Source organism: Drosophila mojavensis, unplaced genomic scaffold, assembly GCF_018153725.1.
Source record: "Drosophila mojavensis isolate 15081-1352.22 unplaced genomic scaffold, ASM1815372v1 contig_36, whole genome shotgun sequence".
NCBI classification, from domain to species: Eukaryota; Metazoa; Arthropoda; class Insecta; order Diptera; family Drosophilidae; genus Drosophila; species Drosophila mojavensis.
This window is the reverse complement of record NW_025318858.1, coordinates 10,079,668-10,223,846: the sequence shown is the minus strand read 5'-3', so window position 1 is coordinate 10,223,846 and position 144,179 is coordinate 10,079,668. Positions and strand designations below refer to the sequence as shown.

At 37.6% G+C, this 144,179-nt stretch overlaps 3 protein-coding genes across 9 annotated transcripts in view; 2 read left to right on the top strand and 1 right to left on the bottom strand.

Annotated features, from left to right (window-relative positions):
* The window catches only part of LOC6576449 (neuronal acetylcholine receptor subunit alpha-7), a 119,683-nt gene extending 73,007 nt beyond the window's left edge, over window positions 1-46,676 (top strand). Inside the window, exons 3-12 of one of the 5 annotated variants that reach the window (XM_044008594.1) lie at window positions 8,487-8,626; window positions 23,996-24,331; window positions 24,572-24,647; window positions 28,071-28,265; window positions 29,342-29,428; window positions 31,143-31,252; window positions 38,772-38,923; window positions 39,033-39,155; window positions 39,308-39,446; window positions 46,541-46,676. In XM_044008594.1, coding sequence (XP_043864529.1) covers window positions 8,487-8,626; window positions 23,996-24,331; window positions 24,572-24,647; window positions 28,071-28,265; window positions 29,342-29,428; window positions 31,143-31,252; window positions 38,772-38,923; window positions 39,033-39,155; window positions 39,308-39,446; window positions 46,541-46,585 — 1,403 coding nt within the window. In that variant the 3' untranslated portion in view covers window positions 46,586-46,676. Of the gene's footprint in view, window positions 1-8,486; window positions 8,627-23,995; window positions 24,503-24,571; window positions 24,648-28,070; window positions 28,266-29,341; window positions 29,429-31,142; window positions 31,253-38,771; window positions 38,924-39,032; window positions 39,156-39,307; window positions 40,281-40,579; window positions 40,836-46,540 lie in introns of those variants that run through there. The other 4 variants (XM_044008596.1, XM_032728504.2, XM_044008595.1 and 1 more) reach the window with 4 other exon arrangements.
* Window positions 46,677-61,088: 14,412 nt separating this feature from the next.
* Window positions 61,089-142,567, top strand: LOC6576446 (proline-rich protein 36). 3 transcript variants are annotated; one of them, XM_044008497.1, is made up of 7 exons: window positions 62,369-62,950; window positions 63,023-63,285; window positions 63,801-64,988; window positions 139,166-139,741; window positions 139,922-140,122; window positions 140,882-141,563; window positions 141,878-142,567. In XM_044008497.1, exons 1-7 carry the CDS (start codon window positions 62,545-62,547, stop codon window positions 142,372-142,374), a joined length of 3,813 nt encoding a protein of 1,270 aa, XP_043864432.1. In that variant the 5' UTR covers window positions 62,369-62,544; the 3' UTR covers window positions 142,375-142,567. The 3 variants fall into 3 exon arrangements, with proteins under 3 accessions (XP_043864433.1, XP_043864432.1, XP_032584735.1); XM_032728844.2 differs by lacking the exons at window positions 62,369-62,950; window positions 63,023-63,285; window positions 63,801-64,988 and adding an exon at window positions 104,929-105,595; XM_044008498.1 differs by lacking the exons at window positions 139,166-139,741; window positions 139,922-140,122; window positions 140,882-141,563; window positions 141,878-142,567 and adding an exon at window positions 61,089-61,531 and having other exon boundaries at window positions 63,801-65,018.
* Window positions 68,617-70,453, bottom strand: LOC6576447 (mucin-2). Its single transcript, XM_002002401.4, has 2 exons — window positions 70,347-70,453; window positions 68,617-70,289 (listed from the first exon to the last, which is right to left on the bottom strand). The coding sequence occupies exons 1-2, from the start codon at window positions 70,389-70,391 to the stop codon at window positions 68,784-68,786; spliced, it is 1,551 nt and encodes a 516-aa protein (XP_002002437.1). The 5' UTR covers window positions 70,392-70,453; the 3' UTR covers window positions 68,617-68,783.
* Window positions 142,568-144,179: the final 1,612 nt, after the last annotated feature.

Here is a 144,179-nt window from a genome sequence, read left to right as displayed (position 1 = left end):
TTTTTTTTTTTTTTGTTTTTGTTTTGTTAGCAGCTTAGAAATTCTGTGCGCTGACAACAATAATTTTAATGTAGGCGGAGGTGGCTAGGCAGACAGGCATAGCAGCAGGGGCAGTGGCAGCAGCAAGAGAGGCAGAGGCAGAGGCAGCTTATTGGCTGCCTGCCGGCTTCCAGCTGCCTGCCACTTACATATATTGAGCTTATTAATGGGCACAGTGCGGCTTAGGTGTTGTTGAACAGCGGCGCAGGGGCATGCAGCAATGGTAAAGTGTAACTCAATGTGTGTGTGTGTGTGTGTGTGTTGATTTGTGCCCAGGCGGAATAAGTCGTTGAGCTTTGCGTGTCGCGGCTGTTGCCAGCTATGAAAACACTTATATGATATATGCACACACACATTTCTGTGTGCATGTGATTGTATGTGTGAGTGTGCTGTAAACGTCTTTGGCTCTGCAGTCAAAGTAGCTGTTGTGTCTGTCTGTTTTGGTGCCCAGAGTTCATGTTTCATGCAGCAGCAGCAGCAGCAGAAGCAGCAACTGTCGCTGTCCATGTGCGTGTGTGCATGTTTATGATTTTATGGCAGCACTTCCGTTTCCGTTATGCCATATTGTGCGGCCATATGTGTGAGTCTCTCTGCCGCTCTCTCTTCCTCTTCCTCTTCCTCTGCCTCTCCCTCTTCCTCTTTCGCCCTTTCTCTGTGTGCGTGTATGCCCCTTGGCATACGATAATCAGATTTAAACTTTGCGCTACGTCAACGTCGCTGCATATGCAGAACTGTTTGTCGACATGTGTGTGTGTGAGTGTTTGCAAGTGTGTGTGTGTGTGTTTGTGTGCCAGCTGCCCTATGACATCGTTCATACGCCCCGTTGGCCAGCCAAGTGGCACTGTTATGACGTTTATTGCTACGGAAAGCTTTTTGGCATGCTTCAAGACTTCAACAACGATGCGAAACCTCAAGACTTTCAGACTTTCTGACTTCTTCCTCTTTCGCCTGGCCATTTGACAGCCAAATAAAAGCGACCAAGTTGATTTTAATAACTTCTATTTGGGTCGTTGTTTTTGTTGCCACTCACTAACGAGCTGCAGCGACAAAATGTGACGCAAAGAAAGAGATGGCTAGAGGGGCAGAGTCCAAAAGTATAAGCAAATTGCAGGCTTAAAAAAGTGTATGTATGTATATATAGAAAGTTAAGAAATACTTAAACATGTCACATGTGTGACATGTGGGTGGAAAGGGTTTGACAGCAGAAAGAAACATTGGAAAATAAACGTCACTGAGGCATGTGTATAATTTAATTATTGAAAGAGAGGAAGAAGAGGAAGCATTTATGAGGTTAGAGAAAATTATTGATTGTCGCCTTGAAAAAATATATTGCATAATCAATAATAAGAGAAATATTTTACAAGCTGATGGATGATATATATACAAGCTGATGGAACTTGTATTAAAATATAAAGAAATTTAAATATAAATATAAATTACAATTTGTATATAAATATATTTAAATATGTAATCTTTTAAGTTTTTATCTTACTTTTAATTTTATTTTAAGAATAATTTTATTTATTATTTATTACTTGTGAAATATCAGAGCAAATAAAATGTGCAGCTCGGCTCAATTGGCATTGTATGACCAAAGCTTTCAAATAATAGTTGAGCATTTACCGTAAACATTTCGATCTATCGCTCCCGATCTCAGAAAGTGCCTTCGGCTTTGTTCGTTTTTGTTTTCTGTGTAGCGTCTTGAATTGAACTATCCGTGTGATGCTCATCCAACGAATATCGTTTATAGAGAGATGTGATTCGTTCTCAATTCACGTAAGATATTAAAGTGTTTAGCGAATATCGCCTTCGTATACATACCAATACATACACGAAACACTTTTTACTTAATTCAAACAGATGATCGAAGAAAAACCAGAACGAAAAAAAAACAAAGTAAAAAGCTGTCTGTCCGATCGGGAACGAGCTCGATGAAGAGCCGAACCCATCGATTGCCGAACCATCGATTTTTTTTGGCAGAGTATGAGAAATCCGCTACTCTTCGAATAATACACATGCTGCCAGCTAACTTTCTTCTACCCGTTTTTACCCTCTCCTACATTAGTTCCTCAAATATATATTATGCTATATATATATAAGCATATGCATAGATATATTTATATACACAATTCTTATTTCTTATTCTGTCATTCGGCTGTTAGCCCTATCAATCTATACGCGCCTACGTCTCATCTTCGGTTTCCTTAAAATGTCATATGTTTTTTTTTTCTTCATTTTTTCTTTCTTTCCATCATTAGCTAAAGGCTTACACAAGAAAGAAAAACAGAATATCATGCAAGCCTTTAACATCTGCACACTCACTCACATGTCTGTATATATAGGCACATAATGCTGCACAAATAACTTGCACACACAAATACACACCAGCATACAAGCTTGAGTCTCTCCCTCGGTTGCTATACAATGAAAGCGCAACATTTTTTTGTTTTTTTTATTTTTTTTTATTTTTGCTGTTGTGCTGAAATCAATCATCAAATATGATGGCATTCATAATTTGAATAGTGGACGTAGGCGTTTGATTGATGAGCCAGGCCACGCCCCGGATGTCAGACGGCCTCCACTCAACACTAAACGGCATTTGCTGACACGCCTACCCACCGCCCTATTCGATTTGTAACATTTTTTTTCTGATGAGTTTGGCTGCGACTCAGGTATCATTTATAGGGATAAGAAGAAGAAGAAGATACAGAAAACACACAGAGAGCTAGTCATAAGCAATTAAATACTCTAGTCTTTTAGCTGCTGTATTCAATTAGGGTGTAGCTCTGTGTGTGTGTGTGTGCGCTTGGGGTTATCCTAGGCTGTCTGTTGAAATTTTTATTGCATAAATTAAGCTTTGAATGGTTAAGCGTCACCTTGGCGCTATTAAAATGCTCAGCATCCAGTTGGCTCTCACTCGCTCTCTCTCTCTGTCTTTTTCTTTTTCTCTGTGCATTGCGCTCGAACCCATTAGCAGGTGTCGCTGTCCTGCTGTGCTCAGCATTGCTTTTAGCCACATGGCTGCTCAGACAGGCCATCAAGTCTAACGAGTCGCGCGCTGTGACCTCTCACCCGGCTGCCCCCCACCATTATCTGATGCCTCTACATTCCCCTTAACCTCTGGCTCACTCCTTTTGTATCGGTTTTTAGCAGCTTAAGTGGTTTGGCGCCGCGTCAGTTTTCATTTCGCTTTCTATTTTTAATATCGACGGACAGCGGGAGTGCCAAATGGCGGAACTGTTAGCTCTTTGTGAGTGTATCCTCAACGGATGGAGTTTATTGACTTTAGGATGAAATGTCTAATGTATTGAGTATATATTTTGAGAGTATTGAATATATGTTTTGAGAACCAGCAGAGCAAGTTGTCCATTTATTGTTGATTATTCAACAGTTTCATAAGTTGAATCTAGCTTTTTACATATATATTTTTTATGACTCTTAGGCTTCAATTGCGACTGTAATTTAAAGTAATACTTAATATGGATGCCTAGGTGAATTAAATCTGTATTTTTTTAAAATCAGTAATTTTTCGTTTTGATATACACCAAGTATTGTATATTTATAAAACATTTATTTACTAGTAAATGATATTATTCGAGAATAAAATCTTTGAAATTCTTTGCTCTAAAGAACTGACTCATTAAAATAAATTTTCTTTCGTTACAATTTTACCAGCTTTGTAGTTGCTCACTAATATTTGATATAAAATAATATAAATATTTTATATTATTAATCGAAATCATGTGAATTTGTAGTTACACTATCAAATACTAAGAAATATGCTAATTTTTGATACGGATATAGAATATATATATGCTATAGAGCATTTAAAGTGCTCCTTATCAGCTCTTATCTGGGCAGCTTTTGTTGCTGTTGTTTTTATTATTGCTTGCTGTGGTAGGCGGGCTGCACTTTGTAACCAATTTTGTTGTGTTTGTTTTGCCTTTATTTATTTTTTTTGCTGCGCATTAAATTGGCTTGTGCTTTGCGGTCGTGGGCCAGGCTAGGCTAGAGTCGAGTCGGCTCAACTGACTTGGGCTCATCGTAGAGCTTCAGGCATTGGGCCATATTCCGGGCGCAGCTGTTGCAGCGTTTTTTTTTTTTTTTTTTTTTTTTTTGTCTCTTGTTGTTGTTGTTATTGTTACGCTGTAGCTCTCTGTGGCAACGCTGGCTTTGTGAAATAGCAATTACTTTTTCATGCTTCACTGCAATAAAATTGCAATTTTATGCGGCCAGCCGCCAAACAAGCGAAGCCTCCCAAAGACGGCAACAACAACGGCCAGCTGAACGGAAGTGCAGCCATTGAAAAGGCATTTCAAAATGGCCGCAATTTATGGCGGCAACAGTCGCTGCCAAAAGTTAAGGCCACAAAACAGGCCATGACTAGAGCATTTAACTGTCATGTGGAGTCATTAAAGGGCGTCAAGTGTATAAGCATCAAGCGAATAAATATTTGAACGTGCGATGCACTCCAGCAATGTTAAGACGTTGATATTCGAATAAAATTGGGCTTGAAGCTACATTTTAGTTGAATTGAAAGCGTGGCATGGACAGGCAAACAGAATTCTATGGGTATTATGCTGAAAAATTCTTTAAAAAAAGTAGAATTGCTATTGAATGAGTTTTGTGAAAGGTTTTACTAGAGAAGAGTAAGAGATATTTGTATGGAATTCTTACTTTTATTTTGCTTTAGTTAAGTAGTTAGTTTGCTCTATGTAGAAAACCAGACACGTAGATGTATACTGTATAGTATGTACATATTACATATTTAAAACGATTTTTATTGAAGACTCAAAAGGGTAGCCAAACATAAATCTAGAAAGTTCTCTAGCTTTCACTAGAGTGAAATATTAATATTAAACTTGTTCAATTATTTAAGCGAAAAATGCCAATCGAACATACGGATATTTATAGTTAAACTAAGTTATCAATTTTTAATTGAACAGAAATTAAAGTTTAATTTAATGCTATGATTAACAGTGATTTCGAAATTGTAAAATATTTTATGTTATACATTATATCTAAAGAGAATTTTAATGGCGCAAATTAGGTCAAGCATTTGCTAAAGCAAAACTTTTAAAAGTCTGTAATTGTTTCTCACATTTCAAATACCATTTGTCTTGCTCAACGATTTGCTTTTGAAATTCAATTTAAATTTGACTAAAACTAAAATCTTGCCAAATAGTCTTCCAACTTGAGCGGAGACTCATGATCTCAGTGCTCTTTTTCGTTTTACTTTAAATTTCAAGAAATGGCAAATTACATTCAGACATCCGTCTGCATATTCATTAGTTGCGCTTCCTGTTGAAAATGCGCTGCCCGAAAAAGTATGCTACGCTTTTTTATGCCCAGCTGCAATGCAAATAAACAGCAGCAGCAGCAGCAGCAGCGACTCAGCTGTGTAAAAGTAGATTTTAAATATACAATGCGCTTTTATCCTGTTGCGCTGCTCTGCTTTGCTTTCTCACTCACTCATCGTCTCTCCCTCTCTGTTTGTTTTATTATTACATTCATTTTGACACTTCATCAGACGTTGGCCCTGTTTATAACTCTTTTTTTTCCTGCTTCTGCTGCTGCAGCTGCTGCCTGTTTGCTTTGTGTTCTGATGTCAATGCTTTGCCTTAAAGGCTTAGCTGCCCCGCCCACGTCCACGTCCAACGCCAACCGCGCCCCGCCCCCCACCATTGTCAGGCTGTGCGCTCGTTAGCTGCGACGCTTGCGGGCGCTGCGTTTTGTTTAAGAATTTTTTAATTTGTAATGCAAAGCAAAACGGGCACGTAAAGAGAATGCAATATGCAAACGTGCAACAAGCTGAGAATGTAAAAAAAAAAAAGAAACAACCAAGACTTTTACCCATTTTCCGAGCCAGGCCTGGCAAAAGACTAAAATGCGTATTAAATCTAAGAAGAAACACGTAAAAACAAACTAAAAGCAAACTGAAATTTATGTGCATAATTTCGTTAGGTGTTCATTTTGTATGCAAATCGTGGGCAATTACATTTGGTGTAAGGGAAGGACGTTAGTTAGTTTTGCATGAAAATACAGTGATTTTAATAGGTAGTTTAATTAAGGAAATATAAATAGAAAAGGATATATGTTTTAAAAAAATGTGGAAAAGCTAAAAAATATTTATTTAAAATCTAAATATATATTTTTATTATTTAATAATTTGAGAAATACTAAGGATTTCTATGTTGAAAGCATTGTATACGGACTTTATTTTCTTTATTTATTTTTAATAAATATAGTTACGCTGTCTGTCGTATACATGTATGTATGTATGTATGTATGTATGTAGACAAATTATAGCCATGCAGCAGAGTTAGCAAACGTGTTCGAGCTGAAATCGTCGGCTTAGCAACGTCAACTCGATGCAGTGAGAGACCGAGACATACACACAAAACTTTATTTAGCTCAACGAAACGGTGGGAGAACAGCCCAGAGCGTAAAAAACGACAAAAGGCTAATTTTCGATCGTGAACGAGTTCGTTGAAGAATTGATGCAATCGCTTGCTCTCGGGCTTTTTCCTCAGAATATGAGTAAAACACTTAATTGCAGACATCGACAGGTCAACAGTTACTTGCCAGCTCTTTCACTCTATACAAATGTAAATCCCCTAAACCTCTCTTAATCCCACTGTCGTTTTTACATTACAGTTTTAATCGTGCTGCTGAGTTTTGGGTCTAACAGCTGGAATAAATAAGGTCTTATAATAAATAGAAAAATTAATAGAAAAAAAAATATTTTAAATAATAAATAATTAAAGACTATAAATAACTTAAAGGCCTGTTTTTAGAATAACTAACTATCTAGTTTTGGCATAAATATAATAGAGTTATACAAGTAATATTAGCTTTTAGCAATTATTTATGCTTGTAATTTCCCATTAAAATGCAATTTTATCAAATCCGTAATAAAAAACCAAAGATAATCTCTACTTGAATACCGAAATTGAATTTTAATTAATTTTATAGCAAACAGCTCAGCCAATAGCTAACTGCCCCCATTCATGGTGTCATACTCGAAAACGTTTTCATTTCGTAGCTGCATTATAATCGAGTGCAATTAAAATGCACCTCCTGCCTCTGCTCACTCTCGCCCCCATTTTATTTTTCTCTCTCTCTCTCTCTCTCTCGTTGGCATTGTAATCAATATGCCATTATCAAACTTTAAGTTGGCTGCTGGCGGGTGCTTCCTGCTGCTGGCACCTACCTCATGAAAATCCATCACAGAGCCAGGGGCAGAGTATTAACACAGTCTGTTGCTACTGCCACGCCCACTGGCCCAGAAGCTCGCATAGAGATTGTGGGTGGGCGCCACAAGTGGCAATCATTAAAAATGAATTCTCAAGCAAGCGCAGCCACAATTTTCGCTGCACTTGCCTCGTGCCACAAATCCAACACTGAATGCTACTTAGTGGCATGAAATTCCCATTGTGCGCTGTGTGGCATGCCGCACACAAAAAAGTGAAGAGATGAGGCTGTGGAGGAGGAGGAGAAGGAGAAAGAGCATAAGGCAACTTGTGATCCAAAAACTGCAAAGAACTCTTAAGAAATTATCAAATTGAGATGCAGAAAGGGCTAGAGTGAGATAGAGAGAGAGAGAGACATACTGAGTGAGTGAGTGAGGCAGCCAATTTTTAGTATTTCTTGCTCGTTTTCAGTTGCATGCATAAATAATTCGACGATAACGATGGCAGACAAATAACGGAGCATAAGAGTCTTATTCCTCTCTCTCTCTTTATGTGTTTGTGTGTGTGTGTGTGTGTGTGCGGGTGCGTGCGTGCGTATATGTTTGTCAGAGCCAATTTATTATCGCCAAGAAGGCGAGCAGTCGTCCAAGCAAAAACAGCAGCAGAAGGCAACCAAGAAAATTTGTATGTTAAAAACTTTGTGGCTCAATAAAAGTTTGCCTTTGTTAAGCGCAAGCCAGAACAATAGAGAGACAACTGAGCTTGAGGGCGGCTGCAGCTTGTAGGACAGAGACATATGGCAAATACAAAAATAAAACGGGGAGAGCAAAAAAAAAAAAAAGACCCAGAAAGCGCAAAACTTTCATTCAGTGCCGCCCGCATGCAAACACTGGAACGGAACAGGCATCGAATCAGCTTGTGAACCAAGTTGCATCGACCGAAAACCAGAAACTCGTAAACTTTTACATATCAATAAATTTCAGTTACCCCGCACAGTCCTCCCCGCCCATTGTCCGCTTTGACCTATCACCGTCTCACACAAAACTACATCTTGTTCCATTTGCCGCACGAATTATTGATGTTGATTTGCGGTGCTATTGTGAGCTGGAAAATGGCAAATGGCAAACACATGCAGCTATATATGCAGCTAGCCACACCCCCTTTTTGGAATCTTTTTCTTTTCTTTATCAATTTTGCTGTTGCTTTGTGGAAACTAATTTTCATCTTTGTCATTGTATTTCTCTCCATTTGCAGTTTGCTTAGCAGGATATCATGAAAAGAGACTGTTACATGATCTATTGGATCCTTATAATACACTAGAACGTCCGGTTCTCAACGAGTCGGACCCGTTACAATTAAGCTTTGGTTTAACTTTAATGCAAATTATCGATGTGGTGAGTACTAAAAATTTTATTGATATACATATATAATATAATATATAAAATATAATAATAATGGTAAAATAACAAAATAAAGCCCATTAATTTACGATAATAATAAACCAAAATTTTTAATACCAATTAAGTTATTAAGTATTAAAAATATATTAATTATATTATAAATTGGGCTTAGATTTTGATTAGGTGAATGGTTTGAGTTTCAGTGATCTCAGTGATAAATATGCAGGGCTAAAATAAATATGGCATACATTTTTTGAGATTCTAATCAATTATTTAATTAATATACATATATATAAAATTTGAAAAATCTTATAAAAAAAAAAAAAATTAAAACAGAATCAGATAAAAAAATTAGATAAATAGAAATGCATTTCCTTCACCTTAATATCTTTACTGCTATTGCATTTCATATATTATAAAGAGTGGCCGAAAATTAGTGATACTATAAAATATACTATATAAAACTTTTTTGTTATCTAAAAATCTAAAGCTTTATTCAAACTATAGATAAATATTTTTCACAGTTGCATTAAAGGTGAATTCAAAATGTCTACGCCCTTTGAACAATTTCAAAAATTTCATAATATAACCTGCTTTCATATTTTGTACAAATTGTGCTCTCTATATGAAACTCTAATTCCTTTAACTTTTTCAAATTTATATTCCCAAGCACAACGTACGAAATTTCCTATGCAAGGAGCATGTCAACCTATTTAACACGGAGTTCTAAGCGCTTTACCATTTCCATTAAAAATTGATTAGCCACGCTCAAACTGCACCCATTTTCCGTTGCTTTGCATTTAAGCGGGCAACTTTAAAGTGAAAGTTGTAGAAGAAGAAAAAAACGAAGGTGACAAAAGCTGATGACACCATTTTGTGAGCTGTGCATGAAAAGTGAATTGCCAAGAAAGTGAAATTTTAATTATTTGCCTATGTGTAGGTGTGTGCTGGTGTGTGTGTATTTGTGTGTTCCCTGAATGACAGCTTGGCTTGAGCACTTGGGCTGGCTGACTGGCCTGGATGTAGACAGGACGCACACATCCTGCCAGGCCGCCTGCCAGGCGAGTGTCGAGCAAATTACATGCAACGTCATGTGGCATGTGGCATGTGGCATTTGGCTCATTCGCACCATTCGCTAAAGGTGGGCGAACGTGGAGTGTTGGATTGAGTGCGAGCGAGTGTGAGCGTGTGTTAGACATGTTGCATGCTGCATTCATTGGGGCAAAGTTTCTGTTGCGTAGAGGGCAGCCAAAGGTGGCTTTCATTTGTACCAACATATATCAAGTCGGGTGCTAGGCGTTTGCTTTTGTTAGTGAGACAACCTCAATTCATATTAGATTCTCTATAGAGTATGTCTGTGTGCGAGTGTGTGTTGTTTGTTGCCTGTCTGCCTGCCTGCCTCACAGTGTCCCGGGCAAAGTTGGGATTCAAACTAAAAATGGAGCGCACAAACAAAAGACACTGCGCCTGAAAGCCACGCAGTCAAAAAGGGGGTGTGGCACGGAGAAGTGCAGTGGAGAGCAGCGAGAGTAATGGCAGCAGTTGGGCTTGCACTGGGATAGCTGCTGCTCGAGGCATAAAAATAGGCCTACAACTGCGCATTCACTGGCGCGCGCTAAAAGTCACACACAGAGCGAAGAAGAAAAACTGCTGCAAAGCATTCACAATCCACACACACATGTGGCATGTAAATAAAATGAATAAATAAAATTTTGCACATGTGTTGTGTTCACACCTGCCGCTAAAATACACATACACACTCGCATACACTCTCACACACATAAAAGTTGCGAGCCCAAATGAAGTGCGAGCTGCTCGCTGCGAGTTGCGATATTTCGTTTTGTTGCTGCTGCAAAATGAAGTTGAAAACAAATGCGGCACAATGCTTTGGCCACTGGCTGGTTATACCCTGTAATAGTGTAGGATGTGGATATGAGAAGTGCAAGAGCAAATATGTAATTATGTGTGGTGTATAGAAAGTCGCCAAAAAAATAGCTGCAATAACGATCTGAAGTGCTCAGAGCAAATGAAGAGAATTGTAATAATTTAATAAATATTTTTTTTTTAGAAAATTATAAAAATTTCTTTTTCTAATATTTTATTCTAATATTAACATTATATTGTCTGATTGATGACAATTGCAGAACTTCATAAAAGTACTTAAGCACCGTCTCTCATGAATGTGTAGTGCTCTCTAGTCAGCTACAGGTCATCTGCCAGTTGTTCACACAGTAAGAAAGTTTCCTCTCCTGATTCTTCGCTGCTTTTCAGTTGTTACTCAAAAACTGCTGGCAGTAAAAACTGCAGCACGCACACACTCCAGCAGCAGCAGCAGCAGCAGCAGCAACAACAATAACAACAACAGCAATTACAGTCGCTGTGCCAGGCATAAAAATGCGAAAATCGGGTCATTTTGTTACAGTGGAACCGGAGCTGGGGGTGTTAACACAGCCATCAGTTACCCTGTAAAACAGCACGGGACCAGAACAATGCAACAAGAACAGTTATGTACGGCTGCTGTTGTTGCTGCTGCTGTCGTTGTTGCTGCTTCTGCTGTTGCTGCTGCTGCTACTCCTGCTTCATCGTAAAGTTTATGTTCTGTGCAAAGTGTCAGCGCGTCAAGTCGAAGTATGTGTGTGCACCTGACTGACTGAGTGACGGACTGACTGGCTGACTCTGAGTCTCTGTTGCCAGCTAGCGGTGCTTAAAGTTTTTATTTAAGGCATAAGTTGCGAATTGCTTAGGTGTGGCAAATGCCATTGTGCTGCTGCTGCTGCTGCTGCTGCTGCTGCTGCTGCTGCTGCTGCTGCTCCTGCGGCATGATGTTGCATGTAAGTCTTGCTGCTTATGTGCCGCAATTAACGCCAGCAATCAATGTGGCAAACTTCTCAAATGCGCCCATAAACGATTCAAGTATTAAGACTTGGCATATAAATTTATATAAAACATGATTCTTGTTCCGACTGGCTGTCAAAGTCAGAAGTAAGAGCGATAATGTGCAAATTTATAAGTGAGGTAGAAATTTACAACTGATGAGGTGTGTGAGTGTGCGTGAGTGTGAGGTGTGAAATACTTTAATTTGACAACATTTGGCACTGCATTGCAATGCATTGGCTACAATTTCAAGCTTTGCTTAATATGTTTTGTGTAGTAATACTATATATATTTTCATATAGTATATATGTATTCACAAGCCGAAGGCCCTTGCTGCCAGTGCTTAACCTTAGTTAGATTTCATATTTGTTATGTATTTTATATCTCTATATAAAGTATTATGTGAGCTATTTACACTGGGCGTATCATATAATTTGATTCAAAATTTAAAAGTATATATCTTTTTCTTCTTAAAAAAAAAAAAAAAATTGAGTTTGCTTTCGTTAGTATAAAACTTATTACATGAATTTATGCGTTTAATATTAGAGCCTATAAAAAGAGATATGTTCAGACTAGTATATCTTCCAAATCTATATCTAGATGATTATTTTGGCAAACCTTTATATTAATTAAGTAGCTTAAATTTTAAGCCTAAATCTAACTAAAGATTAAATTTTGAAGCTTAGCTAAAAGAAATTATATTTAATATATTAATAACGATTCCTAGCTTTAATAATGTCATATATCTCGCAAGTATTTCCAGCTGCTAGTTATGCAACTTTACTTGGATATATATACATATATGTTACATTTTAAATCAATATCATATATAACTCTTACAATTTTCTCTTATTCTATAGCACATAAATCTTTTCTATTTCTGACCAATTCTCGCTGTCTGCAGCCAAAATAATTTCAAATTTTGTTATTTACACTTGAGCGTAATATTTATGTGCTTTTCGTTCCTTCTCTCTCTCTCTCTCTCTTTCTCTCTTCTTCTCCTTAGCAAATGCCTCCATCGTTTTCAATTTTTTTCGGCTCTGGCAATACTATAACATGCTCCCTAGGGATATTGAGGCATTTGACACTAGCAATATTTTAAGTGTTAAATGCATTCGCAGCTGCATTTGCATATTTTACGTGCACGCTGCTGGATGCCACGGTTGCCTGGGCAACAGTTAGGGGCGGCTTTTTTGAGGGGTTTGTGGGTGGGTGTAACGGGGTATTCGGGGCTGGTCTCAAAGCAATTTGAAGATTTAACACCTGACAGCTGCCTCAGCTGGTGCTCCTGCTGCTGCTGTTGGCAGCTAGTGCTAGTGGGCGTGGCAAGGCCAACGTAAAGGCCAAGCGTAGTTGTCCCCAGAGCAGTTGCAATTCAATTTAAAGCACAAAAAACTGCCACACACAGGAGAGAGAGAGAGAGAGAGAGAAATCGAGAGAGAGAGAGAGTGAAGTATAGAGATTGAGAGAGATAGCCGAGTGTGGGCAACTGTAAAGCATCATCAATTCAGCTGCTTATCAGCGAGACAGTCAACGTCTCTTATCTGTCAAGTTGCCAAGTGATTAAGCTTTAAGGATGCCAACGCAAGCTGTTTAACTGAGCGTGCCCAACAATGGAGCTAGCTGGCTTTTGGTGGCGCTGGTGTTGGGGACTTTGGAGTTGGGTTGGGGGAGGGAGGGGTCATGCTCCTGCTCAAGGATAGTTGCGATTATCTTCTATGCTATCTACTATGCATTTTTATTGCCTGTGATTTATACGGGCGTCAGAGCACATGTCATAATTGCGCCCCTGGGAGGTCAGCTGTAAAAAGGACACGGACATGCGGCAAAGCCAAATGCAGCAACAATCCAGAACAACAGAGCAAAACAGAGCGAAAACGGAAAGCGAATCCTGCTTTAAGTACTGTTTGTTGCACTGCATGTGGCTGCGTGTGTGTGTGTGTGTGTGTGTGTGTGTGTCTATGTAACACTCTCTGTGCGGCATTGCTGAAAATTGCATTTGAATAAGTTACAATTTATGCGTCGGATTGTGCTACAAATGTTGCAGCTCAGCAACATGCTGGAGTTGAGAGCGTGTCACGAGTCACGTGTGATAGGCATCAGCTGGAGAGATAATGTTTTTGGCAGATCTATTTTAGTTAAAGAAAATTGAGATTTTATAATGATGATGATGATATAATAATAATAACTAAATAAAAAAATAAATAAATAAATAAATAGTCAAGTCCAATTAAATTTAAAGGCAAAATATACTTCTTGGAGCTTTCCCTAAAATGCAACTCCCTTTAAATTTAAAGGCGAAACATCGGCAATACTTCTTTATGAGTTTTCCTTTCATTTCTAACTATTTTCAGCTAAAGAGTCACAGCAGTTGAGTCTTTACATAGATCATTTATGTTTAGCTTACACATAATAGTTGATACTCTGTGTGTGAAATTAGTTAAAAAGAAATCATATTCACTTGCTCTGGCTCTAAGCACAAGACTTCGGTTCGTTTCGTTTTTATTTTCCGTTGAGCGCCTTGACTTGAACTGTTCGTGTGACGATCCTTTAGCGAACATCATTTAGGGGGAGATGCGATTGATGTTCGCACCTTGGGTTTGTGAGAAAGCAAATAGTTTAAAGAGTCAATGCAAACGAAGACATATACAACAAAATACTTACTCAGTCGTCTTGCGCTTTTGTGTTTCACGAGCTCAGCTGTTGCTTTCTTATACATACAAAAATACTTTTAACTTCGTTTAACTCAACCAAACGATCGGTGAATAATGAGAGCAGAAAAAATAAAATATTTCTCTCTGGTCCGGTTTTTGAAATTTTATGAAAGAGGACGTTAAGAGTCGGTCTTTGAAAGTGAAACTCCGAGAATCTGTAAAATGTATATGTCTACTAAAATTTCTCATAGTCTGTCTGTAAAAATAAACCTGTCTATAGAAATCTACTTCTAAAGGTCCCAGCCAGAAGTCAATCAAGTAATGACTCTCGAAAGTGCTCTTCTTGAATTTCTAAATCTCTCCAAAAAGTCAGCTACGTCTATCTCTGATGAAACACTATCTCTGTCATTGGCAGAAGGTAAAGGGAAGCAATTGACTGCACCCATATGCTAGTCATCTCGGAACCCTGCCTGATGTGGTGTTGAATGCATTCATCAAATTGCCATCTCTAATTCCAGCATTCGCTCGCATCCACAGTCAGTGGCACAAACGCCTAACGAGCTGTGCACACAATGCTGAGGCAACGTCGCGTCGCAGCGCTGCGCAGCGCAGCTGCCCTGAAAAGTGTGCTATGTATTTTATGCAGCACACCTTTATTTACCTGTTTCTCAAATTAGAATGTTATCATGTTGCAGTTTGTTTACAACTGGCTCCTGCTGGCTTCCTGCTGCCATTACAGTTATAGCGTCGGTGTACTAGCTGTCTCTCGTCCTGTCCATTTGCCATGTTCGCCTAATTCCATACTGGCGTCAATTTGGTCTTCGTTTTCGTTTGCTGCTTACAGTCGTGTGTCTATGTGTGAGTGTGGCTCAAAGGTGCCAAACAGATTCTTTGGCAAGCGCTCCCTCCATACATGCATTTCATCAACTTAAACGGGACACCTCACATACACACACACACACACATATATATATATGCTTGGCATAGTTTTCAACATTTTTCAATGCATTTGGCTTTGGGTTTCATGTGCTGCTTCCACTGCTGCAGTCACTTTCCCTTTGATTGATGTTGTTGCATGTGCGAATGACTGCAGCTCGTTCCCATCTCTCTATATACATATATATCACATATGTGTGTATGTGTTTTCACAATTTGAAAGGCGAAAAAATGTGACACACACACATTCTCATAGAGAGCCATGTCCAGAGCATTGCTCAATGGCCTTTCCGAGTGTTTTGCTTATATCGTCCCAAATTGGGACAACACTTTGACAGCCAAAGACACAGCTCCCCTTCAAATGATCTTAACTCGACTTGAGCCTAAGCAAAAAATCTACTCAGGAAAAATATGTAATGGACGGCTAGAACAAGTTGGAGTATAAAAGCTCGTCTCTTACATTGATTTTATATAACTTTTTTTACTTAACGACTTGGAAAAATCAAAGCTTAAGACAGATGATTGCAGTTGAAGCCTTAGAGAAAGCAAGATCCTAATTTTTTTAAATTTATAATCTGCCTGCTCGACTGCGCGAGAGTTCGGTTGAGACGTTCGCTCATCTTTGTGAGTGACTTTCCATGGCATGATCACAGTTTGTGATCAACTGATAAGCACATGTTCTAAGAAATATACGGAACTGCTTTTTGTATTTTATATTGAAGAGGTAAATGTGCACGTCAATTTTCTAATTTTACAAAAAATTTCGTTTAATTAATTTAAAGCCAAGTCCCCTGTTATAAACTGAAATAACTGCAGTTTAATGTAAATAATACCGAAATCTTATTTGATAAAAAGTCTTGGGTTGAACTATGAAATAAATTGATATATAAATTGATTTCTTTTAATATGAATCAATATGAATTAACTCTTAAATAGATCTATTACGCCAATTCTTCCTTTGCCTATTACATAGCTTTCAAGCAATCAAGAGGTCTTTATTTACATTTGAAATGCTACTGCAATTGTTAATACATATATTAATAATTTGAAAAATTTGAAAATATTTAAAGAATTATCTAAGAGTTGATAAGAGATTTAAGTTTTTGAGTGATATTTGTATGGATCTCACTCGATCCGTTTTCTCGCCAATTCTTTTATGCGTGCTCATTTTCATAGCATATTGAAGCCAAACTGGGCTACGTCTATGTATTTGTGTGTGCGTGTGTGTGTATTTTTAGCTATTGATCAAACTAAGCCGACTCTCCTAAGTGAGCATTGCTTAGTGACTGTAAATGCTTCTCAAAAATGTCAAAGATTTACTATATGGATACATATATACATAGGAGGAGAGATCGCGATTGTTATTGTCCCTTGAGAGCAAGCCAATTAATAGTATACTTAATTATTGCGTACTTACCGCAGCTGTGCGTATATGGACAGCTCTTAACATATTTTACATACATATCGAAGCGGACAGCTCACAGAATAAATTATGAAAACTTCATAGCAACCAAAGTGAACATTTAATGTCTAAATTTGGTTTAACTTGACTCAGTCACAACTAAAAATAGTCTCTGTAGTTCAGCAATGTTAATCTAAGCCAACGGATTCAAACTCTTTCTTCTAAAATCCGCAATAATCTAAGCCAAGTTAGTCAAACTCTTTCTTTTCAAATCCGCAGCAATCCTAACCAGCGTCAACAAATGGCGCATTGAGTCTAAATTTCAGATTGTAAAACTTAATTGATTTGCTGATAAACGCTCGAGTTCATTATTTTCGCTCTCTAGTTAATGACATTACGCTGCTTGGGCGCTGATTCGCTTCTAACGGCCTGGCAGACGCGGCCAAGGAAAGCGCAAGATATATAGTTTGGCTGCAAATCCTGGCAACAAATGGCTGTAATTGTCATTGAAGCCAGTGGGGCATTCGGGCCAAGGCGCATTTGGTTTTAGCCCGGCTGCGAATTGATGAGCTTTATGGGCCACAATGGCATTTTTGGTTTAGCAGCTAAGCCAGCGAAACATTACGTAAACACTTCACTGTGGAAGTCAAGTCGAGTCCTTGAAAAAAGCACTGCCAAACTGGGCTATGTATATGTATTTGCGTCTGAATGTGTGTGTGTGTTTTTAGCTGTTGATAAAAGCGCAATTTAATTAACTGTACCCGAAAGATACAAAGCCCAAATACAGATACACAGATACAGATACAGAGAAACACACAGCAGCGCACTTTGCATTGCTTTTTGTCTTTGTTGTCGCTCGATATCGAGCTTATAAAGTATATACATATATAATATATATACATATATTCCTTAATATCTATGTATATATATATCTATTTATATATTATATACATTTTATGCACATATATTTCTTGGCATATAATATGTGTGCCGCGCTGTAAATATTTGCCGGCAGCTGTCATTTTGATAATGGAGTTTCAAATGTTTGCTATTCATGCTCATAAACACATGTTGGTAGACCGCCCTGCCACGCCCTAGCCCGAGCCTCAAGCACTCAGCCTATACACTGAATGCTCTCATCTCCATATCGCCATGCTCCATGCCCCTCCCCCCTTCCCTCTTCACCATCTCTTTCTCAACCATGCTCGCATTTTCTTGCCAGCTCCTCCACTAGGCCACTGTGTTTGCCTTCGATGAGAGCAGGCTTACATCGGCTCAATCACACACACACACACACAGACAGACAAAGGCACGCACACACACTCACACTCGCTCGCTTGCTGTTCCCTTTTAAAATATGCAAAAGGGCCATGCCTTTGCCAGTCGCCCACGCTTCGATTTAATTGCATTTTAAAAGCGCACGTAGCATGCCTGAAAAGTTCTTTTGCTCTCATATTTTCTATTAATTTTTACCTGTAGAAAATACACACGTGTTTGCATTGAAAATCGATTTTAAAAATAACTTTTATAATTATATTGTTTTTAATAAATTATATAGCACATATAGTAGAAAATAAATAAATTTGTGTATTGGAAATATATATTGTCTGACATGAGAAATTTAATATTTAGGTAAAAACAAAAACTTAATTTAAATTATAAATGCAGTTCTAGAGAGCACACATTTAAGAAAGAAGATAGTGATGATGAAGTATAATAGTTAATTATAAGTAAAAGAACAATTGATAAAATACAGTTAAAGCTCTACATCAGTTTTACAACAGTTGATTATTTCTTGAAAATGTTTATATATTTATATAGCGGACATTTATATTAGATAAAGGCAAGGCAAGCAATCTTTTCTTACATCTTTGCTCCACACAAAATAAATCTCTTTTCACTTCCATTTAATCTTAGTTTTATTCAGGTATCAAATAACTTCTTCTAGATTCAACAATTATTCAGTCTTCAATCTTATTCAACACTTAATCAGCTACTTCTAATTCAACTATACCTTAAATGTGGCCTATTCACTGAATAGTCAGCCACTATTCCCTTCGGTGCCTGCCTTTATGGGGGCAACACCTGATGTGACTATTTTTGTTGTAAAAGTCAAATAAATACATTAAGTGCAACTGCGGTAAATGCGGAATGACAAATGAAAGAGGGCAATAAGCGCAACACCCAAGAAAATGCGGGCAAAAAACGTAACTTAAGACCAAATGAAAAGCAACAGAATGAAGTAGAAACAAAAAAGACAATAAAATGAAGACAAAAACGAAACGTAAAGAGCAACAAGAAAAACAACTCCCGGGCGCATTAATTAAAAGGCGCAGACAAAGCGAGGCGCAGATTAATTGGCGTCAATGAGCAGCAGACAAACGGAAAGAAAGAGAGAGCAGGAAAAAACACAAAAAGAGAGAGAGAGATAGAGAGTGGGGAAGGGCGGAGAAAAGTAGTGCGAGCGAGAGATAAGATGAGCCAATGACAAGGACGAAAAGTGATTAAGTAGAGAGCAAGGCGCCTAGAGTCACCAGGCGAGGGGGGCGGGGGTCATATCAACGGATATCAGCGAAAATGAGTAATGAACTCGAGCAAGTAGCAAGCCGTTACACTTGCCTTTTTTTTTTTTTTTTTTTAGTGCATGGGACAATAAGAAACTAGGCTCGACTGTGCGTGTGCCCGCCTGTACCTCTGTGTGTGTGTGTGGCTGTGTGCGTGGGGAATGCGCGCCGCGCTTTATGCTACATATTTTTTATTCGCTGCTTTTAAATTCCCCGAACGCGTCGCGAGTCAATGAACTGCTGCAGTTGGAGTGTGTGCGTGGGTGTGGGTGTGCGTGGGTGAATGGAATATATGCAAATTATAAGCCCAGCCAAAAACTTGTCTTCTGGGCAGAGCCAACTTGCCTGTGTAATAATTTTGCCGTTTGCTGTTGCTGTTATTTTATTTCTTTTTCGCCGCTCATTTCAAATTCAACAACTGCCACAGCGAAAGAGCGCAGTGTGAATGAGAAAAGAATAGTCATAGAGCGTGCAAGCGAGAGAGGAGCAGTGGAAGACAGAGAGATAGAGCGAGCGAGCGAGTGGCATGCATACGCTGGTGCTTTTTGAATGGAAATAAGCCTCGTTTATGTTACGTCTGTTGCTCGATGCTCGCGTCTACACTACACTGCAAACACACACACACACACACGTAAAAAAAAAGAAATGCCAGCACCCTATGTGCCTATACCACTGCGTCACTCTCATGCTCCCACTCTCCCCGTCAACTGTCTGCTGTTTTGCATGCATGCAACAACAACAGCAAAAACAACAACAACAACAACAACAACAGTAGCAACAAAGGCAACTACAGAGGCCACCGAAGGCGACGACAAATAAGCGCCACAATTTCTGTGGCTAACATTTTCGCATTCGTCTGGCTTTTTGCCTGCGCCACGCCTCTGTGCCCACATTTTTATTTTAATTAAACTTGAAGCAGAAATTTTTTTTTTTTTGCTTCTTCTGCTTTTATTTCTTAACATACATTTTTCTGCACAATTTTTCATTCATTTTCTGTGCACCGTTTTCTTTTTTTTTTTTTTTTTTTGCTTTTTACTCACATTCAGCTTTATAATTGTGTTGAAAGTTCTGCAAATGAACATGTGCATGCAAATAGAAATTTCGAGTTGGGAGTATGTGTACGCGTGTGTGTGTGTGTGGTGTCTAGAGAATGCTTTGAAACTTAACCAAATAATTGGTGTTAGCTGCGAGCAGGAAGTTGCCATTTGGCCAAATGAGTTGTGGCATTCATTCTATTAGATAATGAGTTTAGGAAAAAGACGTAGATTGAAAAATAATTCTACTATTTCGCAAAGCTCTCAATTGCTATGAGACATAATTAAAATTAATTTTTAAAATAGTTTAAGTTTGAGGTTAAGAAGAAATAAAAACAACTGTACTTTTAGGCAACGTTTGCAATTTTATGGTTTTGTTACTTTTATTTTTAAAAATAGTTGGACCAAAGAAAAATTCTGTTATTTAATATTTGTGTTTAGATTATGCCGTAGCATATGATTAAATTTTATTTCAATTATTTTATATGCTGAGTTTAAGAAAATTAAATAAACTGCATTTAATTTTTGTGTGGAATGTAACTTTATTTAATATAAGCTTAAATTGAATATTAAACTAAATATGAAGAATAAGATTAAGTGAATTATTTGACTTTTTTTGTTCAATTACTTTTTCATATTTAATTTGTTTATTTTTTATTTATTTCTATTTTTATTTTTATTTTTATTTATTTTTTTGTAAATAAATAAATTGCAACACAAAGGAAATATTATTAAATTATTACTTTGTTTTGCCTGCCAAAAACTTCCTTCCATGCTTCATGCTTCATGCATAATAATATCATCAAAACGAAATTTCTGTCATAAATAAAAGTTCTTATAAGCTTCGTTGGAATAAAGTTTTTCAGCTTAAGTAAAATATCAAAATCGATTGCTTCAAACTCCGGCAACACTTCCAGCTAAATACAAAAAGTGTAATAAAACGCTAAATGTTTGGGCCAATCTATACAAAAGGCAATAACAATTTGCGCTAAGCACCGCCAAAATGCGCGACTGCAACAATCTGGTAAATTGAGCCACCAAAAGGCGAATAATGCGACTGGCCACGCTACCACGCCCCCTCGGCCCAACACAGCCCACTATGCAGCATGCAGCGAAGCACAGTAATAACCCACTAACCGGAACGCACAAAAACCAATTTTCTTTTGTAATTTGTTGAAAAACGAAATTTGATTAGGTTGAAGCTGGACACACACAAACAAACATTCACATAGACACGCACACACACACATACAAACACACCCCGGGGACCAGGAAGCATAACGTACTTTGCGGTTCTGCTTGTGTGGGGTATATATAGTATACTAAGTGAAATGGAAGCTATACTCAAGTGCAATAATGTTATGGCAGTATTGAGAGAGAGATAGCTATATACATATATATTGAGAGGGGGGAGTAAGAGAGAGAGAGAGAGAGAGAGCAAACGAACTGCAGCTGCTGTTGCGTTTGTTATGACCGCAATATTACGTGTCCTGTGCACACTTCTTGCCGCATCCTGAATTGAAAGCAACTCTGTGAGCCCTTTTTTTTTTTTATTTGCAAGCAGTTCGATTTTGTTAGCGCCAAAAAAGGAAAAATATGTTTTTCGTGATACAACTTGGATACTTTGAGATACTTCGCAAATGTAGTAAATTGGTTGCTCGTTTTATATATGTGATTTTATTTATGTAATAAATACATTTTTATAAAAAAAAAAAAAAATACTTGAGATAGCTTTGTATATTTATATTTGTAAATAAATGTCAAATAAATTATATACTGCAGGACAATCCCGATAATTCAAAATGGCAAGGAGATTCGTTTTTTTTTTCGATTTACGCAGAAATTTAAATTATCGAGAATTATTGCGAACGAACTTCTTTCAAGGGGCTAGAATTTTTTCGATTTAGCGCGATTTTCGATTTAGCAGCGTACGAATTATCGAGACTCGACTGTATTTATCATTCATACATCTATCTCTCTTTATCTGTTTTTGTCTTCATTTAATCGGTATGTTTTTATTTCTCCTTATCTGTCTTTGACAGATGATCATTGCGATGCCCTGATATGAAGACAGATGTAGAGACAACCCGTTCGATTGATATACTGACATATGGATAGATAAATATACTGATAACTGATAAACTGACAGTTAGACAAACAGATGAAAAGAAAGAAAAAGAGGAACAAAGACAAATGTTTTAGATCGATAGACAGACAGATAGGCTGACACGTAAACAGACAGTCTGAAAAGCCAAGGCAGTGATAGACACATCTAAATATATAAACATACATATAAAGAGACTCACAGATATATAGACCAGATTGTTCGCTATACAGAAAGCAACAGAAACACATTCTAATATTAATTCTGTCTTGCGCTTTCTATCAAAGCCCAAAATATTATTGGAGAATCAGTTATGCCGCTCTGTCCTCAGCTTTTGCTGCAGACCGTTGCACAATCGTAATATACTCCCCTTTATGGTTACTCCGGGCTCTGCTCAATACATATTGATGACTGCAGTTTGGACACGCCCCTTAGGCAGCGGGCAGGACTTCTTTTTTGGCCTGGCCTGGTACCACACAGCTGTGCCCTGGGCTGGCCTTTCTTGCCCAGGCTTGACTTTCCGTGGCCATTGCTCCATTTCATTTTACCGCATTTCTGTCGCAATTTTGTGCCATTTGTTGTTGTTATAGCTGCTGCTGCTGCTGTTGTTGTTTTTGTTGTTGATGCTTTCAATTGTTGTTGCTGCTGCTGTAGCTTGGCGCATTTTGTGATTGCACTTGCAAGTTGCGCACAGTTCATACCCGGAAATTGTTTGGTCAAAATATTTGTGAAATGCCAGGCACGACTAGCACAAGTACACACACACACACACACACACACACACACACACACACACACACACACACACACACACACACACACACACACACACACACACACACACACACACACACACATGCAGTGCCCCTGGCCTGACGTTAGTTAAGCGCCCAGAGATTTGGGTTTTTGGGTATTTTTGGTACGCGGCTTGCGCGCTGCTGAATATTTCAAGCATTTAATTGTAAATTACACATACGCCCAGTGTGCGCTGTATGCATTTTTTACAATTGTTTGCCAGTTGCTGTTTGTCTTTGCTGTGCTGTTGCTGTAACCCCTTTTTTTTTTATTGTAATGCACGGATTTGGTTATTGGACCACGCGCCTGGGGAAAATATATATATATATATATATATATATATATATATATATATTAATTTTTTTAGCAGCATTTGGTTAGCGCGTATTTAAAAATTTAACTCGCTTGATTAAAGCTGTTTGTAAATTGAAACGCTTTTCGCCCGTCAATCATCAATTATGCAATAGTTCCGGTGGCTCATGAAAAAGCTCGTGGCCCAAAGGGCTGCCCTCATTATATATAGCAATATATTTGAGCTTATTGCGAATGGACTCGACGATTTGTTGCATAATACCTTAAAGCGATGCGGCTTTAATAATGTTGGTCTAATAATGTTTGGTCAACTGTCATTGTCAGCAATGGATATTATTAATAATTTAATTAATATATAATTATAATATATAATTAATAATAACAAAATAATATTTATATATGAAAAAGTTAATACAGAAGTAAAAGAGATGAATAGGGCTTGACATTGGGATTTAAATATATATTTTTTTAATATTTAGATAATTAAATAATATTTCAAAATACAAATATTGAAAAAAAAAAATTCTTTGTCTTCATTCAGCACTTATAAATATTTATATCCAAATCCTATGTTAATTATAATGTCCTTTTCGCTTAAACTGTTAATTCTGTTTATAGTTTCTATTTTCTTTTTAATTGAATATTAAATGAAATTGTAATGAAATTTCTGTTTTTGCTGTCGTTGCAGGACGAGAAAAATCAATTGCTGGTCACGAATGTTTGGCTAAAACTGGAGTGGAACGATATGAACTTGCGCTGGAATACGTCCGACTATGGCGGCGTTAAGGATCTGCGAATACCGCCGCATCGCATCTGGAAGCCAGACGTCCTGATGTACAACAGCGCCGACGAGGGTTTCGACGGCACCTACCAGACGAACGTCGTGGTGCGCAACAACGGCTCCTGTCTCTATGTGCCGCCCGGCATATTCAAGTCGACGTGTAAAATAGATATCACATGGTTTCCATTTGATGATCAGCGCTGCGAAATGAAATTCGGCAGCTGGACCTATGATGGATTTCAGGTTTGATTCAGTCAATTTGCGAGAGGGCGAAAAGCAAGGCAACCAAGGGAGTACACAGCTCGTAGTTGTTATGCTTACAAAGAACAAACAAAACTATATCAAATCTTTTGTTTTTTTTTTTTTTTTTATGATTTCAAATGATTATTTATTTGTTATGTTTGAGGTGGAGATGGCGTAGCGATATATATATATATTTATATTATTCTACCCTCTCCCCCTATTATCCATTTGTAACTAAAGCTGGATTTGCAATTACAAGATGAAACTGGCGGTGATATCAGCAGTTACGTGCTCAACGGCGAGTGGGAACTACTGGGTGAGTAAGCCAATGCCAGAAACAAAACGAAAATTATGCAAGAACAAGAACAAGAAAACAACGATAAACAATTCTTTTGAAAAAAAAAAAAAAAAAAATAGAAATATAAAGACAAAACTGGCTTTAGAGCGGGGGCATCCGTTGCTTATGTCAAGCAATTTTCTCTCCAACTCACATTCTCTCTCTCTGTCACTTACCCTCACTGTCTCCCTCTCTTTCTCTCTCTGTCTATCTGTCTTGAAATACAACGTAAACATAGACATTAGAAAAATTGAGAAATGACTGCCAAAGCATTGGCACTGTCATCCACTTGAAACAATAATGAATATATTTCTCGTCTGCCTGGATAGAGGCAAAACTTATTATCCCACACATTGGCCTAAAGCCTGAAGACTTTCATGATACTTGTCTAGTACTCTACCTACAATACTGAAATCTTGAAACAAAAACATGGCATTCGACATTTCTCACTCAACCGACGCAGGGTTCAGGTTGCGCGCTTAAGTTCCGAACTCGTTCCGTTCGAAACTAAGACTGTATGAAAAAATGAAAAGAAAAAAGAAGTAAATAACGTTTATATTTTGAGCCGTTGATTGTTGTGCCAGTGTTGGTAGGCGCCAACGCAGGCAGCTTCAATCAATTGGCGACGTTTCACATCACTGTTCTGAACACATCTTAATTTTAATAACTTGCATTTATCATATTTATGTATGTATTTATATTTCGAGGCCATCGAATACGGAATGTAGTACGGCATCTATTGAACCCTGTCAAACTAAGCAAACCCCAACTAAACTTCTTTAAGCTTTACTCTACAACTGTTTAATACTCTCTCTCTCTCAAAAAACAATCACACGCTTATCCAGTGTTCTCCCACTCACTCACTCTATCAACAAATTATTAAATGAAAATCAATATCAATCAGCTATCATCAAAACTTGGGCGCTTTAACTTTTCAAGTCCGAAATAGCCGCGTAAACGTTTCGTTTAAACTAGTTTAAACAACAACAAATATTGTTTAAGTACGTGTCAGTGGCGTAGCATAGTTTGGCATCTAGTTTTTTGTAGCTAGTCTAGGCTATGCCACGCCCACTGGCGCGTAGTTCAAAGATAAATAAACCTATGTATGAGGTAAGGCCTGGCCCGTGTATGCAACCCCCTAGAAATTTTTCTCAAATTCTCTCAAATATCTCTAAATTTATTTCTTTTAAACGAAGCTCTTATGGCATGAACTAAAACAGTTTAGAACTGCAAGTGCTCTTAAGACTCTAATGAATGCTGCCTAGAAATAATAATACATACAAATATATACATATAAAATAGCATTTGATATAGCTTTTAAGTAAAGCCCAGCCGCAGGTGATTTGAAAACATAGTGAAAATACTACTATACCTTATATAGAGAAGATATCCCCATTAAGTATCTACTATTATAACGTTCCTTTTATGCTGCCCTTTTTGTTAGCTCTTTAATTGCTTTTCATTATCCATTGGCCAATTCATTGGCGTCTTTTTGTAATTCTCAAATGGTTTTTGACATTAGTTTTGATTACTTCCACCCCGAAATGCTAAGACAACTTCTGCTGGCAAATACTAGAATGAAATAAAAACTCGAATTGGGAAATGTTAGAAATTAAAAGGAACCGAGCAGAACTTGCACATAGAAGCGTAAATTGCACTTTTCCGCATAAAATGCTAAGGCAGCTGAATTGCGCACGCCCACATAAACACCAACTAAACAGCCAGCCACCCAACCATACACTCACCCACACACTCACACACTCTCCCACACACTCTCACACACACACATACACAGTCAACCACATAGATCTGAACTTTTGTTCAGTGAAAGAGATTTGGCTCTTTCAACCACGCACCAAACCAATTAAGAAATTAAAAGACAAATACAAATACACACACACACACACACACACACACACTATAAATTAGCAGTTGCACACAATCACAGAAGAGGAAGACAAAAAAAGTTCCCTACTCAACACTGGCCACAAAAGTTCACAACACACAAAAGTGCTGAGAAAGTTTGTGCAACAAATTTCGCCTGCGTCTTTTTATTTCGTTCGCCTTTTTTTTGCTTTTGCTGCATTTACGTGCTACGCTTTTCTTTTTATACTCATTTTCATGATTTCATTTCGCCTTTGTTTTTCTATATACGTATATATACATATATATATATATATATATTTCTCTTTGTTACTGCTTAATTTTTGGGAGTTTTGCTTAAGTTCTTGCCCGGCTTTTAAATTTTTTTCGTTGTTGCTTCAGCATTTTTTTTTAAATCTTTCTGCTTCCTTTTTCAATGCGAATTTGCGGCAATCGCCTTTGGCTGCCAGTTTATGCAAAAATATTTTTTCGTGGAAGCTTCCCACAGCTATTCCACAATTTGCTAGGATAATTTTTAAATACTTTGTGCGCTGTCAGTGTAATCCGCGCTGGTAATCTATGCTTAAGTCGAGACCGGCGCAGCACATAATTTAGTCCAATCCTTGGCATATGCCAAACTTTTTCAATGCTCTGGCATGTTTGGAGGGCATGAGTTTATGAAAGTTAAGTTGGCAATTAAGAGATAGGCTTTACCTGCTAAAGCATATTTACAGTTATCTATATACAAGCACACACACACACACACACATCTAAATATAGATAGATAAATAGATTTGATAGCTGTGTTGAGTCTTCAAAAATCAGCCCTCAAATTGTGAGCGTTAAGCGTTTGCATTGCTTTAACTAACTTTTGCTTGTTGCTCGAACAACTCAAGCAAAAGTGATAAAAGTTTGTGGAAACATGTTTGTCTCGGCGCTTACTTCAAATTAGTTACTCGCTCGTATGCAAATAAAACTTTTCGCCCAGAAACTACAGTAGGGCATAAAAGCATACACACGCCCACACACTCGCACACCCACTCGCACACCCCCTCGCACAGCTTCTCCCACTGCCACTCCCACTGAGAACTTGACTACACTTGAAGAAAACCACAGCATGCACACAGTCTCTTAAAGCTTTCATACCTAATGCATATATCATTTCGTACTCTCCTATCAGCTATTCAACCTATTCATAATCTAAGCAACACACATACACACACACAAAGACATGAAAGTTTTCTCAAATTTCTTAACGCTTTTCAATACTCTTCTACTCTTCACACGCTTTACCAAATATACTTTCTCTATCTAAATATATATCTCGCTCTCTTTCTATATACATATATACTATTTACTTATTCTCTTGCCTGTATGCCATGCTCAATTTAGACATAAAGCTCAGACAATGGCCCAAGTTGACACGAGAAAGAGAAAAACAGAAAAACGAACACGAGAAACTGATTTATGTGCAAATTGAGAGTTTGTCTTTACTAATACATATCCTGATCTTTTATGCGGTGCATGCGCTGCTCCTAGGTGTGCCTGGTAAACGTAATGAGATCTACTACAATTGCTGCCCGGAACCGTATATAGACATCACATTTGCCATTATCATACGACGACGTACATTGTACTATTTTTTTAATCTGATTATACCCTGTGTGCTGATTGCATCCATGGCTCTACTCGGATTTACACTGCCTCCGGATTCGGGTGAAAAGCTGTCGCTGGGTGAGCAACTCTCCTCTATATTATATATTTATTATTCATTTTTTAAAAGTCTTATTAGTAAGCAAAAAAGAAAAAATTTAACCAAATATTTCTTGAAATTTTTTAATGTGCTTAAGCCGTATTTTAAATATTGAAAATGTTTTTACCATACAATTCTCAATACATTTGTAAACTACAGAAAAAAATTAGAATATTTTTAAAATTTAATAAATAATTGAGTTCAATAAAAAATACTTCAAAACTTCACTTCTTCGCCTCAACGGCTCTTCTCTACTGACCTATTTCTCATTCAACTTCAATTAAAAAATTTATCTAGTTAATTCCCGCATATTTAGTTGAATAGATAATATAATATTTTCATATGAATTTGCTATGCCATAAAAAAATACTTGTCAGCTCTTGAGGCGCTTTTAAAAGTATTTGCCAAGTGCTTTTTACAATAATGACAGGCAACCCAGCAGCAGTTCAAAAAAAAAAAAAAAAAAAAAAAAAAATAAACAAAAAACGGCCTTCTCTTGCTGTTGATGAGTGCTTAGAGAGCAGCTAGACGGGCCTGGAGCCGACTAACTGACTCACTGACTGGCTGACTGACGTCTCACATTAGATGTTATTACTGTGAGCAGAGCGTCGCTGCTGTTGGGCGTTGATGACGCCATGAGCTGAGGGTGAAAAAGATGAGCCAAACTATTGAAAGCAGCCCTTGACGGGGCTACGAAAATATGAGCTATGCAGCTCAAATGGGGGACGGACGGTGTGGTGTAGCCGGAAAGCAGACAAATTTGAATATCATAAACAGTTATTGATGGGCTCCTTACAGAACTTTAAGTAGTTGAAGTGCGAGCTTGACAGGCAATGATGGATATAGGAAAGGCACTTTTTAACGATATTCATTATAGCTTAACTAAGTTTCTAGTTGGCTTTGACCATAAAATTAATATATGCTAAAACTGAAAACTAGCTAAAATATAGTTATTTATTTACTTTAATTGCAATTCATATTCTATGCATATTAAATAGATACTTAAATGCCACATTACATACATAATAAACCATATATATTCGTTTTCTATATCTAGGCGTTACGATCTTGCTTTCGTTGACCGTGTTCCTTAATATGGTTGCCGAGACAATGCCCGCCACCTCAGATGCCGTGCCACTGTTAGGTAAGACCATTTTGTTTACCACATTTCCTTAACCAGTTATCGTATATATATATATGTTCTATATATACATATGCATATCTATGTAATTCTTGTAATATCCTCATATATATATATATATATAAATATACTTGTTTTGTTGCGCTGTGTCTACGTTCGACTTTGCTTTTGAGTTCGTGTGTTCTTCTGTTTACAGTTCACAGTATATAGAACCATATAAAAACTTATATAAATCTATATCTATCATAACTCTAACGTTGCTATTGAAGTTACATTCATATATATTCATGCATTTCTAAAACGATTTTAATAATCAACTAAAATCCGATGATCTTATAATATTAAAACTTTGACACACCATTTTAAAAACTGAGAAAATCCTTGGATCAGCTTTTTTTGTGATTTATTCAAGCAGTTTCTTTGGCTTTAAAGTTAAATAATCAATTTGACTTTAAAGTGCAGAAAGAAATCGCAAGCTGATGCTAAACATAAAATAAAAAAAAAAAACTTAAATCCGTAGAGAAACTATAAAATCTACTAAATGCAACTAAATGAAAGAAAACTAAAAACTAAAAAAAAAAAAAAAAAAAATAAAAGCTTTAAAGAGAATTTATTATGAAATTTCCCAATAAATACTCGTAATTTGCAGTTATGACACACAGAACACACGAGTTGGTTTGATAACATGCACACACATTTGAAAACGAGTTTTTTGCACGCTATATTATCAATCCTTTTTGGGTTGTGATAAATCAATTCCATTTATAATACTTCCAATCGAATGATATGCCATTCTGTATCGGATGTTTCTTGAAAGCAATAAAGACGAAAAATTCTCAAAATCGATTCTATTATGCAATTAATTATGCCATCCCTTATTAGACAGTTTTCATAATTGAAACAAACTCATATTTGCTTAAGAAACAACCCATACAAAATAATTATTTGAATTACAACCAATTGAGCTATATTCTCTAATCTCTAAAATTAATGTCTTTAAAATTATTACTAAAAAAAAAATACTGCCAGTTTAACTTTGTTCCAATTTATATTGAAATATTTAACCTAAAAAACTTCTTAAAAATTTTAAATACAATATAACCTAACTCTATTGTTCAATTTAAACTATCTAATTCAGTTTTTGAGTGTCTAATTCTATATATAATCACTAAAAATATTAATTGTGTGTGTCTTTTAAAAAATATGAATATATTTTTTCCCTAGAAAATCTATTAAGAAAGTCTTAAACGTAAATTGCAAAGATTTTGATGCATTTCATATAAAAATACTAACTCAAATATTTGTATATATCTCTCTGCCTTTTTTTCTTTCTTTCAAAAAAAAAAAAAAAAAAAAAAAAAAAAAAAATCAATTATATAACTTTTGCTAAACCAATAATATATATGAAACACTGAATGAATTCTGAACGAAATATGCTACCCTGAACTATGCTCGACACACACACAAAAACAACTACTAATAAAACTAATCAAACAAATAAACAAACAACAATACACAATCCAATGAAAACCCATATTTGCACCACATTGAAAAATCACACAAATACACCCAACGATAAACGATTGAAAATATAAACTATGCTCCTCTTGCATACACATATATAAATATATATATATATATATATATATTTATATGAATATTTGTTTCAATATAATATATATATAAAAAAATGACAACACGCCCAACCAACCAACAGGTACATATTTCAATTGCATAATGTTTATGGTAGCTTCATCCGTTGTGTCAACGATTTTAATATTAAATTATCATCATCGAAATGCTGATACGCACGAAATGTCCGAATGGGTAAGTTTTCCAAAATGGGTCATTCAAACCACAAATCTAAATCAAACTCGTATCCAAATCAAATAACTAAAACAAAAAATCAATACAAAAATAAAAAGATTGCAGTAATGCGAAATGTTAGCCCCGCCACACCCACTGCCTTTCATCACCTATCATCAGGGCAAAAAAAAAAAACATAGAAGCAGCAGCAGCAGCACCTGCTACTCTGCTCTGCTTCTGCCATTAGCCATTTAGCTTTACTTTCATATAATTTATATAAAACAGAGACAAACCAAGTGCATACACATATATATATATATATATTGCTCTATATATATATTTATTCTTTTTGATTTGTGAGAAATGCGCTAAAAATAATTTATGTGTTAGAGAAATGTTTTCGTTGTTGTTGTTGTTGTTGTGTTTCCTCTGTTACTTGTTGTTTAGTTAATTTGCGTTATTATTGTTGTTTGTGTGCATTTATGTTTTTGCTTTCTCCATGTAAAAATAAATCAAAAATTAAAAAAAAAAAAAAAAAACGAAACGATACAAAAATAAAATTCACATTTAAATCCACCAACTTTAATCAGCAATTTACAAATTTTAATTGTAGCCTCGAACTAAATTGCAAAGCTTTACCACAATTCGTTCGGCCAGAATGCCGCAAATATTTGAAGTGCTTCCGGCTGAATATTGGTTCATTCAAGTGAAATTATGTATATATCCTAAATAAATTTATGCTAAGCGTAATATTCAAATACATTTTCATAAATGCAGTGCAGTGAATGCAAATTAGGTGAAAAGCGCAATTTAATTTATCGTTGAACGATCCTTTAGAGTAGATTCATTGTTGCATTGCATTCAAGTAAGAGCTTGAAATATAATATAAACAAATGTGATTAAATAGATGTATGTATAGTCATATATGTATATATATTTCAAGAAGATTAGATTATGTATTAGAATGAAAATGTCAGAAATATTTTATAATGGCTCTGGCAGCTCAAGAAACATATAAAGCAACTCAATTGCCACTATGCACTTCTGCTATGTTAGCAATGCAGAATTGGAGTTTTTTTAAATAGTAGTATTAGTTGATGAGTCTGCCAATGCATACGACGTAATGGTATAGCTCTGCCTTAAATGCAGTAACAGAGATTTTACTATCAGTTTGAAATGGAAAAACAAGTACTGCAAAGCCGGCAGAGAGAATGTCTTAAAATAATTCTGCTTGCTTACATTGGAAGCGTCATATTTATTATGGAAATAATATGTTTAAGCTTGTGCATCTATTTTACATGTACATAGAGGCTCATTTGATATTCTTTTCGATAACAGACCTTTGCTCGCTGCAACGAAGATGACATTTGAATAGAGAACAACGCCCAGGCTATCAAATTTTTGGCAAGCATTCGTGCCATAATAATTACAGTAAATTCATAAATAAAACATTTCTTCAAATGAATTTATCTCTAATATATACAGTATATACATAATTCACTTAAATCATCTTCCATTCATGGCTCTTGGAAACCTTCAATAAAATCAATAAAACAATAAAACAAAAATTAAGTCATGCAAAATGCAATTTTACTAGTTGCTGCACCTGCATAATATATATATTTATATCCAACAACATATATATCCACAACAAAAAAAAAAAAATATATATATATATAAATATGAATATATTATAATTGTTGTTATTATTGTAATTTTATATTGTTGTTCTGCCCCGTTTGTTGTTGTTGTTGTAATACATTTTTAATTTAATATATTTCATATATTTCGTATATTTGATATTTCGTTTTTATTATATGAATATCAATATAATTGTGTTCGTTTAAAGCCTACTTAGAGGCGATTATGCAAGCTGTTTTTTGTTGTTTTAGAACTCTGTATTTGGCCAAAGTCCCCAACACCCCCATACGCGTCCATATGAGAGTGTGTGTGTGACCCAGAAAATATATTACGAGTTAGCAAAGTGACGGACGGATGTACAGAGTACAAAAAAAAAAAATACTAAATGTTGTTTTTATGTGAACTATGTGAACTAGCCAACATGTCTGCTATAAAAGAGCAAAAAAATAAAAAAGAAAGAGTACTAAATATGTCTACTATAAAATAATTTATGTAATGAAAAATATCGTAATGTTGATGTTGGGCCCATAACTTGTGTTCTCTTTTTTTCCTACTTTATATAAGCAAATGTCACGCTCTTTCTCGCTTTCTCTGTCTATATGTATAAGTATCTTTCGCCTGCCTGTTCACATTTACCCATTCACAAAAAAAAAAAAAAAAAAAAAAAAAAAAACGAAATGAAATCGAACCGAAATCCAACTAACCCAAATTATTCACTCTGAGCTAGTTGCACAATATGCTCTACTTATTATATTACTACTCGTATTTCTCTCCACAGCTCAAAGTGCAGACTAATATCATTATATATACATATACATATGCTATATATATTTATGTCTTTTTTAAGGCTCAGTTGTGTAAATTGCTTTAAATGTGTTTGTGTATGCAATGCTGTCATGTGGTGTGCGTTGTAGGTTGTCTATGTTTTGGACCAATTATTTCCGTAATTTAAGAGCTTAATTCAATATGGGATTACATAATTAGTTAGCTATTATAAAGAGATTAATGTCATGCGCGGTAAGCCTATGTTAAATATATTATTTTAAGCTAATTGAGATTTAATTAAAGCTTATTTATAGAGTTATATGAGTGTCTGATTACGCTGAATAGGTTCCCAAAATATAATATTGCCATAATAATTTTATAATATTTATAAAGTGAATTATGTATTAAAACAAGGGAAGAAAAATAAAAAATAAAAAATAAGACAAATTAAGCCTGCTTTGTAATCAGATTTGTTAGCTAAAGAGCAAATTCAGTTATAGCTTCTGCTAATATATATATATATATATTTTTTTTTTTCAAATTATTTCAGTTTATATATCTAAAACTTTATAAAAGTCAATTCATTTTAAGAACAATTACGTTCGACTGCCGCAAACAAACTTCATCTGTTCATTTCCTCAGCGAATTATTCGAAATTTATATTGTATATCCGCTTGCCAGTGCACTATGGGGAATTTTGCCGTTTTTCGGGTATTTAGTCATTTTTGCGAAGTATGAAAATTTATAATTTTTTTATGTTAACATCTTAATAAAACTCCAAACTTTAAGGTACTGTACCCAAAATGTTGAATAACAGTCCACTGTTAAGCCTAACAGCTGTTAAAGTCAGCTGTTATCTTCGAAAAGCATTTGCCTTCAGCTTACAATTTGTGTTAGCCGATTTTCAAATCATCGTTATTCAATGACCAGACATTATTTTTGAGAAATTTAAAAAGGATATGAATTTTTAGGGCTTCTACTATGCGTTGGCTTAAAAACCAATTGATGTTTGAACTTATTTTAATCATTTATTGTATAATTAGCAAATGTTGTCAAATTTCATTTCTTGTAAATAAAATTAAACTTTGCAAAGACATATAAAACAGCCACCAGGGCGCACCAGTGTAATTCCAATTGCATGTTATAGAGTAATCAATTGGGATCTTAGTGCCTTTGTCTCAATGTGCACTTTTGCGCACAACCGGCGCAAATCAATTTTTAGCAGGTGACTATGAGCTGACCTGTGTGATATTTGGCTCAATGAAAAAGGCAACTCTAACCAAGAAATAGTAATTGTGATTTTGAAACTAAATAAGACTAATATTGATTCAACTTATAAATGATATTAAAAAAGCAAAAGCCGCTTTTTTTTGCCAAAATATAAATTACAAATGGAAGAAATGCAGCAGGAACAAAAACTAGCTGACAACTATGAATGACTGCCTATGACAGCAAATGTTTATAAAAATAATTGTTCATTTGAGGCAGATTATGGAAAGTACTGTTCATCCTGTAGGCTTTTTGTAAGGAAGCGTCTGATTTGCCCAACCAGGTCTATAAATCAGACTAATTTCATCATGCATGAGAGCATGAGAGCAGAATCCATAATTTCGCTGATGGTTTTTAACAATGGATACATCTGATCAGATTATTTCTTCGGCAAATCTTTAGAAAAGAGTTTGAAAGCATAAAGGTCGCTGTCTAATGAAGTTGTACGTATTGTATTATGTAAAGTTGAAGGCACAATTAAATCAGTTGAAGAACCCGAATTTTTTTAGCGGATCAATATTTCTGGCTGATTTGGAACTCGAAACTGAAGAAAACTAATTTCGATTTTATGAAAGTTCGATTGTTTTCAATTAAAATTATTATTTTAAAGTATGAACAAGCAAAATTCTTAAAAAAAAAAATAATTTTTAATACAAAATTTTAATAAATTTTTTTTGGGTGGGCGGTGACACGCCCATTTTTCTAAAATATATTTCTGATGGTATACATATTAATAATACAAAAACCGGATCAAAAAATCTGGCTTAGTTTTTAAGTTATTAATTAATACCCGATAATTTGGATTTTTCCCCATAGTGCAGTGCCTTTGAAAGCAATTTCATGTCAAGTGCTCGTATCGCTGGCAAAATTAGAATATCTGAAACCAGAGCACATAATGCACATCTAATGCTGGCTATCATGAGCTTGGGTCTCTCTTCTTTTTGCTAGAATTTTTATTTGAGCCAATTGAACATGGCCAAGACGTCAAGTGGAAAGCAATTTCTGCACATTATTGCAATTGCATGAAGAGCATAATGGAAGCTCGCAATGCTTCCAACGTTCCTAGTGTGTGTGTGTGTGTTTGTGAGCCGTATACAATACATAGGACAAGTTCTTGGCTCACAAGTTGGCTAAGCAAGGGAGCCCGCTAAACTGAAGGCAGCTCAGCCAGAAAGTCAATTGGCTTTTAAGAAGTCAGTCACATGAAAACTTTTCTATAGCCGTTTCTTCCACATTTTTTTTTTTTTTCGCTTTCAAGAATGTGGACAGGCCCTTGTGCCGACTCAACATGCAATTGAATTTGGAGCAATTGAAGTAGAGCCCCAAAACGAGTACAAACACACACACACACAAATACACACGTAGATATGTGGCAAGGCGACAGTTGGCCCAGTTGCAAGAAGTTGTCGTGACACAGGCATGAAAATTGAGCCAATTGGCAAACGCAGGTGCATTAGAAATGTGCAGCGCTTAGGGCAGGGCTCCACCTTCCTCTCTCCCTCTCTCACTCTTTCTATCACCAACACTCGCTTCAAGCTACGTTGCTCTATGTGATAACAACAAATCAATTTGCACAAAATTTGCACAAAGCCAGCAATAAAAAAAAAAAAAAAAAAAAAAAAGAAAAAAGAACCACTAACACAGCTGCGGTCTGTGGCAGAACGCATCCCATGGCCCAGCGATATGGATAGCATGGCTCTACGTACCTAGTCCCCATCCAGCTGCCAGAGTCTCCATTGGATCGCATTTGAAACTTTGCATTTGGTTTGCATGCCACGTCCTCAAGCGCATTTCCATGTATCCATCGCTTGTTAGCGCGAACCGCCAACGTCAAAGAACTACAAGACAATGGAAGGGGTGGCAGGGACATTGGCAGGGGGAAGTAGGTGAGGCCACATTGTAGAGTACTCGCTGCAGCAGATGTCAATGTGACCAAAAAAAAAAAAAAAATTACAAGTAAGCTTAAAAAACAAGCCAGAAAAATAGAATGAAACGTTGTTTAGTCACCGAATGAAGTGCAGCTTAGCCTGACAATCGATTCGATTTTAGCTGTTTCTTTACTCAGCTGCACTTGGAACTTTAATCAAAAGTAAACAACGTTATGGAATATTTCATGGGGGCGACTCGATTGATTTGTTGGCAAATAAAACTTCCATTTGCAGTTGAGAAAATCTTTTTAGCTTGTGCCTGACTTTATTTTGCTTGGCAACAGATTTAATCGAATAACATTTAAATGCATGACTTGCAGTTCTCTAGCGGGTAAGAATATAAACGAATGGCACATGAGATTGAGTTCAGATTGTGGAAGTCGTACACAGATTGCCATTTAAAAATTAAGAAAATAAAAGGGCTTTAAACTTCGAGCTGAATTTATTATACAAAATCAATATTTTTAATAAGTTTTAAAATAATTATTTTATCATAAGTAGAACATCTAATTCAATTACGTATTTGAATTCATATATTCATATTTGAATTAATATAATATATTAGCAAATGTACATATATGACATATTTTTCAAATGTTTGGATTTACAAATTCAAGTACTTATTCTCAAATAATAATATTTAAAAGAAAGACTTAGCATACTTTGACAGCTTTTTTTTTTAGTACTTTTTGTTTGCTTTATTTTAAAAATACAATTGGCATCTTTAAAAATTTATTGGAATAATAGCGAAAAAACATTTTTTTAAATTACAAAATTCACTTGAAAAATATGATGTAAAATGTTTCTTATTACATATTGCATAAGGGAAAGTAATAAATATTAAAAATTATGAAAATGATAATCCTCTGTAGTATTAAGGTAATTTATGGCTAGCTATATATTTTAACTAAGATTAAATATAATCCGCTCGAGAATTAAAGTTCGAAAGCAAACTTTAAATATTTTAAAATACTAGTTTTTTAATTATTTCAAAGAAATATTTCTTACACGATTGTAGGTGACAATAGGTTTAAATAAAAATAAATATTATATATTTAATATTGAAGCTTTGCCCCAAAAATCTAATTGAAAATGAAACTTAAAATCAATTTGTGGGACAAAACTTGTTGCAGAAATCCCTCCGGTCATTTCTAGATCAAATGTGAATAAATGTCAAGTGTGGGTTTATGAGTGAGTGTGAGCGTGTAAATGCGTAGATTATTTATAGCCAACAAGCAATAGAGCAGAGTTTGAGTGTGCGAGTGTGCATATTTATGTGGATCTCCGCCTTAGTTAATATGTATGAAAATTGTTGTCAGTGTTTTTGCTCATGTTGTTGTTGTTGTTATTGCTCCTGTTGTTGTTGTTGTCGTTGCTGTTATCATTGTTGCTGTTGTGACGTGTGTGTGTGTGTTATTGTAAATCATAAATTTTGCATGCAACATAGCGATAAATAAGCGCCAGAGCCACAGACGAAAGGCGCCGCACATAAATATTATTATAGCTAAGTGTAATAGTGTAACGCACACCACGTTGCCCAACACCACAATCAAATGTCATACACAACACTGGTCTCCTTCATTCTCACTCTCTCTGACTCTCTGTCTGTCCCTGGATGGACGTCGTATTTGTTGAATCGGAATCAAATATAAATCATAATCGCGTGTGTGTGTACGTGTGTGTGTGTTTGTGTCTTTGCCTATGTTCATGTCAAAGCTCAATAAATTGTTGTCTGCTCGCTTTAAGTACGCCACATATTTGGCCAAAGCCAGACACAAACACACACGCACGCACACACATGCCAGTGGGGCTCATGTAAAAAGAAAAAAGAAAGAAAATACAACTCGTTTTACACGCATTTGGAGTCGAGTTCATCTCTGCAGTTCCGTCTACTAAACGTTTCAATTTTCACCTGCTGCACGCCGCACGCATCACAGATACGCATCGTATTTTTATGCTGGCTGCCATGGATATTGCGCATGAGTCGACCGGGACGTCCGCTGATATTGGAATTTCCGACAACGCCCTGCTCGGATACATCGTCCGAGCGCAAACATCAGATACTATCCGATGTTGAGCTAAAAGAGCGGTACTTATATGCTAAACCAAACAAATACTCTAACTATATATATTTATATATCATTTATTATATATACCAACGATCTGTTTATATGCTAAATGTGATTTCTATTTTAAAGCTCCTCCAAGTCGCTGCTGGCCAATGTGCTCGACATTGATGATGATTTTCGACACAATTGTCGCCCCATGACGCCCGGCGGAACACTGCCACACAATCCGGCTTTCTATCGCACGGTTTATGGGTAACAAAAATAAGAATACACATATACATATACAAGCACAGATAGACAGTCAGACAATGGCCCACACGAACACACACACACACACACGCACAGTCTAATCCCAATTTAGTGGCTTGCCAATAAACGCGTAACCTTTCTTATTTGGCTTTCAGGCAAGGCGACGATGGCAGCATTGGGCCTATTGGCAGCACACGAATGCCCGATGCGGTGACACATCATACGTACATCAAATCATCAACAGAATATGAATTAGGTTTAATCTTAAAGGAAATTCGCTTTATTACTGATCAGGTAAGTGCTTTCGTTGTCAACATACATAAACAAACTACTTAGACTATTGTTTAAGGCTTGAATAAATTATTACTTTACTTTCGTTTGAGAAGAACACATGTTTGATATAAATATATGCTTTTTATATACCCTCGCAGAGCATGTTATATAGTAGATGGAAATATAAAGTGGGTTGAATAGTCTAGGGAGTTTATTGAGTATATGTAGTTGTCTATTTGGTGCTGAGGATGTTTATACAATACGTTAAACTTGTATTGTCTGACTCGTTGCCACTTCGACTCTATGAACTTGCTCTTCAGCTCACTCTGACACATTGAAAATGAGGACAGGGAGAAGGGCTACAGGCAGAGCGACATTTGCGCTCTCACAAATTCAACTCCAAAAACTGTTCTTATTAATTCAAGTTTAAGTGACTTTCTCATTGTTTATAGTTTCTTATTGCCATAAAACTTGGTTGGACTCTTGGTTGGAGCAAGTCTGTTCATTTGTATATATAGTCTCGACTAGTCTAGTCTTACGAGATTTACACACTATTCCAAGCAAAAAATATGGTTTCATTTCACATTGAGTGGAGTTTAAGTGAGCTTCATATATATATATATTTAAAAAGGATTTTTCGACCTACTCAACACAGATTTGTAAATGTTTTGCAATATTTAAATAGATTTTAAGTTTTTTATGGGTCATTTAAAATCTCTGCAGAGGCTTAAGGCTTAAATAGGCATACTTATTTAATATTTATTTAATATCTAGGTAACAGCAAAAACTAGAAAACTTTTTGAACAAATTAATCAAATTGCATGCATATACTAAATATATACATACAAGATTTTTTAAAATTATACTTCTAATTTTAAAATTATGTTGCACTTCAAGTACATATATAATTCCTATATAATCCCTAGTTTAGTTTGCATTTAAAACAAAATTCTATTAATTTAGTAAAGAAATAAAACCAATATGAAATTATTTTTGCTTCTTTTTCTCTCTCCAAAATTTCTCAACCAAACTTTCTCTCTCATATACATAAAATCAATTAAATATATATTAATAATTAAATTTACAATTAACATTTAACAAAAAACTACAAAACAAAAAAAACTCGTCATTTGTTAAAAATTGTAATTCTATAGCTACGTAAAGAGGACGAGGACAATGACATTGCCAATGATTGGAAATTTGCAGCTATGGTCGTTGACAGACTGTGCCTTATCATATTCACAATGTTCACAATATTAGCCACAATAGCTGTACTACTATCAGCACCACATATTATTGTCTCGTAGCCATATGGGCGAGGTGGTTATTGTTATTGGTTTTATTATAAAATCAATTTGTTAATTATTAAATTAATAACGAAACTTTTTAAGTAAATTTAAAAACATTTAAAGAAAAAAAAAACACAAAAAAAAACTAAAAAAAAAACACAAAAAATTAAAAAAAAAAGAGAAAAACACTTTAAAAAAAACATTGACTAAATAATACAAAAAAGGAAAAACAATAATTTAAAAGCAAAAACTCGTTTAAACAAATCCCTTAAAGCAAAACCTACCCTAAAGAGACTTAAAAAAGAACAACTTTAACTAAAATTTGTTTACATTTTTTATATTCCAAAGAAAAAAAATATTTCCTAACCACAAATTCCCAAAAAAACCAGAAATTAAGTTTCTTCCATTTGAAATATTTCAAAAATAAGAAGAAGAAATAGATGGCGAAGCAGTTGAAGAAAATAAGACGACAAGAATGACACGGGTATATTTTCTTTAAAGATTTGTATATTTTACACTTTAGGAGCAATTTTTCTCAGAAAACTTTTCCAATATATAAATAAAAAATGAGAGAAAGCAAGAACAACTTCAAAGAAATTGCAGTATTACATAAAACTTTTCGAAGACTTCGATTGTATACGCTCAATTTCCTCTTTATATAGCATTGAGCTTTATAAAGTGAAATACATAGTAGAAATTTAATGGATCCAAATGGTAGGCGACACCCAACGTTGTTTGATATTTCGAATTATTTAGTTAATTGATTTTTTTTTATCGATGAGCTGGCTCTTCTTCCAGCTAACAAATTATTAGGCTAACTGACTCCAAGAAAATAAAAACTAAATAAGCAAAAAAAAAAAAAATTAAAAATTAAATCTTCTTGAAAATTTTACTTAAAGTCAGTTTATTCATGTAGCTTTTCCAGATTCCAGATTTTTCTCATATGATCAACAATTCCATTGCTTCCAGCTAAAAAAAAGTATTATTTAATAGAAAAAAAAAAAAAAAAAAAAACAAAAAAAAAAACTTTTAAGGAATTGTATGAACTACATAAGATTAGAGTCCCTTAGATCAAACTGCATTTCTAAACAGAACCAATATGACGAGCTACATATCCAAGACATTTGTACGTAAAACCCTTCCCTTTAATATTTTTATTTTATTTTCGAAACAAACTTAAAAACCAAAACAATAAAAACCAAATCCTATCCCTAAGCTAAATGCAAAAACAAAACCAATAGAATAACCCATCCTTCGAATTGAAGCCAGAGAAAAGCACATATAATCAATTGGAATTACAAAATTTAATCAAATAGAAAAAACGAGCAGTGTAAAAAAATACTGAATATCCCTACTCAGTATATAAATAATAAAAGAAAAACCTAGCCCAGAGAGTGCACAGCAAATGGAATGCAAGCTAAACTGCATTACATCTGGATGTGAACGGCAAAGCGAAAGATAAAACAAAATATTAATTGAGTATCAAAAAAAAAAAAAAATTAAAATAAATAAATAAAAAATCACACACAAATGATTGAAATTTCAATGGTTGCGAGCAATAATATCTGCGTGTTGATGAATTGCATGATTTTTTTGGTGATGCAAACAATGATCGATCGAACTATTGTTTGATGCGCTGAGGCACATTCAAGCAAAGGTTCGCTCCTTTATTGGATTGAGAACAGCGAATGTATCTAAACAGAACACAAAACTATCTTTCGGTATTCTTTTATTTAACAAAAAAAAAAAAAAACTGTTTACTTACTCTTTTTTCTTTTTTATTTTCATAAAAAATAAAACTAAAAAAATACATTAAACTATGGAATACTGAAATTTGGTAGAAAACACCAAAATACATACAATGCTACGCAACATAACAAAAATACCAGAAAAATACTAGGCAAACAAAATACCAATAACAATGAACATCATCAATGTACACAAAACATGTAGGGTGCATGACAAATTAGGTGCTTTGCTCCAGTATTGCGCGCACAACAACATACACAACCACATGAGAGAGAGCTTTATACATACATATTACAAAACACACAAACAAACATACACACATATATAAAAAGAGAAAAGATTCATTAGACTTGAGTCTTACATTTCATTCAGACACTCACTCAATTATTGGCTGCTGATGTTTTCATACAAATGTATCTTGAAGATCTTCCGATCAAGTCGTATGTTACTGTCCACAAAACTAGCCAAGCACACAATTTCTAAACATAAGAAGAAGAAGAAAAAAAAACAACAACATAATAGAAACAACAACAAAAATCTTAAAAATTACAATCGCATGTGCATCAGGCGAGACTGAGAAATCTCAAGTGATGCTCACATGCCTAAACTCAACATAAATTTCTATATGTTAAACTTTCACAGATTTTAACATTTTACTTTTATAATTTTTAAGTTACAGCAATTCTGCTTCTCATTGTAAATCTTGTGCATTGAAAACAATCAGAATTTTTCTTTGAATATAAAAAACTAAAATTGAATAAAAAACAAACCACAACGAGAAGAACAACAAAAAAAACATTAATAACCATAAAATCAATATATATTCATTTGCATATATATATATAAAATTCAAATATTTAAAAATACAATTCCAAAAAACAGAAAGAAATATAAAAGAAATAAATGTCATATGTTTAAAGTAGCTTAACACACATCGTAAATAAATCATAAAAAAAATAATAATTAAGATTCAAATAATGAGCTCAGCAACACCAACAAATACATTTTGCAATAGTTTAACTCGTATATGGAATGACTTAGCAGGGGATCGAAAGATTTATAAAAGAACTCTTGATTCTATTTGTTTTCTGTTTATTTTTCTATTTAGTTTCGAAGTTTATGAAATCTTTATATGCTGTTTTTGATACCATTTATAAGCAAACACAGAATTTTGAAACTCTACAAAAACAAAAATTTTTTTTTAAATTTTCGTATTCCATTTTTTTTTACAATATGAACATATTTTATTTTTTAATCAATTTTGAAATCGTAGTGTTTTTAAGATTGTCGAAATTTATGGGACAGTAAAGTTAAGGTTAGCTTTTGATAAACTAAAAAAAAAAAGAGAAGAAAAACAAACTGAAATCCAATCATTGCGAAAATTATATAATAAAAACTACATATGTATATTAAAACAAAGGTGAAATTTTAAATTTTACTTTGATGATATTTGCTCAACACAATTCACATATAGTTTTCATTTCTTATGTTAAATTTAAGAGAACAAAATTTCGATCCTATTAGGCACAAACAATTACTACAATATACATACATATAATAGAGAGATGAAATAAATAGCAAACAAGCTGCCAGCATGAAAAATAATAACAATAATTAATTTTAAAATATTTTAAAACATTTTGTCATAATTTGAGCTCAATTTTTTTAGTATCTGTACACAGCTGAGTATATATGAATATAAATATGGAAAACAATTGTAAGACAGTTTAATTGAATATAGAGCAACAGTGTAAGGCTTGCCAATCTCTTAACAAGTAAATATTCAAGTACAGACCGATTGAAAGTAAACTTAAGCAATTTTTAACAACCATCAGCAAATAGATTTAAATACTAATTACATGAAAGACAGCGCCCAAAGAAACCAAAAAAAAAAAAAAAAAAAAGAAAAATATGTAAAAAAAAATAAAAAATAAATAAAAAACGAAAAAGAGAAGAAGAAAATAAGAAAAAATACAAATATTAATAAATAAACAAAGTGCACCCGTGAAGATGAAAACGCTGAGCAGTTTATGCAGGCGGTTCAAGAGTTTAATACTACATATAAGAAAGGAAAAAAAAAAGAAAGCATACAAATTATATACATAAATTACATTTCTAATACATACAAGAAAACAGTTTGGAAAATGTTTCTTTGTTTCATACACAAATACATAAATAATTATATATGGATGCGTATATACAATATGCATCTATATATACTATATATAAACATTTCTTTTTTACACTGAAAGCAAATATATATATATACATAATATATGTATTAATATATATATATAACTTAGCGTACTATGTAATAAAAAAATAAAATAAAAAATATTTAAACGCAAATGATGAAACTTTTTCCTACAAACTAGTTGCATTTAAATGAATTTTAATAAATAAAAATATATACATAAACGTATATATTTATTTAAAAAAAAAAAAAAAACATGCTCCTTTCTCTACTAAAAAAAAAGAAGAAAAAAAGAAAAACACAACTTTAATATAATAATTAATTAGAAATTAATAATAGTCAAAAGTGAAAAGAAAGCAGAAAACCAAGTAAAAGTCGTAAACTAGAAAATATTACAATTAAATTAATTTTTAAAAATGAGAAAACAAAAAAAAAAAAAAAAAAAGGAAAAGGAAAAGAACAGAAAAAAGGCGCTGATTTTTTATGTCGTTATTAGTATTTAAATTTAAATAATTGCATATAAAAACAAAAATCATAAAAAATAAAGAAAAAAGAAACCAAGAAGTATATTAAAAAATAAACTAGAAAAAATTGAAAATTGGTCATTTTGACCTGAATAGTAAATTATAGAAATAATAAAAAAGCAAAACAAAAATAATAACAAATTGAAAGGAAAACAAAAACAAAACGAGAAAAACGATTGTAAAATTTTAATTATTATTCAATAATAAAATATAAAAAGAAATGATTCGACAAAATAACAAAAAAAAAAAGGATAACTAGTTGGATGATTCGCAAGTTTATTTTCTCTATAAAGGAACGAAGGACGAATACGAGACGTGTGGATCATCCGATTACTAAAACTTTACGGAAAGGTAAAAACGCTAAGGCTAAGCACATGTATTAAGATCTATGATAAACATCATCGGAACAGTTCAGTGTATATATATTATTTAGTTAAACAACATTCAAAACTCATTTGCAAATATGTATGAAAATATAAAAACATTAAATTATTATTATTTTTTTTAACTCATACAATCATCTACTTAAAAAATAAATTGTACAAAGAAGTCGTTTGTGGTTATGATCGATCATATAGAACTAATCAATGCAAGTATTGCAATTTATATTCAAAGTGGTAAAATTTCACATCAGCTCGCACTTTTAGAGTCCTGATGTTATATTCCGATTACTATTAATCGGAAAAGTAAATTTTACCCCAACTAAAAATTCTGATGTCTCGCGCGCAGTTTGTCAACAAAAACCAGCTAAACTAAAATTTTTAAGTCCATTCTTTACAAGACTTTCTTATAACAGCTATAACAAAATAATACAATATAAAAGAATATAATCAAGCTAACCTGAACCAAACAAATCAAACGGATGCTGTGTGTATGTATAAAAACAACAAAATATTTACGTATATATCTTCCATTTTATCTTCAATTTATGCTACGTACAAGTGTTGACAAATCTGTTTTAAATCGAAACAAAATTTTCCTATCTATATAGTGTACCCACAATTTCGGCATGATTTCTTTACATACTCCTGCTACTTACTTCCGATTCCACTATCAATTAGTTAACGATAATCGACAAAAAAAAAAAAATCAATACCAATAAAGCCTATATATATTTTCATAAATCTGCACATAGTTTTGCATTCAATATCCATTAAATTGCATGCGAATATCACCTCACATATACCTTATATACTCCCTATTAATAACATATTAAATAACCAATACTAATCTAATAAATTTATTCTTCTTATGCTAAATGGCGTTGAATGTCGAGAGGTCAGTTTGGTATGAATATTAATAAAGTATTTACTATGTGTCTGAATTATATACTAATACAAATCTTAACCCTCTTTTTAGACTGCTAACTCTACAAGGATCAAGGATGGCATAAACTTATATTAGTGAATACTAATACTGTGCTACTACAATAATAAATTAACTATTTTAGATTAACCAAAATTAAGAAAAAAAAAATGTGTGGACTTTAATAAACATATTTTATAACGTTTTAAAATATGTGTTTTAATTGACTCAAATTAACCTACCTTATTTTATATAAATTTAAAATATAACCGCTCTTAGTTTCGGCAAGTGTGGAGTAAAAATTGCAGAGGAGCACTCACTCACGACTATCGCAACTGACTATCGGCATACAGCACCCACGTTCACGCAGTCAACTTATAGATAGTCCATGTGTTAAGGGTTGATTTTCAGCATCGCAGCCAACTTCACTTGACGCAGTATTTGGTTCTGCCTTGAAGTTGGCTCTACAAATTAATGTCCTGCGTTAAGTTGGCTGCGTACATTTTTCACATACAGTTTTAGCAGAGACACAACCCCGCACGATGAGTGTGTAGTTGGGAAACGAACCCAGTATTTAATGAAACAGTTGGAATTTAAATTGTGTTTGCCGCTGTGGACCACAAGTAGCAGATGCTACACCAATATAGTACTACTATGCTACTGTATTTATACCATAATCGCTACTACTGATATTATATTAGTATTATGTATTCAAATACAGTATTTCAATACAATAGCAAGGATATAATAATCAATGCGTATTAAACGTAAATTAAAACTTTGGGCATTCCCATTAATGTTTTTATTTTTTCAAAAGTTTCCTCAATGCAAAGACCTACTCCATAAATTTTTTTTTTTCGTGAAAGAGGTAGTGTTATTTACGGTACGTTTAGTACGCACAAAGGCTATCATAGTACTCATAGTTACAATTTTAATACTTTAGTTATTTTCGATATTTAAAGTCATTTCCTATCACCATCAAAGCCGCCGTATATACTTATGGTATTGCTAGCTTTTAATGAAATGCATTTTTTCTTCATTAATATTATTGATAATGTTTTTATGAAGCCATATATTATATTTATATACATATATGTAATAAAAACATTTTTATATTGCTGTAGGCCGAATTTCATTCCCAAATCTAATTTTATTTTATAAAATTAATTTTTATTTATTCTAAAGATCTCTGTTTCATCCATCTTTCGCATCTAATTCGAATGCATCGACCAAAGTAATTTCATATATCAATTTGTAGCTTCCACCATAATCTGCAACTGCTCAACTATCTTCCTCTCTCATTTTCTAAGCCTTCCGCAAAGTTTATATCCACTTCGCTTTGTTTACACTTACATTTTGTTTAAATATGTTGCGATTTTTTCGCACTTGTAAATCAAACAATAAGCTACACGCAGACACACATACACTCACATGAATTCACATGCTGCACTTCCGAGTGCATGAGGAATGCAAATCAACTGTAATCGCACAACAATAACAACAACAATTGAATACACAAAGTGCATTTTTTTATCTATATTTTTTTTTTGCTGTCCATCAAAATTGCATGGCAAATACTCAAAGCAAGTGCTGCGCTTGTGGGGCATGCCTCAACGTTTGATAATGAAACCCAAAACATGGCGGTTGGGATGGGACTGGTCAGCATCCCTAAGCCCTCTATACACACTCAACCCCCCGCACTTAAGTGTTTGCTTTTTTTCATTGCATACTTTTGTGCGTGCAAAAAATAATATGCGGCTTTTTTACACACACAGGCACAACAAGCGCGGTTTAAGCCTGTATATAAACTATGTATAATACCTTCCTGCATCTGTGTGTGTGTGTGTGTGTGTATATGGGAATATATTTATTGTAGTTGTTGTTTATGTAACTGGCATTCTATGTACACCATTGCCCACGCACAATTGCGCCAGCGAGCAACAACAACAACAATGGAAAATGTAACGCGCTTTTGTTGTATATTAAAATTGCCGCCTGTCTTACTGTCAATGTCTGTACGCGCGTTTGTGTGCGCGTGTGTGTGTCACGTAGGCTAGTGTAAAGTATATAATTAACGGCATTTCACATATGCATGTATGTGCGGGTAAACGTATCGCGTATATAAGCCGCATATCCCACCCAACCCAAGCCAACCCCCTATTTGTCGCTGATTACACGGAATACATAAAGTAAATGTCAAAAGCGATACACACACACACCCACACATACACACGGACTCACAGCAGTTGTCGCTGTTGTTGTTGTTGCTGATTGAGTTTGAGTTGCTGATGAGTGCAACCGTCGACCCCAATGAACCAAACTCCTCGCGCCAGTCCAAGCAAAGCTCAGCAACACCCCCCCCCCACCACACACATACACACATCTGCTTTTGTCCACTCTGAGCCTACCTCAATATTAGTACACACACACACACACACACACCCACCCACTCACACATACACATTGATCTGCATGCTGTTTGTCTGTTGTGCCCACCCGCTGGCCGCTTCTTTCGTGTGGGCGCTTGCCATCTTGAGCAGCCCCCCACTCCAAACTCTTGTAGGTACTGTCCGGCATCTCCGCCCCTCCATCGTCATCTTCTACTCCTCTTCCTCCTCCAACCATTGTCCATTTCCAATGTACTGCACAATAAGCACAAATTACGAGTACGCATTTGACTGGTTCTTAGCGTGCGGGTGTTTTAGCTCAAGCTATTTGATTGTCCGCCTCCATATGGGGTCAATGTGTTGGTTGTTGTTCAGCTTTTGTTGTTATTGTCCTTCTCGTTGTTGTTGTTGTTGGTGGTTTTTCCTCTGTACAAATTTTTGTAAAGTTTTAACTTCTGCATTTGGGCTTTTGGCTTTGGGTTGTCGTTTGAAACTTATTTAGCTTAAAGAGTTTGCCCAATTACAAGTTTTCAAGATTTGTTTAAAATTATTTTTTATTTATTCAATATTGTTGAAATTATTCAATTTTCCTTATGTGATTCTGTAGTAAAGAGTACAGAACAAAAAGTATGTTTCAGTTTGGGTTTATTATATATATTTTTAAGAAAATGGTATATTTTTTGTATTAAATTATTGTAATTTATATATTTATTATATCAAATTCTATGAGCTATTTAATTTACTTCATACTTTATAAGTTAAATATTTTACTTTTTTTTTAAAGATAAATAATTAAACCTAAGCCAGTTGCAGATATAATTTATATGCTTTATTTAGTGCTTCTATATTTCACTGCAGTCAAAAATAATTCAACTGAAATTTTACTTTAACCATATTTAATTTATGATTTTATTTCTATGCAAAATGAATATTTATTTAGCTAGGGAATAATGTTCAATATGAAATATTTTTGCGAAAGTTTGATTAACAGTTTAAAATTAAAAATAAAATAAAATTACATGAATGCCCAAACCTTACTTTAAAAGCAGATTAAAAACTTAATGAAATATACAAAAAATTAAAACCAAATTGCAATTAAATATCACTCGCTCTATTGACTCTTCAAAAATGAACGTAAATTGTTTTTAATATTTAAAGTAGCTGTTAAAACTGCACTAAGGGCAGCAGTCATATTTTCCATCCAGCTGACCATTGGGAAAAAAGTTAATTTTTTATAGATATTTGAAAACTGCGAATCGCATCATTAATACTAAATGCAAAAATGCGAATGTAAAAAACTATGCAATTACATAATTTGGCTAATGGCTGATGAACAAATGCCGCATGCACAAACAACAGTGCGACACACATAAACAAATCCCACTCCCACACACATACACACGCACATTATTATTATGTACACTTGATAGATACATAAGTGTTTTGCCTGCTGTTGGCAAATTTTACAGTACATAGAAAACTGTACTCGTCGTCGCCTGGCATCTAATTATATACAAACAGTGTGCTTGCCAGGGGTTCGGGTGGCTGCGGGGGGCGCCTATGAAAAATCACTTGAAAATCGACCAACCACTGCCCTAAAATAAACCTCAAACCTCCCTGTGAAGCTGGCTGTGGCCAAAGCAGCAGCACACTTGAGCACTTCCAAGGGGGGAGGCGGGCAGGCGAACTGAGATTGCCAAAGTAGGCTTAAGATTTTCTTCGAGAGAGAGTGCACAATGCATGAGGCAAGACAAAACCAAATATAATGCAACATTTTTGACAAGATGCAGTACGCACACACGCACATACATACACATGCACGCACAGCATGCAACTGCAGTTTGTTTCTCTGTATTGGTTTACTTTACTCATTTGCAATGTTTTTGGTAGAATGTAAAATTGAATTATTTAAAATTTAATAGAAAATCTTTGGCTTGTCTCAAAAATATATATACAAATATGTATGTATATATATATATATATATATATAAATATATGAATATATGTGTATGCACTATATCAACATGCATACCGTATATGTGTTTGTATATGTATATGTTTGTACAAAGACAGAAGCTTGTTGTTCTCCAGCTAAATTGTGGTACATTTCAATATGCTCTTGCTGCTTTTCACAATTCCCATATGATTTGCTTATATATTTTAATTCCTAAAATTATATTTTATATATAATATTACTTTCATATTTTATTTTGTACCTAGAATAAGCTTGTAAAATATATATATTAATACATGTATATATTAATACATGTTCACATTAATATTTTTATTTGGTTTATTTATTTATTTTTATATTGCTAAATATTTATTTATTTATATTTATTTGTTTCGATTTATGTATATGCTTAAAGTTTGAATAAAACCAATTACTATATATATATATTAAAATGAATATATGTATGTATTATATAATATTGATTATTTTAAATATTTTTTTAATATTAAGACTGCCTATTTAATTTTACTTTTTCATCAAAACATGAAACTTTCAATAGAACTAAAAATTTAAAAATAAAAATATTTTAGCAGTTTTTAAAATTTGGCATATTTGTTGTTAGAGCATATCGAATTTGCTATATTTTTGTTGGCATTGTTTTTCTTAGCCGCATTTATATATATATTAATATATATTTTATGCTTCACTTCACACACACACGCACACACACACACATTTACTCCCTGAAATATCAACATCTTGAGTTTGCTTGGCAGAGTTTGAAGACGGAATCGTTTCGAATCCTCTTTTGCATCCATAGGCCATGTTATCATTTCGGTAATTGCATTTTTGTGTTTGTCGTTGTTGTTGCTGTTGCACATGTTGTTTTATTTGTTGTTGCTGTTGCTGTTCGTGCTGCACTTTACGGGTTTTTGTTTCCTTTGGTCTCTTCAAGGGGTTATTTTGGTAATTTTCTCAAGAAAACTCAAACCTTTGCCAATGCGGCCCATAAATAGTTGACCTGACCGCTAGCTCTCTCTCTCTCTCTCTATCTCTCTTTCGCTTCGGCATCTATCTCTGTCTTACTCTATGCATATAATTTGAGACAAACACATACACACACAGCCACACATATATATATATAGATAAATATGTAGAGCATTAATAAATATGCACAGCAGGCATTTATATAGGATACATTTAGGCGCCGTACAGCCAGCATCCTTTGTGACTGCAAAATTTATTTTGTATTTATTTCTCTTGCAGTTTCCAGTTTTTTCTTTGCCATTTTTTGTCAGCTCCTTGAGGAAGCTGCAAATAAATGAATGAAGTCTTATAATTGGACTTTGCTTTTACACCTTTTGGTTTTTGCCAGATATTTAGATATATGCACGTTGATTCGCAGCGGGTTTGGGCCATTCAATATATCCCCGGGGTTAGTCATAAAATGATGTAACAAATACACTTTTTTAATAAATAATAAATAATGGAAGCAAATTATTTTAGACTTTCGTCTCTGTCTCTGTCAGAGTCCGTTGGCAGCATCTGCAGTCCTTTGAGTGAGTTTATAATAACTGTGTCGGTCAATGTCCTGAGGCGAAAGGCAGCATTTACGACTCCATAAAGCATTTACATATGTATTCTTACAAAAAATCACGAGTCGATTTGCCTGTGTGAAGGGGAAGCGTGAAGAATATCCATTGCTATATATATAAATATCCACATTTATGGAAATTTAATGTCCTAAATCGAGATAGCTCTGAGAATTTCTGTCGATCTAGCGTTAATGTTATACCATCTGATGGGCATATATTGTAATAGACGTTTCTTTAATTAGTTTATCTAGCTCTCTTCGTTTCTCATCTCTGTTTTCCCGTTTGGTTGGCTTCTGTTTGATCACAACGATTTAGTAAACCAATAAAGCTAGACACGACAGCACAGAATTTATTTATTTAATAAATTTATTTTATATTTTTAAAAGCCTTTTCTCGTATATGATTTTGTAATTGTTTTCAATTTTTTAATTATATAGTATTTTTACTATCAACATTTTTAATAAACTAAAAATTTAAAATTAAATTAGACACAACAAACATTCATCTTGTTTTACTAAAAAAAAAATAAATAAATAAAATAAAAATATAATAAATATGTATATATATTCATCGTTTTCGCTGCAGAGACAACAAATTTAAATCTCGTTTTCCTGAAAAAAAAAAAAAAACCAAAACAAAAACATAATACATAAAATACAAATAAATAAATAGAACAAATTTAATAAATATGTATATATATACTTCCTTTTCCCTGTTAATGTATTTACAATTTTCTTTGCGCACGCACAGACTCAAAGATCGAATGACTTTGATAGTCGCAGCAAATATGATCATTACCGCATTGTCAATCTCATTGTAAATTGCATTTAAATAACAATCGAAAATTAACGATGGATGGTTGGATGATATCGCATAGTTTTGAAGCTGAATGGTATTTTGTGTAATTCCTTGCCTGTGGGCGAGCCAAGCAAACAAACCAATTGATGGGGCAACTAAGTGGGAGTGGGCAGGCGACTAAGAGAGATAGAGGGAGTGAGAGAGACAGAGAGAGAGAGAGAGAGGCAGAGTTCTATGGGTGTTAGGCAGCAGGGGTTAAAAATAAATAGCAGTGTCCAGGTCTGCAGGAGTGGGGGAGTGGGAGTGGGCAGCGCAGAGCGGGCTGCTTCGAGTGGGCAGATAATGAGCGGCAAAAAAAAACCCAAAGTGAGAGTGGTTTGAGCGTTTGGTGTTTGTTAGTGTGCGTGTGTGTGAGTGTGTGTGCGTGCGTGCGGCTTAACAACACAACATAAATTAACGCATATTTCAGTTGCAATTTAAAAACGCACAAAGAGCGAAAGGCTGCCGCTGCTGCAGTCGACGTTGACGTCGACGGCGATGTGGTGACGCCAACGTTTCAATTATATGCTGTTGTTGTTACAGCTATTTTTATTGTTGTTGTTGTTGTTATCATTAACATTTTTGTTGTTGTTGTCAAAAGTGCCAGCACAGCGCAATAACTGTTTGCCATTGTTGTTGTTGTTGCTGTTGCTGCTGCTGCCGCCGCTGCAGCTGCTGCAGAACGCACAAAAAATGAATAAAACAGACAACGCCCCTATGAGGCACACGCACACTCACACACACATGCACACGCACTTGCTGAGCTGTCGCCGCGCCTAAAAGTATGCAACGCATTGGCTGCCTATCTGTCAGGCTGCATCCTGCATCCCAGCCTGCCGCTCTCCGCCCGCTCGCGCTCCCCACAAGCGCTGTACATTATTTACCTCTTCTTCGTTTTTCTGGCGCTGCTGCTGCTGCTGCTGTGTGTGTGTGCGCGTTTTTTTTTTTGTCCCTGTTGCGTTCGTTTTTTATGCGTTTTATTGTGTGCGTGCGCGAATGAAAAATAAAATGTATAAAAATACATATAACGGTACCGCTCCAACAGTCGCCGCACACGCACATTGGCCTCGCCGTCGCCCAAACTCCACGACGGCAGCGCCAGCATCAAAAAATGAACAAAACGCAAAAGAGATGCCCAAATGCGAAACTGCGTGCAAGCAAACGGGCCGAAGCGATAGTCCTGGCCACCCAGGATCAGGGCGCAGCTATATAATATACAAACACACACGCATGCATATACACATATGTATATATGTTTAAGTATATATATATATATATAGGTGCACTGATTGCATGGCGCATATCGACGGGGCCATATGGCATAGGGCAGGGCGTAGTAGGGTCTGCAGCGAAAAAACAACAACAAAAAAATAAATAAATTGAAAAAAAAAAAAACAGCGAGCAGAAAAAACAAACAAAAAATAAATACCCTCGCACAGCCGGCGGGGCCAATGGTGCGTATGTGTCACGGCGACAACAACAAACACAACAACAACAACAACAAAATGCAAATAAATTAAAATAGGTTTGAGCCGCTGTCCGCGTTGTTGTTGTTAAGCTGCACAAATATATTGCAAATATATATTTGTTGGTTTGCTTTTTCACATATTTTTTTTATTATTTTCTTTGTAAATTTTTTTTGTTATATTTTTTGTTGCTGCTGCGTTTTATTTTTCGGGCACCTAAAAGTGCACAACATTTTTTAATTGGGTTAGCAATTGAAATTTATCGAACTGCTGCCACGCACACACACACATTACCCACTCACTCACATACACACATACATACACAGGCTTCCCCAGAGACAAGCATAAAAAGCGACAAATGAATCGAACGCATTTGAAAAGTCGAGCGCACATAAATAAATAGAAAACAAAGAAAATTGCAGCGCTTCAATGAAATGCATTTAAAATTATTAACAAAGCAAAAAAAAGAAGAGAAAAGAAAAATGAAAATTTTACCCAGCGGAATTCAATGTGACGACAATTATATTTGAGGCTTTAACAACAATTTACCTGCGGCTAAGAGCTGCACCTGTCAACTGTGCAATATCAAAGCAGACGAAGAGTCAAAATATTTATTAAGTAAATCCAGAAGAGCTTTAAGAAACTGCTCTGATTAATTTGTATTAAATTTTGTATGCAGATATTTTGGCCATTGACTTAATTTCGAAGTTTCATATATATTTAAACAATAATAAATTGTATATATAAAAATAAAAAGTTTACTAAATTAATTCTGTAATATAAAAACGTCTAGGAAACCATTTACAATTCATAAAAAGTTTGTTGGGCTTTTTTACTAAATAATGCAAAAATATTTTAAGTTATAAAACAAGAGAGATAAAAGAGATAACATTCTAAAATAAATTTGTATGAGAGTTAGTTTTCAAAGGTACATATGCTAAGAGAGTAAATGCCTAACTAATTGAGCAACAAATTTATATTAAATCGGAAAACAAACCCCACGTTTTTTGCATAAATTTGAAATTATTTCATTACCATCAAATATAACAAATGAAAATATACTGAAAAAAAAAACATTCAACGCTCAAAAAAATGTATTTTAAATAATTTTTTTTTAAATGTTAATATAAATTATGGAAACTGAAAGAAAATCTAATGTCCTATATATATATATACATATATGTAAATTTATATATACTATATATATAGTAGTTCAATAAGACATACGGGGTATTGTTTGTTACCTTAGTGGGCGCGTCGGCATTTATTTTCAAGTATTTCACTGCCATTAAATGTAACATGCAAAAATAAACTAATACAAAATATACTTAACTGTCTGGTAGCTTATTTAATTTAAATAATTCCGAAATATATTTTATATAAATTTGTATAAATTTTTATTAAAATAAATCCGATTTTACAATCAATAATAATCAAACAACTCTACCCAAATTTCTGCTCTGCATTTATGTATTTCAAATCGTTTCAAGAATATAAATACAAAAAAAAACTGGTTGTTCATTAAGCGAAAAGTCACATGGATTCAAAGGATGTGTGGAGTTTTTATGGGTGTCCTTTGGCACAGCATCATCAACAACAACAGCAAGAACATCATCAGGAACTTGAGCCGCAGCAACTGGAAAAGCCAAGAGCACGATCAGCCCATCGAAAACTAAGCATTCGAATTTTATGTACAATTCTGGACCATTCTTTCTCACACACACACACACACACACACATACACAGACAGAACAGAGAACAAACTGGACATTATCTCTGCCGAAAATAATAATAAAAAGCAGGAAGATATATCTCAAAAGAGCAGACCATGCGGGCCAAGCAAAAGATTGCGGATCACGGCGACAGCATCTCAGCGTCTCAGCAGAAAACCCACCCCGATGAGTGACCAGCGTCCAGATTGCCAAACTGGTTGACCAAAATAGAATATGAGTAGCCAAAGGGGTTGTAGTAGCAGCATCTTGGCCGGATTGGATGTCAAAGTTCAACGTCTGATGCGATGCTGTGTCCAGTTTAAAAAACCGGCCTGGCCATGGATCACAGATCTCTGGGCTAAACTGAGGAAAACAACAACAAAAATCTGTTGAAATTTTGATGTGAAAGTTCAGCAGATTTTTATAAAAGTTTCATGTCCTGCCACGGATGCTGAGCGTGAGAAAGTTTCCCGAAGAAAACCAGAAAAAAATAACAGCAAATCTAAACGCAAACTTGTTTCCCAAAAAAATGTCCTGCATTGCAGTTGCTGCGCCGCCTCAGCCCGAAGGCAGCAGGGCTGCTGAGGTATGGCTCAATGTCTTGGGCCACTTAGCCAGCGATTTATTCATGCTATTTGGCCAGTTGGCTAATTGCTAACCAAATGCCAAAAGACGTCCTCTCCTTAGACGTCTTCCAAACATTAGCTCACCAAATGGCCAACGGCTTTGGCTGTCATTGTTTGCCTCTTAGCTCGCAGCTTGCCCAACACTAATTGTCCTCCAAGGAGCACGCCTGCCCGCCGTCCTGGCTGCACAACGTTGCAGATTGTGTTGCTGCCCCATGTTTGGCGGCCCTATTAGCTTAGGTATTCCATTAGGCGGCATCGATTACTCAGACATGCATTGATTTTTTCACAAGTGACTGCCAATTTCAATGCATAAACGATTAGCTGCAGTCCTTAATGAGCTGAAGCATCAGCTCATGTTTAGCTACCCGCCAGTTGCAACATTTCTGCGGTCAAAGTTTATATTTGTGTATGTGTCCATGTGTGTGTACATGTGTGTGTGTGTGGGAGTTGTCATCAAAAGGTTAGTTAATGTTACTCCTATGTCATCTTTACTTACATACATAGTGACATACTCCTATGCCATCACATATACTTTCTATGTCTTATGAACTAAGCTGATTGTATTTGTTTTATGGACAGAATATGGCTAAGCTCATTGGAAGTATAATAGCTTGGTAGCAACAGTTATAGATATGTTTTACTCTTGACAACTCTGTCTATAATATATAGATCATATGGTAACTGCTATCATATCATTTGATGATATTTGAGTGGAAGAAAGGAAAGGAAGTTTGTAGAGTATACTATACTAACGAATTTATTTCTGACTTTGTATTAAAAAAAAAAAAAAAAAAAAAAAATGTTGGCAAATTGTTCTAATTATATATAAAGATTTTATTCCTTATATGGTTTCTTAAAAAATTAAATCAATAATCACAATAATATTTGCATAAAATTTGTAAAAAAAAAAAAAAATAATAATTGTTTTTACCATCATTTTAATTTCTAAATGAATAATTTAGTTGAGCAATTGCGAATAGAGGCAAAAATATAATATCTTTCTAATATTTCACTAAGAATATTTTATAATTTATAATTCAAGTAAAATATGTGCATTAAATCAAAATATTACTATCAACATATTATGCCTGGAGTCTTGACTTTAGACACCCTAATAGAATGGAATTTGTATCAACTCTTATTTTCATATTCATTTCATATTTAATTTAAAACTAAACTTAGCTTAAATATGCACCAATTCCTAAGCGAAATGAAATTCATTATTAATTTTACTCATAGACAAACCATATAGCGATTCAATACTTTTCTGACTTGTCAGCTCAAAATGAAAGATATCTGACCCATGCCCATATCTGACCCATGCTTCCTCTGGCTAATCCCATCAAAAATACAAAAAGGAAAAATTGACCGCTGTGGCTTATTTACGACCAACTTAAATGAACGTTACAAAGATTTTTCTTAGATGTTTTTAGACAAATAAAAAAGAAAGATAAAATCCAAAACGAACGTTACAAAAACCGGTTGAAGCTGAAAAACTGATGCAATTGATGCTGACATATTTTGGCGGCAGAAAACAACTCGATTTTATGCAAAAACATCCAGTTTTGGTTGCTTCCTTTAAACGGGTCCAGCAATTAAGTTGAACTTCGGCTTGGCCCGATGCTGAGCTGCAGACAGAAGTCACATAAACAAGACAAGAACAGGACGGGCAGGGGCTGCGGCTGGGTAGTTTGGCTTTGCCTGGACTGGGACAGTGACAACCAATCAGCAGTCAAGAATTCAATGCAACACACACACACACGCACACAGAGAGCATAATGAAATCAAATGGCCTAACCCTTAAAGAGATACTCGCAGAAAGGCAACTCACCCCAACAAGAAATGCGAATAGCAAGAAAAAGACTTGCGTCCCAGCAAAAGATGAGCGCATATATATGAAAAATAATGCAGCATTCTTTTGAGCGCGGGGAAAAAATATTTTTAAAAAAAGTTCAGCTGGAGTTCAGCGGGACTTAAATATAAACTGTTTTCAAACTGAGTAAATTAATACAATATTAATATTAGAATTTACTATTTAATGGCAATAAGGGAAGGAATCAATAGGATGATAAGAATATTGAATGTAATATGGGCTGCGCTGCAGTGTGGGCAATGTTATGAGAACTTACTTTTTGAATAATTTCTTTTGTAGACATACAATCTTAATGAAGCGTAATCATATGGTGAAAACGTGTGTACATACCAAAGCACAAGTCTCTAGTACTTGAAATCTTCGTATCGATCAACTGTATATACACAGTAAATCTGAAGTCTCTAGGTCTAAAAGTTTCAATTTAGGCTGAAAAAACCAAATTCATTTTTCGATTATTCTCGATAAAAAAGTTATAACTTGTACTGCGTCTGGTACACACGAGTATGCATGTCCAATTTCAGTTCTCTAGCTCTTATAACTCCTGAGATCGACGCGCTCATACGGACGGACGGACAGACGGACAGGGCTATATCGACTCAGCTCGTCGTGCTGATCAAGAATATATATACTTTATGCCATGCCTCCTTCTGCCCTTTGCATACCATTTTCAATGGGTTCAGGGTATAAAAATAAATAAGGAAAACCAAAAGTTGATTTTGTTAACACAGAAATAAATAAAAAATTGTAAACCATAAATGTGACAGATATAAATTGACTGTAAACCAAATTAAATTGACCATATGAAAGCATGAAATGAGTCTGACAAAAAGTGAACGTGAATAATAAAGTCATTTTATAAAGTAGAAAAATAAGTGATGTAAATTACTTTGTTTTAAAAAGTATTGTAAACGAATTAAATTAAATTAAAAGTAAGGCATGTACTTAATATCAATTACCAATCTACACCGAATAAATAAATAATAATAAGATAAAACAATAAAAATAATAATAATAAATATTTAATAAAAAAAATTTTAATTTTATAAAAAATAAATTGAAAGCATTTCCAAAATAAAATAAAGCAGAAATGTATAAAACTTTTTTTTTTTTTTTAATTATTTAAACAGGCTTTTTACTACCTAATTGGCAGCTTAACAAGTTGAACATAAAGACACAATTATTTACAGTACACACTACAGAAATTTCATAACAATAACAATATAACAATTAACAAAAACATCAACAAACCATAACAATTTTTACGTAAATCACATGCAATTTGACTTGATACATTTTTATAGGAACCTCGCAGGGAGGTCCTGTGGATGGCACTTCTTCAGTCTTCTTTTTCTGGCTGCTTTCTTAAGTCTTCTCGCCAAAGGGTTTGGGTGGCCTTCGAGTCTTGTAAGGTAGCTAGCAGCTACCTTTTGCATAACGTCTCCAACTTTGCGGACCCTGAGATCTTTTTCAATGTCCCTGGTACGCATATACCAGGGAGCATTGCAAATTTGCCGAAGGATTTTTGCTTGTGCAACTCTTATTTTATTTAGATTTGTTTAAATGTATAAAACAAATATTTAAAAAACACACATTTTTAAAAATTATCAGTAAATTTAAATGTAATTTTAAATTATAAAAACTAGTTAAGAACTCATACTTTTCCTTTGAATCAACCAATTAATTTCAACGCACACCACCAATAATACCCCAACATCCTCGTGACTTTCAAAGTAAACAAAACAGGAAGAAAGCTAAGCAAGGACAATGCCAGCTTCAAGGCTAACGAAAAGGCGCAACAGGCGTCACATCGTGGGGGTGTGGCAGGGCGGTGAATGGAAATAACATGTGCGGGCGTCTCAAAAGCATAAAAAAAGAGAGAGAGCGTCAAATATTTGAATGCAAAGAAATATGAGACACTCGCAGCGAAAAGTATGCAATGAAAAAATGCAAAATATGCTTAGCTAACACGAGGGTGGGTTTCAGAGAGACAGAGAGGGAGTGAGCAGTGAGGTGAGAGTGAGAGAGCAAGAGTGAGCACTTCTTAAAAAGCGCAAAAGACGTTTCGCAGTGAGCGCTCTCACTGGGTTGGCCCATGCCCAGCCTCAGCCTCAGCCTTAGCCTTAGCCTTAGCAATTGCGCAACTGTTGAGGTAGGCTTAAGGGTTAGGCGCATACCCTGTAATGTATAGACATGATTACTTGCTGAGCTACCCCCTTTTACTTGTGTATTCTTTTTTTTTTTTTTTCTGCCTTCATTAACTTGACTTGGGCAGTTCAAAGATGAGCGGTCAACGGGTGAACCGGTTGGCAGCCTGTCTTCGACTGCTGTCTGGTGATCCACTCAGCATCCTTGAGCAACTGGACTGGACTCTCTCCTATGGCCCATCAGCCCATCAGATCAGTTGTGTTTGAAACTTCATTTCGGTCGCGTCGCGCACTTTTTTATTGTTGTTGTTGGTTTTGCTGTTAGAGGACGAGAAATTCGTCGCGTTTTGTTTTGTTTTTCTATATCAATTTCGTTTAAATTTAAATTTTCTGTTAATTTTGCATGAATTGTTTAAAAAAAATTGTTTTCTTGGAATTTTTCGTTAAAGTAAGTGAAAAATAGTGATTGTGAAGATCAACTAAAGACAAAGAGTTTGAGAAGCTTTCCTGATTTTCTTAAGGAAATTCGAGAATTGTATAAAATTAACAATAATTAAAACTAACTAAATATAAAATATATTTCATATAAAAAATGTTAAAACGTGATTCAGTGCAGTGAAAAGTCAAGCGAATTACTAGTATCTTAAATAGTTTTAGAATATTTATGAATTTGTTGCTCGACTTAGCAAAATTTTCAAAACAATTCTTTGAATATGTGCTTAAATACAATTTAAAAGCTTCTATGCTATAGAATGTTCCATTTAAGGATAACTAAAACCAATTCTGTGACTTTTACCTCAAAATATTGAAATGATTTAGCCTAAGTCTAAAAAACTTTCAGAATTCATATTGCTTTATAAAAGAGCAACGACTCATATCATATTGAAATGAATATTACAAAAAAATGTTTGAAATCTATCCCCTACATGATAGACTCAAACTGAACGAAAAACTCGTTACATTTCATTTGGCTTTCGTTTCAGTGCTTAAATCAAATGGTTTCAAATCATAAATCAATTATAAAAACTTTATTTTTAATTGAAAACTATTTTAAAATATATTCAAAAAGATCACAAAACGCATTAGCAGTGCTTAAAGTTCATATAAAATCATGGTTAAAAATATATCTAGTCTTATTATATCGATTCAATTTCTTGCCCTAATGAAATGCTTTTTTTGTTTGATATTTTTATTTTTATATTTTAAAATATTTTATGTTTTATACAATATGCACTTTGAGTTCCCTAAAGATTTGCCTAATCCATATATTTCCGCCTCTTTACAGCTCCATGAAGAAATATATCTAATTTTCCGCTTAGCCCAATATTCTAGAAATCCCATCCCGAAATCTATTCAAATATTCCCTGTTCACTCAATGTGCTGCTCTATCGCTTGGACTTTGCCCTGATCAAAAGAGTTTTTTTTATTTGAGTAGAACGTCCTCTGAGTCTTGTAGCTCCCATGGATCAGTCCAATGGCAAGCATCGTAAGCCCAGTCTCGATCAGGCTTCGTCCGCAGAGTCCTCGAGCTGTGGCCAGAAGCGCAAACTCTATGCAATAGAGGAGCATGAGGAGCAATCTGAACAGACGGAGCCTGACGTGGAGACGGAGACGGCCTACGATGCGGATGTGGATGAGGTGGGTGAGCAGCCGCCGGAGCACCAGCCGCTGTCGCTGAGCAAATTGGCCAGCGAGCGAGAGGTGATCTACGAGCTGTTCCAGCCGTGGGCGCTCAAGACCTACGGGGATCAGGCAAAGACCAAGACGATAACGCTGCGCAAGAAGGTGCGCATCCTGAAGGCGCTCGAGGGCAAAGAGCACAGCCGACCAGACAGCTCCAAGTTTCGCTTCTGGGTGAAGACAAAGGGTGAGTCAACGGACTGAAGGAGACTCTCCCAATACTTATTCATAGCTGCATCTTTCGCTTACTCTCCCGCAGGCTTTACGACCAAACGTCCAGAGGGCTTTGAGGAAGCGCCTGGCAGTCGACGTCGTTGCGAGCCCTTGTCCAGCACGGCTGTGCTCTCTGACAATCCCGGCGCTGTGGATCTGTTCGCTGCCTCCAAGAGCAAGGACTTTGGCCGTCGCATCTACCGGAAGGTGGCCTGCGTTGAGGAGTTCTTCGACATCATTTACAATGTGCACATGGAGCTGGGCGGACGCAGTGGCATGCACGCGGGACAGAAGCGCACCTATCGCATTGTGAGTGTAGCGTATGAGCCAGAATCATAATATTTAGTTTTAGCATTAGCATTGGCAATAGGATTAGTTTTTATATGGGCATTAGTAATAGCATTAGCATTGGGCATCAGTAATAGCTTAAGCAATAGCATTAGTAATAGCATTAGCATTATTATTAGTAATACCATTTGCATTAACATTTGAATTAGCATTTGTATTAACATTAGCATTTGCATTAGCAATATCATTAGCATTAGCATTACCATTTTGCATTTGCATTTGCATTTGAATAAGCATTAGTATTATCATCACCATTAGCATTAGTATTAGTATTATCATTAGCATTATCATTAAAATTAGCATTAGCATTATCATTATCATTAGCATTAGCATTAGCATTATTACTAGCATTAGCATTAGCATTAGCAATAGCAATAGCTTTAGAAGTAGTATTAGCATTAGCAACACCATTATCATCGCAATAATCATTACATTACAAGTACGACTTATATTTTCTCCATTACCCTCATCTTCAGATAACCGAAACATATGCATTTCTGCCCCGCGAGGCAGTCACTCGGTTCCTGACCATCTGCCCCGAGTGCAAGAAGAATCTGCGCCCCTCCTCGCCCTCGGCCGCCTCCAAGGACGATCTGGCCGGCAACGAGAGCTCCTCGGAAGTGGAAGCCTATCTGAACTACTCCTCGCACACGGAGAGCTCCCTGGAGGCGGGGCCCACGGCCAAGCGTCGGCGTCACTCGAGCGCCGAGCTCAAGGCGCATGCAGCGCTGGCGGCTGCCACCGCCGGTGGTGCGGCGGCGAGCAGCGTCAGTGCCAGCCACTTGGATGCCATTGCACCACCGCCCCCAACAAGTCCCATCGCTGCGCCGCTCGCTGAGGCGGCTGCCGCGGCATCCGTTGAGGTGGGCGTGCCCAAGATACGAGTCAAGCCCCAGTTGCAGCGTCCGTTAAGTCCGCCCTTGGAGCCACAGGCTCCACCACCGGCCGGCCCACAGCTGCCCGGCCTCGACTTGCAGCTGCTCAAGTCCCAAGATAATCTTGTCCGCTATTACGATTTTATGAGACGCTTCTATGCTGGCGGCTCGCTGCTGCCTCAACCGGTCTTAGCGCCGCCCCTCTACGGCAGCAGCCTGCTGCAGAGTCTCAGTTATCCAACAGCACCAGCCACCACCAGTAGCAGCAGCAGCAGCAGCACCACTACCACTACCACCACTAGCACCACTACAGCCAGCAAGGCGACGCCGGCTGGCGGTAGCTCCTCCCCTCCCCAGGCGACTTCGTCTGGTGCACGCTCACCCACGGTCACGCCCACCGCCTCAGCTGCAGCCGCGGCAACAGCTCCTCATACACCCATCAATCTAACGAAATCTTCATTTTCCAGCTCCAGCAACGGCCAGCCCCCGACCACATCCACGCCTCTTTCTGCTGCACCGCTCAAGCTGGAGCTGCCCAGTCCGCCAAAGACGCTGCCACTGCCGCTGCCTCTGCCCCTGTCAGCTGATCTGCGTATACCGCAGGTGTTGCTGCGTGGCGGCGGAGGCGGAAGCGGCTGCGGCGGCGGCGTCGGTGCCGGCAGCACTTCGACGCAGCAGCCGTTGCCGCCACTCGATCTGGAGCGACTCAAGCCAATAACGTCCACATATTTACAGTTAACTCGCAGCATGGGCCTGAGCGACGAGGATGCTCTGCGCTTCGATAATCTGGTGAGTAAAGATTTCAAATATACGCTATAGAAACTAAAAGAGAGGGCAGGAGGCAGGCATAGGCACTATTTTATAAGAGCTAGAAGTCAACCTTTTTCATACACTCTACATGTATGAGGATAGAGTACGATAACAGATCATAGAAAATTATAAGAGCTGCTTTATAAGAGAGCTTTACAGCAGCTAGAAGAGTTTATGTAATTTAAATCGTCCCAAATATGATCTCTTATATTGTGTTCATTTTCCCTTTCTTATACAATTTCCACATGCTTTACATTTATAATAATGTGCATATCTATACGTGCAACATGACGTCACAGTTATACATATACACATACATTTTTTTTATTAAATTTGCAAATATTCTATTATGTTTTTATCATATAAGTATTTTTACACATTTGCAATCAAGTTCTTAAAATATTATTTATATAATGTTTATACTATCATTACCATGACAATTGATTCTTAATGGTTGTTTTCATAATTATTTATTGAATTTCACAATTACCCACTTTTTATACATTTATCTAAATTTTAATATTATTGCCACAAACAACGAATTACAAATCACTATTTATTCTATACAAAACTCAATTTACAATTTTTTCCATTTTATATTAAATTTTTATTCAATTTAAATGCCTTTGGCGCATATTAATATTTATTAAATAGAAAAAAATCGCTTATATACTTATATACATTATATTTATATACATATTCATTTCAATAATGAAATGCGCAGAATTAAGCAAAATCAAATATGCAAGCAAATTTTTCAAATATTTATGTCCTTTGTAATAGATTAATAATAATATTTTTTCTGCTTACCGTTTTTTTTAAGTATTCGTAGGCAAAGCTTTTTAATTAGTTAAACGCCTTTAGCTGAGCGTAACATTTTTTTTTATAATCTGTGTATACCCTTGCAGAGTGCACAATATTAAATTTGTGTTTGTTTGTTTAATGGCAAAGCGAATTACTGCTCTTCAGTTTATCCGTAACAGTCAATATATATTTGTGTATGTATTAATATGGCATCTCAGCGTCTCAGCATCTAGCTGCACGTATTTATACACAGAATCCGAATTTCTGTTGAGAGTAAGAGAGAAGGAGCATTTCATTTGCAGAATTCATAGTGGCTCGATATATGAGTGCGAGCGGGTGAGCTGTTAGGTAGGAATTTGTTGCGTTGAGTAGCCATTGAGAGCGTCAAGACAGCGCACTCACACACTCACGTTCTTTGTGTGTTTTGATCTCGTTCTGCATATTTACACACTTGAGCAAAACGTGTGGATTGTATACGTGTGCGAGTGACAAACGGGCCCTTGGTACTGTGTGAGTGAGAGATTTAGCATCAGTTGTCTTTTGCGCTCTTATTTTTGATCTCGCTTTAAATGAGTGTACTTCAAATGGATAATGGAAGACGATAAACTGCGCTCGTGTGAGGAAGTTGAGCTCCTTTTAACAACGCGTCAGTCGCTTAAGCGGTATGAGTGGGAGAGTTGATTATTTAGGGACTGCGCTGACAAAATGTGCTCAATTGAGAATAATAATATTAACGCAGCTGTTTTCGATTATATTTTATCTGTTTATACTCCAAAATAAATAGTGTAGTCAATATGTGAGTGTGAGTGAGTGAGCTGCAAAAAAAATGACGAATAAAATTCACAAAATCCACATAATCCAACGAATAGGATGGGAAATAAAAACTATGAAAAGTGAGTGATTGATGCAAAATCTGAAAATAATTTTTACAGTTAACAAAATTATAGACTCTTCTTGTGTATTCTGCAAAGGTATTAAAACTTCGGACACCTCGAAGATTATTTTTTATAGACTTATGTTTCAAAACCTAGTTTTAATTTTTACAAATTCTATTATCTAAGAAATTTTTGTACTTTACAAATGATCGACAACAAATTTTTTACTAATTTAGTTTCTTTTTTCTATGACATGCTTGGCTTATAAATCTAACGCATCTATCGCAATGTAAATGAGCTAATGAGAGAGCGAGACAAAACCATGCTACATAAAACAAACAAAAACCAAAATCTCCAACAACTACAACAGCAACAATTTTCGGCCACAACAAATGCAAAATTACGCAATAGTTTTTTATATTATTTATTTGAATTTGTTTGTTTTTTTTTTTTTTTTGGAATTTAAATTGAATTCCTGTTTAATTTATTTTTTATATTTATCTATTTTTTTATTATTTTTGATGCAATCTATTTTTATGCTTTAATAACGCTGTAACACGCCTAATGCGAATGCTTTTGTTGTATTTTGCTTATTTTTTATTTAGTATTTAATTGTTTTTTCATTGTATTGCATTTTATATTATTTTATTTTGTTTTCCTTCTTTTCTCTTTTTTTTTTTTCATTTTCCAGCTCAGTTATTAGCGCAAGTCCAGCAAAGAAAAAAAAAAATGTAATAAATTAGACAAAAACACAAATTTTAATGCTTATTTTATTTTGTGTGTTAAACGAATATTTCTGCTCTTTACATTTAGCAAAAACTGAAAATGAAAGAAGAAATATGTAATAAATTAGAATGCTTATTTAAATTGAAAATTCCATGCGCTTAGTTTATTTTAGACTGCTTTTTGTAGTTGCATAGTATTTGATAGTACAGGTGTTACCTTTTTCCCAACAGGTGCGGTAAGTAATTATATGGATTAATTATTTAATTTATATATGCTAAATATAAAATAATATATATGGAACTCATAATCATTTTTTTGTTTTCAATTATACGTACTAAAATTTTGATGTTTAAACTCTGATCCCATTATATGAAATTTCTCGAAGAATTTATTGTAATCACAATCAATTTATTAAGAGAAAATATGTATAATTTTATTGTTCATAAGCTTAAATTATTCAATGATATGTTATTTTGTGTCAGAGAAATTTGACAAAGTCTGAAATATTTCTGATTGGTATATAAAATTATTTATGTATTAAATAGCTCGATATATGGGGAAAACTTTACCAGCTTGAACAATATATTTACCAGATTTTGTTTCTGTCTATCTCTTTACTGAAACCAACAATTCATATATTAGATTAAAGAGAATCAACAGCTTCCCTCACCTTATCTCTATGATTTTGTATATATGTTTTTATTGCTTTGATTTGTCTTTAGACATTCGAGTCAAGGTCAAGTCCATCCATTTTACAATGTAAAATTGTCTCAAATAATATTTTTTGAAATTTTTTAAAGTATATTATTACACACATTTATCAAGTTTTTAGCTTTAAACAAGAACAAAGAATGCAAATATATAAATCTGTAAAATATATATATAAATATATAGTAAATATATTTATATAAAAAACCATTATACCCTAGTTCAGGGTATAAAAATATATCAGCCTGATATAAATATAGTAAAAATATATATTCTTATATATATTTACTGAGTTGGGATTATATTGATGATGATTAATAAATGATTGAAATATATTTACTAAAATATACTTTAACATTTACTATATTCTCTGTGCTGATATATATATTTTTAGATTTATGTGTATTTCTATGTTCTGTTTATAAGACAATTCCTAGTCTGGCAATCTTTAATACATTCATAGTTTTTCTGAATGTAATCAAACAGTTTTAGACTTGCTCTGGGCCAAACCCGCGCTGATAAGCATTTATTGATACAAGCTCACATAGGCATTTAATTTGTTTACAACTTTGTACATATATATTTATATTATATATATTCATTTACATGTTTAGTATTTTAATTGTCACACACTTCACTTCAGTATTTTCACTCTACTTTTTCACTTGGTTGGCTGCTCTTGAGCTGCTCTTTGGCCTTCGTCACCCTTCACATCGCTCAGTACAAATCTGACACTCAAGACGCGTCCATTTTGGTCGACAATCGTTTTGACCAGTTCCCCGTTTTGATTGCGAATGTCCGTTGGCGTCAGATGCACCTGAGACAGAAAGTTTTCGATTGCGCTATCCCGTGGCGGGGGTGGTGCAAGTGGTGCAGGTGGTGCAAATGCTGCTGGTGGTGCACTCCCTGTCAAGTTGTTAACGCGCACCGTTGTCTTGATTATCCTGCCATCGGGCAGGACACGCGTGCGCACCACGTCGTTGCCTAGGTCCTTGGCGCGTTGAATGTCGTCGTCGGTGATGCCGCCACGATTCAGCATCTCCCTCACATGTGGCTCCAGTTCGGCGGTCTTTGGTGGCTCAACCGAGTTGAAGTTGCTGCGATAGCTAATCTTTGTAGCGGGCAGCTCGTCCAGATTGATGTTGGTCACCGGCTTGAGAGGCTCGTCGAACGGCTTGGGCGGAGCTGTGGGCAGGGGTGGGTAATCGCTGCTTTGCGGTTGTCGGGTCGGGAAGGGAAACGGCGTGGGCAGCGGCACGGGCTTAACTGTACTCGTTGGCACTAAACTGGGTAGCTCTCCGGCTGCTGGAAGAAATCCAGTTCCAGCTTCAGGTGCAGGTGCAGTAGCTCCAGGTGCAGCAGCCGCTCCATCTAATCCAGTCACGAAATTTGGATTCTTGAACCATGGCGGCAAACCCTGATCAAATAGGGCAGGAGTAGATGGCTGCCAGCTGGCTGGCAAGCCTACTCCAGCATCGCCTCCAATCGACGTCCAAGTGCGAAAGAGCGGCCCACTGTATGTGCGTGTCCTGGTCGTAATCGTGTTGCCCTGATTATCCTGCTCCGTTTTGGTGCTTGTCTGCGGCACAATGCCCGTCGGGAACTCAAAGCTGGGCCAGTTCGGCTTCAAGTCTGAGCCCGCTGACCAGGTGGCGCTGCCCACAGGTCCTCGATATGTCTTGATCGTGGTGGTCACCGTGCGTCCTTGATCATCCTTCTCGGTTTTGGTAGTTGTCTGCGGTGCTACGCCCGCTGGGAAGTCAAAGCTAGGCCAGCCACGAAAACTTGGCCAATGCTCGTCAAATGGCGAATTACTGCCCAGGGTGAAAGTGCGCCGATTGCCCACGCTCGATGGCAAGTATTCCCAATCCGTTTGAGGATTCACCGCGGGCTTGGGCGTCGACTGCGTCGGGGGCGTTGGGGGCGTCGTTGACGGCAGTTGGTCCTGGCTGGAAGTCTTGCTTATGATTTGGCCATCCGACGAGAGTGTGTAGGTCGTCGTATGCAGCTGACCCTGTGCGTCCGGCTTACTGACTATCACCGGCTGTTTGGTTCTCCACAATTCTCCCAATGCCGCTGGCTCCATTCCCAGCTCGATGGCCTGGCGGGTTAAAGTCACGCTGGGTGTATCATTAGTCCCGCTGCTGCTGCTCGTTGCGCCGCTTAGCTGAGATAAGCAGGATGACGTCATTGAGCGCACTCAATTAAATACAAACTGACCTACCTTCAGGGCCAACAGGCAGAGCAGAAAATAATTTGCACCTTTCATGCTGCGAGTGCTGAAACGAAACTGAGATCAGCACTGCAGCGGCTGCCCACTAAATAAACTCCCGATTGAGGAATTACTATATAGCTATATAGCTGAGAGAGCTGAGCGACGATCGAATAGATAGCTATGATGGAATCTATATATAATTGAGTAAAATCAGATGAGCGTAAACTTGTTCTCTTGAGGTTATCTCTGATCGAAGCCTCTGGGCAAATTCAGAACTGATTGGAATATATATATATGAGAAAATTAATTATATATATAAATATATATATATATATATTTCTTTTCGTATATATTCCCTTTCGATTTGTTTTGCTCGACTATGAATTAAACAGAATTTCCTGGAAAATTCTATTCCATAAAAAAATTAAAATTAAAGTTAATAGCTACGAGTATATATATTTATTCTATAATAAAATCAAATAAATGTATATATTAATAAATATATTCGGATTTTATATAATTCCAACCATTTCAAACATTTTCATTAACATATAAAAATGTAGAAAATGTATTAAAAAAGAAACCCAAAACAAATTTGGGTGCAAATTAAACAGGAAACAGGAACACCCCTAACCATTCCAAATCTAGAAATCCTTTATATAAGGATATAAAAAAAATATAGAAGATGCTGTCTGTGGCTTAGGAAGGTTGTCCTGGGACCTTAGACAAAGGTCCAGTGGCGGCCCAGTAAAAAGGTTGTTCACAGGGTAGTTTGAGAGGGAGACAGGCGTGGGGCGTAGTTAGGTTAGCTGCAGGGGTTACGGGTTGCCAGTTGCCAGTTGCCGGTTACCCATGCAGGATTTACGCTAAAAAGACGCCATAAACTTTGAATGTTGGTGGAGGCACAAAAAGAAAAAACATAAAAGTAGAAGCGTCAGAAGGGTGTGCATGACTAACAAATGCCCTGTACATAACTGAAATTTAAAGTGTAGAATGTATTCTGGGAAATGTGGAAGAGAAGAGTTTTATATAAGTGAGTGACATCATTAGGCTACCGCTACTCTATTCTATATAGAGGACTTTATAACAAATACTAAAAAAGTCTTTGATATACCCTATGCATTCCGCTTACCACCAAGTACAGTCGTATAGCATACCCATCTTGCTAAGCCATACAGGGTGTAGAAAAAGCGGACCGAAATTGGAATTTGATAGACGCCTGGGCGTCGGTCTGTGACTCGTCCTTCGACTGTCCTCGTTGGCGCTGGCAAAGTTCAGAGGCCGTTGCACGGTACACAGGAGCCGCTAAGTGGGCGGACCAGAGGTGCAGGCGGGCATCGGACGTGGGCTCAAGATGGGGTTAGGGTAGCGTTGGCCAGGGCTGGGGTTGGGATAGTGTAGGGTGAGCATGCCAAGTATTGACGACTTTTTAAAAGGGTCGAGTGACGTCGCTGCTGTTAAGGACGGGACAATGTGTGTGTGTGTGTGTGTGTATGTGTATGTGTGTGTGGGCCGCACAGCTGTGGGCTGTGTTGGCGCGTGTAATAAACCAAGCGATTTTAACACCCGCAATGCGAAGGGTGTAGCGTGTAGTGGGAAGCGTAGGGCATAGGGTGTCGGGTAGTCCTTGGTAGCCGGGCAAAGTTATAAAACTTTACAGTTAACTAGGCTTGGCAATCAAGCTAAAAGCAAAGGCGTCGTCATCAGTGCCTCCCAAACACACACACACACACACACCTACTACTACTACAACCCCACGCCCTCCCCCTCTCTCCCACTCTCTGTGGGGGTCGCGTCACGTCTGGCGCCATCTAGCGGCCATTGCATGAGTATGCCATCCGAAAAAAAAGAAACCAACTGGAAACGGAACGGCAAGCACCTCTAAACGTGGACAGTTCTCGGCACACACACACACCTGCACACCCCCACACACTCACACTCACACTCTTACGCTCCTGGACGTGTGTGTCCTTTTTTTGCGACTATCCTATCTGCCGGGCTTGGCTTAACCAATGCGACGTTTGTTTGCTCAAATCGTTTCTCGTTTTAAACATTCGCCTTTTGTTTTTTTTTTCTCTGTTCCTTTCTTCTCTTTTTTTTTTTGGTTTTTCTCTTGCCTTTTGCCATTCCACATTTGCCATTTTATCTGTCTCGTTCGTAGACATTGTCTGTGGTCCAACAAAAATGGAAAAAAGAGCCAGCTCCCTGTATTTTCTATGTGCCTTTTTTTGACCCATCGAGTCTAAATTAAAGTCTATTCAAAACGCAATATTTGCTAGAGGAGATCTGTTTATTTAGCTAAGGGGATCAGAAGAGAAAAATATGTTTTTGATATTTGTCGAAAATTTGTTTAATTGAAAAGCCCGATATTACAGAAGAATCCCAAATAAATGTCAAAAAATATTTTAAAAATAGAAATTAAGAAAACTAAGCTAAGAGATTTAGTTCTTTTCAGTCAAGATATTCAGAATTGGAGGCAATAATTTTGTGTAAATTGTAAACTCAAAGAATACTTATCAGTTTCAATTATCAATTTCTCAAACAATTACTTTGACATTTTCATAACTTGCTGCCAAAAATATTTCTAAAAAACTTCATGATGATATTTTCTAGAAAAGGTAAAACTCTTCATTTGCAACTCCCATTATGACTTCAAAAAATTTTCTAATTTCAACAGTAATTTGAATGTTAAAAATACTTCTCGATAGACTTCCCTCAATGCAAAATTGATTTCTAATCCCTTAAGCAGAATTAGATCTGGTCTTTAATAAGTAGCTTAATTAAAAATGTTCTGTGCGCTAGAAATAATTAAAGAGTCCGCATAAATGTGGGACTTCTTCAGTAAAAATTGAGAAAATGAGGATGAAGTATAAGAAAAACTAAAGGAGAAAAAAAAGAAAATATTTCTTGGCTTGGTTTTAGAGGAGTGCACAGGAGTTGGCCAAGAGTAAGGCACGCACCCTTAGAAGTTGAAGGCAGAAAAATAAAACGACGAATGGAGCTTAGGGTGCCTTGTCCCACCAACACCCTCCCCCTCCACCACTCTTCCTTCCCCTAGCCACCCCACCCTTGACCGCGTCGTGGGATTCGGGCATGTCAGTCTGACTGTGTGCGGACCGAGCGGAGTTTTAGGACCGTTTGGAACATGGGTCGGGCACTTCTTCATTAATTTTCATGGCGGCACAAGAACAATGCTCGCAACGAAACCCCTAGACCAGGGCTGGGCTCGTCCTCTTAGCGCCCAACTGGCTACCACTCCCCCTACACTCCACAAAGCTCCAATATGAAAACGTAGAAAGCAGAAATGATGGAAAAAAAAGAAGGAAAACACTTGACGAAAGGGGAGCTGTTGCTAGTTGCATTGAATATGAAATACACTTGCCTACGATAGAGAACATAAATCAATATATGAATAGATAAATTAAATAATAAATAAAAGTGTATGGAATTTGTGTTAACAAAAATATTCGAATTTTAATTTTTATATTTTCTACTTCCCAAATTTCCCAAGTATTCCCTGAAATCCGTCAATATCTGCTTATTCATTCTATTAATATTTAATATTCAATCAAATTTGAAATATAAAAGATATGTTCATTTTAATTTCTATTCTCTCTTTTCTATTGTCTTTTCCCGATATATGAAATTTCCTGAGAATTTCCTGAAGTTCTTCCTTAAGAAGATCCCTCAATGGCTGGCTATCCACTCAACTGAAGTACTTGGGTTTTTTCGTCAAGTGTATGGAAAAGTTACTCCTGCTGCCAAGTTGTGGGTGTGTTTTGTGCAAATGAGTGGAGGTGGAGATGGGGCTGGAGGTGGAGAGTCAAGCGAAGGGGGTGGCTTCTGGGGTGAGAGATTGGGGTCTGGTTAGAGCGAGCTATGCGCTGTCCTTCCTTCGCTGTCTGTCTCTATGTGTGTGTGTGTGTGGGTGGGTGTGTATTTGAGAGTGCGTCTGTGTGGGTTGATTACTTTCTGCTTTAGGTGCCTGTCCGTCCACGCCCATTCGTCCGCCTGTCCGCCAGTCCACTAGTCAAGCAGGCGCCCCCGCCCAAGCCGTTTCAGGGCGAACGCATTTTTATGTTTGCTCGCCTGGCTAGCGGTCCTTATTTTTTATCGCCAGCACAGGATGCGAAGCCCTTTTGTGCTGTGCCCCGCTCGCACCCAGAGCCACGGTGCGTCCAAATGGACGCCTGGCAGAGACAATTGTCCACTGAGCTAAGGGCAGCTGGAGATGTAGCGATGGAGACGGAGATGAGGATGAGGATGGGGATGGAGATGGAGATGGAGATGGGGTGGACGGTTTTTGTTAGAATTGCAATTTTTGCGCAGAAGAAAAAGCCAAGAGAAAACGTCTTGGCAACTGCTTTGACATGCTCCTCAGCCTCGGCGCAGCCTCCGTCTCAGCATCTTTAGCGAAATGCTCTAATGAATTTCCGTCCAGGCAACTGGGCAACAACCCTCAAAAGAAAGCACAAAAAAAAGCAATGGAAATAAAAAACAATTAAAGTGTGCTTATGAGGGGTGCTTGGTCAGATATAGAGGGGCGGGGGTTGGTTGAGGAAATGAGGTGAGGGCAGACGCACCCATAATCATAATTGCGCAGCCCGAAAGTGCGGACGAAACAAGCTCTAAGTCCCCCGCCCAACACCCCCGCCCGACTTGTCGATTGTTTCTTGAACCCGTTTTTTCTTTCTAATTGTTGAGCCGGTATTCCCGTTAATTTCTTCTTTTCTTTCGCTTTGCTTTGCTTTCGCTCTGCTTAATTGTGTGCCCGGCTTGTTTTCCTTTTGGATAGCCTGTCCTTCAGCTATGTTTTCTTCTCTTTTTTTATATTTTTTTTTGTAATTTTGCTGGTTAGAGCGGAATTTTCACTTGCTTTTAATTTGTCAATTTTGTGCGTTGTCTCTTGTTGTTTTCTTTTTGTTGCCTCTGTTTGCTGATGAGCCCTGAAAGTTGCCAAACAAGGTGGCAATTACTTATTTTGGCTTTTCAGTGAGTCGCGTTTTAATTACTTGGAATGGTTAGAGATAGCCGGGGATTTACATGCAACTTAACACATTTCGTTGAGGTTAGATTTGAGCACTTTACACTAATTGAGATTAATATGGACAGAGAATGGGTTACTCCTTTCTTACTGAAATTTCTATTTCTCTTTTAGTTACTGTTTGTTATTCACACAAATATTTGAAGAAAGGGCCTCAAAACTGAGCTAAGCTCTCAAAGATACATATATTATAGAAAGAAATAGAATAAGAACTACAGCTAAAGCATTTACTGCACGCATTCTCTCTTTATAGTCCATGAGCATTTCTAGTGATTTCTGATTGGGATACCCACACACACCCACATTCAAAGAACTCACTCATAACAAGCAATTTACCTACGATTAGGACGAACGGCAAGAAAAAGAAAGCAGAAATTGCATTGCAAACGATTGAGCTTCCGTTAAATGCGAAACAACAACAGCAACAGCAATAATAAAAGCAAAACGATAAAAATAACAATGTCAATGATGATGATGATGACAAATAAACAACGGATTTAAGCCAGACAATGCTAAACACAGCACGAAAAGCAGCTGAGCATAGCAGGAGATGAAGCAAAGGGAGAGTGTGTGTGAAAGAGTAAGAGAGAGAGAGAGAGAGAGAGAAAGAGAGACAGAACGAGCTGGCAAATAATGAATTCCTTTGGCGAAACGCAAATTGATAAATTAAGCGCCACTTATGTCGCAAAGTGAAGAGCCGGACAAGTAAACAATGCGAAAGGAAGAGAAAGAGAGTGAGACCGAGACGTGCTGCCGGCGTATAAAAGAAATAAAGAAATGAAAATAACGGCAAGGCCACGCAGAACACAACAACAACAATATGGGAAAGAAAAACGACCACAAAGTGCACGCAAATTGAATCGGCAATAACCAACAAAAAAAAAAAAAAAAAATCAAATAAACAAAAAAAATACAAACATAAACATGCCAAAAATAAAAGTCAAAAGACACGCACAGCCGCTCTCACTCGCACTTGCACTGGCACTCACATGCAGCGAGTCTCGCATATACAAAAAGAAAATAGAAGCAAAACAATTAACGTCCTTGGCAAATGTGTTTTATTCGTTTTTGGCTGCTGCAGCAAAAGTAAAAGAAAAACTTGAGTTTCGCCCATATATAAAAGTGCAAAAAGCAAACGAAGAAATTATGCACAAAAGTGGAAGCAGAAGTAGTAGCAGCAGCAGCAACAGCAGCAGCCGCAGTCGCAGCAACAAGAAGCGTACAAAAAGTGAAGCAAAACAAACAAATAAACAAACAAGGCGAACAAACAACACAAAACGAGCGGCATGTCGGCGTCGCAGTCGCCGCTGCTATCGCCGTCAAAATGCTGCTGCTGAGAGCGCAGCGTTCATGTCGTGAGAGAGAAAGAGCGCACAAAGAGAAGATGACAATGATGATGATGATGACGATGATGACGCTGACGACGACGACGCACGCACACATAAAGAAATGCGCAGGCAAAAGTGTTTGAAAGCAACAAAAAAGACGAAACTAGAAAACGAGCAAAAAAAACTCAATGACAATGCCAGCAATAACAACAGCAGAAGCAACAAAACAGCCGAGCCGGAGACAACAACCTGTTGAGCCTCGTGCACACACAGACAAACACAGAGAAAGAGAGAGAGAGAGAGAGAGTAGCCTGCAACTCAAGCGGAAATGCAAATAAACAAACACGAGGTGCTGTGAGACGAGACGAGCAGGAGAACGAGACAGAGACAGAGAAACAGCAACTCGCGTCGGGCTCAACTATGGATGCCTTTCATTGTGTGGCGACACGCACACACATACATACACACACACACATACGCGCAGTGGCTTTGAATAACATTATGAGAATTTCGCCTTTTACTTTTAACACTTTTTACACATAAAAGAAAACAAAACCAACAAAACTCGCGCTCAAAATGCAAAGCAAAACAAAGCACAACACAGGAACAAAATAAAAACGCAACGACAAGCGAAAGTTGTTGCCCAGAGCCAAAGGAATTTACGACTTTTGCGAAATCAATTGAAAAGTGGCACAGAAAGGAGATGCAACAACTCGCTTGCTATTCCCTTCACTCACACACGCAATGTGTAACTCGAATGATTTTTGATTTTGCATGCTAACTGCAAAGATTTTTTGTTTGTTTTTTCTTTCCTTGCTGCACTCCCTTGTTATTTGTGTGACAAAGGATTGTCGAATTTTTTTGGTGAAGTCAGTGAAGCGAAAGGGTCGAAGGTAGATGGACGGAGAGAGTAAGAGAGAGGACAGTAAGAGCTTGCTGGACTACTCATATCTTTGGGCCATTCAATAACTGTTTGCGGTTGAGCTTTTGTTGTAATTGATGCGTTGTTTGATTGATTTGTAATTGCTTTTTATTGGAATTTAGTCAGAAGCTTTTGTTTCTTTTTTCTTTCACTGATTGCGTGAGTTAATGCATTTGCAATTATGATAGAAAAGCTGTAAAACAACAAAAATAAAAAAAACAAAGCAAATTTTAAAGTGTCAAGTGAATTTTGATAACAGAAAAGTTCTTGGATGAATGAGTTCCTATTAGATGAGCTGTGATATTGGAATTATGATATTCATAATTCATAGAATTGATGTTGAATATTAAATATATTGACAAAAATTTAACTAAATTGGGGCTTCGAGAATATTCTTTTCCAAAATAATATATTCTAAATGACGAAAATCCTAAAATATTTTCAGTTGTAACTATATGCCAGAAATTCAGTAGAGTTTATGTTGAAGAGATTATTACAAAGCAATTGCAACTAAGTTGACATTCCCACATATAAAACCATCTCTAAATAAACCTTTTTCTAAATACGAGCAACTATTTAATATTTACCTATATTACCTCCAAGCATCCAATTAGACCATTAGAAAACTCCATCAATTTCCTTAGCTCCATTTGGCCAACAGTTCTTCATAGCTTTGAACAGCTACCCATGATAAAGATGACGAAGAAGAAGACGTTCTGGGTGTAGCATTAGTTGACGTATTTCTGAGCAGCCATAAGCATGCACACATATTAGCCAAATGCTTGAATTATACTTTCCAACAAATTTTGGGCAAGGCATTAGTTTGACCCATCCCAAATGGGAAATAACATGATATAGCCCTCTCGCTCGCTCCCGCACACAGTCCAGCTAGCTCTGGCTGTCTCTCTGTCGCTAGCCATCTCATTCGGTTCTGGAAGAAGAAATGCATTGATTATGCATGCGTAAAGCTGAATTTCTAGTTCTCCTGTGGATGCTGTAGCTGTAGCTGTTGTTGTTGTTGTTGCCGTTGTGTCGTCTGCCTTTGATCTTACGTATGCGACTCGTTCCTTGACAATCCTTTTGCTGCCATTTGCTCCTGCAACGGCTACTCCATTTGCTCCGGTGGCTCCGGCTGCCGTTGTAGTCGCCGTCCTGTGGCAAGTGGAGGCTTTCAAGTAAAAAGATAAGATGGAAGCACAAGTTACAGACGCACACTGCTCCAAGATTTCCCCAGACCATCAAAAAAACATAGAGTTCGGTGTGTGTGTGTATATGTGTTGTGTGTGGCTCCTGTTGGGCCTTGTGTGCATTAGTATGTGTAGAGTATTCTTGAAAATTGTGCCTTTTGTTTGTTTGTGTGTGTCCTGCACAAATTAAAAGCATTTATGTGCATGCACTTTGAGAAATTGGCTGTGAAAAGAAGAAATCTTACTAAAATTTGATACAGAAAAATTTGGGAAATTCTTTTCTAAATTTTGAGTCAAAAAAAAAAAAAAAAAAAAATAATACAAATATGAATATGAATAGAGATTTTTTATAGATATTTAGCAGAGTATTAGAAGAGTCCTAAGACTCAAAAAATACAATTATAAAAACCTCTATATACATATCTCGATTATCGATGGCTATTCATATTTATGAATTTACTTTCTTTATTTTTCAGAAAGTATTTATATAAATATAATCTTTTATTTGTTATCTTTTTTATTTATTTCCTTCTTCATTTTAAATGTTATTACATATATTTCGAATTAAACAAATCAATTATAAAACTTTTTTTTATATACAAATGCATAATATAAATAATACGAATTTATTTCACTGAATATCCTAAGATGTTTCTAGATTCTTAATATAATTAATCATTTAGTTTTCTTATTCTCCCAGTGTATTTAAATGCGCGTACCTTTGTGCCTTGCGTCAACCTCTTGAGAGAAATTAACCCAAACCTTGGCGACAACTACTCTCTGCGCTTTTGCCTTCGCCTTCTTCTTCGCCTTGCCACGCCCCCAACTACCTTCGATACGAATTATGCAGAAAACTTCATTCGTTCAACATTGCGTTTACGTAACGTTTGGCCAGAACGAACTCAGGACCCAGAAACCAGAAACCAGAACCCAGCCCCAGCCAGCTCTCTCTCTCTCTCTCACTCTTTCAGTCTCCCTCTCTCTTTCTCTCTGTGTGTGTGTGTTGATTAGATTTTCTTGCAAGAAAACTGACCAAAGAGTGCACATACGTCAGCAATACATACATATATATGTACATATATGTGTGTCTACATGTGTGTGTCTGTGTGTAGGTAAATGCATGTGGTTACACATACATACATACATACACACACATACACAGTCACACAGAGAGATTGTTATATGTGCAAGCCTTGCATTACTTTTACTCGAAGAATTTTGGACTCTGCCTTTGTTTGTATGTGTGTGTGTGTTTCTGTCAGTGTGTGGTCAGCTTCTTAAAATGCAAGCAAAGCTGCATAGCTCATGCACATGTGCAGCGCCCACACACACATACACTGCTGGTGCAACTGCAGACTCTGAAATGCTTGACGGGTGGGAGGAGGGGCGAGGTCTTTTCTTAGGCTTTTCTAATGCACATTTTTGCATTTCCGCCTAGAAAGAGTCGACTGCAGTGCTAGAGCGAGAGCGCCTACAATTCAAAATGTCTTATTAGTGCACACACACACGCGCGAGTGTGTGTGCAAGAGCGAGTACGATATATTTGCAAAGAAAATGCAGCAAGTTTTGTGGTTTAAGTTTCTGTTTCGGTTGCCGAAAACTCAACTTGTGGGTGTCAACATACATTGTTTATGCGTCTGTGTTGGTGTGTGTGTGTGTGCTGGCGAGTATGCTCTGCTGACTGGGCACAACAAAATTACAAATATTTTTTTTCGTATGGGCACATATTTAATTTTAATTGCCAGAGCACAAAGCCGAATGTAAGGGTGAAAATCTTGAAGGAAATTTTAAGCTGAAAAATGAAGGAGAAATTGAATTGATAAGATGAATTGATAAGATGAAGGCAAATGGAATAACTTTGAATTAGAGCCGAAGGCCTGGTCGCTAGCGCTCTTATTATATACTTAGCTTTAATATTCTTGTGTATTATAGCTAACTTTGTAAAATAAAATAAAAAAAAACTTTGAATTAGGGTCTTGAAATGGAAAGAGATAGAATATGAAATGCATTAACATATTCTACACCTACTAATAAAATTTTCGGTGCCTATTTTAACAATATTTGTGGACGCGAAAAATGATTGAAATAGCTATTTCTCCAAGGGTTCAGGGGATCTCGTAGTCGAGCAGTCTCGACTAGAGCTTTCTTACTTGTTATATAAGAATTTCTTTTACATATCATATCATATATATAGACTTATTGGATCGGGTCTTGACCTAACACCTCCAAAATTGTCAAAAATATAGCATATAATATTAATAATAATATAGCTTTTAAGTAAATAAATTTTTGTAAATATCTATTTAGATTAAGTTCCCAATTAGGTAGCGGTGCGCTAAACTGTAAATAAATACATTTTATAATTTCTCAAAAAAAAAAAAAAAAAATGAATTTATAATATTAAGCTCTTTAAATACTTCAATGAATACATTCTATTTCGTATATTTTCTTAACATAAAATATTTCCTGGAGGCAACCAAAATATTCTCAATATGTACAATATATATGCTTCACAAATATAAATAAATGACTAGCTGGAGTGCAAATTAATCTAAATGCTAGAGAAGCACAAATGACAAAGTAAATTGCTCATTTATGTATAAAACTGGACAAAAACTTCGAAGACGTTGAAATGTGGCAACAAGAAAATGCAATTTCTTAAGACATTTTACTCAAACCCCTCAAGAACAAGAACACCCAAAAATTGTGCATAAATGCATGTGCATGCAAACATGCATATGCATATATATATATATATATATATATCAAAATATACGTGTGTGTGTGTATATACAAGCAGTCTGAAATGTTAAGCTAAAAATCAACAAAGACATAACATATACACACAAATGCAAGAGAAATATCTCAGGTGTGCGTGGGTGGGTGTCTTTTGGTCAAAATTGTAATCAAAATGCATCTTAAGAAAAATGGAAAATGAACATAAGACAAGTGCGTGCGTTAGAGCGGGATGTATAGAGCTCAAAGTGGTGGGCGATGCAGTAAATCGATAGCATTGCATACTTTTAGGCCTCAAGACGTGGGCGTCACGCACACGCACACGAAGACACACACACAAACATAACCATGCACACCTGGTTTAATAATAATTATAATAGTACAAACAAGCTCGAAACTAAATTTCCTGTTCAATTTTTGAAGAGTTTGCTAGCCATCTCTTTTTCTTACGACTATAATAATTATTATGCATACAATAAAGGTGCCAGCTAACTCCTTAAGCTCCCCAGCTGGCCGCCAGGCAACCCCAACAATGGGTCGACCTCACTCCCATCTATTGCCATAAAGTCAGCTCAAAGCCATCGATTGTCTGGCCAAGTCATTGATTAGAACAGACACACGCACACCTATACCTCAAAGCTGTTCCCTCATCAGAATAGTGCAGCTCTCATGTGTGTGTGTGTGTGTGTGGTTGTGAAGGTGTGGGGGTGGCAACCCTATTTATTGTGTGCGTGTCGCTGCCAAAGCGCCTTTTGTTCTACAATGATGCATCGCCATCATTATGATTTTCTCTATACACCCACACACACACACACAGCTACCTACACACATGTGTGTGTATATACTGGCCATGTATGCGTGCGTGTGCGTGCTATGTTTGTATATAATTTTCCACATATAAATATGCACATTGCGCCGCAGTTCAACATTCAGACTGCCCGCTGTGTGTGAGTAATTATATTTGTGTGTGTGTGTGCGTGTGTGTTTTCCTTTTTTTTTTTTTTTTTTTTTTTTTTTGAATAATTGTTTTCATTGCATTCCCGTGTATGTTTTTAGTCCGTTCTACACTGCCAGACCCATCCCCACCTCGCCCCACTTTCGTTGTTCGCTCAACATATGCAGCGTTCATTCAATTAAACGCATTAACTTGATTTTCAATTAACTTTAAATATGCCAGATTTTTATGATCAATCTATATGAATATATATATATATGTATTTATGTATGTAGCCAAGAAATTATGTTTGTATAAATCGTGAAATTTATTGAAATTTGCTGTAAGCTGTAAACTCAAATGAGTCTGAATTAAATATTTGATGAGAATGTCAGAAAAATATATATATTCATAAAAAGAATATATAGTATTTATTTATTTTAAAAAATATGGAAAACATAATATATGTGCATCAAATAATGTTAATGTGTCTAAAAAAAACTAAATAATATTTATGTGCCATAAAAACGCTATCAAAATATCTAACAACCACATACATTGAAAATATAATATCAATTCGTGATAAAAATGTAAAATTGTGTTTTGTTTTTACCAAAATGGTTCATATGATATTTTATATAAAATTTTAAAAACTATTTTTTATACCGAATTGAAACTATATTAACAAAAAATAAATAAATATAAGAAAATAATAAAAATCATTGTATGAAAATATTGATACATTAATATACATAGATATATCAATTTAGGATCTTATTGAAGAGATATGATTTGTTATTTATTTATATTATTTATTATTTTTCTCACGACTTTTAAGAACTGGCCTGGCTTGCTTTAGGTCTTAAACAGCGAACCAGTAATAAATTTTACATTAGCTGCGGCGCCTATGCCATTCACTTATGGATTTCCTTTCTGTTCAGAGTAATTGTATTATTTTTTGCTTAGATGCGAGTTGGCTTGTCTGTGCTATCATATCACACAATCAGGTCAATGGCTCTGGGGATCACTCGATCGTTCTATGCGACGAAGTTGCTGTCGCAGCAGTTAATTTCTCTATATTCTCGAATCGCTCTAATCGACCTACCTAATTTGCCCTTGGCGCTGTCTAACAGACTTTACATAATCAAATTAATAACAATCATTACCACAGACTCCCATTTCAGCTACTTTCTTTTGAAATATTTACCCAAATGGCAACGAACCGCAACTCTTATTCAACTCAAGACCTGAACACATGACCAGCACAAATTTGATTTATATAAGTAATACTTGTCCAGACGATTTCGCTTTGCCAACTTGAACTTCAATCTTGGTACTTTTAACAATCTTTGCTCAGACTGGCAAGTCGTAATACATATATACCCATATATGTATATATTTATGTTTATATGTATGAGGTATACCCCTCTCATTTTCAGCTCACTTTCGTTTGTAAGGCTCAAAAACTACTCAAAAGTAACTTTGCCAACTTTCGCTGTTAAATACAACCCTTTAAGTCTCCACATCCACTCTCGCCCATCCCTCCCCCAGTGTGTGCCTCACTCCAGTTTAGCTACCCCCTTGGAGAAGCAAAATCCTGTTCTTGAAGAAAATTTTCAGCGATTTTCTGCTGTTATTTCCATCAAAATATATACGAATGTTTTTGCTGAAATGCAAAACACAATTAACTGAAATTAAAATAGGCGTACAGTCAGACACCGTGGGGGTAGCAACCCTTATAGAGTCGTTACCCCCACCCAACCTACCCTGCCATCAAAGGCAGCATTTCACCTGCAAACTTCGGCACATCTTGTGCGAGTGCCCAACTCCCGAGCGTGTCTTGCCCGGCCTTGCCTTTCCTTTCCTTTCCTTTCCTGTGCCTCGCCTTGCCTTGGTTTTTAATCACTTTGTCACCCCCGTGCTATGGGTAGCGTCATCTAATCCTAATTCAGAGCGCGCGTTTTGCCAAAACCCTTTTCACAAAATGTGCCGCTTTCACATGGGCCCGCAAAGCCCTTTCCCTGGTGCCAGCGGGTGACCCCTTCTTGTCCCGTCCCGTTTGTAAATGCAAATCAGACACAATTTTCCGACCCAAAATGAAAATTCCAAGTGAACGCGTATAAAAATACGACTTTGTGTGCCCTTTTATATATATATATATATATATAATTTTTTTCAGCTCTTTTGCTTTTCGGGCTTTTCTCTCCCCATTTCACTTTGAAATGCTGAAATTTATTTTTGATTAGGAACACCCCAGTTGTGCAGGCGCAGCCTGCGCCCACCCATGTGCCCAGGCACTGCTGCTCATCATCATCATCAAAACTTCAGGCCATCAACGACCCGCCCCCCATCTAGATGATATCCTGAGTTGCGTTACTTGGTGGTCCTGAAGACTTTGCGCCTGGTTGCCTTGACGCTGATATTGGACAGGCGTTACCCAAGCCAAACCCTACAGCAGGCCAGAGCAGAGAGCCTCCCCCGCTCCAACTCAAAGCCGGGAACAGTTGTAGCTATCCCCCCTTGGCACATCTCGGTTCAGTTGTGCCGTAATCCTCCACGTAAAGCGTAAACTGAGCTCGCGTCGTTAGCGTCGCCTCGAAGGACATCTTTGTATTATTTTCAACATTTAATTTGTTGCCGGCGACAACGTGGAGGAGCAGAACATGGACGAACCCATCACCCACACCACTCTCTGTCTCTCTCTCACTCATTCCCTCTTTATCTCTTCTCTTTGGCTGTAACTGTGTTTCACATTTTTGGTACCGCCAAATATATATAGAAAAGAAAATTGTCCGTCTGTAAGAGCCCGAAGTCAAGCCATTGCCTCCTCCTGCCAAATTGTGCGTATGTGGACTCGCAATTTTTGTTGCCTCGTTTGCGCTTATCCAATAACCTCGAATCTAATTACTTTTATATATATATACATTTTTTTCACATAATATCAAGTGGGGTTCGCGCAGGAAACAAAATTTTCTTTTGCTTTTCCCTTGATTTCATTTTCATTGCCCGAGTGTATGGGGTAGTTGGTTTTTGGCTTTCCTCGGGGGTGTGGTTAATTTTATTGAAAGACTATACCGTGCCAGTCATCAATTGAAACTATGATGAATGTCTTTGGATAGCATTACGAAATGGATATACAAATGCAATGCAAGACAGTAGATGCATATAAGAAATCTAAAATTTCGCTGGCAGATATATTTCGCTGAAAAATAATGTTGCTATTTATTTATTGCAATTTTAATGTAATTTAATACTCAGACCAGTGAGAAATGCAAATTGGGGTCACACAACAGGTTAATTAGGGAATGTAATGTTTTCTTAACTTCTGGCTTTAGTTGATTTATGAAATTAGTTGCAGTATTTGGCTTGGGAGAATCGTCGAGAGTTAAAGAAAAATGATTGATGAATATGTCCATTCAATTACTCTTTAGCTCTCCTTAATTTATGTTACAGATCTATGAAGTGTCTTTTTAACCAGAACTATATGTTCAGTAAAGTTTATATTCCTATTAAGCTAGAGATAATTCAGCTAGATTTATTACAGTTATAGATAATTCAGGTAGCGATACCTCACATAGAAATACTTTATTCCAGATATAGATATTTGGGCAAGAGGTTCTCGAAGTAAAGATACTTTATCTAGAGATACCCCAGCTTGATATACTTTGGAACAGAATACCTACTAGAAATAGGGTTAGGGATACCTTAGTTATAGATAGATTGTGCTAGAAATACCTCACTTAGAGATATGTTAGCTAGAGATACACCAGCTATAGATAACCCAAGTGGAGCTACTTTAGGTAAGGCTATCACAGCTAGAGATACTTAAGATAGAGAAACTTCAGAGATACTAGATATACTTCACCTAGAAATTCCTCAGTTAGGGATACCTCAGCATAGACACTTAAGCTAGCTATAGATACTTTATCTAAAGACACCGCAGGTAGAGCCACCTAAGCCAGAGATAATTCTGTCAGCTAGAGATACACCACCAAGATATATCTCGCCTAAAAATCTCTCAGCTACAAATACCTCATCCCTAGACTCCTCAGTTATAACTGCCAAAAACTTTTCATATCTCTATCCATATCTCTATCCATTCAGTAACATCCCCTCTGCACAAGTCTCTTCGTTAGAAATAGTGTTAGTGCAGTTTGTTGACAGATATAAACTGACTTTCAGCCTTTTTGACTGGTGCCAAGCCGAGCTGTTGCCTCGCATGGTAGATACTTGAAGAGTTGAGCAGCTGGCACCGTTACCCCATCCATTAGCTATTTCTAGCACCGGGTTTTTTTTTCGGCAACTTTTTCCTCTGCTTTGGCTGGCACCAATTCAGCGATTCGCCTCAATTTTCCATTTTTTCTTTTGACTGCCATAACTTTGGCATCTTATAAGCGAACTCTGATACCCCTCACTCAAGGTGAGCCCGAGTTAAACTCTATTTATTTCACCCCCTTTCGCTGTGTGCAAAAGCCTTTCATATTATGCAAAACAGCAGCCAGCCCAGCCCAGGCACTTGATGAGCGGCGAAAGGAAAAGCGTAAGAAAAACCTCTTGAAATCGAAATGAAAAGGCATCTGGGGTGGAGGTGGGCTTTGCAGGGGTCGAGTGAGGACCATCTCCTTTTTGCGTCCTTTTTTTTTGGGGCTTGAAAGAAACTTTTTGGTTGCCCAACGCGCGAGAAAAAAAGTTATGAAATATATAAAAAGAAAGTAAAAGAAAAATAAAACCTGTAAGGGATCGAATGGAAGGGTGAGTGTGAGTGTGAGAGTGAGTGACTGTGGCTGTGAGGATGTGAAGATGTGAGGCGGACCATGCGGTATATCCTTCATTAAATCGAAGAACAAACGAGCAGACAAGCAGCATGGCGACGACCAGAGCACAGAGCCCATGGCCCATGGCCCAGAACCCAAAGACTAAGCCGAAGGACGGACGAAGGGCCAGCTAGCCGGCTAACGGGTATTAGAAGGCGAAGCTCAAGAATACACACATGTACCCTTCGAAGCCCACACTGGGTAGCCAGGCAGGGAGTAGGATTTCTTTCATTTTAGCTTACCATTTCTTTCGTACCCCCACTGCCCATCAGCTTCATCAGTCCTCTCCGTCCCGCTCTCCCTAACCCCGGCAAAGTGTGTGTGCCAATGTGTGGGACCCTCTTCAAATGTGTTGCCTTTGGCCTGGCATGTGGCGCGACGACCGGACCCCCATATAAACCCCCATGCCAGGAAGGTGGCGCAACAACGTTTCAAATTCAACAACGAGCTAGGACGACGACGACGACGACAACGACGACGATGACGACAATGATGAAGGACAGGGGCCGTAGATGTTAGGGGAGAAATGTCGAAAAAAAACAACAACTTTTTCTTGGCATTTGTTGAACAGGAAACCAAGTCGAGAGTGGGAGAGGGGGAGAGAGAGAAAAAAAGGCGGGGTGCCAAGCTAGACGAATGAGCCAGGGCAGCGTCTGATGTGTCCTGGGTTTGGCACAGGCCTTGGCACGAAATGGGCATAGGACTTGGATTGTGGCATAAGGCAATAGGAACTGTGGAGCTCTGGCACTGTGTGGCTGCGGCGCGCTGGCTGACGGACTGACTGACGGACGAGCGCGCATTTCTCGTTTTGGGGCTGCGCTGTGAATGGCTGGAGGTTTTTATTTTGGGCAAGGCAATGCCCAAGGATATGCCCGGGGACCAAATGGCGGTTGGACTCGGAGTTGGAGTTGGTAATGGAGGTGGGGGTTGGGGATTGGGGTTGGGCATCTGACTTCGTCATGTGTTAGTTTGAGTTAGAGCCAGGCCTGGGCTGGGCGGGGCATTCGCTGGGGAGGCTCGCCCGGTCGCTCGCTGCGGTAACCATGTCGCCTGATAAGACACAATGGACATATCAAATTGTGGCTTAGCTCATGTATGTGTGTGCAGTCCCCCAACCTCCATCCACCATCCTCGATGCACGCCCCGCTATATTCGCTGGCCCAAGGGGGTTTGCCTTGGGGCGCGGCTGTCGTTCGAAGTTGGTGGAAATATAAATGGAATTTATGTTGAAGCAACCCCCGCCCTTCCTCAGCCAAAAGAGCATAGCATTTGCTTTATGTGGGAACCAGTTCAGCGACCAGTTGAAGCGGACAGCTCTAATAACTAACTGGCTGAACGTTCTAAAAACCAAAATCCACATATACAAGTCAAATATATATGTATATGTATGTATACGTGCATATATACTGTAATATAATTCCAAACCAAGCCCCCTAACACGCAGCGCCGAGTCGTAGCTGCCCCAACTGCCGCTTGATGGACGCCAAGTGCCGTGGCAAACATAATGCGCGTAACGTGAAATGAGTTTTGATGTGTGGAGTGTATGACAAAGACTGACATTCGCCGGAGGGGGTAGCGGCAAGTAGGTGTAGGGGCAGGAGTAGGGACAGCGTACTATAGGGTCGTCATCCTGTGCACAACGAGCCCTGCACGAGGGACAATTTGATGGCCTGGGGTCGAGGCAAGCGATGTTAAAAAATGTAAATGGTTAAATTCATTAAAAACAATTTAGTAAAACAGCAACTAACCTGGTGGTGGGGTAGGTAGGATATGTAAAGGGAAAAGATAGTGTTTGCTGGATAATAGGACAGGATATTATACCTTGTCAGGTAACATTAGAAAATGGTTTAACATTTCAGCAACTTTTTGAATAATAGGCTAAATGTTTGAATGCCAAAAAGCCCCCATCTTACATCGAATCTAGTTGATCTCTCGGGCTATACGATATCTTGAGCTAAAGCTCACTCTATTTTTGGTTTTCATTCAACTGTTTAGCTGCTCATCTCTTTTATTTTAAATATAGCTGAAGTATCTCTGACATATTTCACTAACGTCATTTGATACTCATATATAAGTTTTCATAGTTCAATTTTTTCAAAAACTATTATATTTATTGTGCACATTTCTCGCTTGTCTTTTGCGAACGTTTTCCGAATTGTTTTATTTTCCTGTTTATCAGTGGATGTTTGAGGGGCTTTAACACCATTTACTTCCAGCGTTGCTCACAGCAACCCGCACCTCAGTGCGTCCTCGCCTCGATCCCGGCCCAACCCTCCTTTTATGACGATTATTTTTATATCCTTTTCCACCCACTCTGGCGCCCACTTCTAACCAAGCAGTTCGTTTCGGGCTCCCGCCTTCCAAAAACTTTTGCCTGCTACCAAAAAATGTTTGCGATTGCTTTAGTCCACACCTCCTGGCAGCCGTACTCCAGTCGGCCGGGCGGCTGTTGCCCCTCGCTTGGTGTCTTAGCGCTTGCCAAGCTTAGCGCAATGGTAAAGGATTTTTGGTCTTTTATTGCACGTCAGACGTTAGTCCGTTCGCAGGACTTCTTGGTTGCCGAGTCCTGCTGCTGCTGCTACTGCTGCTGCTGTTCCTGTCCGTTGCCTTGGCCATTATGCTGCAGCAGCAGCATGAAAAAATTTAACGTTTATTGCTTGCGCCAATGAGCTAGTCCTTCTGCTCCTGCTCAGACTCCTGCTGCCGTTGCTGCCTTGGCTTTGCCTGTGCAGTCCTTTCGACATTTTGTCGGGCGCCAACTTGTCCCCGCTGCTCTGCTTGCTCTCCTCCTGCTGCTGCTGCGTTATTCAAGCGCCCATCCCAGTTCGGGTGTTGCCTTTTGCTTTTGGGGTTCCTTTCGTCCTGAGCAGCGCCATCTTGTTGTTTTGCTGAAATGCGAAGGACATTTGATGTAATGATGCCTGGAGGCAGCCACCACTCCCGATCTCTGCTTCGCTCTGCTTCTCTGACTGTGTGTGTGTGTGTGTGTAAGTGTGTTAGCGTGTGAGTGCTATCAGCGAATGTTAGGCGAGGCGACTGGTGGTCCTGGCTCGTTCGTTCTGCTCTCCACTTTCTTTTTGCGCAAAAGGCTCTATGGGGGCCGTCCCCGCCACCATCGCCGCTACCTCCGCCGCTGCTGCTGCCGCCTGCGCCTTTTGTTTGAGTTCACTTAAGTTCAGCGCTTGGGGTTCTTGGGTCCTGGTTATTTGGTCCCTTTACTTGTGCCTTGCCTTCGCCTTCGCATTCAGCTCTTATATATATGTATATATATATATATATATATTTTTTTTTTTGCAAAACTTTTGCCGCTGCTGCTTTCATTATCCTTTTGGCGTATCCTTGGCAGCCACTGACTCATGTGGGCGTCTTGAGCAGCGACCAAAGCGAAAGCAACGTGGAAAAAATAAGATGAATTACTTCTTTTGGCTGCAGCGCCAATGACCAACACCCAGCTCAGAGCCCCCTCCCCCTCTCTGCCACCGCCCGCCCGCCCGCCAGCCTGCCTAGTTCAGGACCCTCGGCAGCTGCCCTGGCTGGTCATCAATTTTCGTTCTGGACTAGGGCGCAGCTTTTGCTGCAAGATGTCCGCTTCATTTTTGGCGCTAAGAGGGAACTGAAAAGGAGCAGTGGCGTCGCCAATGTTGTCCACGCGGGGGCGATGGGGGGCAGGCAGGTCTTAGCAACCGAGCTGCAGGTCCAGCTATAGCAACAGCATAAGCAGTCGCTAGGAGATTAGATTTGATGGGTTTTAGGTGCGCCGCCATTGCCACAAACCAAGCGCATGTGTCCTGTGCCGTCCAGGGTGTCCGGGTGTCCGCTTTCATGTCCTGTCGCCTGGCAAACTCAAGCTCTCTCTCGTACGGGAATATGTCTTAGGATATTATTTTTTTCTGTGTGGGTAAATGTGTGTGTTTGCTTTTTGTTTGTGGAAAATGTAACTCCATCTATTGCGCCCCCATGTCAGCGCACATTTCTTTACCAACTTTTTTGTTGAGTTTTGAGGCAAAGTTCGATTTAAGTAGGGGTGAATATTCTCGCTTTAAGAATCTGCAATATTCTCTAATTATTTCATATTAGCTTATAGATCAGCTAAGGTGTGGGTTGTTCCCGAGAGCAAAGGGTTTTGATTGCAGTCCTTTCTTAAGTTTTTTTTTTTTTTTATAGATTTTCATAGATTGACCGTAGCTCTGCTTGGGAAAGCAAAAAAAAAAAAAAAAAAAAAAAAAAATCTAAGGCTCTGTTCTCATTGTTGACATGCCACGAAGGAAGCGTGACTGTTAACAAAAGTCCTTCCTTTTCTCTGATCTGTTGCTTCTGAACAAGTTAAAAACTTATTTTAATTAATTATATTTTTCAGTATATTACTAAGAAATGTTTTACTGTCCTGGCAGGCAAATGGAATCAAGTATCAGATGAATATTTATTATAGGTAGACAATACGATAAGCTAAAATATCCAACTAATCAATGTTGAGAATGCAAAATAGATAAAGGAATATATAAAAAGGAGAAGGAAAAAGGATCACTTTATCTAAATATAATAATCAGCATTGATCCGTTAGAGATCTTATAAGTTCTAGATAAATGTTGATAATTATATTTAGATAAAGAGACCCTAGTAGAAAGGTTTTAGGGTAACATGCAATCCAGAGTAATATATTTTGAAAGAGTCCCTTATAGAAATGATCTGAGCTAACATCTCTTAAGTGCTTCTCATCTTTCATTGTCATTGCTCTAATAGTAGTAATTTGAAAGTAAATCATATAAAAAAAGGCAGTGGAGTAATCCTGCATTGTATAAATTGTTAAGGAATATTTTAGAATTTTATTAAAATAAAAGTTGCTCCATAATTGGTTTATAACGTATGCTTCCTAGCTTCCCATCTATTCTACGTCCCCAGATCGATAAATCCTATTCTCACATCGGGCAATTGGGCGAACGCTCTTATTGGAAATGCATGCTGGAATGCATTCGCAATAATTTTAGACACTTTGCAATGATTATAAAAATCCAATTGCATTTATTTGCTTCAATCAATTTTAATCAAGCTCAACTTTGCTCACAAAGCAAAGCACACACTCACACACACACGCGCAGACTAACTATAGACCGAAAATGCTTTACACAAAGACGCATTTGCTCACACCTTAAGTGCGTGGGTGTGTGGGTGTCTGTGTTGGTGGGTTGCGCCTGCGGGGCGGTTTTATCTTCGGGTTATTACCGCTGAGTGTTGCCACACAAAATAATGCATTAAAGACGACAAGGAATACGACAGAAGCAACAGCAGCAGGAGCAGCAGCATCAACAGCTGCGTCGACGAGTGCTGCGAGGGGCCAAATGTGTGGGAGGCTAAACTGAGGCACTAAGTCGTCGTCGTTGTCGGCGTGTGCAACCCCTGAGAGAAGCGAGACAAATACAAACCCCCCGACCATACAATGGCCACGTACTCAGAGCTCTGACATTGCAGTCAACCTGCCTGCTGTGCGTTACAAAATGCATTTTATGCACCCAAACCCATTTGCCACCTACACTTGCCCTCTCTCTATCGCTGCCCGCGCCCCCATCCCCATCCCCATCCTCATTCCCACATCCGCCTTTCGGCCTGGCGTCTGCAGCCTATCCCAACAAAATTTATGATGCTCGCAAAAGGCCTAGTGTGAGTTTTCTTGGGCCTTTGACCAGTATATGCTTAGGTACCAATACTACTTTCTCTCTTTCTCGCTCTTTCCCTCTCCCTGTCCCTTTCTCTCTCACTCTTATATACATAAGAGCTCTCTGGGTGCAGAGCAAAAATGCATTGCATACTTACAGGCATCTCCTGCATCGCCTGCTGAAGCATCTTAAAATTTAATGAAAATCTGCAGCTTACACACACATATACACACACACACTCACACATACACACATACTCATGCACATACTCTCAAAGGGTGCACAATGTCTGCCCTCATACTTCATCATTATATGCCCAAAAATCTATATACATATCTATTTATATGCTTCTGCTTGCTTATCTGCTGTACTTGTTGTTTCTATTGCTCTTCTTGTTGTTGTTTTTTGTACTTGTCAGAGCCTGCAATAATAAGTTTTCTATGCACTTAATGTCAAGTAAACAGAGAGCCAACTCCCTACACAACACTCTACGTACTCCCCCCATCTCTGTTAACCCAGCCTCTCGTAAAACACTTAGAGGTGCAAGTCGAGCAAAGGCACTTGGAGAAAGAATTGTTGAGAAGTCTATGATAAATTCATATATTAATATATGATGATAGTTAGGCATCTAAGATTTTGTATATTTCATAATAATACAGCAAAAAGATGCTAACAGACATAAAAAAAAGATTTTATATGCAATTGCTATTAACGAAAACAGACTATTCAATTATTATAGTATATACCCTACTATATATGAATATAGTATAAAATATATTCACATATAAATTTATGAGGGAAATTCTTCATATGATATCCATTTATGCATATTATATCAAATAGGAAGATAATTTATTATAGTATTTGGCATTTATAAATAATTCTATGTGTACATAAGCATATATAACGATAATTTCCTAAAATCAATTTATTTAAGATGTGTATATAAAAATATTTTTTATTTCAATATCTATAAAAAATTAATTTTCTTTACTGAGTTATGTATGTGAAATAAATTTATATTTTTTAATAAATCTGCCATCTAACTATGCTGAATACATTCAATTAATAATTTCATATATTGTTATTTTATAGTTTTATTTTATTTAATATATATTTTTAAGATTCCTTAAGGTAAATCATAAATATTTTATATTAAATAAAATGAATTATTTTTAAGTTATATATTGCCACAAATATATCCTGAATTTTAAATATATTTCTAAATTATTTTTATTTTAATAATTATTTTCATAATTTTCAAAATAAAATATTTAAATTTTTAAATGAAAAGTTTATGAAAAGGTGTTAAAAATTGTATCTAATTTATCTAAATAACTTAAATAAATATTTATTATTTAGCTGTGATAATTTCCTTTAAATGTTTCGCTGTTTCATATTCATTCATATCAAAGCCTTGGACTCGATTCCATATTCCCCTTGTTTCTCTCGCTCCCTCTCTCTCTCTCTCTCAGGCAACTTTTATTCCTCTACCCACATTTGCTCACTCACTTTTCTAAGTGTACCGCCGAGCTCTCTACGAACTGCAACGGGCAATCTGAGCTGCTAGTTGGGGTTCGTCTCAGGGCCGGCATCTGGGTGCTCGGCTTCATAGTTTTTGAGCAACGCATTACGCATACGCACCGACGCCCCACACACACAGACACACACAGCCCCAGACTTGATTTTGAATGCAACTCCAATTGCAACGGCTTCTGCTGCTTCTGCTTCTGCTTCTGCCGATGTCGATGCTGCTGCAACTGCAGCTGCAGCAACTTCTTGTGCAATTTTCTTAAGATTTCTGCACTGCTCCCACACTCTTTGGCTCTCGCTCGCACCTGTTGAGAGTGTGCCTTGTGCGTTGTCTTGGCCAGAAATTTGTTGCTGCTGCATTTTCTTAAAATTTTCTGCAAACATTTGAGCTCGCCTCAGCTTATGTATATGAGGCTACAATTATATATGTATATACATATCTGAATTTATGTATGTGTAGATTTTGATTTATATATGTATAGATTTTTGTTGGCTCGTATATTTTGCAATTTTCCTGCTGCCTTTTGTCAACCCGCTCGGAGCCTTACATGAATAACTAAAATTTTAATATATGTGTTATTAAAGTGCTCCTAAGTAGCCAAAGGGGCTTGGGGACTCGGCAGCGGCTCTGCAACTTTTGATTGGCCATTGATTGTATACTTTTGGCAGGCACTGTTTGGCTGCATTAAAATTGCAATTGCCGTTGAGCAGTAAAAACGAACTCCTACTAATTCATGCACATTAGACATATACATATCAGCAAATAAGCAGCTAATACGATACAATGCGAGTGCCCAACTGAACACAAATTGCTAAATATATGTGCATAAATATGTGGGTGTGTGCATATATACTCATATGGCGACTCACATAATCAAAATCGAGTCACACACGAATGGCAAAAGCTGAGAATTTATAATAATTTATTAAGAAAACTGCAAAGCAAATCAAGCCGAAACCATGTATGGGCATATATTTTGCGGTCGAAATGAAAATCACAGCATGGTAGTATTATTATTTGAAAGTTAGTCCGGGTTCAATGTACTCGAAATGCATTAAGAACTTGGGCATTAGCAGAAGAAGAAAAAAAATTCAGAAATATTTCTGAGAAATGCTGCTTTATTATTATTGGAATTCTCCAGAGATTGTCGTCATGGAAATATCCCTTGCTTTTATGTGTTTATTTTTGCTATTATCAATTAGTTGATTTCGTGAAGGTAGAGCAGCACTGTATGATTCTAGAATTTCTAATGTTGATTAAAAATATTACAAAATAGAGAGAGAACCGCATTGGAAGCTGTGCTTAGATGTGTGAGCTACAGCGAATGCTACGCTATAGAGGAATGCCCTCTATTTTCATTTCTTTTAATTATGAGTTGTTAACTCACTTGTTGGGTCCCTGGTTTTCCACTAGTCACAATAGTCTTTCCTATATCTCAATAGTCGATCGGCTTAAAGTTGGAGATGATCGCGAATGGTATGTTTATGAATGCATATTTATGAATATATATATATATATATATATATATATATATATTTGTTTTTTAAGAGCCATAAACCTCGCCGCACAAACCTCTCAATCAATTTTGTGGCAAAGGAGTTTAAGGTAAATTATGCACATTTATGATAAAGTTCTCATACGATAAGCTGCTGCATAAAAATCTTATGACATCAAAGTTAAATTTAAAAAACAAATATTTTAATAATATTTTAATTAAATTTATAAAAATGTACTCATATATTAAAGCGCTTTATGTAATCAATTCTATTGATCTCTGCCATTTTGAGTGATGAAATGAAATTATTTTTAGTTAAGTCTAAAAAAAAAAAAAAAAATTTAGTTTGAAAGACAATTTGAGTTCCAAATTTTACTTTTAAATCAAAAATATTCAAATTTAAACTCTCTGTAAAATCAAACCAAAAAAAAAAAATGTTAAATTCTACCCGATTATAGACCACACCCACAGAGCGAACTATACCTGATTAACCATATCTATGAGGTATAGAAAATATATGATACACAATTACACCCATACACACTCACACTCACCCACACTCTCTCACTCACACACGCACACATTTTTGTTGGTTTTTCACTAGCTTAACCTACCTCAATGAGCTACAAATTGTGGGCGGTTAGCGAGGAGCCGTCCAGGGGGCGTGGCGGCACAAGCGGCCAAAACGAACAAATGCAGCCAATAGGAAAACACGGACGCTATGAGCGCTATGAGCTATCATGCCACAGTCATAACCATAACAGTGCACTAAGCTGCATGCCCCACGTTTGCAGCAAAGCCTCTTCCCCTGCCTATGCAACACCCCCGCCTAACCTGCTGCAGTTTATGGGCCATGTGCAGCCCGTAAAGCGTTGCCAGTTTTTGGAGCGCGCGTCAAAGCAGAAAAAAACATTGGGACACAATAAAAGTTTCTGCATAGGCGGGCAACTGGGGTCTTGCTAAACGGGTGTTGCATAGGGATTTGTAAAGGGTGTGTGTGTGTGGGTCCCTTTGCCTCTTTTCTGTAGGGAAACTGGCTGCTGGCGAAAAATATTTCGATCAGGCGTAAAATGTGCGCAAAATTCAACCAGACTTTTTTGTGCAACATCAAAAAACAAAGGGGAACGCGGCTGTTGCCGGGCTGTGGCATGCATATGCGTGGGTGTGTATGCTTTATTATTTATTATAAACACACACTCGCACACACACACACACGTTTTGTTGAAGTTGTCGCTGCATTTGGTCAAGCGCAAAAAATAGACAAAATGCACGCAGCGAAAAAAGACAAAAATTCAAATAAAATGTTCTATATACAATAAATGTGGCTGTGTGTTTGTGTGTGTATGCTTCTATAATTTTTTTTTCTGACTGTGTATAGGTGTGTGGCTGTGCGCTATTTAGTTTTCTGTTAAGCTGCAGTTGCAGCCAGGGCTGACAAACAGAACTGCAAAAGATTTTGATAGATATATTTATATATATTATTATTATTATATATTAATTTTATGATCTTTTTGCTCTTTAGAATCTAGGGCAGAGTATTAAGTGTGAAGTTGCCTTTGAGTTTTCAGCTTCAGCTTTTCTTGTGTTTAGGTTTTTAAATTCAGCCGTAAAATATATTGTATATTTAATATAATTTCGAATCATTCAATGAGTTAATTTAAAAATTTAATTGAAATATCTAATGTTTAATCATTCATTTTGAGTTAATTTCATTATTTCATTTCTTTGTTTATTTCATTAAAACTTTATTTATGTTTAGTCATTCGCTATGATTTTTATTTTTAAATTTTAAATGTCTAATTTTTATAAAGTATCTAATTTATTGAATTTGAGCTATTTTAATATCTTAAAATTTTTACGAAATATTTAATTGAAATATATGATTTTTTCAATTATTGTTTTTGAGTTTGATTAATATTTTAAATTAAATATAAAAAATTTCATTGAAATATCCAATTTTTAGTTTGTTTTTAAATTTTTGATATATTTTAATTTTTCAAATTGAATATTAAAAACTTAATTGAATCATCGAATTCTTAGTCAATTTCGAGCTATTTAAATATTTCAAATTCCACTCTTTAGCTTGGAGTCTGGTTTTGACTATAAGTATACTTTGTTATATATATTTTCTTAAAAATATTGATATTTTGTGTTTTAATTGTTGATAAAAGCTGCTAAGATTGATTCTTGAGTTGATTCAACAAATTCATATACCGTTCTGTATTCAATATGAAGATAATTTTTGGCTAAACAATATAAATATATTGCAACAGGTAACAGATCTGTCATCTGCTTATGCCCATTTCTTAGAGTTTATGGTATAAGTCCTCTTTATTCAATATACTCAATGCCTAATAATTTGTAGCATTTGCTCATTCTATTTGCCATGCCTGGTTGCTTTGTCATTTTTGGTTGCCATGTGGCACCCTGCGCCAGGCCGGCAGCCTCCATGTGGCAGCCTCTCATACCCTGTGGAGCTTAAGTGGCAGATTTTTAATTGAATTGGCTGCAGTTGCAGTTGCATTTGCAGTTGTTGCACTTGCAGCTCACCCTTTGACCGCCACTCACTCCTCTGTTCTACGCTTTGGGCTTGTCACATTTGAATTTTTTTGCCATATTACTAACCATTTTGTTTTTTTGTTTTTGCATTAGTTTTGACCGCCTACAGCAATAAAAAAAAAAAAAAAAAAAACAACAACAACAACAACTTATATATACTGTGAATGTCTGATATTATATATATATATATATCTATATATAGACCTATATGCGTGGGAGGCCAGGGCTGACAGTGGGGTAGATGCCTCCCCCTCGCAGATATTTGAAAATAGAGGCGACTGCGCATTTTATGCGCCTCTTTTTTCTACACTTTAGCTGCGCATTTTTGCAAAATTTATATAAATATTTTATATATTTATTTTATACATATATACCTCTATATATATATATATAGTATATACTTTATATATTTTTTATGCTCTATAAATATTGCATTAATTTTATTTTTCTGCGACGTTTTGCGTGTTCGCATTTATGCATTTTTGATGAAATAGTTTTTGGATTTTATACAACTAATTTTATTGCAACAAAAAATCACTTTAATTTGTATTGCATATATTAAAAAAATATATACATACATATATATTTTTATATCTCTATATATATTGCCTTTGCAAGATTTACAATGTTTACATTGCGATTCTGGGACGTGGGTTGATTATTTTTTCAACGATTCTTTGCACGTAAAATCAATTTTATATAACAGTCAATTGAAGTGCATATTTATTTAATACGTTTTCAATAAAATATTAAAAATAATAAAAAAAAAGGCTTTTCTGGTTTTATAATTAACAAATTAATAAATTTATATAAATTAAAATAAAAATATATGAAATTTTATGAAGTCTTTGCTAATGATTTTTGACAATTTATGATATATTTTGCATGGATGCTAAAGATGGCGCTAAATCCTACTTATATACCCAGCACTATACCAACCTTTAAATTTATGAATCCAGTTACATCAAAATATTGACTTCAATATGAATTTTATACTTTATGTACTTTTGCTAACATTTTTTCCTGGATATAACAGCTCATATCAAAAGCAAAAATTTGTTTTTGCTCTGATATTAAATTTCCGAATGAACGAATTTCATATAGTATATTAGCAGCTTTACTTTGATATAGAATTCTATTTACCCTATAGCTCAGTCAAACTCTGTAGCCACATATATACCATAAATATATACATATATGTGTATAATCAGAGCTTAAGCTGCATGGAGAAACCAGAAGCCCATTCAAATTCATTCTCATTTCACTTTCAATTGCGTAATTGAATAGCGCTTTCATAATACCAATCAAAGCAGTTAGTTTAAGCTGCTTTGTAATTAATCGATAATTAACAAGAATATCTATTAAGCGCACAGCAAGCGAATTCCACTCGCATTTTCTGCATTTTCATCCAGCGAACGTTACCATTTGACGTTTAAATGCATAATATTATCTTCGCAAATCAATTGTCTGGCTCATTAGCCACTGACCATATTCATTAACCTAATTATGGCGAATGCCACTTGCGACTGCTACAAGATGCGTGCGATACATATATATTAATACATTATATATGTATATTTATTGTATATTAATACACTTGACGCCCGATGCAACAGTTTTGTGTCTTGGGCCAGTGGCCAAGCGGCGTTGCGGAGCCAACTTAGCGAGCTTTAATTATATATTAGCCAATTGGCCTTCGCAACTTGAACACTTTGACTTGCAAATGCTAAACACAAACACCCACGACAACACACACAAGCACACCTACACACACTCACATATACACTTCTGTATGCTGTATTAATATGCAATACACTGAGCGTAAAATGTCTACAGCTTGAGCTGCTCGAAACTTTGGCAAAGTCCAGTTTCAATATAACTTTCGAAGCTCTTACAGATAAATAATTTATGTATATTCCTGGCAATGAATTTGGATTGGGAATATTCCCAGCTAATTTTCAGAAGATTCATTCTCTCATTAAGATTTAATGCATTTATGGATTATTTTTAAATCAAGATATTTTTATATTTTTAACATGAGCTGAAAAGTTTTTGGCTTGGCGAATTTTCTTGTTATTTTATTTAATATACACCAATTATTTTGCCCTCATTAATCATTGTTTGTGAATTCTTTAATAATGAATTATAATAATATTCCAGTTATCACTTTTATCCTTTCTGGCATGAATATTATTATAAGGCATTTCCTTGCATACCATTGTTTTTTGTAACAAGTTAATTAATGATTTTACAAGAAAAATTAAAGAAAAATAAACATTTGAAGCATGGTAAATTCATGTACATAAATGATTTTTACAATCAAAATATAAAATATAAAATAAAAATGTAATTGAATAACTTTTTATTTTATTATTTTATTATTTAAAGTATACAAGTATAACAATTTAAATTTTACGAATTGAAATGTTAAAAATCTTTTTACACACTGAATATCTATCAATTTATTTTTTAATTTTAAAATTTAGCCCAAAAATTTAAAAAATTAAAGCTTAAGAGACAATTTAAATATAATTAATAAAAAAATTATTTCTATACTTCTTCATAGAACTGAGCAGCATGAATTTCTTCAAGTGTATTTATAATATATACATAGTATATATGTATATGCATTCCATTCAATTGTTATTTGAAACTTGGAGATTCGTCGAGCGCCGTCAATTTGGCTGGCAAGTTGTAGACATCGTCTGGAGGCCTCGTCATCCACACATCATATTGTCCTTGTGGTCTTTGTTATTGTTGTTCTTGTCGCTGTTGTTGCTGTTGTTGCTGTTGTTGCTGTTGCTTGTGTTGCTGCGGCCGCCTTTTGCGGACTGGCACGTGTTGAATGCTGTGCGAATCATTGTTGACACACATACACGATGCTAGCCATTATAACTATAAGAAGAATCAGCTAAGCCTCGACAGCCGCCCTCGCTGGCCCAAGGAAATACTAAACAATGGCTGTGTCGGGCTTAAATTGCCACTGACAGGATGTTTTGGACGCGGGCTGGGAGGGCAGCCAATTTGCAGTCGCCAGAGCTATTGACATATTGAACGTTAAGGCTGCGGCATCATGTTACCACTCCACAAACTATTCAACTATGTATTCCACCCCCCACACACCCACACTCTTCCAAAACCAACTGCTATGCAAAGCTTGGCTGTGACCCATCCACTTAACGATTTTCGTTTTTCCGTTTTTAACATTTTTTGATTGCGCCGAGGGCCCAACTGATTTCCTTCTAATTTTAGTTGGCCTGTACTACCTACCCCTTTCCCACCCCCAGCTCTCTTTAGCTATTTTGGTCAGTTTGGCGTGACGAAGACAAAAACCATGAAAGCGAAGAAGCAGAAAAACTCTGCAGACAATCATCAAATAACTGACAGTCCAATCGACGTTTGAAAGAGTTTCCCGCTCCCCATCTCTGGGAGTTGAATTGCGTTCGGTTTCGCTTGTTCCTTTTTCATTTTGGTTTTCTTGTTTTTTTTTTTTTTTTTTTTTTTTTTTTTGGTTGTGCTTGGTGTGGGCGCAGTTTTGTGGCTCATGCGTTTTGGGACCATTTTTGGGAATTGGAGCGAGAAAGTTTGCATTGCGGCCTGTGAGAGTCGGCTCTTTAGTTGAAGATGAAAACCCAACATAGTCGAATTCAAAAATTGGAATTACTAAGGAATTTCGGAAATGTTTGCTAGCGAAAAAATAGTTCTGATCCTGGCCACATAGAGAATCGAAGAGAGAGTTTCAATAGAGAGGTTTTTATTTTTAAATAAAAATATTTTGATATTAAAAATTGAAACAACCAGAATGTATATAAAAAAAGCAAAAAAAAAAAGTCTTGGAAATATTTTTTAAAAATAAATAACATTAATTTTTCAAGCAGAATGGATATTCACTTTTAGTATTTTTTAATACTAAAAATATATATGTATTTGTGAGCTTTTATATACGTTAGAGAGGATTAAAGGTTATGGGTTATGAATTTTAATGGACATGTATATATATATATATATATATATATATATATATATTAATTTTTTTTATATTTACACTTTAACTTTTCTGGTCAGCATATTTCAAATATTAAATATTAAATATTATAAATTGACGATAGTAATATTTATAAATACTTTTCATTTTGCAAATCTACAAATATATTTAAGGATACAAAAATTAGTAGTTGAAGAACTTGATATGGTAAAATGTATAGTTTCTCCCATTTTAATCGTGCCTTTCAGTTCTATTGCATACCCAGAACCTATTCAAGAACTTTGAGGAATGCGTTGCATAAATCCCCGTATAAAGACCATGAACTGCACGCAAATAAAGAGGCAATAGGATGAAGATGCCGCCACGTTTTCTTTTTTTTTTTTTTTGTAGGCTTTTTTTTGACTAGCCACCCCAGACAGTACCCAAACCCCAAGAAGCAACAAACGATGACACACAACGTGCCCAACCCCCACGTGTCCAGTCTTGTCGAAGAAAAACAAAAATCTGTCGAGTTTTATGATCGCGACGATAACGATGACGACGACGACGAGGGGGACGTCGGCGACTCACTCTGAAGGCAAGCCTAAAAAAATTTTGAAACAGCGACGGGGCTGCAATATTGAACTTGTGTTTGGAAGGAGGAGGTAGGGAGGCACGCTCAATAAACACGCACAACGCCCGATTCAGCCAAATGCCCAACCTGAAGCTTCTAGCTAAACAATTTCTTTGGCTAAAGGTAGCCGTAGCCGTAGCCATAGCCCCAGCGCTCTTGACCCTTTTTGCACTCACACCAGCGGCCGGAGCTCACAGAATAACAACAACAACAACGAGAATGAAATAATATAAAAGACGAAAAACAAAGAGACTGAATTTGCCCGTCGCTTTTTTTCGCTTTTATTCCTTTCAAAAACTTTACGCTGGCCAAACGCATAACCCCCTCTCGCTCTCGCTGGCCCGCCCCCGCGCGCCCACACACGGCAGACAAGCGACAACAACGTTGTCCACTTTCGCACCAACCTTCACGGCCTCCCTCTCGTGCTCGTTCGCTCGCTCGCTCGCTCGCACTCTTCACTGCCCGCCTCCTGCTCTCGGCACACGCACAAAACGAGTCGCACTGCCCGCCACCTCCTGCCGCCACCGACCGTACACTCCCCTGGTTGGGTTGTCCCTGCCAACAGTATGACGGTACAGCAACAACATTGCCGGCTCGTCGTATATTTTTCTCATTTATTTTTCAAGCTCCCAACTCTGGTCTGCCAACTTTACCAAACACCCGACTCCAGCCCCAACCCCAATGCCAGCCCCTTCCAACTCAAACCCAGCCCAACCCAAAATGCCGCAAAGCATGCTTTATTTTTTGTGCGTTTTTCATATCCGAAACGCCGACGAGCACCCGCACACCCCTTCTCCACTTCCTCACTCAAACTCACAGTCACACTCACACTCACACTCACATTTATTCACTCACACAGCGACCTCCACAAACCGCGCCGTCCGTAAACCAAACGACGAACCGACCGATCCCAACCGGCCTTTTTTTTCGCCATGCCGGCGAAAGACAAAAGCAACAACAACAACAACAACAGCAGTTACTCTTACTCACACCACACTGCTTACAATCCGACCCACACCAACAAAGCCAATGTGCGCGCTCTCTCGCTCCCTCTCTCTCTTTCTCTCTTTCGCTCAGTCTCTCTCTGTCTCTCTCTCACTCAGTCTCTCTCTGCTGTTGCATTTTTGTCGGCGACGCGCAAAAAAAGCAACAAAAATAATTGCCATTTCCCCCTCTTCGGCCCGCTCCACACAACAACAAAAGCAAAGCAAAAAACCAAAAAAAAAACCAAACACCATGCCTCCCACTCCCATTCAACAGCAACACCTCACACCCCGCTGCCTCACCCCGCCGGCCCAGTAGCCACCCAAACCATTCACAAAACTCGGCACTCAGCTGTTTGTCAACTCATCTGCCGTCGCCATCCGCTGTTACTCCAAAGCCAAACTCCGCTCTCTCTACCCTCTTTTTCACTGCTCGGCCGTCGCGTTGGTTCGTTGACGCCGCAGTTGCCGTTATCGGCGTTTCTCTGTTTTTGTACTCATATCCCTCGGCTCGACCACGCACTGTGTATGCTCGCCCATTGCCCATTCGAGCACATTGTGTTGCACACTTTTTGGCATTTGCCTTCCACACGCACGTTCCGCGTTCTCCATGTGCTTTTTGGCGGCGTCCCACATTCAATTCGACTCGCACAAGCGCATGTTCCGAGCGCTCTCTCTCTCTCTCTCTCGCTTTGTCGCTGATTCGCTCTTTCGCAGGCTTTGGCTCAAGCGCGCTCGCTCTCTCATGCTGTCGCTGTCGGCGTCGCTGGGCGCTAGCGCTAGAAAACGCATTTGTCTGTCTCTGTTTTGGTCAGTCAGCAGTTGGCTTTCGTCGTGTTTGGTTCGCCTCTGGTAGAGCGCTCTAAACTCTTGACAACAAATCTCAAACACAATTACCACAGAACAACCGTTAGCGTTTAGTGTGCCAAAAAGCGTTCGCTTGTTGCATTCGCCGCGAACCAAAAACAAAAACGAAAGAAAACAAAATAAATAATAATAAGAAATAAAAATAATAAAAACAAAAACAAAAGAGCAAGGGTATAAATATATCTTAAACAATTCCCACAAAGTGCTAAATGCAAAAAGAAAAGTTCAAATAAAATTGCGCCAAAAATATCAAATTTACAGTTTTGGATATTTGCATGCACTTTTCAGTCAACAAAATTGCGCTAAGAGTGTAAAGTGTTTAGTGCTAACGATAATACTGATAGTTGCCTGCTGCATTGCAACTTTGATATCATCGAGTTTTGGCAACGTTTGCGTCAATTCGATTATATAGTTTTTGGTCAATTTCCTTACACACAGCAGGCAATCGAAAAATTTGCCAAAATTCCGAAAAATCCGAGAAAAACACCAAAAACATCGACACGTACCGCATCGGCAACCGGTGGCGGTGGCGGAGGTGCTGGCGGCGGTGCCACCACCAGCACAAAGATGGCTTCTAAAAGAAAAGCCTCGGTGTTGCTGCACAAGGTGAGTTCAGACAACTCCCAACTTGATAACTCCAATCAGTCGACATTATTTGACAAACAAATAGTGAAAATCTATTGAAATTTTTTGCTTATTCTGGCGAAAATGTCGAATATTTTAATGGTCTCTTTACAGAAATTTTCTATTCTATACAATAAGAATCTTAGTTGCATGATTCTTGGTATCTCCATTTATCTTTGACTATATATAATCAATTCTTTTGAAATGCAATTGATTTGCCCTGCCGACCTTAAGATTTTAAGAGCGCAACAGATTTGCCTCTGAAAGCCAAAGCGCAACATGTCCTATTATTTAATGATTTCTCAATTTAGTTCAATAAGATCTATCATGATAGCCATATGTGCTATATGTTATCTGTTATTATATATGCATATTGTTGACATTGAAATATACAATATTTTTTCTAATAAATATATAATATATACAAAAAATATAATATTAAAATATAATAAATACATTTAAGTATGTTTAAGTAGTACAAATATTTTACAAATTTAAATACCAACATTTAATTAATCGTATATGTATATTAATATTAATTTACTTTCATATTGTTTTATTATATATTACTCGTTTTATTCCGGGTCAAACATAATTATTTTCAGTTTCTAGAATATGTATTTAAATTTTATTTAATTAAATAATAATTTCGTAAATATGGAATACATAGAAATATTGATTAAATTTCAAATTATGAAATTTCCTTTTAAATAATCACCTGAAAGGAAATTGAATTCATCTCACATTTAGCTAAGCCTATTCTACTTCTATAGAATTAATTTCTTTAGATAATTCTAAACCTCCAACAATCGCTTACTGAGCTTATGCCGTACGCCCACTCCACCAACTCTAAAAGTTCACTGGGTCATTTTTAACCCTTTAGCTAACACGCAATTTGCTTGCCCACAAAGAGCTCACTTTGAATTTTAATTTTTTGAGGAGCTTCATTAGCCAGGCTTAACACTTTCACTTGATTTTCTATAATTACATTATTACAGATAAATAACTATTTACCTGCTCATGATGATGCTCTTGAATGTTAAGTTTATCTATGCTATAGCACCACCATGTCCTTGCATAGGTATTATCTATAATCTATATTATTGCAATTCAAGCAAGCACGCACTCGCGCACACAAGTCAAGCCCCGCCCCGACCCTCTATCATGCCTTCACTTTGAGACACATATAAAACCAATTTAAGAGACTCGCAAAAGAAAAAACAAAAACTCATTCGCTAGTTTTGCCTCTGCCTACCTGTCGTCTGCTAAAGAAAGAGAGAGAGAGAGAGAGAGACAGAGGAGATGAAATCGAAAAGAAATCGTCGCAGACAGTTGCACAAAATATTGCTAATACGTCGCGTAGGCAGCGGCAGCAGCCGCATAAGAAAACCTGCTCATAATGCCGATTTGGATGAAATGGCGCCTAGACATGTGGGCACACACACACACACACACACTAATGATATACGACTGTATATATGTATGTGTGTATATTGAGTACATAGAAGCGCGAAATGAGTTGCCGGGTGTGAGTGTGTGGTTGTGTGTGTGTGATGGTCGTGGCAATGGGTGTCTGCAGCCCAAAATGAAACGCAACACACAGACACAAACACTCACACCTCATGCACACACACATACACACATAGACGCACATACATATAGAGTGAGCGAAACACGCCCCCTTCTCCAAAGGGCGCACATTTTGCCCTGCACGGTAATTCATCAAATGACGAAGACGCGGGTACGATGGGACGAAGGCAAAGGCGCTGCCAACGCCAAATGCCCGACGGGTTGCTCTTGCAAAGAGAGGGTGTTGTACACGTTGTTGTTGTTGTTGTGGCCTTTGAAACTTGGGCGCCAGCATTGCCGCCACAAAAGAAGTAAAGCTTCTTGAGCCAAATGCCGCGCTATGTGCCCGCCCCCCAACTCCGCGCCGCTCCCCAAAAATCTCCCGCAACCGATGTATGTAACCCACACACACTCACATACACACACACATGCCCGCAAAGACCAAAGACTGTCCAGCACCCAGTCAAGTTTCTATGAAGCTGCTTATGCGCTCAGCTCAAGCAAGGGTATACCAACTATTTTAGAAAGTTTGTGAAAGACGGAGTAGTGCGCAAAAGTAGAAAGAGAATGAGGAGTTCTTAGGAAATTGGAGTGAGAATAAGAGAGTTTTGGATGTACATTTTGTAGGAGGAGAAAAAAACCTTAAATATATGAGATGTATTTCACTGATTAATATAAAGTATTAGCTCATATCCATTTCATTAGGAGCTTTCTAGAAACAAATAAATAAAATTGATTAGCAAAATAATGACGATCATAAAATAAAACTTATACTTAGTTCAATTTGAACTTTGCTGAATTTCAAAATAAATAATAATTTTAACTAAAATATTAGGGATCATAAAATAAAACGTATAATACATTATGAACTCATGAAATGTTAAATAAAATAATAATGAGGACAATAATGAATAAAATAAAGAGGATCATATAAGAAAATGTTTTAATTTTGCAGATGTAAATGGTGCTTTAACAAAGTAATGAATAACAATAATGAACTTAATAATAAAAATCAACTCATATTCTCATATTCTGCTAGACTTGAATAATAATATTCAAATTTATTTAGATTAAAAAAAAAAATGTATTTCATTTTTTACTTGGATGAAAATAATTAATTCATTCTTGGTAAAAGGCTTCAGTATTTTTATAGTCCGTTTAAAAGCTAAATTTTATTTTATGCTTAAGATTTTATTATAAAAGTTTTAAGCGAGATTTAGTGGCATTCTAGAAAAATCATAACTTAAATTGAAATTGCAATTTATTTTTTTTTTTTATAAAAGATTAAAATTCAATTAAATTTCTAAATAATAAAAAATTATTTGATTAGTAGTTAGGGCATTTCAAATGCGCAACACATATGAAAAAATGTTGCGCTTGTTTGTTTATTGCAAATATGGGCGGGTCAGCCTAGGGTTGGGGGTTGGCCATAGAGGGGCAGCCAAGACGAGCCCCCAAACCCGTGCAGCAACAAAAGCATCGAATTTTGTATATAGTCAGCGGCATTTGTATATAAATAGTGGTGTGTGAGAGTGTGTGTGTGTCTGTGGGTGTGTGTGCAGTTGTGTATTGGAGTGTGTGTGTATGTATGTGAAAAGGAAATTCAAGTCAGGCGGGGGCAGGGACTGTGACGCTATATATTTGAAGGGATGTGTGTGGGGGAGTGTGAGTATGAGGAATGGAGTTTGAATGTGTTAGTGTGTGAGTGTGTATGTATGGTCAAGCTTTGTGCTTAAGCGCACATAAGCCGCCGCAGGACATCATGTCGAAATCGTCTTTCGGTTTAATTTCTACCTAACCTAAATCTATACAATACTTAAAGACCGAAGAAGAGTAGCAGCAAAATAAATTTGTGTAACTCAAAAATGGAGTCAAAGTGCATACACTGAAAAAAAAAAAAAACACTTTCAATATACATGCATAAATGTCTGTAAATATATTTGTGATAAATATAGACCATTCCCTATAACTTAAAATACACACAAATGTCTATAAATATATATATGATAAATATAAAACATTCATTGGCAAGATATTAAAAAAACATTTAGATGAATATAAGTGTAAAATTCCTTTACCAATAGTTCCAAACAACAGCTTCAACACTTTAAAGATTTTTACATTTGAAACTTTCACCTCCAGTATTTAAATCCTGACTTCCAACTTTCTGTCATTCTTCACTTTGGAAAATGTGAATTTTTATCGAGTTTTCTTTTCTCTTCTTTTCATTTCTATGAGTGTATCTTGTTATGCTGCTCAGCTGTAATCAAACATGATTTTGGTGACGGTGACGTTGCCAGGCGATTGGACTTAGGGTTGGGCTGGGTTCGCTCGAGCGCCCCAGCTCATCAATTTCGGGGTTGGGGGTGATACGGTTCACACAAACTTTAGATGCGAGATGCGAGCTGCGAACTGCAGCCTGATGGTTACACATCTCAGCATTAGTGTCGCAGGCAGGCAGGCAGACAGGCAAGCAGGCAGACAACAACGTGCCAGGCGAATCGAAGCAGACGAGGGAACCAGTCAATGTCGTCGACAGGAGCCCGGACCCGGACCAGAACCAAGACCAGGCACTAAGACCCGGACCCGGACCAAGATACGGACACGGGCACGGGTGAGGGTGCGAGTGCGGGTGCGGGTGCCGGTACGGGCAGCGTAGGAAGTGGGCGGGTATTGAGTCGAGAGAATAAGAAGGAGCTGCAGGTTTTGCGACAACGTCTTTCGACTTGGCTGTCTTGGGCCATTCTCTATCTTCCTTTCTCTAGTTTGGGTAGATGTTACGGAAAATTGCTTACGGTTTTTTGCACACACCAATACCCACACTCGCAAACCCACACACACATGTCTTCCACACATGAATAGATCAGGGACGTGAGGCTGGGTGGGCTGCTGCTAGCATCACATCATACAAACAGACAAGTTAGACAGCCCAAGACCCTCATCTGCTCATCCAAAGCATCGAAAATAGAAATAGATGACAAGAAAACCGACGAAGACATTTGCCGAGCTACCTCCCAGGGAATGGGCATGGGCGTCGAGCAAGAGGAAGACTGTATCCCCTGCCAGAGATGAGGACGACTTTGGCTAAGGGCAAGCGACAAGCTCGACGGGTTACATTTTGGCTGATGCCACAGACACTGAGAGAATGAGTTGATACACTCGATGAAGGGCGTGGGTGGGCGTTGCGTAGTTTTGCTCGGGGGTTGAGACTTTGTGCCTTGAGGTAAAAGAGGCGGCAGTAGAACATGATAGCCCTATAATTATGGCATCCATTCGAAGGTCTGTGATTAATTTTCCGACTTTAAAATCCAAAGCTCGCTGCGAATGACAAACCTAAAACTAATAGGTTAAACAATTTAATCAACTAAATAAAACAAGTTTGATAGAACTTCTCATATTAGTTTTAATGATTCGGTTTATAAATCTGCAGTAGTGTATATAGATATATTATGTTAGCTTACAAATGTCAACATCTATGATTAAGAAAATATAGAAATATATTTATCGATGTCGTTTAGATGAATATCATTTTATGTGTGTATCGATACTGTATGTATCGATTATACTGTTCGAATATATTCTGGTATAGCATTGCTTTATATTCAACTTATTGTACGTATCGATAAAACAGGGATGGATATATGTTGGATATATAAGTTAGTTTTTATTCTGGTATATCATATATTAAATAGAAATATATGCTTATCGATTGCTGCAGGTGTCGATATGTTTATGTGTATCGGCACCGTTAGCATCTACTAGCAATTTATCTATAGTTTTATCCTATGCCTTGCCTTCAACCAGCACACAACCTTACCCATTCTCTGGACATACTTTGCCATTTCTCTTGGTGTAGCTCATCACTTGCTTCTGGGCTTACGGTACGAGCTCCCCAATGCGCCCTCGGCCATTCACACATACACACACACTTTCAAACACATACACAGAGCGAAGCACATACATCCATATAAGTAGCAGCCATCAGCTCAAAGTCCTTCCCCATTCTTTGGCGCTCAGAGCATATTCCCACTTTCATACAGAAAACGTAGCATCAGACTCCATGCTCAGGAAAAACCTGCCAAGGAACGTCTTTACGTACTGTCAAGCACAAAACAGACAAACCTAGGTGGGCCAGCACACCCACCCATCTACACACACACACTAACACACATTGGCAGCTGAACTGAACTCCATCTTGGCCAAAATAAAGGAGCTGCAGCTGTGGCAAGCAGAAATGTATTTCAGCTACAGCCACAATCAAAGTTGCTGCGAAAACTGAGTTAGAGGCGGGCACAGACTTAGCTCAGCCCCAGTCTTAATACGCACACACATCCACACACACACACACATTCTGGAATCCCACATCACAAAAAGCAAGCCCGACAAGCGATGCCGCCTCTAATACACACACACACACACACACAGCTCTCACACTCTTTCCGAGACACACACAAAAACAATGCCAAAAGTTTCTACAGAGAGGCAGTAGGTAGCAGAGCTTATGGGCGGGAGAGAGGCGGGACAGGGCGGCTTGCATTGGGGTTTGAGTGGTGGCTAGGGATAGGGTTTAGCTACAGGCGCCTCACCTTGCTGCCAAGTTTCGTTGGCTTGTCTTGCCATGTTGCCAAGTCAAAGGCTCCATGCACTTGGTCGATGCCCGCCTTTGTCCCCTTCCCAACCCATCACTTCCAAATTCTATGCTACACTTTTCATAGGCAAAACCTCAGCCACACACACACACACACAGACATGTGTGAGTTTGTGAGTTTGTGTGTGTGTGTGTGTATGTGTGAGTGTCTTCGACTTTGGCTTAGTATTTTTGGTTAATTTTCTTGCAGTTTTAGGTTACATTTTTGGCTTTTCCCCCAATGCTGGCTGCCCCAGCCTCTGCCCACATTCAATCCACTGCCATGCCCGCCAGGCCTTTCACTTGTGAAAGACGTTTGCTTAAAAGCCACCATACCAACAATACACACATACATGGGACACCCTCACCCACACACACTCACACACACATTCGCCTTCGCATTTAGTTAGTTTGTGATGCTTTTTAGTGCCAGGCAGCGCACGAGACATCTTAAAGGGGTGCCGGCACACACATGTGCCAGCAGGGTCGGGTCGGGCTCGAGTCCTGCCTTACCCCCACGCATTGCTCAACCCCCCTCCCCCCCTCCTCCTACCCCTACCCCTACCGTTTGCCACTGTCGCCAGCAGGCAGCATACAAATGAAACCCATGTCAGTTTTGTAGCAACTTGTGCCCTGCCCTGCTCGGCTGCTTCGAGCCCGTACCGCCTACACCGTACATCGTCTGATCTCAGCTTGTCTCTAACCACTTTCTTTTGAGCGTGCTGCTTACCCTTCATTCTATGTTTTTGCAGGATTTAGCTGATGAGCTACGGGCCCAGAGCGTAGGCAAAGCCAACAAATTTTTATGCTTTCTGCCTTTGTGCGCTGTTCATCAGACGCATTTTACTTTTATTACGTCGCTCAACCAGGAACCCAACTTCTCCTCACATTTTTTTTTTCTTTTTTGGCTTAATGAAAACGAAGAATCCCTTCTTCTAAAGCCCTATACCCAGAGCAACGCCCAGCTAAAAGCCAAGATGTATATACATCTGTATAAGTATATATAAAGAGAGTCCAGCCTTGGCCGCACGATTGATGTGTAGCTGCTGCTCCTGTTGCTACGGCTGGCGCTGCACACACTTGAAGGCGTCACCAGCCCGAATGTCCTTCGCTTTCCATCCCAAACCCCAACTCTCCAACTTCTTGCCTCATCTGAAGCTTATTGCCAGCGACAGTGCGCGGACGTTGTCGCCCAACCTTCCGTCGCTTTTTCTTGGCACACAAAAGCAAGCTAAACCCCAAACCCAATCTAAACCCCTAGCACAAACATGCCCAACCCCCCGTGGTACTTTGCCGCTGCCTCTGCCTCCGACTCCAACTAATGGTCGCCCACTCGAATGCTCAAAACGCCAACACAAAACGATTCATCTTCTTGTGCTTTCAATCCCAAACCGAGCCACAGCCAGCCAGCCATTGGAGCCAACTTTTCGCTTAGCTAAAACGTTGGCCTTCATTGTTGAAGCCACGTTGTTTTTTTTTTTTTTTTTTTTGATTATTCCTCTTGCCTGGCATTCCCCCTTTTCCTTTTGCTCCTTCTATTTTTTTTCCGTTTTACTTTCTTGCTGTTCCTTTGGCTAAGTTTTTGGCTAGAGGCCTTATCTTTGGGGCTTGAGCAACGTCTTCAATGTAGCCTGATGCTGATTCACAGCGATGCCTGATGCCTGCCTCCCCATCCACCAACCAGCCCAATCGTGTTGCCTTACAGTCCCTGGATAGCTGGCAACAGCAGTAGCAGGAAAAAAAAAGGTTTCCGGTTGCGACTTTCTTTTCGACTACAGCGCACTGGTCGCCGCCTCTCACAGCACCGTCCGCTTGGACACCAGAAGCTCAACACACACAAATTAGAGAATTTTGCAGGCAACATTCCTCGAGGACTCTGGCCAGGCACAAAATATTGGAAAGAAGAAAGAAATTATATTATTTATGTATACGTGTATAGAACTGCAGTAAGTGAGATAATGAACAGCAGTTGAAGGGTGCAGCAGTATTCTACCTATACTACCAGCCTCTACTATAGAACTGCTGCTTGAATCGGGATATCATTGGGCATAGCTAATAAAAAATATTTATTATATAAATGAGGGTTTATAAGGATCTTTAAAGCTGATTACGAACTGACAAAATATACATAATCTAAGAAATGAATCGCAGCAACTGTTGAAAGCAATTCGAAAATCCCCAATGAAACGAGTAGGGAAGAAGCACAATATCTATATATATAAACAGAGGAATTAGGGAGATTTCCTGGAGCAAAAGTTCAACAATTTACTTTAGTATACACTCATACAAAGAAACTCCTACGATCGACAAAAACTACTTAGACTGCTAAATATAGTGAGAAATGCTCGGAATTTCTTTAGTATGGGCAATTCTACTTAATTTTCCATGGACTACTTTCGTAGAACACCATTCGAAATATATTAAAACTCAATCAGAGCTTGTCGCGTCTCATCAAATATACAATTTACTTTTGCTTTAACACTTAAGTCACACCTACAGTCGGTAAGGGGCTGCTGCTGCTGCTGTTATATTCCCAGCTCGGGTTCAGCCTACAGCTAAATTAGCTATTGAGTGCGCACGCTAGAGTCCTAGTTGCTACCCTCTTTCCTTGGCTCTGCCCCCACTGCCCCCGCTGCCATACTACCCCCTGCTTGCTATCTAAGTACCCCAGAGCAGTACCTTCCACGGCCACTTCAATCTACTTGCTCCCACTATCATCAAACTGCTAATGAAATACGCCACGTAGCGTGCGCCAGCAACTTTTCCCTGACTGACTCTAGGGGTAGTTGTTGCTGTTGGATTCCTACGCCCTGCTATTGAATTACTCAAGCATCGCTGTAGTCAGCCTCGACGGCGTCGTCGTCGACGTACTCATCGGACCCCGGCTCTGGCAACTAGCTCAAGTCAGCAACATTTCAGCGAGGACGCTGTCTTGTACCCTTTCAACGGTCTTGTGAATCATGGGCGTAGACCATACTCCCACCCCCGCCAACAGAAGTCCCCTTTCTAGAGCGCACAAAAAAAAAAAAAAATAAAAAAAACAAAACAAAAAAAAAGGAAAACCAAGCAAGAAAACAGAATAAAATAGAAAAAAAAAATAGAAGAAATTTTTTATTCTGCAGGCGCTTTAACAAGAATATGCGCTTTATTTTTTACTATAAATCCGGCTATCGGACCGCTGCCTGCTGCCTGCTGACGGTTGCCAGCGGCCAAGGTGGTTGCCATTGGAGACACACAATGGAATGAATTGGCAAATATTTATAGTTTCATAATTAATGTGCTTGATATAGCTATATATCCATCTGAACAGCTGAAGTAAATTATCAGTTGACCTCGTTTTAATTATAATTTTAAAGGATTTTTTATTTCTAAATCCTTGGCAGTTTATTATATATCTTATATAGTAGTTTCTTTCTATACAAAAAATATTAATATATAGATTTTCTAATATTTTTCTATTTTCTATATTGCAGGAAAGTTATACAAAAAAAATTATACTTAGAATAGAACTATTATTGATATTTAATACCTTTGCCAAGCAATTATTTTTAAATTTTTCATTTAGCTATTTTTTTATTTTTATACCCTGAACATTCTATTTTCAATGGGAAATCTGAGTATAATGGTTTTGTTGAAATGTATGTAACATGCAGAAGGGGGCGTGGCAGACCCCACAAAGTATATATTCTACCCCTCACCCACATATTTGTAAAAGGCGTATTTCAAATACTAGAGACTTGTTTTAATATAAACCAATTTTAATCTCTCAAATACTTTGATCTAGTTTAGCCATTCTAGTCGTTAACTCTCCTCTCTAAACGATATTAATATAATACCGACAATTATTTATTTTATTTATATTTTTATATCTATAGTGTATATATATATATATATATATATATATATATATATATATATATGTTTTTGTATTTCCATATAGTAAATTGAAAATGATATTGATTAATTATAGTAATAACTTAGAGTCTTGAAAATTTTTGATATATTTCTTATATAATTTAAAAAAATGCATACAAAAAATATTGATTAATTATCAATTACTTACAGTCTGGAAATTATTTTATAAATTTTTCATACAATTCATTAAAATTCTAGCACAAACATTTTCAAATTTACCTTCGACAACTCCATCGATATACATATTATCGATAACTGCTCTGTATGTTCTATCTCTCTGACCACTGTGATGCCAGCTCGCCAACTTTGTCTGTTTTCTTTGATGCTGGCCCTTCGCCCACGGACGCTGAACACACCCCACTTACCGCTCTCTCTCTCTCTCCCTTACTCTATCTCCCTTTCTCTCACTCTCTGTTTTTTTCTGTCTCCCTTCTATTACTTTACCCCGTATTTTGTCATGCTCCTGCTGAAGCTTTTGCCTTGTCCCATTGTTGTTACCCACACACAGATGACAGTTGGGATTGCTGCGAGTTCCCTGCCAAGCGAAAAGCAGCGTGAGCTAACCTAACCCTTCAGCAGCTGCCCAGCCCCCTCTAGCCCCTTGCCCCACCCAGTGGATGGTTACCCTTGGTACGGTCACTGTCTGCCCCGTTTTGCTTACTTTGCCAGCGCAATTTTTATACAAAAATTTTCTTGCTCGGCGCATAATTTTTTGGGGTGTGGATGAAAGGCAGGAGTGGCAGCAGAAATACAAGCAGGAGCAAGAGCAGGGGCAGAGCAAGGCAAGAAACGAAAAGTAACGTAACGGAAGGGCACCCTCGCGAAGAGTCACTTGGCAGTGTGGTGCTATGGGGCAGGGGTTGTGGATGGGGTGCGGACTGGCGACTAGAGTACTAGGGTACCGAAAGGACTAAAGGACTAGTTCACGCGGACGTCGTTCGCAACGCTTTTTATTAGTATATTTCAGATGCTTCGCGCTGCTGTTGCTGTTACTGCTATTGCTGCGATGCCATCCACTCCGCTCCCACACTCCAGCCACCCTCCCGCTCCCCTGCTGTTGCCCTGTGCCAGCGTAGTCCTTGCTCATCAGTGTAGCTCATGGGTTGTCCACCTCCTGCCGGCTGGCGACTGCCGGCTGCCGGCTGCCTGCCTTGCGAGCTGCCTTTGCAGGTTTGTCCATTTTAAGTTTGAGCTCAGCCCGTGGCACTCATCCGGCAGCGTCGAGTCCTTCAGCTGTGTACTGTACCCAGCGCCCTCGCTCCCCATTCCTCTATATGCTCAGCCATCCCCGCCATGCGCTCTGCTAGCTCCTCATTTATTTTGCACCCACGCCTGCCAGGCAAAGTTTGTCTTGCGTTCCGTTTGGGTTTTCATTTTTTAGATTATTCCTTGCCACTCGCTCCGTTCAACGATATTTCGTTCTTCTTCTTTTTCTCTTTATTTTATTTTTTTTTGTTGCCATTTCTGCTGCTCTGTTATCATCCTGGGCCTGGGCTAACGAGCATGTTACTCCTTTCGTTGCCTTTCGCTTTTATTATTATGCTTTGGCGCACATTCCAGCAGAGAGCGAACAAAATATAAAAAAAAAAATATAAAACTTTTGTACCGCTGCAGCAATCCCACACCCCAAGCACAAGCCCAAGCGCCAGCCCCAGCCCTAGCTCGAACCCCAACCATTATTTAACCCCTGCGTTGCCTGGCTACCGTGCCCAACGATTCAGTGTGCTGCAAAAAGTTGCATGTCCGAGACTCGGACTCGAACTCAGACTCGAACTCGGACTCCAACTCGGACTTGGACCCAGACCCGCTGGGCGTGGGGAGGGTAGGGGATGGGCGCATATAAAATAATAACAACTAACTAAAAATCCGTACGCTTTAGCTGCAAAATCCTTTTGTTTTGCCAGCCCCTCGCTCGCTGCCTGCACGAATAAAAACCCTAAAAACTAGTCGCCAAAAAAAAAAAAAAAAAAAAAAACGGGGAAAATAAAAATCGAGACTGTGGGGGCTTTGTAAAAAGAAAAAAAAAAAAAAAATAACAGAATCTGTTTGGCCCGCTCGAATTCAACGCAAAAGTTTCGCCTACAGTCAACATAAATTCTGTGCCCCTCTGCCAGCCCCGCTCCTCCATCCCTTGGGCCTGGCTGGTAAAGTTTATCAGCGTTAGCCCCGTGCTCAATCCGCAACCCTGCAGCCAACCCCGGAGCCAGCCAGCCAGCGAGTGCTGCAACGACCCGACCGCTTGTTTGTCTTACTTTTGACCTCTATAAACGTGGCGCCGGCGGAGGCGCTGGTGCAGCAGCCGATAATAATGAATTAGAAAGCTGGCAAAAAGCTGCAAGCCCGAATCATATGAAGTGCATGCGGGTGCACATCGAGATCAGCTGGATAAACTATGTATAAACAGTGCTCTTGTAATGAACTTGACTAGTGTTTACAGCGCAAAATACAAACAGTGCATGAGGTGCTTATGGCAAAAGTATCTAATTGGCTGTTATAGGCTTAGTACTAACAGTGCTTCACGTAGGAAATAGATAAATTATTATAATGAATTATAATAGTTTAAATGTTGTAGATAAAGTATTCAAATACGTAGGCATATTGCTAACAGTTCTTCACATAGGAAATGGATAAATTATTATAATGAATTATAATGGTTTAAATGTAGATAATTTATAAATATATGTGCAAGTGTTGGTAGAGGCCTTGTTTTGGTAGAGGCATTGTTGATCTCTTCAAGTTCAAGTGACCAACTGATGCCGTAGAAAACTCTGGAAGTTGTTGTAGACTTCGTTGCCTAAGTGCTGGTAAAATGACTGATAGGAACTAAATTTCTTCAAATGTATATTTAGATCAGTAGATAAATAATATTTTTTTTTAAATATAAATAGCATACAAAAATATATGTATATATAATAATGGTTGCTTAAAGTTCTATTCTATTCTATTTATATTTAATATTATATTGTATTATTTTATAGGAAAATATTATTATAGATATTAAAAAATAATTTAGTGTACTTTTTTATTTATCAAATATAATTTTTATTTTAATTTTATGATTTACAATATATTATTTGGGAGCATGAAGGCCTCTATGCATGCTCCTTCATGCTCGCGCAGAATATTATAATATATAACTAAATATTATAATATATGAAATATAAACTAAATTATTCTATAGTTTCTAACATAATAATTTTCGATAAAATTCTAATAAAAAATAAATAATAAATATATAAAAGATATATTTCGTAACTTTTTGAACAAAATAGTTAGACAAATAATATAACTCTTTATCTTTTTTATCTTATTAAATATCTTTAAACATTAAATGCTAATATCACTGTGATGAAGATATTTATCCACAATAGATCTTTAACTACTTCTAAATGTCTCTTGTATAACTCAACTAATCCAGTTCAATTACTTTTAATCTCATTTCAGGTAAGCACTGACATCAGACCTATATAACAGAATTACAATTTTATTGAATTTCCCTAGCCTCGTGAGTACAACAAATATTTTGGGTAGTTTGTTTGCCATTAACTGTTTCTTTAACACCGTTTTTGTTTTTGTTGTTCTGGCCTATTTATGGCGCCACGCTGAAAATTGCTCACAAAAACTTGGTAGCACGGCGCACTTTATAAACGCATAAAGGCGCACAAAATGAAATGAAAAATGTTCTCTCTCTTAGCGTAAGCAGCTTAAAATTAATTTACATGCAACTGGCAGAGTAGCGAGTGTTTGAGAGATGGGAGAGTGAGTGAGGAGAGAGTGGGAGAGTGTGAGAGAGCGTAGAAGATGGGTGCGGGATCGGGTGTAGTTGGTTTCTAGGCTCAGAGAGGCACGAAAAAATATCCAGTTGCAGTGGCATAGAATTATACATTTGCCGGCGGAAGTTGAAAGTGGCTGTCGCGTTGCACACACACACACACAAACACACAGATGCACACACCCATAGGTTAGTGGGGTGGTCAGCGTACCACCTAAGCCCCGTTTTGCAAACAACGGCCCAGCCCACCCACGCACTTAATAATACGGTTTATTAGCGACATAAGCACATCCGAAGCTGGGCGCAGACATTTTAATTGGTAGGCGAGTGCATGGTAACATAAAAATTATAGTCGAGTGCAGCAGAATTAAGGGCTGCCACTGAGTGTGTGTGAGAGGGGAGCTGCTGCTGCACCCTGTAAACAGTGTCTGTCAGTCAGTCCGCCAGTCCGTTAGAGACTGGGCCGTTAGGCAGGGGGCAATTGAAATGTGGGATATACTCGTACTTCAATCATTGGCTGCCTTTGTCTCTAGTTGGTATGATGGTTGAAGAGGAGGCAAATGGAGGGGCCAGAGACACTCACAGCCGAGTGTTAGGTGTTGCCTGAGCTTGATGAGCGAAAGGGGCCGCTGTAGTTGCCACAAATTAAAAAAAGTGCTGCACTTTTTAATCAAAGCGGCATTAAGAGAGCTCACAGTTGCAGACGCAAATGCAACTGCAGATAGAGCGCGTAACACGGCGCTACATTATTTGGATTGATATGTATATATATATACATATATTTTTGAATATATAGATTCAATAAAATCCAATTCATAAAATGGATATAACCTTTTTCTGATATAAATAAAATAAATAAATAAATAAATAAATAAATAAAAACAAAATAATAGTAAACAAGTAAGAAGGCTCCAGTCGAGAGTGCTCGACTATGGGATCCACTGAACCCTTCGAGCAACTGATAATTCAATAATTATTCGCACATGCACACAGACACGTACACACACAGACATACGCACGCACGCATTGGCTGCAGTGGTTGCTTACTATAGGAACTTAATTGTTCAATAACTTTTCTTGTGGATGTACTTTCTTCATGAAACTATTATTTAGATTATGATTATAGCATAGATATGCATGCATTTGTCAAAGCATAAGTCTCTAGTATTTGAAATATAGGTGGGTGAATATAGGTGGGTGGTAAATTTTAAGAAAAACCGAAATTGTATAAAATTCATATCTACATTTAAAGTTTGGAAGCTCTAGCTCTAAAGATGTAGGAGATATAATTAAATAATTAGCTTTCGATAAGGTTTTTAATCGACAATAAAATATCGGGAGTAGTTATCGATATTTAGAGAAAAGCTCTATATGCGCGTGATATACATGGCCGTAGGAAAAAATTTCAAGTCTCTAGCTCTTATATCTTCTGAGATCGACGCGTTCATACATACGGACGGACGGACCATATAGATATATGAACATGTTCTTTTTCATTAGCCTCAGCTGTCTCTATCATAATTTTTAGCTCCTCTCCCAGTAAATTGCTCAAAGCAAAACACATACGCTTAATTTCTGCACATAGTCTCTAGCTTTTAGAGCTCTTTTAACATCCGTCTGCAGCGTCAAACCAAAGTCTGTTGCATAGTGTAATTCAGCGTTTATGAGGGGCAGGCACACACAGCCCGAGGTGGAGGGAGCGGTTAGTCCGTGTCGGATCGCTCGTCTTGCCCATTTAAATGCGTCGCAATGTTGCGCTGAAGTTGCAGCTTAACATTTTTCGTGCCTCGTTGGAAGTGCTCGAAAAACAATTCCGTTGTTGGGTATTTCAAGTCGGAGGTTTTACAGAATTAGAAAACAGCAGCCGGGAACCCTTTTCACTCATTTGCTGCTGGCTGTTTGGCTGCTCGGCTGTTTGGCTGGCAGACGTATGAATTTTCCACATCCCTAAATCGCTAATCTGCTACGCATTTTTGCTGTGCCGCAGACCCTGCCACACAAGCCCGGCTCATTCGGTGCCCACTCCCCACGCCCACTTGGTAATAATTTCGCTGTTTCCTTTTATTTTCTCCTTTTTTGTTTTGCCCACTTTCCACCTACCGCGCAGTCCATGGCTCTCCCCTACTCCTGCTCCCACTCTCCCGGTCGTCCTGCTGCCGTTGCACCCAAGCGCAAATCGGCAACTTTTTAGCTGGAAAGTTTTGGCGGGTTTTTAGCCTGGGTTTCGGTGCAGGGCTCAGCCCACACACAAGCACACCAATACACCCAGCACACCCACACACATATGTGCGAGGGCGCGATAAGGCGTCAGAGAAATTGAAATTGTTACCGTTTGTGAAGGTTGCCGCCAACGCTAGACGCAGTCGACACCGACGCCGGCGCCGACGCCAACGTCGACGACCCTGCCAGGCGTATTCTGAAGGTGTGTTAACCCCCCTTCACCTCGGGGGAGCTGGCAAAATGGAGAAGAAGGAAAAAAATGAAAAGGGACCAGCGAACGCAACTTTCGCCTCGGCGAAGGTTGTAAAACCGCCAGCGACGACATGGGAAATGTGAGGAAAATGGTGGAAATATGAAGGGAAAATGGGGAACGGGTCTTGGGGCATAGGGCATGGGGCCGTTCCGAGCATTTTGTGCTGCTCTGCCAACTTTCTGGCGCGCGCGCTCACAAAACTCAAGTGCGCTTTGGGGACGCGTGTTTGTTTTGCCAAAAGGGGTTTGCGGCGTTGGAGGGGGGTCGGAGGCGTTGGCATTACAAGAGGTGTGGTCGGGTCTGAGGCGTTGTTGATTATGATGGCACCGGCCATCAAATTGGGAACGGCGGGCGACAGCAGCAAGGATATTAACTTTGGGCTTGGGCTTGCCTTTTGGTCTGGCCTGGCCTGGCTTGGTTTGGCTTGGCTTCGCTTGGCTTGACTTTATTTCGGTGCGGACATCGAGTTAGTCTAGAGAGCAGTTGACTCAGCATCGGGCGTAAATTGCATTTCAAAATGACTGGAAAATAAATTGGATTAAGGCGGAGCAAAATTATGCCCTACATGAGCTATAATATCAACAAAAAAAGAAAAAAGAACAGAATGTATATTTATGCTCATATATAAACAATTTAGTTTAAGAGCTAATAAACTAGTTTTGTGGGATGATAGGAGAGAGAGAGAGAGGGAGAGAGACATGCAAAGAGATTGAAAGAGAGAGAGAGAGAGAGAGAGAGAGAGAAAAATGAAATTGAAAGAGATATATATATATATATATAAAGATATTTATGAGATGATCAGCTTAAATTTCAATTCAGATCTTGATTTCCTGCGGGCTCAGACTACATATCTAATACCAAAATTTTGTGTACATAGATATGAGAGATCGATGTATAATAATATTATTCAGCCTCAACAGGTTACTTATAGATCTCTTTCTTTATTATGCTCAGTATTCCTAACCTGCAGTTCTATTTCCCTACCTATATATGAACTCTATTTTCCGCCTCCTTTAATCACTCATTAACGCATATGTTCGCTCTATATAGCATATCTACATTCATTAACATCTTTGAGTTTCATCCGCAAAAAATAGCTCTCCTCTTTGTTCATCTGAGCCCATCGAAATCTTACAATTTCTGTTCAGCCCATTTCCTTTGCAAGCCTTTGAAATGAGCATTCATAAAATTTCATAACATTTTGGTAGCGTCCACCACTTCACAAAAAAAGTTCAATTCGCTGATAAACCTCGAACCAAAGAGAGACATCCACAACCCAGCCCAACATAAACCGAACCCTTTGCAGCTTGCCTCTTCGGCTGCTGCGCTTTGTTATCCAAATAAAAAGTTTTACTCTCCCTCAGAAAAATGTTGGCTGTATTATCTAGCTGAGCTTCAAAAAAAAAAAAAAAAGGGGCACATTTTTACCATGGAGCAGAAAAAAAAAACAAGAGGAACGGAAGAAATATAAAAAATGAGCGAATGTGAGCAAAGCAAAGAGAAAAACCCACGTGAAGCGATGCCAACAACAAAACGGTTGCCGCATCTTTTGGGATTTCTTGCCTCGTTTAAAAATCATTCAAGCAGCAGAGCAGACACAACCTAACTCTGTCCCCACACACACACACACACCCAGAAACACCCACAGTCAGTGGCACAAATTGTGTCAAAACCGTTTGGCTTTGGGGAATGGTAAGGGTTTGCAGCGGAGGTTTTCTTTTTTTGTAGGGGGAAGGGGATGGAGGGTCCACCTCTAAAACGTTCGTTTGGCAGTGAGTCAAGCCCTGGCCCAGCCCACTTTATTTTTTTATGTTTTTGCGCAGCAAGACGCCTCCCTTTTCCCCCTGACCTGGCAATCGCAACTTTGACGCCTAACGAAAGAGGCAGCAAATAATTCATCATTTTGCCTTCAGACTTCAGGCTGAGCATTTCCTGTGCCCCCAGCCCAGTTGGCTCTGCCACGCAGCTTTGGCTAAGATGTGCGCCTAAACTTGGCCCAGCGAACAGTCGAGCAGCCGAGCAGGCTAAGAGCCCAATTCCAACTTCCAGCCCCAGCGGGCAAAAGGAAGCAGAAAAAAAAATATTATTTGGAACGGTTTATCATCAATTTTATGTGTGATTTTTCTTTTATTTCCTCTCTGTTTTTTTTTTTCTCAGTTTTCGCTTTGCTTTTAGTCCCTTTCTCGCCCCTTGCCCTCCTCACCTGTCCAGGCCGCTCTGACTCTGCACAGAGTTATCTTGAGCTCTGGCAATGAGTAGTCGACCCCCCTCCCTCCGTCCGCTGCAGCAACTGGAGGCTACTCGCTGTGACTCTCGCTGTCTTTTGGAGTGTAAATCAACTGAAATTCGATTTGATTATGATTTGTTTCGATTGGAGCTGATGGTGGAGTGGTGCGGCTGGAAGTGGAGGTCGTAGCTGGCGGATGTTTCCACGGCGAACCCACTCCTAGTTCCACATTGCAATAAGTTGGAGTCCATGACTCTTGCTGGGAAAGTTGAATTTGATTTTTCGCATTGCTTGGCAAGGCAAAGGACCCATCATTTAATGGGATTTTCCAGCAACATTTTCCTCCCCTCTCTAGCTATATAGAGTGGTGGTGTAAATAAAAAATATAGGAAGTTATACGAGTATTTTGATTAGATCTAAAATAGACTCAGCTAAATACCGTTTGCTCATAGCTTAGGAACTAGAAAAACAAAATAGCTAAAAGCTAAAAAGCATTATATTTGAAAGAAAATAACAATTTTAACTCGTATATAAATTTGAAAAAATCGAAATAAATATATATATGTGTATAAATAAAATAAAATAGAAGTTTTGAAATAAATTAATTTAAAAATAGACATTAAAGTAGCAGAATAAAGCAATTAAAATATTCTTTGTTTATTACACTAAATAACAGGAATATCCCGAGTTCAGTTTAAGATTAACGCCCGCATTATCTTTTTTTTTTTTTTTTTTAACGTATTTCCTTAATAAAATTACAAATGTTTCATTTGCAAATATTAGCTCTAAAGAAATTTTTTTTTTTTTTTACGAGCATAAATATTTGGTAGATTTCTATGATTTAATACCTGTTCGTTACGTTGAGAACACATGCCACATGCATATTTTATATGTATTTTGTTAGCTATTGTTTAGTTTTTATGAAAAACATTTATTGGTACGTGGGCTGGCAAAAAACTGTCAAAGGCAGGGCAACGCATCAATCAGCGACAGTGAATGCGAGAGCCAAAACAATACAACACAAATTAAAAAACAAAACAAAACAAATTATAAACACAAACATATTTGTATATGACTTTTTTTTTATTTTTAATCATTTTTTTAAAAAAGATTTTTGTTTAATTTTGCTGACGCATTTGTTATGATTTTTTGGATGCAAATTTTTAGTTTGTTTAATATTTCAAGCGTTAAATATTTCATAGCACACATTCGCCGTGCAATACAGTTAGCTACATAAAGCAGCGTATATATCCACTCACTTTTTTCTGTGAATCCTTTCAAAATTCACATGTAATGAAAAAAGTGGAGTAAGCACAATAGAAATGAATTTAAAAAATTAAATATATATATAGTATGTATAGTAAGAAAAAATAGATGATCCTTTTGCTGTATTTTCAGTATTTGCATATTCAAATAAGTTTTTATACACACAAATATATATATATATACATATATATATATATACATATTTTATTAAATAGGTATACCATATAAAAAGCCAAAGAATGCAGTCGAAATGTTATTGCACACAGTGCGTATACGCGACGTACGCGTTTGCATAAAATATTGGCATATGTATGTGGCAGGGGGCATAGAAAAATCAGCGCCACGCCCTGAGCCATATTCTATTTCAATTAAGCATTTTTTATATATTTATTTACGGACGTATGAATTTTATAAAATTTTTTCGCATTTTATTTAAATAACAAATATGCAATTTTTTGCCATGCTTATCGAATACACAGGAGTTATACACTGAACGAAAAGGAAGAAAGAGAGAGAGACTTGATGAAGAGATATATAAATATTTAATATTTGAGAATTTTGAACTAAGAAAAAACTTAAAATTTCCCTCTCTAAACTGCTTAAATTTATTTGATTTAAAACTAATATAGATCTGTATATGGAATTTATATTATCCTACAAATATATATAATCCTATACAAATTGAATTCAATAATAAATATTATTTTATTAAATAATATATACACATATATATTTTTAAATATTATTAAAATTTTTCTGAAACTTATTTTCTCACAGTAAATAAAATTTATAAATAATAATTTACTTTCAATCAGTTAGACAATCTTTTCTCTTGGTGTAAATTTTTATATGAAACCTTTTATTTATTTTATTGATGGCATAAAACCATGTTTTTTATACAAAGCAAACTGTTTGCTATTAAATATTTTTATGAAATACTTGACAAGCGAATTGCGCATATTTCGGATTTGTTTCTTTTTGCCAAATAGTAGCAGGAGGCACACCTTATTAAGTGAAGCTGCCGAAGATGAGGTTTTGTGGCTGGCATAAACTGTGCGCTTATTGTTGAGACACTTGGCAGTCACTTGCTGCGCTGCTTGTCAGTCGCTCGTTTTGCGTCTCATCTGTCAGCACTTTGAGGTCGGCAGGATGAGCAGGACATGCAGGACATGCAGGACATGCAGGAGTACTCTGCGTACTCGGACTCCTTGCATGGAGTCCCTAACACTGATTTGCGTTTTGGATTTGCATATGAATTCTCATCATGAAGTTTGATGTAGCTGTTGTTGCTGTTGCTGTTGTTGCTGCTGCTGCTGCTGCTGCTGTTGATGTTGTTGCTGACGACATTGCACTGCACAGTTAACTGAAATCTATGGCACATGGCTGCCCCAACTCTAACTCCACCCTTATCTCCTACTTCCACCCTATTACACTTGACCAGCAAGGCATTAGGCATACGCCGTGTGTGCGTGCCGTCGTTCTGAGCTTGCGAAAATATCATCACACTTTAGGCGTGAACAGACTGCAGCAGCATCAGCCAGACAATCGGGTGTTGGGTCTCTGGCACGAGCCAGAATGCAATGTTGCAGCAACAGCTATGCGATCAACTGCACTTTGTGCCTCATCTGCCTGTGTGGGCGTGTGTGTGTGTGTGCGTGTCTATGCATTTGTATGTGCAAAGCTGTTCCCATTTCGCACGCCTATTTATCGTAATGCGCAGATTTTGCCCTAGTCAAAGCGTTTCAACCAAATTTTGTGGTTTAGACATCTTGGCATCCTTGACTTCATTTTGATTATAAACAAATAGCTCCATAATTTAGTTAGTATACTTACATTGGAAAAGAAAAATCATAAGATTTGCTTAGTAAAAAACTTGGTTTTGTATAAAAAAAAAAAAAAAAAAATAAATAAATATATATATGTATAATTTTACACCCACACATTAATAAGACTAATTAAAAAATAATTAAATTAAAAAAACAATGTCAATAATAAGAATACATAATAAATGCAGTTTAATAATTTCGAAGAAATTCAAACCAATATATATATATATATAAAACCTATTTAAGAAATAAATGAATAAAAATAAACAATAGCAGAGATTTGATAAAATGTAAGAGTGCAAAAATGATTAAAATATATTATAGAAAACATTTTATAATAAAAATTAAAAAAAAATAAATAAAATAAAAAAAAAGAATCAGTTAAAAAATTTAAATTTTAAATAATTAATATTACTACTAATACAAAAAAAAATGTAAAGCATTAATTCAAGAACAATATCAAATTATGAACAAATTTATTATATTACACTGATGATGTTTCTCAACAAATTAAAAAAAAAAAAAAAAAAAACACACACACCCAAAACTTAAGTCTCTTGCGTGAATTCTTTCAAGTAAAAGCACTTCACTATTTTATTTTGCTTGCCAACAAATCAACAACAACATTTACACTAATAATAGCTATTGCCAGCAAGTCCTGCCACGCCCCACTTCACGCGCACAATTCAAAAAATTAAAAAATAGGAGGAAAAAAAACGCCTACTTGCTGCCAACACATTTGCCTACTTTTGGCTCTCCGCACACACATTTTACGCATTTGCATTTGCCAGTGCGGCCGTGCGACTCGCCCCGCCCCACCCCACGTGCCTAATGCATTGACTAACGGCACATTATGCGTACGCGCCGTATGAGTGATTTGTTGCAACAGCTACAGCAACAACAACAACAACAACAGCGAAAAAAGTAGATTGAAAATGAATAGCAAAAACTCGCTTTTGCCACGTAAAAATAAAATGCAATTTTTGTTGCTGTCAGTCGTTAAAATTATTGCGAGAGCGCGCCCGAAAGTGGGTGGCATTAACTGGCCCCCCCCTGCAGCCCCCACACACACGTATACTCTCACTGGTTGTGCGTGTGTGTGTGTGTGTGTGTGTGCGTGTGTCGGTCGGCATTAATTGTGATGTCTGGCGTGGTCGGACGCTGAGGCTGATGAGTAAGTAGATATCCTTGTATGCAGCTGCCTGACCAGAACCCGCTCCCCCTCCACCCCCAGCCCTTCGCATCCCACACACATCGTGTTGTTGTTGTTGTGGGCATTGCCTACTTTTTGCACGCACTGTGGACTGAGTTATATGCGAGACGCGGCTTCTGCTCCTTTTTTTTTGTTGCAGTTGCGCCCACTTTTTTTCTGCCTTACCTCATTGATAATAATGCCACCCCCTGGAGCCGCGCCTCTCGCCTCGCTTGGCATCGGCTGCAGTCGCGTGGCTGTGCGCTTCGTTTGTGCGTTGCACGCGGCGTATGCGTAATATTTTTATACGCGCACACACACACACACACGCAGGCACTGATTGAATAGGGGCATCGTCCAGTGAGAGAGTCGTGTTGTGCGTGCAGCGCGAAAAAAGGACCAAAAAAGCTCCGCCTTAAAAATATGCGCGCACCAATTGCCATTTGTGTCTCGCATGTGTTTTTTCTCTCTTTTTTGCACGCACAACGGCCCCCAAATGTGCGGCCTATATGTTGCACACAGTTGCTGTAAATGCAACAACAGCAGCAGCAGCACCAGCAGCAGCAACAGCAACAAGAGTGGAAAATAAAAAGCTGCAGCTGACAAATGAAAAGTGCAAAAAGTGCGTAAAAATTGCAGACAGCGCGCTCTGTCTGGAGCGCTTGTTGCTGCTGCTGCTGCTGCTGCCGCTGCTGCTCTTGTTGTTGTTGTTTTATTTCTCCTTTTTTGTTGGCCAAGCCATGTTACTGGTCCATGGACCTTGGCCGAAACATATGGCAACAAAAACTTCACATACTTGTAGGCGTACTTCTTTTTTTGCTACCCTCGACTTTTTTACGCACCTCTAGCACAACAGCTGGCCGCGCGTGGAGAGGGTTGCAACGGTTGGTGGGAGGGGGCGGCGTGAGAGGGATAGTAGGTGGATAGGTGTTGCGGACTGCGGTTAAGTGGCCAAGCGAGGAGCCGTGCAAAGTTGTTGCGGTTACGAAGGAAATGGGCCTCAATGTCTGACAATATTATGTTTCAATTTCTGTTTTGGAAGGGTGGAAAGCTCACATTAATACATGCATATGTACAGACATATATATACACACATACATACACACATTATCTATACATATGTATATAAACATATTGATATAAACGAAATGTCGGCAGGCTGGAGGTTATCTCTGTGTGACGCGAAATTTGACTTGATGATTAAAATATTAATAATGTCTCCGGGGAGGAAACATATTAAGTTGCGTATTTATGCACATAACAGCCAAATGAAATATGTCTTTGGTTTTTATAAGGCCGAAGAGCTATTTTACAGACGGCGAATTGTTAAGGAATTAAATATGAAATAATAATAATAGTGCTTAAATGTCTCAAAAAGTTGGCAGGAAAATAAATTGCTTTTGTAAAGTAAGCTTGGACGAATTAGAGGAGTAGCAAAATCTATGAACTCATCCAACGAAATAATTTCGTTTTAGAGCTATGCAGATGTAGATGAAAGCAGCTAAACATAAAGCTATCAGCTTTTCAGATGAAAAACAATTGACTATAAAGTAAAAAATTAATGAAACTGAATTCAAAATAAATAGATTTAATAATATTTATTAAAAAAAAAAAAAAAAAAAATCTTACCTGATAAGAAATATATTTTAAACAATATATATATAATATAGAAAAAAATTTAAAATTAAAAAAAAAATTAAAATTAAAAATAATAATAAAATACTTACTTCTTCCTTTAAATGAAACTAAACATCAGTTTTTAATGTGATTTTATACTCGGGTTAACATATTTAAAAATTTACATTTTTGAAATTTAAAAACATAAAAAATTAAAAATAAATGTTTACTCCACAAATGTCGCTAGTCTCTCTATCTTTATCTCTAGTAATATATAGTATTATTTTCGACCATTCTCGTTATCCTCTCTAACCACAAAAAATACCTTTTTGCGTACCGTAATCTTATGCATATATATTTGCACTTAAATGTCACCACTGGCCATGGCAAGTGCACATTGCACATACGCCACGTATGCGTCATTATCATTTTTTTTTTCTTCGCTCTGCTTTCCTTTTAAAGGCGCACAACCCACGCACTAGCAGCAGGAAAAGCTGCCATTCTGGGAATTTTCGCTGCTGCTGCTGCTGCAGTTTGTTGCATTGTCCAAGGCAACTAAAAAGCGTTAGCGTTTGTATGCACAAACACGCCCCTTCTAAATGGGTATGTAGGTGTGGGAGTTGGTGGGGATGTGGGTGCATGTGTGTTTGTAGTTTTCTACTCATTTTTATGTTTTATAGTAGCCGCCAAGCGGAAAATGGACAAAGTGCAACAACAATTGGTGGCAAAAAAAATGCAGCACCAATGAAAAATCAACAAGAGAGGGATAGAAAATTTAATAAACCTATAACGAAATGCTCTTATGAAATGCTAAAAAATATATACAAATATACATATAATAAATATAATAATAAAATAATAATTAAGTGAAAATTGTAATTAAATAATTATAGATAAAAAAATAATTTAAAGAATTTTTCAATTAAAATTCAAAAAATATAAAAAAAAAAAAAAAATACTAAATAAATAAAACGTAAAAATCCTTTTTTTTATTATATATTATTTATTAATATATATATATATATTTTTTAAATATTAAACTTGTATAAAAAATAATATCAAACCATATACGAAATGTGATATTAAAAAAATTACAACTCAAAAAAAATTATATAAATCCATAGTATATACTAAATAGGAAAAAATAATATTTAACATACCAACTATTTACAGATTTCACTCAAAAAAAATTTTTGATACCTATTCTTATAATTCAATTCATTTTGACAACACCCAAGCTTAAATAGTTTATATTCCCTCTCATAGAGTAGAACTAGAACCCCGAAATGTGCAGCATAAAATCGACGGTTTAGTGTGCACAGTTAGGCCCTCTGTGCAGTATTCCATTCCGTATAGCTAGCCCCAGTGCCCAGTGCCCCATTCCACGTGGGCCTATACACTCCAGGCTCCACTGTATGCAGCCACCCTCCTCCTCCCATACAGACCCAGTACACCCTGTGCCGCGTTTCACTTTGCATTTGATAGCATTGATGATGTTTTGGTTTACCATTTTTGACCCATACGCCGGTCCACAGGCTGCAGTTTATGCAGGCGAGTGCCCCCACACACGGCCGACTGCCCCCTGGACAGAAAGAAATATAAAAACTGCAAATATTTATTTAAAAGGGCTGGCCCCACAGCCACCCAGCACCCGCCCTACTTGCTAATGTATATATTTTCAATACTTTTTTATTTCTATTTGCCAAAACAGCACGTGAGCAGCGAGCTTAAGTCGGGCGTGTAATTGTTTCAGCGTCGCGTACTTTTGGGAGGCACTGTAACTAACGCTATATGCCACTCAATCACACAACAACAATAAGTGAGGGAGCTGTCTCTGCCTCTCTTTCTCTCTCCTCTCTCTTTGCTGCTGGCACGCGAATACTATTTGCTCAGCTCCCCCAATAAAGAATGTAAAAGTTCTTTCTGTTCCACTCCACTCGTGAATTTGGCGGCGTTTCGCATTTGAGCTCAACTAGGCAACGCCTGCAGCGCGCTTAGCCTTTGCTTTCGAGTGTACCGCACCTTGTCTGGCTGATTAGTTTATGATGTGGTCGGGCCGGACAGCAATGGGGGCTTAGGTTTACGGACTGGGATTGGATTGCATTTTTATGCTGCGAGTTGAAGGTTGATTTAGTTTCTGTTTTGCTTTTTTTCCTGCTGTCGACCACATGCAAAGTTCACTCGCTAATTTGAGTGGACAAGGGCGAGAAGGCGAGTAGGCGAGAGGGTGAGAGCGTGCTAAATGTATGTTCTGTCAAGGAAGTCGTTAAGTGCTTAACATAATTTCAAGGCAACCAATTATGTAGTACTTTTAGTTAGTTAGAGTTTAGCTGGGAAGCTTTGTCGTATATATATTTTCTTATTATTATTATTATTTTAAATTTTATTTTTGCAAGAGAAATATAATTGCTAGCTATCATCCTTTTTATTGTACTATCAATCACTTTTATCTTTGGCTACGTCCCGCGATTACTTTAACGTTGAGCATGATCGAAAATGCCTCAATAGTCTCCTGACAGCGTCAAAAGGATATTCTTAATTGAATTACTTTAGATATGAAGCTAATAAGTAATTAAAATTATACAGCAATAGTTATGATAATACAAAGTAGTTGAAATAAATCAAATTCCAGTCAGAATAAACTATGGACCAGATTTACTATATCTTGACGTATAATTAGAGGATTATTTCTTGCAAGGCAACATAAAAAGCTAACGTAATTCATTGGGAGTGATCCGTTTTTTGTGAGATTAGCACCTGGACAGCATACTCTGAATATCCTCTAAACATCATCGTAGAACGAAATCTTAGATAACAAAAATGTTCTGCACGCCTACAATATAATTTTAATTTTAGATATCATTAGAGTTCCCAAAAAATTCTGCATGATCAAAATCCGTTTCACTTGAGTGGACTTCGTCCGGTGATTCCTCTTGAGCTGTGCTTTATGCTTTGAAAATAGTTCTTGAGATCTTTAAATTTATACTTTTACATGTTGCAGTTATTGCTATTCCCTTGCCGCTTTTTATTTACCATTCCCGTTTATAGCTCTGTAAATATATCATTTGTGAATTCGCATATTTTCAACGCTTTCATCGGCCCTTTGTAACTGTCTACCTATGCATATTTTTGCGCTGAACCATTGACCCTCTAAATCCCACTCGATGCATATGACTTTCTCTCTGCATCACTCCCTCCCTCTGTCTCTCTCTCTCTCTCTCTTTCCTACTCTTAACTCTTGCGCTTTGCTAATGGCTGTTAACATGACTGCCAACTAATTTGACATTGCCCAGCGCCCGTATTATATATGTACATATATATATATGTATATATATTTTATATATATACTATATATATATTAAATTCTCTTTGGTTTATTTCAATTTTTTTATGGTTGTTTTTGACTGGCCTCGTAGAAAAATGTTTTGCCCATCCGTGGACAACGCCAGAGAGTAATTTTTTTTTGCAATTGCTTTGAACAACGCTCGCGTTTTGGTATTCGCAGCCCAGTTGGAGGCAATCGTGAATGGGGCTACATGTTTTACTACATATACATATGCATATATATGTTAGCGTATGCAATATATATTATATATATAGACATATATCTACATGCATATAATGCACTTAGAGACTACAGCTGCATTCGAATGATGCAGCGTAGAACTGAAGAGAGCAAACTGAAATGGAAAACATGCATATGGATATGCTGTTGGGTAAATATTTATGTGCATATTGATGCCCTGGAAGCAGTGCCCAAAAATGATATTTGATTGAGCTGGCTGTATGAAAATAGTTGGCTTTTTGCTTGAGCTACCTTTGTCTAACCAAAGGAAAGGGAGGTTAAATGGAATTTAGCATAAGTCCAATCACAAAGGATGCAAAAGAAATGGAGAAATGTGAGGTAGTGACTTAAGAGCAGAGGCAGCTAGGCTGGAAAGAAAGTGTAAAAGAAAGTTGAGGGGACTGGAAATAGAAATATAACCTTGAGAGATTTGATGAGATATGAGAGACAGCAAGGAAAGACTAATAGACATAAAAGCAGAAGCCAAAGATAAATACATGGGAGGTGAAATAACTAACTCATTGAAGATTGAGAGAGACTTGGGCTTGAACTCGAAGTGTCCAGCTCAATTCCATATTTTTCTCAAAGATATTACGACTTTCTTATGAGACCTAGGATAATATTCAACGAGAGTTCTATTAGAGACAAGACAACCTAACAAAAAGGTACGATATTGCAGCACACATTTAATGTCCCATGTCCAGGTCTTTCGCTACATTTCCAACAGCTTTACCCCCCTCACTTGACCAATAAATTGTCGATGGGAGCGACAAATATAAGTCAAATACTTTTTGCTTCTTGGTCGCTCTGAAAACAACTCGAGTAAATATTTATTTGATTGCATTCTCAATTTGAGCTGAAACACACTCCCTATGCACATATAGAGACGTCTATATATGCGTATGTGTATAAATATGTATATATCTAACATTTGATATTGTCTTGAGCAATTTCTTTTAATTTCTTCAGCACGATTGCGTAGTTAAGTTTTCGAATTCTCATTAGACTAAGTTGCCAGCCCACAGACACACACACACACACACACGCACGCACGCACACAGAGACACACATACAGAGAGCTATCTGAAGAGCTAGACCGACTCTGACAGACATCAGGGCTGCACCGCAATTCCCCTCCGTCCCACCCCCTTGGGCTGCTCTCAAAAGCAGTCAACCCCCGAAAATCCCCCAGCTCAGCCCCCCTGCCAATACCGTAACCACAAAAACTTTGCAGCTTTCCCAAGACTGAGATGGCAATACGTAGCCTGAGCTTGAGACAAAAACTAATGCATATGTTTAGGCATTTTAATTTATATACGACAACCCACACACACACACACACACACACACACACGCACATACACACACATAGGCAGACACTCAGACTGGCAGACAACTTTTAAGAAAGCTCACACATGCACACGAACTAACCCCAGCCCCTGGCAGCGTGCTCTGCCTCTCTCACCCCCGCCCTTCGGCTGGCTGCTGCCGGCGTCGTTGATAAAAGCAACTTCCATTTCATTTAAACTACAATTTTCTTGACAGCGCACAGAGGCAGCCGCCTCAGCATCAGTTGCGTATGGTTGGGGGCTGGATGGTTAGTTGGTTAGGGGCTGGGTTAGTACGTTTTGGGCTAGGGGTTGGCAACCCTTTCACGCACTTATGAGTTAAACGCAAATTTTCTTAGCTGCCTTTTAGGCGCTGAGTCTCTGAGTCTGCACAAATATGTCATCGGCAGTTGGCAGGCACAAGCACTACACACACACGCACACTCATTCCCTCTCTATCTTTCATTCTCTCTCCCTCTCTCTCTCTCACACACACACGTCGTTTGGTAATTCATTATGCGTGTGCTTAGAGGCTTTTGCAGCATTGTAGTTGTAGCTGGAGTAGTTTGCCTGCTTTTAGGCGCAGCAGACAACAATAACAAACATATACGCCCAAAAATTGAAACCTTTTACCGCCATCTCTGCAGCCCCTCCCCCGCACCCGGCTGGCCTTGCCTTACATTGAACTTGTATTTCCCAGCGAACGTTTCCAATTCAAGTCTTTGGCTTTCCTTGCAAGATGCCACACAGCCGGCATATTTCACTTATTAGGTATGACAAGCAGCTACACTGGGCTATGTGTGTGTGTGTTTGTGTGTGTGGAGGTCAAAAGCGACTACGTTGCGACGCTCGTAGCTCTATGCGAAATAAATGCTCGGATTTATGTCTAACTCTCTAACTCTCTGTGTGTGTGTGTGTGTGTGTGTTTGTGTCTGTGTGTGTGCCTTGCAGGTGTTACCCATACGCCTAGTGGGTTGACAGCACACAACAAATTGCTTAGCACATCGCGTCGCCTGCCCGCCCACCCGAACCTATCCCCTCGCTGTCAAAGTCAAGGTTGCCCTAGGAGCAGCTCAGCAGCTTAAGTCAATGCCAGCCTCCAAAGTTGAGCCGAACTCCTAAGCCGAAAACTTGTACATAGCCCAGGCACACGCAGCTCCTTCTCTCACTCTCTATATACGTATATTTCTTTAGATATATATGTATACAGTTGTCTGTATATATTGACTTGGTCCAAGCTGTGCGCCTGTGAAGACTCCCGGCGGAGTTGCTCAACTTCACAAAAATGTCAGTCGTTTGGTTCCTCCGTCCTCTCTCTCTTTCTTTCTCTGCAGTTGTCCAGCCAGCTCTCGTCCGTTGGCTGTGTCCTGGACGCAGCCTTCACAGCAGCACCCCCAGCCCCCATCCCATTCCCATTTTAACTCCCCAGTTGCTTTTCTTGTACCGTTTTAATTAATGGAAAATTTGTACGTTTTCTTCTTATTCATGTGGTCGTTTCTTCAATGCCTCAAGCAAAGGGTAACTTGAACTAAAAGAAATTGCCAGCTAGCATTGAATACGTAGCTTAACCTAAACTCCCACAAAAAAAGAAAATCCCTAACACTCGCTCCCTTCATTCACCCCATCCTCCCTGCTGCCCTTTGCAGTGCCAGCCCAAGTCCAAGTCCAAATCCAACTATTTTGGCCTCTCATGTTGCGCATCTTCGACTCCTCTGTTGGCTATTTTCGTTTGACAGTGGACAAGATCCGAATTGCCATTTGGTTTCCTTTTGGTTTGATTAGAAAATCGACTTGGGAGTTGTTGCTTTAAGTAAGTTGCATCACTTTTTATTAGGTAACAGCTGCGTTTTTTTTTTCTTATGGAAGGAAGGAAGTCGTTGGCTTCATTAACTCCAAAGAAAAGACGAGAAAGAAAATGAAATGAATTCTAGTGGAAAATAATATTGAAATCCTTAGTTAAGAGTTGCGTAAGGAATTCTTTGCAAATACAATCCAATTATGTATTTATGTATCAGAGGGAGAGGTATTGTATATACCCAAGCTAGTTTTTTAATGACTTAAGTAATTCCTCGACGAATATCCAATTACCTAATTTGCACTTGTTTTAGCATCTCTGATCGGTGGTTTATCTAAAATCAGCAGATATACTTTTCTTACAAAATTTCTGTCCAACAAAAAGGATTCAGTGTAATCCAAACTGTATCCTTCAGGTTGCTCACAGCAAATGCTTGTTTCCTGAGCATTGAGCACTTCTCGCACACCTGAACAGCGAGCATAGAAGAGCGACTTAGGGACAGCCATCACAACTCCAACTGCTGCCCTTTATTAGTTATTTCATGTGATATCAATTGACTTCAACAATACACTTAAATATTCTGAGTTTATTTTAAACAAGTTTCCTGGCTCATAGTTTAAATGTGCTAACAAACCGATGCTATAGTGCCTTAGACCCAATGTAGAATAATTTGTAATAATTTAAAATATCAAATTGGCTGACCTAATAGTAATAGTTAAGTGTTTCAACCGAAAAAAAACTCATGCGCATTCGCTCTCGTCTTGAGCAAGGGTCTTCGGCTCTCTTAGTTTTTGATCACCTCGAATTGACCCATTCTCTTTTCGCTCTTTTCCCGAACATAATTCAGGGAGCGAGCCGATTGACGCTTGCACAATGAGACTCAGTGAGACTCGATGCACACACTCAATACACGTATGCAATTGATGTGTTTAACGACTCTCACTTACATTACAATACATACACAAAATACTTTTGGCTTCATTTAACTCAACCAGTCAGAATTAAATAATGCCTCCGATCATGAACGAACTCGTTACAAAGCCGATGCAATCGATTGCTCTCAGAAATTGTTTCTTAGTGTGTGAATAAAATACCATATTTGCAGATATCGAGAAACGATCAATGGTTATTTAAGAACTATGTTAAATGAACTCATAGTTATATTTGTGTTCAGACTTTATCTAAATAAAGCTTTAGTGCCTTAGACCCAAATCTAAATAAAACTTTATGCAGCAACTCAAATGATCAACTGAGGTGATCAATAATGTTTCTCTAAATCTAAGAGAAAAATATTAAAAGCTAATGTTCTTGGTCTATAGATAAAGCCATAACTTACATTGCTTTCTTTTGATATTCTAATTTTAATTTGTGAAATATAATTTAGTTTTTCTTTAAAGGAAATTCCTCAGCTTAGACTTTCTATGCCTTAGCTGTTGTTTGGCCTCACCTTCCATGTTTTCCATGCCCCCACAGAACCACTCTCAGCAAATAGGCAAAAAAAATAAAATAAAAAAAAAATAAAATAAAAATAAGCTAATGCACACACATTTTGGTGTCAGCATAATCAGACTCTTTGACTTTGCTGGGATGCCTTGCTCCGACTGAATGTTAATTAGGAGCCATGTTCAAACTTCATTTTCATTTGGACTGCTGCTCTACCTCACTTTTTTTCCTGCTTCAACTTCATTTGTATTGGCAGCTGAACCCCCAACGAGGCAGCATCCAGCATCGAGCAGCGGACATGCGGGCAACCACTGTCCTGCAACCGCAACCCAAGGCACATAAAGAATGAACGAGAGAGTGGGTGTAAGAGAGGGTGGGAGGGTGAGAGCTGAGACGGAGCCAACGTCTTGGAGTCGATCGAAATGTTTCATTAGAGCCATGTTGGCCACAAATAGCAGAGACTTCGAACGTACCCCAAAAACTTGCCGTTATACCTTACCCACTCCCCCCTGCCCTGTCCTAACCCTCTCGCAAATCCTGGCAACTAATTTGCAGCACAGCATAAAAGGCAACAAAAAAAGGGAAAAGAAGAAAACATCAATCCGTCGGATAAAAAAGAAACCCCGACTCGACTTTCATCTTGGGCAAGAAAAACTTTGCTGCGAGTGCGGAGCGCAAGGGACAAGGGGGTGGAAGGCGAAGTCGAGGGGGGAGGGACGCTTCTTTGACGCTTTTTGCGCATACTTTTGAATGGTCTAACGAGCTCTGGGGTCTGACGACTGGAGCAGCCTCGACTAATCATTGGGATTTTGGTATATCGAACGCTGTCCCAAAAAACTTTGTTGTGCGGTCATTGAAAGTTCTCCAAAATTGAACTTGTGCTCAGCTCAGTCCGACATTCCTTAACCAGAACCCAAACTCTGCTCTTATTCTATAGGAAACCATACCAGCAGCACCGGCCACAAGCACCGACACCAGCAGCCTGGTTGGTGTAGGAGGCGGCGGCGGCGGCGGCGTCGGCGGCGGTGGCGTTGGAAGTGGTGCTGGTGGTGCCGGCAGCGGACTGGTTGATATTGCCAACAGTTTAAGCGGTGGCGGCAGCGGCGGCGGCGGCGGGGGAGGTGGCATAACCAACGAGTCGGAGGCCTACGCGGGCCTCATGAAGGATGCGGACAAACTGAAACTAATGCTGCTCGCCTGGAACTACCAGAACTCGACGGCTGTGCGCAACGGCACCGAGGGACCCGACCTCAGCGTTGTGGGCGGCCTTTGGGCGCAATATCAGAATGCTTTGGCCCAGAATGCGGCGGCGGTTGCAGCGGCCAACAGTAAAATGGACAGCTCGCTGTCGCCGGTGCCCAGGCAGGATGCGCCGTCGCCCATGGAGGCGCAGGACGAGACGAACTCGTCCGGCCAGAAGGAGGAGGATGAGGTTTCCGAGGATGACTCTGATGACAAGCTGGACGAGAAGCTGGCCACTCCACACGATCCAGAGCGGCTCAAGGCCTTCAATGTGAGTAATGTGCGAGAGTAAGAGGGAGAGAGAGCGAGAGAGGGGGAGGAGAGAGCGCGTCTCGTCTCTCTCTCTCATGTCGAATGTAAAGCGAACGTTGCCAATGCTGCCACTTGAAATGGCCAGAGAACCACTCGAATTTCGTAAACAATACTCATGCCTTCTCCACTTGCCTTGCAGATGTTCGTGCGTTTGTTCGTGGACGAGAATCTGGATCGCATCATACCCATCTCGAAGCAGCCAAAGGAAAAGATTCAAGCCATCATCGATTCGTGCGCTCGACAATTTCCCGAGTTCAGCGATCGCTCCCGCAAACGCATTCGCACCTATCTCAAGTCCTGTCGCCGCAACAAGAAGACACGAGACGGCTGGGAGAATACGGTAAGTGGAAAGAGTTCATAAAATAAGAGATGATGGATTTCCAATGGAATACCAAGCGCATATAGCACAACCATTGATGCTAAGTCATCATTCGGAGAGAGATCTAGGAGATTTATATAGATACTAGTTGTCCCGGTGAACTTCGTACCGCGTAACAGTCTCTATATATATAAAACAAAGTCGAGTTTGTTACAAAACTTATAATTCGAGATCTGCTGCCTCAAGAGCCTACGGTGATCTCAATTCCAAGTTTCAAATAATTTGAAACCGACTGATTTTTATATTAGGCGGTATTATATTTTTTAATGTTATATTTAGTAATTTTGTTATACTTTTATTTATTGATTATATATTTAGATTTACATTACAGATTACATTTACACAGAAATTATCGAGAATTTTCGATATATATATATATATATATATATATATATATATATATATATATATATATATATATATATATATGAAAACGGAAATTACTTCGAGGTCTTTTTAGTTACTTTTCCTCTCCTAGCTGCAGATTGGCTTGATTTACTCTCTGCACTCCAATATTATGATAGCTAACGAGAATTGACATGCTAGAGCTCATGGGTTGTAAGATTCGACTCAACAGATTTGGGGACCGAATTCCGATTCAAAGATTACAAGAGAAAAACTAAGGCTTCTCATTGTTTATTCAGAGCAATATATAAAATTTATAGAATTCATATTTATAAATAACATATTTAATTTTTTTTTTTTTTTTTTTTGTTGCAGACTCGACCGACGCCCGCTCACCTGACCTCCGTGCAGGCGGAGCAAATCCTGGCCATCGCCTGTGAGAACGAGTCGATGAACGCGAAGCGTATGCGCATTGGCCTGGAGCCCATCACCCACGCGGTGCCGGCGCCGGGCAGCGTTGTGGCCGCCGCAGCGGCTGCCGCAGCGGTGGCCGGCACCAGCACCACATCCGCAAGCAATGCGGCGACCGTCACCTGCACCGCAGCCGACGCGGCTGGGCTGAGCAGCGTGGCCGCCGCAGCGCTGCCATTTGTGAGCGCCGTCGGCTTTGCACGCTCCACGCCCAACTCGGAGCATGCGGACGGCGCGTTCGGCGGTGCAGCGAACATTGCGGGCGCGGGCAGTGCAGGCGGCAACAGCACCAGCGGTGCAGCTGGCGGCGGCACAGGTGGCATGAGCTCTGCGCGCAGCTCTCCGCTGGCATTGAGCTCGAATGCGAGCGTCGGCAGCGCCACTGTAACGGGCCTAGCGCTAGCCAACGGCGGCGCCGGAGCATCCAATGGCGCCGGCCTGCCCTCCAGCAGCCCCTATACCACGGACTTCAGCTCGCCCTCGGCGGCCTCGCCCTTCGTGGCAGCCGCAGCCGCCGCGGCCGTTGCAGCCGGCCGTGCGCCCAGCTATCCTGGCTACTTTCCGGGCGTCGCCAGCCTGGGTAATGGTAAGTAAACATCTACAAGCGCTGCGCTTAAATGCTGGCTCCATTGATTAAATGAGATGAGCTTGTTGAGTCTATTAATTAATATTGTTGTAAATGAGATGGAAGTGAAAGTGAAAGTGGAAGTTGAAAAGAGTACAAAGAGCAGAATAAAACCAAATGAAGTTTTAGCTTTAAAAAGCTATATGAATAATTGCAAATCTATAAGTATAGATTCAAAAGTTCTTGAAGTCAGTTTTCCTAATATTAAATATCTAAAATTCTTTATCCAATTTGGTCTAACAAAAATTTAAACTTATTTTCTGTTCTTCTTGCAGTCACGCCCACCGATCTCTCCATGAAGCCAACGACGCTGGGCGCTGGCAGCGGCCTTGCCAGCAGCATCAACAGCAGCAGCAACAACAACAACAACATCAACATCAACAGCAACACAGTCAGCGCACAGCTAAGTGCCGCCAATCTGGCCACACTGAGCAACGCCAGCAACAACAATGCCCTGGTCACAGCCACACAGCAGCTGCAACAGTTGCAGCAGCAGCAGCAGCAACAGCAACAACAGCAGCAGCAACAACAGCAACAGCAGCAGCAACAACAGCAGCAGCAGCAACAGCAGCAACAACAACAGCAGCAGCAACAATTGCTGGCCGCATCCGGCGACGCCAATTGCTCGCGTGTGGCGCCCATCCTCCCACACAAGCTGAGCCCCAACGAGGTGACCGCCGCTCGCCAGGTGATCTCGGCGTACAGGGAGAGCGCCGCCTTCCTGCTGCGCACCGCCGACCAGGTCGAGCAGCTGCTCGTGCAGCAGCAGTAGGCGTGGCAGCAGGCAGCCTGGTAAGCGCCGCTCACATTGCTATTCGGTGGTGGTTAGTGGTGAGGGTGGTGCAGGTGGGGCAGGTGGATGACGCTAGCCTTGGTGGGTCACTTTCCAGATTCAAGCGACGCTTAGCGCGCGTTTGGATTGTTCCTATATAAATTTAAATTTTAATTAAATTACACAGCAACAACAAAAGCAACAACAACAACACACAGCAACTAAGCAAACTAGCAAGCAAAAACAAAAACAAATAGTCAAAGCATAGATGCAAAAAACATATAACGAAACAAAACAAAAATAAAACCAAAAGAAAAACCATAAAAAAAGAAACAGAAAATAGTCAAAAAGTTCGTTTTTAACCAAAATTTTAAGTGTTTTTTCCTCCAAACTACGTACAGCATATTACAAAATAGAATTAACGGTAAACAAAACAAAAATATCCAACAGCAAATACCGAAAAAATAAACAATAATTACGAATCAGTATATATTGCAATTTATCAAATCAGCAAATTTAATTGTTTAATTGTTTTCTAGTTCAAAAGCTCGTAGATAATACTAAATAATTTCCACAAACTTTTAGCTTAGAAGTAAATTTTAAAAATATATATACATTTTTAAATATATTTTAACATTTTGAACAAATGGAAAATATTTGTTTTTCAAGATTTACGAGTGCTTGAACTAGAAAAGAATTCAAGCTCTTAAAACACAAAAGAAATAAAAATAATTAAGAAATCAGCAACAGATTAACTAACTACAGTGTCTACTAAAAGTAAAACTACAATAGCCACGCCCAAAGCAAACTCACACCCACACACACAAAGTTTTTGTTGAGATTTTAGAAAATTAAAAATTATGAAAAAAATAAAATAAAAACCATTTTTGATGCTCTACCTAGAGCGAAAATTTCCGGCCCAGTTTAATGTGCGCGATTTGTTAAAAAATAAATATAAAAATACAAAAAAAAAAAAAAAAAAAAATTAAATAAATAAATAAAATATTTTATTGTATGTAATTAAGTTGAAGAATTGTTGTAAATTTTAAGGCGTATCAGCAAAGAAGGAGAGAGTAAAAAAAAACACGTTTTAAGGCAACAAACCACGAAAAATATGATTATTTAAAATATATGAAAACTATGAGAAAACACAGGGTGATACTTTCAGAAATTAATACAAAAACAAAAGAAAACAAAAAACAAAACAAGATAAACACTAAGCTAAAAATTAAAATGTGTAAAAATATAAGGCAAGCGGCATGGCGTAGACGTTGGTATATGTGTATTTAAAAAAAAAAACTAAGATAAAAAATTAAAAAAAAAAAAACATATTTATATATAAAATTAATTTTTAGCATTTAGTTTTTTATGTTTTGAATTTTAGTTCTTGAATGAAAACTCTAATTTTACATTGCTGTTGACTTCTTGATTACTTTTATACTTAATTCATTAATTGATAAAAGAATTAATTTATTTTTTAATATGCATATGAAATACGAGAATAAAATATTTAAATACAAAATAGCCATTAATGTTTTTTGCAACTATAAATGTGCATGTAAAAATCACAATATAAATAAACAACAACACAAAAATCAACTCAAAATTAAATAAAAAGAAAAGAATCCGGAAAAATTAAGATCCAGATGCAAAGCAAATTATAGAATTTAATAATATAAATCAAATACAAACAAAAAGAAGGGAAAAGCAAAGAAAAGGTATTTAATCAGCAAATAAATTAATATTAATTATGTGAAACGAAGGGAATTCAGTTCAGAAAAAAAGAATATGAACGATAATTATAA

Excerpts from the sequence above, each read along its gene's own strand:
- LOC6576446 (XM_044008497.1), top strand. The coding sequence starts at position 62,545 with ATGGATCAGTCCAATGGCAAGCATCGTAAGCCCAGTCTCGATCAGGCT. Across the intron at positions 62,951-63,022 it reads CTTCTGGGTGAAGACAAAGG|GCTTTACGACCAAACGTCCA; the intron begins GTGAGTCAACGG and ends ACTCTCCCGCAG. Across the intron at positions 140,123-140,881 it reads GAGACGGCTGGGAGAATACG|ACTCGACCGACGCCCGCTCA; the intron begins GTAAGTGGAAAG and ends TTTTTGTTGCAG.
- LOC6576447 (XM_002002401.4), bottom strand. The coding sequence starts at position 70,391 with ATGAAAGGTGCAAATTATTTTCTGCTCTGCCTGTTGGCCCTGAAG. Across the intron at positions 70,290-70,346 it reads TCTGCCTGTTGGCCCTGAAG|CTAAGCGGCGCAACGAGCAG; the intron begins GTAGGTCAGTTT and ends TGCTTATCTCAG.